Here is a 144,179-nt window from a genome sequence, read left to right as displayed (position 1 = left end):
CAAGTTATTTTAAATATTTAATTTCAGTAATTTTATTATTATTACCACTGTTATCCTTTGATATGATGTTTTATGATACTCAGGGATTTAGAAATTTTATGCAATATGGGATTAAAGAAAAGAGGAAAAACATAATTCAACTTGAGGTAATAATAATTGAGTTTCCCATGGGATGTTTCTTTGATTATGAGAACTTGAGTCTCATCTTCAGTAAGAGTGAAAACATCTCTCATGGATTCCTTTCAAATTTTCTAAAATATTTTACTTTGAATTTTTTTTCCAAATTCCTTTTGAGCTACAGTTTAGGACTCAAAACAGTACTTTTTGACAATAAATGTAACTTGTTTTAATGACACAAAGAAATTGTACACAAATTTATGGCAGTAACAATGAAAATGGTGACATATCAAGGACCCCATAAGCCAATGGGGTGACTTTGATAACAGCAAGAAAAGAGGAGATGATTGATAGAATGAGGACAGAGTGTGAGAAACTGAAAGAAGAAATTGCTATGGAATGATCTAGTTCTATTAAGGATGTTAAAAATGATCTATATAGCAAATAAACAAAATTTATAATGAGCAAAAATAGAAGGAAACTATAGAATATGAGATGAGTTTGAATAAAGCATGGAGGCTGAGAATTGCTTGTATTGACCATTTTCTTCAACACCAATCTCATTTAATGATTTCACAACATACATGAACTGAAATATATTTTTCTGTTGCTTTTTATCTTATATATGCAGTTTAGTATGACGGAAGCAGTTTATTTTAATATGGAAGACATAGCTCAACCTCACAAAAGGCAGAACCTGGAAAGACTTCAAAGAAAGGGCCCATCAAATTTCAGTCATCAAAGTATGTGTGCTTTGTATAATTTTTATATCAAATTGCCATTAAGATATATAAAAGTATGCACTATCATGCTTACACATACATGCATACACACACTTACACATAATTCAAATGTCTATACTTTACTAAATGAGGAAATATACACTTTTGAAGGCAGGTTTAAACTTATATTCCTTCTTATAAGCATTAAATCGATGTTTTTTGTGTCTTTACATTTTTCCATTGAGATAACATTGGTTAATAGCATTATGTAGGTTTCAAGTGCACATGGTTGTAAATCAACATCTATATGCTACGATAATTTCACCACTAAAAGTATGAGTCCTTTTCTCACTACACCCTTGACCACTTTCATTGGATCTACACTCCCCTTCCCACACTTTTTTGGTAACCACTAAAATGACTTTATGGTCTAAACGTTTATTTTTATTTTATTTTGTTCATCTGATTGTTTTGCTTCTTTATGTACCACTGAGAGTGAAATATTAATGATATTTGTCTAATTTTGTCTTATTTATTTCACTAAGAATTTCATCTTTGTTTATAACTGAATGGTATTCCATTGTGTAATGAAACCAAATCTGCTTTTATCAATAATCTGTCTACTAGTACTTAGGATGTATCCACTGTTGGTTATTTTAAATAACATTTGACAAACAAAAGGTACATGTATCACTTTGCATTAGTATTATTGTTTCTTTACATCAATACCCTGATGCTGGATTACTGGATCATGTGGAATATTCTTGAAGAATCGCCATACTGTTCCATAATGGCTCCATTTCACTTTCCCTACTGTGTACAAGAATCCCCTTCTCTCCACAGCATCACAAATATTTTTAGTTCATTGTCTTTTGATAACACAGGAATCAGGTTTTAAGGCAAGTCTAATATTTATTCCATGTATATGGTGATAGTGTCATAGATATAAAGAAAAAACATAGAAAAGTACAGCAGCTCTTTAAAAATATTATCTTATCAAAATTACTTTATAACAAATATGCTAATCTGTTATCAAAAGAAAAAAAAAGCATAAAACACAAATCATACCACCAAATTAATGTAAATAAGATTTGACCATATTTTTTCAAATCTTTTGCTACATGGAATTTAATGAATGTATGTTCTTTCAATATACTTTCTTGTTTTTTCTTTTAATCAAATGTAACTTTATTCTTCAGCTCTTACTTTCATGTGACATAAAAGGTATACTTTCTCTATTCTAAATGTTGGAGCAAGTTTGAATTGCATTTACCCTCTTCTCTCTCATTTTCACAGGATCACCTAGTGAGTCACCTAGTTTTTTGACTTCCAATATCATCTGCATGTTAATTTTTCAAAACTTATATCCATTTTGGATATTTCCTGTATACCAAACTAACTCAATTCAAATCCTAACCCAAATGACCTCTTGGAGGTTAACAGGTATCTCAAGTAAATAGCCCAAACCAAACTCCAGATGCTATCCCATTAAATACTCCCTTATGCTTTCCCCTACTTAGTTACATCAGGCTTTCAGTTACAAACACCAACAAAACCTTAAACATCCTTGAGCTATTGGCTCAAATCTACATCAGCAAATCCTGACAGCTTTTACTTAAAATAGCAGGATTTCATCAGATTCTGCACGTCTCCAGCACATGAACCAAGCTGCCAAATTCTCATTTGTATTATTACAGTAGATTCTTGTCTGGTCTCCTTTCTTTACCTATGCACCTTTCCACTCCACACCTTTCCTTATCCATGTCTGTAGCAGCAGAATTCCAGGAGTCACCTATTGAACTTAAACCTCATGACAATCCTCTTTGACAGCTTCCTAGTTCATCAGAAACAACCCTACTAGCTCCTTGACATACAGAGTCCACAAAGCTCTGCTGTTGTCACAGGCTTATTTTCTCTTTCTGTAGGTCTTCCTGCTCCATCTTGTTCATGGAAAATCATTGCAGTGACTCTGGGGATCATTTGCCTGGGGCTTATAATGTCTTTAGGATACTTTGTTACAATGTGTAAGTCACAGTGTAAAATAGAAATCTTTTGCACTACTTACAGAGTGAAATATTAGAAAGATAACACAGATTTGATTAGTTCAATTTCTGGTACAAATATAATACTATTCCCATAGATGAAGATAATTTATTTAATGTGTTTTTTTTTTATTTTTTTGCAAATAGAAGAACTGGGGTGTTGGCCAGAGGTGAGGGGCTGAGAGGATTCACCAGAGACAGAGTGGGGAGTAGAACAGGCAGATTTCATGAAATACACTGGGAAGGGAGCAGAGGACCAGACAGGAGAAGTCTGCTGTGCCGTATATGTTTAGTTCCTGACTGCGGATGGAACTCATGCAATACAGACCTTACAATTTATTCTCATGTTTCCTTTATAAGAATAAGTTTATAAGTATTTCTGACTATAAAGATATTCTCACAGTCTTTTCCAATTAAATTGCTTTCTGTGTTCAATTGCTATAAAAAAGTTGTTTACTTGTATTATAATTTGACTTTTTTTGTTTATAACTCCATTATAATGAATATATAAATGTCCAATTGCTTTTCTCTAGTATCTGATCCTATATTTCTTAATCATCTTCAGTATTGGAAACCAAGGTTGTATCAGTGATTTTTTTTTTAAGTAGGAAATAATAATAAAAAAAATCTGACCTTTCTGAAAATTCTTTAGGGACTCCAAAATTAGTTCAAGTAGAAGAATACCCAGGAAATATCTCTTACAACACAGAAACAAGTAAAACAGGTAATTTTAGAATAGTCTTGTGTTACAATGTTATTTTCAGAAGAGAGAAGAAAATTAACTTTGTATCAACTATTTGCATTAGACATATAATTGAATGACTGTATGAGTCAAATCTATTTGTATGTCAAAATGTATTTTTCATGTAGTCAAATGTATACATTGTCACACACTCAGAATGATGACTAGCATATGGTGTCCGGTGACCGAAGATTGAATGAGTTATTTTGAAAAGACATCAGGATTTTAGAGAGTGGATATCTATTCTTGATTTTAGCTATGTATTTCTCATATAATTTTGAAACTTAAAAATAGGAATGTGTATGAATGTTTCTTTTTTCTTAGAGCACAAAAAACATTGCATAAACAGTTTCAACTGTGACATATCCAATATGTACATTATTAATTCTGTAATTTTAAGACATGGGTTCCCATTATGTTTCTTATGAATTTTGAAAACCAAAATGTTTTTGTAAAGGTGAATTAAGTAAAGTGAAATCAAATACTAAATTACAATATATACAGTGTCTAATGTAAAACTCAAAGATATTTTATTTGTAGATCTCAGATATCATGCAAGTTTACCTGATGTGATTTGCACTGATGGAAGGTATTCGATTATATTCCGTTGTTTTAATAGACTGTAAATCCCGTTCTTGTCCAATGGGCTGGCATCAGTATGGAGAAAACTGCTACTATTTTGCAAGATCATCTCTTGCTTGGAACAAATGTCAGAGCTATTGCAAGGGTTTAAAATCAAGTTTCCTTAAAGTGAATACTGATGAGGAGATGGTAAATATAAGATTTTCTTTCATATGTCATTTTTAGTATCAGAAAATATTAAGAAAGACAGCAATCACTCATGTTACATTCTTATAAACACTTTCTATGCAGCAAGCAAATGAATCTTTACTATTTGACTAATTTTTATGTCCACTAAAGTAACATTTGGATTGCTTTGTCAGCACTCAGGAGAAGTAGAGATATCATGATAATATTTCATTTATATTCTCATCCTACTTCTTTCTCTGGTCACCTCTGTGATTAAGGACTTCCCACAACACTATTTTAGGGAATCCTGCCATGGTCCCAGCTGTATTTATAAATTTATTATATTCCCCTTCTTACTTCCCTGACTTTCAATTTTTTTTTTTAATCATCCTGTGCCATCTTTTAGGTCCCCCAGGGCCTTCATCAGACTTTCTCTTTGTTAATGCATCTTTATTTTAAGATTTTAACTTGTTAGACAATTTCTTTTGAAAATGGTTTTGATTCACCAAGACTTGTTCATTCTACTTTGATCCTATAGTTCCAAATGTGTGGCAGGTGTAACTGCTTATTACATTGGTTAACTAATTACAGTTTTCAATGACTAAGAAATGTGACTACAGCTTTAAGATTTTTTGATCACCTTTAAAATACTTAACCTATGATAATTACTATTATATAATACAAACTTAAAAAAAAAAAATGTTCAATAAATAAGCGTAATCAGCTTGTGACCAAGCCTCTGGCTAAAGAATCCACAGTTAATCCCTCCTAATTCTTTTTTTTTTTAATATTTATTTATTTGTTTGTTTGTTTGTTTGTTTATACAAGTACTAGGTACAGTCAGAAATGCGGGAGGGTGAGAGAATTCACCAGAGCAGGGAACAGAAGAGGCAGAGTGACGAAACACACTGCTGAGGGGAGCAGCGGGCATGGCAGGAGTGGTCTGTCGTGCCATGTGGGACCCTCGCCGGTGGCTGGGGATCTAACCGGCGCTGCAGAGACTGCCGGCAGCTTCACAGCCCAGTCTTCAACCGCTGCTCCACCAGGGGAGGCCCCCCCCGACTCCTAATTCTTACCATATAGTCAAACGGACTCTGCAGGGATGTTTATAAATTAAACATATTTAATTTATGTCATTATAGTCCTCTTTCAGGAAAAGTTCTACTTACTGACTTATTTTCCTCCCCCTGCAGCATTTTGTCTTTAAATTTTCAAAGATGCAATGTGACATGCAGAATGAAAAGTTCTCAGTCAGTTTATACTACAACAGCAGACAACTGAAATGGGAGTGGCTCGATGGTACAGTTCTTACCCTGAGCAAGTAAGTCTCCAACTTTTGAAAATTTAGTCCAATGGAGGAAGCTATTCTTTTTTTCTTATATATATACACATACATATACACACACACACATATATACACAAACATATATATGCACACACACACATATATATACACACTCATGTGTATATATTATTTGCATATGAATTAATGGCAGATTTCATGACAAATGCATCCATAATAAATCAATAAGGAAGAAACAATTGAATGAAACAATTGGAAGAAGAATATAAAGAGTCACTGTGCAAAGCTAAATATCACTCATATCATTTAGATTTTGTATCAGGTTTATGACTGATGTATCAACCCCATTCTGCAATTTATGAAGTAGCAATTGAATAAAAAAAAATCATACCTAATATCTGAGTACATATGTGAGCTGTCATATTGTTTTTTTATATGATTGATTTGACTCTAAAATATAAAGACATGGTGAGATTTTCTCAAATCTGCCCTCTTCTCAGAACACCAGCAGTACAGTTTGCCTCACTTTTCTATACTTGGCATTACAAATTACTGCAGTCTGGAGGGGTTTGAAGCTAACTAAATTTACTCTCTCACAATTCAGAAGGGCAAAACTCTAAAATCAAGTTTTAGTAAAGTGGGTTCCTTCAGGAAGTTCATTTCCTTGGAAGGAGCTGCAGAAAGTTTCCAGAGAGAAGTTTCATTGTCATTCATAATGAATGACTTTCTTGCACTGTGTATTCTGTAGAACCATTTTGTAAAAATGCTATCATATAAGGGAAGTATAGCAAAACCCACTAACAATGAAAGATATTCTGAGACAGCATGATGCCAAAGAAATGCTAGCTGGTAATCTTTGGCATCAATCAAATATATACAACCAATTTCACATTGCTTCTTTTCTACATATTGGTGTACCATTTCTCTCAAGTAAGCCTCTTTCATTGGATTAACCCAAAATAATATGATATCAGCCCTATCATTACTTTATTACATGTTTAAATGTTTCTAATTAGCTTACATTCTGAGATTCTTGGTAGAGATTACTTGGTAGAGGTAACTTTTAGAGGTTACCCCAAACAAATTTCATACTTTATCAGAAAGAAATTTCTAGACATCAAATATGATTTTATAAGGCTATCTAGAACTGCAGGGTATAAAATGCATTCTAAAAATATTATTCCATGAAATCCTGTAGTACAATTTAAAATCCTCTGCAATATTATCACATACAACTCAATAATGCAAATATTTTGACCAAGGCATAGAATCATAGACATCTTCATGCATATTAAAATCCAGCTGTTATAGAGCAACCCCGATATTAAACGGGTTCCTGGCTGTGGGTCCTCACCCGCGCGCTTTAAAGGGACTTATGAATACTCTACTACAGACACACACAAAAGGGTTAATAAAAGGTTTATTTACAAGAGGAAAGGAAATAAGGAAAATGTACAACTCAGGGAGAAAATAGGGAAATAAAGTCTTTAATGCGTCCTACCCGATCCGACGACCTGGAAACCCAAAGTCACTCCCAGAGCTGGCCGGAGGCTCCGCGCTGGCCGAGCGCCCCAAAATGGAGAGCGCCCCAAAGCCCACGTGTCTGCCTTTTGTATCCACCTGGCTGCTTAACCCCACCCTCAGGTCCCAGCCACCTTCCCTTTGGTGGTGATGGGATTTGGAGTTCCCAGTGTCTTTGGCTTTGACCTGGGGTGGGGGTGGAGTCCACAAAGCCTGTATGGAATTAGCTTTGGGACCGCCTTTTCCCCCTAACAATTCCCCCCTTTCACTTTTTGCCACCATTTCCATGGTGATGAAGATCAAATATATGGAGGTTGGGATGCAGTCTCAGAGGAACGTTTTGTCAGGTTCCAGTGTGAAAGAAAACCAGTCTCTCCAGGTATTTGTCCATTGTGGAAAGCAAAAGTCCTCCACTCCAGGAAAAAATAGTTCATCAGTTTAAGCCAAAAAAATCTGGAGGCGTTAGCCAAAACAAGTCAGCAGATATGTAAAAATTTCAGGAAAAAAAAAAAATCTTAAAATGGTTCAACTGATGTAAAAACACAAATTTTCTCAACCTTGATCCCAAACTTTTAACAGCAAAGCAAAAGTTTGCAAACTAGATCTACTTTTAAACCATTTTTCTATTTTTGCATAAAATCACAGAGTAGAAATAACTAACAGCAATTTTAGCTGGCTTTGTTGAAATATTCCATACAGGATCAGAGCGAACCGGTGGCATCCAGTCGATGTATGCTTCAGGTATAAAGTTGGTCTCATCAGACTCCACCTGGGCTTTCCTCTTCTCGAGGGTACCAGGGCATTTTCGTTGGCCGGGTTGTCCAGTCCTGCCAATGGAGGCAAGCTTCCTCACCTTCTTTGGAGGTCTCTGGAACCCTACAAACAAGGCAAACAGGTTCTCCTCTACTTGGTTCAGCTCTTTTTCAACTTTCTGGAAGAACTCCACACAAAGCCACACAATCAAACTCACGTCCAATTTTCGTTAAAACAGACAAAATCCCTATGGAAGTTATGCAAAAACAGACTCTGAAATAAGTAGCAAAAATTACTACCACTATTTGTATGCTGTGTTGGTATCAAGGGGAGAGAAAATGTGACAAGTTAGCTTTGCTGGAAAAAAATTACAACCTTTCTGCAGATCCTGGTTAGTCAAAACAAAACAAAAATTTCGTGGATTCAGGACAGAATGCATAAAAAAAAAGTTCCAGTATTATGTCAAAGAAACCTTAGTAAATGTCAGGTGTATTTCCAGGTCTATTGAGTCCTTTGTAAGAAAGTTTTACTCTCAACAGTTCCATCAATAGGAATCTGTTGAGACCTTTTCTCCCTATATTTCCAGAAACAATTTCTGTAGATGTGAAACAATTGAATTATACAATATTACAAGGTGACAATCACCACTGACAATTTACATACATACCCAATACTACTGTTAACATATTGGACATACCAAAGTTTTTTTACCATTTTCCCAAGTGACAATGCTTCCCTTCCAGTTTTACTTCATTAGGTAAAAGCCAAATAGAACAAATTCATGTAATGCTTTCCCAGGAGGAAAAGGAGAAACTTCGTGGAGTGTCTCAGGAGCTCTACTGAGGTTCCACAAAATTTCCTTGCATCAGTCAAATGACAGGCCACCAAATTTGTACTTGAATTTAGATTTCTGGGAAGCTTTGCCATAAATATCAGAAAAGTAACAGAAACAACAATATTCAATCTCTATGAAGGCACCGGCTTAGTTCAGTAGCACAATGTTGACAATCAAACCATAACTTCTTGTTTTTCTCATAACTGGAGACTCTTTTTTTTTTTTTCTCAACTTATACGGGCACCATGTATACCAATTTGTCGATCACTGGAGGTCAAGACGGTTAGACACAAGGACATACAGACAGACAACATACAGACACAAAGAGCTCTTTAGTTACCATTCATCATGCGTGGGATATCCCGTGCAACTGCAGTTTGTCTGATAGGCCAAAGTAATAATAAAAAAACAAGCAGGGTTAACAAAAAAACTTCAAAGAAAAAAAAAAAAGTTGATAGGAAATAACAAAATCAAGATTAAAAACCTTTGTATGAAAGAAAAAAAAATACTGTCAGCATATGCATGATCCTAGATGTCATTTCACATCTCCTAAACTTTGCAAGGAAAGAGATTGGTTAGAGCATGGTAGTTTTTTTCTTCTCAGGGTTTCTTCAGAAAAAAAAAACGAGTTCTTGGGTATCCTGCAACAATAACTGGAAAAGAAGTCAGTAACATTCAAGTTTCTTTCTGTTTCTTAAATAAATATCTCAAGTCTTCAATGGGTTCACAAGACCAATGGGACTTCGTCTCTGGGTCCGTTCCTTCTGGCGCTTTCTTAACTCTGGAATGATGTACCCAGGGTTTTATTCCTGCAAGTTTCAGAGAAGTATGTGTGCTTAGCAAAACATCATATGGACCAGTCCATTTTTCTGACAACTGGTTTTGGGCATCCCCACTCTGCCAGGTCTTCAGTAAGACCTGATCTCCAGGTTTGAAGGGATGCAATGGTTGATCAGGAGGCATAGAGATTCTCGAGGTTGCAAAGTTATGAATTACTGTCAGAACCTCCTGGATGTGTTTCACATATTGTGTGATCCGGCAATCTTGAGCTATTTCCGGACTGGCTTTCAGAACTGAGGCCTGGAAGGGTCTTCCAAACACAATTTCAAAGGGGCTTAATTGTAGCCCACTTCTAGGTGCCACTCTTATGCGGAGGAGGGCAAGGGATAGTACCTGGTCCCAACGAAGCTGTGTTTCTTGGCACAGTTTCGCCAAGGTTTTCTTCAAGGTGTGGTTCATCTTTTCTGTTTGCCCGGAAGACTGCGGTCTCCATGCAGCATGCAATTTCCAGTTGATCTGTAACGCACTGCTTACTGCATGAGTAACATCAGAGACAAATGCTGGCCCATTATCACTCTGGATAGAATCCGGCAACCCAAAGCGAGGAATTATCTCCTTTAGCAGCTGTTTTGCGACCTCAGAAGCTTTTTCCGTCTTTGTGGGAAATGCTTCCACCCATCCCGAGAACGTATCCACAAAAACCAACAGGTATTTGAAGTTGCCTGTTGTTCTAGGCATTTGTGTAAAGTCCACCTGCCAGTCCTCAAAAGGGCACTTGCCTCGATATTGAACCCCAACGGCTTTGGGGTGGGAGTCAGTCTTGGGGTTATTCCTGGCACATAGTTGACAACCTCGGGTGATCCGTTGTGCTATTCTATGCAAATATGGTCCCTTCAAATATGGGCGCACAGTTTCTAATAAGGCATCTCTCCCATAGTGGGATCCTTCGTGAAGATGTTTTAGCACCGGATATACCAGGGCCTCCGGGAGGAGTATCATCCCATGGGAGTTTACTCTCCAAGTAGTGCTGGGGTCAAACTCAGTAAATCCCCATGCACGAGCTCTCTCCTCATCCCGCTCGGTGTATTCAGGAGCATACTGAGTCAGGTCCACAAGAGGGATGAGTGCACCCTGGAGGGCAGAACGGGCAGCGGCCTTAGCTGCCCGATCAGCTGCCCTGTTGCCCTTTGCCAAGTCAGATCCACCCTTTTGGTGGCCAGGACAGTGCATCACAGCGACAGCTGATGGTAAAGCTACTGCCTTTAACAAGGCCAGGATTTCTAATGGGTGTTTGACATCCTTGTTACTAGCCGTAAGAAGTCCCTGCTCCTTCCAAATGGCCCCATGCATGTGGAGAATCATAAAAGAGTACTTTGAGTCAGTAAATATATTGACTCTTTTACCTTTTGAGAGTTCCAAGGCACGGGTCAGGGCTATTAATTCGGCTTTCTGTGCTGATGTACCTGCCGGAAGAGCCTTGGCTTCTACGGTGTTCTGGAGCGTCACCACTGCATATCCAGCACATCGACGGCCTTGATCCATAAAGCTGCTGCCATCTGTAAATAGCTCCCACTCTGGATCCAGCAGAGGCTGGTCCGTTAGATCTGGTCGGCTGGCATACACTGTGTCTATGGTTTCTAAACAGTTATGGATTAAAGTGTCATCCTCAAGTCCGTCTGCATTGCTTGGAAGCAGTGTGGCAGGATTCAGGGAATTAGAAACCTGCAGTTTCACATTAGGATTGTCCAACAGAGCTGCTTGATATTTTCCCATTCGCCCAGCGGTTAACCAAAGTCCACCCTTCTGCTCCAGCAATGTCAAAACCTGATGTGGCACACACACAGTGATGGGCTGACCCAATGTAAACTTCTCTGCCTCGTGTAGGAGGTCACAAGTGGCAGCCACAGCACGCAAGCATGAAGGCCATCCCTTAGTGGTGTGGTCCAACTGTTTGGACAGATATGCAACGGGCTGCATTTCTGGTCCCAACAATTGGATCAGCACTCCTAGGGCAACCCCCTGTCTCTCATGTACATAAAGTCTGAATGGCTTCCTAAGATCCGGAAGTCCTAATGCTGGTGCTGAAATCAACTTTACTTTTATTTCATCAAAAGCCTTTTGACATTCCGGAGTCCAAGACAAAGGTTCAGAGTCCAGGCCTTTGAGAGCATCATATAAAGGTTTTGCTATTAGTCCAAAATTAGGAATCCAAATCCTACAAAACCCAGCCATACCCAAAAATCCGCGCAACTGTCGCCGGTTACTGGGGATTCTAAGGGCTGAAATTACCTGTTTTCTTTCCGTCATCAGGCTCCGTCTGCCTTTCTCGATTTCAAACCCCAAATACGTCACAGTTTGTTTGCATATCTGTGCCTTGTTAGGTGACACCTTGTAGCCACATTTTGCCAGGTGGTTCAGTACCACTATGGTATTTTCCAGACAAGATTCGTAGTCTGGACTTGCAATCAATAAATCATCTACATATTGCAATAAGACACCCTGGTTTAGTTGAACCTTCCTGAGATCCCTGGCCAGTATTTCCCCAAAAATAGTTGGGGAGTTCTTAAATCCCTGTGGAAGCACAGTCCAACAATACTGGAGAGTGCTCTTGGACTTAGGGTCCTGCCACTCAAAGGCAAAAAGCGGTTGATCCTGGACATCAATTGGAATACAGAAAAAGGCATCCTTCAGGTCTAATACTGAAAACCACCCATAGTCACCAGGTATTGCAGTTAATAGGGTGTACGGATTAGGCACAGTGGGATGTAAATCCTGAACAATATCATTAATAGCCCTTAAATCTTGGACAAAACGGTACTCGCCTGTATGGGGTTTCTTCACTGGCAGAATTGGAGTATTGTACGGTGAGCGACAGGGCCGAATGAGTCCAGATTGAAGGAATCTTTTCAATACTGGCTCAATTCCCCTCAAGGCCTCCTCCCTTAAGGGGTATTGTTTCCTTCTCAGGGTTTTGCTCCCCTCTATCACTTCTATCCTTACAGGCTCAGCATTTTTCGCACGTCCTGGGGTTCCATCAGCCCAAACCCACTTACTTACTCTTTCAACAATTTCTGGAGGTAAAATTTCACTTTTTGGTGGAGCATCTTGAGTAAGCAACATCTGGAATCGCAGAGCATGCTCTGGAGGAACCTGTAGGTGAAGCCTCTGATTTTTGGGTGAGAATATAATTCGTGCGTTGAGCTTACTTAAAAGGTCACGACCAAGGAGAGGGATTGGACACTCTTCCATGTATAGGAAGCTGTGCTGGAGCTGTGTGGTGCCTAGCCGGCACTCCAAAGGTTGCAGGAAGGGTGTCTGTTGTGACTTCCCTGTAACCCCAATGACTGCTGCAGTCTTTTTGCTCATTTTAGTTAATTTCGAATTCAAAACTGAGTATGTTGCTCCAGTGTCCACCAAGAAATCAATCAGACGGTCCCCCACAGCGAGGGTTACCCGGGGCTCCGAGGGGGTTATTTTGATGGGTTTAAGATCTAGTGGAACCCCTGGGCACCCCTATTCTTCATCTGGACCTTCTCCATACACTTTCATTTGTCTCCTTTCCTCCACACTTGGCTCCCGATTCCTTCTACTCTGTCTATATTCCCTCCTATCTTCACCTGAGACCCTACTCTGTGCTATCACTGGTCTCCTGTCCTCTGTGCAGGGCTCTCGATTCCTTCTCCGTCCGTATTCCCTATCATCATCTGAGCCTCTACTCTGTGCTAACATCTGTCTCCTTTCCTCTGTGCTGGGCTCTCGATTCCTTCTCCGTCCGTATTCCCTATCATCATCTGAGTCTCTACTCTGTGCTAACATCTGTCTCCTTTCCTCTCTCCTTGGTTCCTGGTTCTGTGTACCCCTCCTATATTCCCTCCTGTAACCCCTACGTGAATCATCCTGTCGTGATGTCCTCAGTGTTCTATCCTGCCTTCTGTAATTACTGCGTCTGCCTCTTCTCTGTAACCTGGGACAACTGTCCTTCCAATGTCCCTCTTCCCTACAGAAAGCACACTGATCTCTTCCTAGGGGTTCACATCTCCGTCCATTACTGTTTTCCCGAAACCTTGGCCTGTGCTCTCTTTGTACAAAAACTGTCGCAGGTTTCGGTCTCCTGTCCTCTCTCCTGTCCTCCCTATTATTATAAACCTTAAATGCTAAGTCCACTACCTGGGACGGACTCATCTCTGTGACGCCGTCTACCTTTGCTAACTGTTTCCTTATGTCTGGAGCACAATATGTGATGAACATCATAGTGAACAAATGAGCATTTTCTGGGGCATCCGTATTTATATCCGTGTGGTCTCTATACGTCTGAATAATCCTCTCAAAGAACTCTGATGGATCCTCATTAGCCCCTTGTGTAAGGTCCAATAATTTGTTAACATTTTTATGTTTGGGGATTCCCTGCTCCAGTCCTACCAATAAACATTTTTTATATAGATCCAACCTTGCCATTCCTCCATTGTTGGGGTCCCATTGAGGATCTACCTCTGGGACAGCAATCTGTGGCTCTGGGGATTGGCTATCCTGTTGGCGGAGACGTGCAGCCTCCTCCCTGGCTTTCCTCACTACTATCCTCCGCTCATCTAGACCTAGTAAAGCTTGTAACATCATCTGTATATCTGCCCAGTTAGGGCGGTGGGAGAGAAAAACGGAGGCGAACAAGTCCGCCATCCTCTTAGGAGCCTGCCGGTACGGGGGAACAGAGTTCTTCCAAGTTTGGAGGTCCCCGGTGCAAAAAGGACGGTGCGACCAAAAGTACCCAGCAGGTCTCCCCTCTGCATTCACGCCACCTATCGGCAGCTGGCGAAGAGGAAACTGTCCTGCCACAGAGCGGTCGTTACTGCCAAAATGGGTGCCGCTCCTAGTGTGGGGGGGAGATGCCATGATAACTACCTCCCTGGAGGGCAATGGAGGCTGTGAAGCCTCAGGAATCTGTGTGGGAGGGGCCTCAGGAGGGGCCTGGTCACGTGGTGAAGGCCTTTGTCCTGAAGCCTCAGGAGTCTGTGCGGGAGGGGCCACTTCACGTGGAGAAAGCCTTTGTCCCGACGAGTTTAAGGTATTTAGCATATGAATATCTTCCTCCTCTTCTATGTCTGCCTTTTTGCAGTCCTCATGGGAAGGAGAACATTTATCTCTTCTCTGCACCATTATTCTAGCCTTTTTCTGCGTCATATCCCATTCATGGAGGGCGGCCTGTATCTGGTCCTGCACACTTTTAAAGGCGGACTCAAAAACGTTACGATTTTCGTCCCTCACACTGCCAATAGCTGAATCAAAAAACTGATTTTGTCGTTGCACTTGATCCTGCATGCTATGAAAAGCTGACTCAAAAGTCTGATTTTGTCGTTGCACTTGATGCTGCACGCTTTGAAAAGCTGACTCAAAAGTCTGATTTTGTCGTTGAAAAGCTGACTCAAAAGCCTGATTTTGTTGTTTCATCGCTAAGTTAAGAGCTTGAATTTGTTGCAGCACATTCTCAGTATGTGAAGTACCACCACTACTTCTCATAGAAACAAGAATGTAGCACATGGCGCCTATGCACATTACCAAAAAAACACCTAGAAGCATAGACTGCAAAGGGATGGCTTGGAAACCATTCACATATGTATACAGAATTAAAATCACGTGCCATATGCTAGGTCTAATCCAATTATTTACACTTATCAAACTGGTGGTAATATTTAATGGAAAAAGGCTACTTAAATTCAAGGCCGGAAAAAAACTGAAGGAACTCAAGTTAGGGATTAAACTGCTGAAGTTCATGGTTGAGGCCACGTTTGGGTCAAAACCACACCCACAACAGCCGTATGCGCGGAGAAAAAAAAAAAAAAAAAAAACTTTTCAAGACGTGAAACAAAGAGTTTCACTGCGAGTCCTGCAGACCTAATGCGCTTTTATGGTGACCAACGCAAGAAAAATTACTTTGGGTTGGTCAGCCACGGGTGAAACTTGCAAATCACGTTTGGGCGCCAAGCTGTTATAGAGCAACCCCGATATTAAACGGGTTCCTGGCTGTGGGTCCTCACCCGCGCGCTTTAAAGGGACTTATGAATACTCTACTACAGACACACACAAAAGGGTTAATAAAAGGTTTATTTACAAGAGGAAAGGAAATAAGGAAAATGTACAACTCAGGGAGAAAATAGGGAAATAAAGTCTTTAATGCGTCCTACCCGATCCGACGACCTGGAAACCCAAAGTCACTCCCAGAGCTGGCCGGAGGCTCCGCGCTGGCCGAGCGCCCCAAAATGGAGAGCGCCCCAAAGCCCACGTGTCTGCCTTTTGTATCCACCTGGCTGCTTAACCCCACCCTCAGGTCCCAGCCACCTTCCCTTTGGTGGTGATGGGATTTGGAGTTCCCAGTGTCTTTGGCTTTGACCTGGGGTGGGGGTGGAGTCCACAAAGCCTGTATGGAATTAGCTTTGGGACCGCCTTTTCCCCCTAACACAACCACCATCATTGAATGGAGTGGTGAGAAGAAACTGCTGATTACCAGTGATAAAATTGGTACAGATAAAATTGGTTCAAAAAATAAAAAAGATTCAAATATCAACCATAAAGATCTCCTATTACTAAGTTTGGAAAACCCCAAAATTTCCTATAAAGCATTCATAGGAGAATGACATCAATTATCTACAATTAATTACATATTCAGTTTATGTTCCTATCAGATAATGGGTGCAGTAATGACTGAAGATATGAAATAACACAATCACCCAGAATCATCGTAGAACATTCTGTATAAGGTGTCCCTAAATTCACTCTATTGTACTCCATTGCTTAGTGAACAGATTATAAAATGTAGTGATATTTGTGCAAAAGAAAACAATTGATTTTGAAAATCGGAAATATATTAAGTTCTTTTATCATTTTCCAGAACATACCTTCCAACCTACCTTTCTAATTAATTAAACATTCATTGCAAACACCTGCTGTAAAATATATGCTCATATAAATACCCAAATATATCATAAAAAAGGTTCAAAAAACTCTTGAGACTTACCATTCATTCTAAGAACCACTCTGAAGCTAAATTGCTCTATCTCTACTAGAGTGATAATAGTCTTGTTAGTCAAACATTCTGAATTCAGTTTTTGTAGCATCATCTGTAAAAATAAGGTAAATAAAGGAAACTAGCTAAGGGAGAATGCAAAAAAAATACATTGAGTGATAAGTTTCAGGATGGGGAAAGTGTTCGGTACTATAAAATCTTAGGAACAAAATAGGCTCGAGTCCTTACACTGTGTCCACACTTAACGGAAATGATTTTCTAACATAAGTCCTGTGTTCAAATTAACACTACAGAGTAGCCTAACATTCTAAGAGATTGCATTTTTATTTCAAATTGCTGCATTTTCACATAGTGACCACATGATGTGCTTCAAGAACTAGAGTGCATATTTCAAGAGACTTTCCCTGAATTCCTTTGATTCTCATTAATACATTCCAAATGTATCATCTTAAAATCTTCACTCATTTTTATGAGGATTCTGATCTTTCCTCTTGAAGGAGTAAGCTAATTGTTTCCATTGTTAGTGATGACAACAATAAATTTGTTCATCTAGTTTAGAATGGAATGTGTTTATCCAAATACTATTGTATAAAGGGAATCTGTAAACCCCAGTGAAAATGGAAACCACTTTAAGTTACATGTGGGCACAGAGATTATAGCCAGAATTTTAAGCATGTTAAATCTTTTGATTTCCAGATCTAACATTAACTTTTGTATGACACTTGAGTACACTTATTATTTCTCTTAGCAGAGATTTGGGAAAATAACATTTCCTTTCCTCTGGAAGTATATCAAAATAGTATTGATCTTAAAATAGAAATATAAAGCAAATTAATCTTATAATGGAAATAATTTTCTCTTCTAGGTCTCTAATTCCAGGATATGAAAACGCTAATGATAAATGCATGCATATAAAATATGGTAAGACAGTTACTAAAAATTGCCAAACTGAGGGCTATTGTATCTATAAGAAGACAACAGATCAGATTAAATAAAATACAGTGAAAAGAAAAAAAAAAAAATAACGAACATCTGAGAGTTTCATGTGTGGAGTTTCAACTGCACCAGATAATTATTTAGGTAATATTAGGTGTCATTCATTATAGTATCTAAAAATATAAATGTGATTGACACAAAGAAAATTATGAATGTAAGGGACATTATTGAGACAGGATTTTAAATAAAACCCTTCACTACTAGAATAGTGTTATTAGTAAATTCTGCTAAAGGTAGTCAATTTGTTTAGTATTTTCAAAATGAATTCTGTTATACTTTCATACTAATGTTGATGTTTCTGTGCAACACCAGTCTCTTCTGTCTCATTAAGTCATCTATGGGAGAATGAACCCTCAGGGTTAGAAGACAAAAATGCCTGAACTAATGAATCTCAAAAATGCAGATTTTTAAGAAATGGGAAAAGTGGTTTAAAAATAGATTTGGAATGTTCAGAGATTGATTATAACAAAGAGTTAATGCAAATGGAAAAGTTAGTGAAGTAATATTTATGGAGAGTTTTGGAAATGTATAAATTTGTTAACAAAGGTCAGCAAGGGTCCAGCAGTAAGAGTAATCTGGAGAGAAAAGCATGCTACATGTGGAAAAGCTTTGTGTTGAAATGTAGAGATGGGAGCTGCCTCCCGGAGTTGGACAGAAATAGTATGATATACTCCTGGAGGAGAAAGGACACAGAAAACACAGAGCTTGAAAACTGTGAGACAGACGTTGACATCTTCAGGTTACTCGCAATTCTCAAGGTATCCACGCCGACCCATAATGGAATGCAGTTGCCCTACTCTTCCTCATCCACAGTCACAAATTACTTTATGTCAAGAGTGGCATAACTGGTAATAACAGGATGATAAGAAATGATAAATATGCATGTAAGCATGCATTTATGTGTATATACATACCCTTGGATTTACTGATATATTAGATTCATGTTTAATAGAAAGAAGTCAAGGATGATCATTTGTCTTTAATTTTTGATATACTTTCAGACCTACACAAAGCCTAAAAAAAGTGCTATAAAAAGTGACATATCCGCTGATTCAGATTACTTAATAAGAAAAAATCTAAAACATTATTATATTTAACATATTCTTGTCTATGTCATCTTTATCTCTTTTAGTGACATGTCTTTGTGTTCACAAAATTTTGAAGGTTATTAGTCAACATCTTTTCAAAGTGGTTGAAGTTGATTTTCTTTTAAAATTTATTTTTAGCTTCAACAGGCAAAATATTATTATTTGAACAACTTTAAATAAATGTTGAATGTGATACTTCTGACATTGCCCTGATGCTGACTGGGGGTGTGTATTTAAGAGAGCACTGATTTGTGAACCCAGTTCCCAGTGGAGATTCTTATTTTCTACTCCATCTTGTCAGAAGTTGAAACTAGTGCAGGGGAGGCAAAATTTTACCTCTACCCATCTTGTGTTTTCTCATAGAGGTCTTTAACAAAAAGATTAACAAGAGCAAACAGTGTTATTAACTCATATAGTGAATGATATGCTAGAGCAAACATAATGCAGATTAAGTCAAAATAGCAACCAAGAAGTGCAGGTTATTACAAAGCTTCTCCAACAAAAACGATTTGTAGTAAAATGATAGAATATCAACACTTCCAAGTTTCCAAGGGGGCTACATTGTGGGAAGTTAATATGTAAGTAAGGAAATTGGTAGAGTACAGCTTGTTTGTAGAGTTCTCTGGTGCCATCCCTGGGTTGATAAGAGTCTGCTTCAGTAAAAGAATTTCTATCCTGCCTTTAGTCAGAAAAGTAAGGAGAATGAACATCCCTTGTGCTTGCCGCTGTTTTTTTTTTTTGTTTGTTTGTTTGTTTTGGTGATGAACTACCAGTAGTTATATTGAAAGTATAATGTTGTATAATGTTGAAGTATAATGTTGTATAAACTTAAGGTGTGTTCTTGGTGATATGATACATTTATAATGCAAGATGATACACACAATATGGTTAGTTGATACATCCATTAGTTCACACTAACAGCTACCATTTGTTATTGTTTATAACTAGGGGTTTGTACCTTTTCACAGCATCCTATTTCCCTCAGCCCCAAGCTCCTGACATCACCATTCTACTTTCAATTCTCTGCTTTAGACATTTCTAGGTTGCACGTATAAATGAGATGATGCAGTATTGGCCTTTCTGTGATTGACTATTTCACTCAGCAAACGGCTCTCCAGGTTCATGCATGTTGCCACAAATGACAGACTTTCCCCTCTCCTTCATGAATGAATAGGATATGTGTGTGTGTGTGTGTGTGTGTGTGTACACAACACATTCTGTTTATCCTTTCATCTGTCAATGGACACTTAGATAGTTTTCAAGTCTTGGCTATGTAAATAATGACACAATGAACACTGGGCAGGAGACAGCTCTTTGAGATGGTGATTTTAAGCTGCTATTTAATTGTTTTCAGCTCAAAATAATATTTATGTCATACAGGCATTTTGTGGGCTTTGCTTTTAATTTGCTTCATTAGCATTGGTTTTTGTTACTCTTTCCTGAATTACAGGTTGTATTTGTAATTGCTATTTGTAATATTATGTTGTAATCTCTGAGTGCCCTAGTTTTTGAAGATAATTTGTGTTGATTCATAAGATTAAGTGGCCCAAACACTTTATTTGAGGCCCAGTGCTCCGGTGACAACCTGAAAAGCAGAAACTAAAGTTCCTTGAGTTTATTATAAATCCTCACAATGAAAGCCTATTTCTCTGGTGGCTTTTATTTGGGATTCCAATTTTCACTGAATTATAAAATTCTACACAATTTTGTTTTGTTTTTTTTTTAAAGATTTATTGATTGATTGATTGATACAAGCACTGGGTACAGTCAGAAGCGTGGGGGGGGTGAGAGAATTCACCAGAGCCAGAGCGGGGAGCAGAGCAGGCAGAAGGACCGAAGTACACTGCTGAGGGGAGCAGCGGGCGGCAGGAGAGGTCTGTGCGCCATGTGGGACCCTCCTCCAGTGGCCGGGGAGCAGCCGGGGATCGAACCGGTGCCACAAAGGCTGCGGGCAGCTTCGCAACCCAGTGCTCAACCGCTGCACCACCGGGGAGGCCCTCTACACAATTTTGTCCTTCTTTTCAGTTTAACAATGTCTTCTTCAAGTTTTATTATACACAATATTATAAAACTTTTTTTCTATTTTCTTTGAGACTTAATATCAACCTGTCTACCATTACTTAATTCCAGTTCATACTACCTTATTTTATTTAAACCAATAAATGAACTTTTTTTATTGCATGCATACTGTGGCTTAAATATTTAGATGTATAATCTTAAAAGAAATATGACTAATTGTAATGCTTTGGAAATTTTGAGGGGTGTATTTTAAATTTCAAAGAACATTTAAAAAATAATTTCACCAAAATTTCCTCTTTGACTATGTACAAAATAAGTTATTTTCTTGGCATTTTAAAAACTATCTCCACAAATGTTGTTAGCCCATATCTTCATGTCTTCTACAAAATACATAAATAGTAATTGTTCTTAGAATAAAGACTAAGATTATCAATAAAGTATGCAAAAATCCTGCAAGATTTAGCCTTTGATATTCATGCCCTTATGCTCATCTTATTCATCCTTCTGTTCCCATCAAACTGACCTTCCTGAGATTCATAGACTTTTCCAACTTCCTCACATTTGCAACTATTATTCCATGTAACACAAATCTGTATTCTAACAATCAATTTACCCAGGCAGCATTCTCCAGGACTGACCATATATTGGGTTATGAAGCGAACAACAAACTCATGAAGACTGATAGCATACCAAGCATCTTCTCGGATCACAAATGTATCATGCTAGAAATAAACTACAAGAAGAAAATAGGGAGAACCTCTAACACGTGGAGACTGAAAAACAAGCTACTGAAGGAATATTAGGTTAACTAGGAAATCAAAAAATTATTCAAGGCAAATGACAATGAGGACACACACTTCAAGAACTTATATAGCACAACACAAGCACTACTCTGAGGAAGTATATAGCATCGCAGTCCCATATCAATTAACAAGAGAGAGCTCAGATAAATAACCCTTTCCATCACTTTTAGGAACTAGAAAAAGAAAAATAAATAAAATCCTGTAGAACAATGGAATAAAATGAGAAGAAATAAATCAAGTAAAAATGGAAAAAAAAAAAAAAAAAAACAGACCAAGCTATCATTAAAATCATAAGGTAATTCTTTGAAAAAATAAAATAAACAAAATGGAGAAAAGTCTACTTAAATGCACTGAAAACAGAAGGGAGAACATGTAAGTAAATAGTGATACCGGAATTGTCAGGCCTAGTCTCCCAGCCAGGAACGGATCCCAGGATGCAGGGCAGTGCTGAGCCCCAGCTGCTAGACCCCCCACAGGTTGGTGTCTCAGGAAGCGGCAGCAGGAACTTCGCAGACTCTCAGGCAAGCAAGCGAGAAGCACAGGTTTGTTTAGAAGAAGAAAAAGTTTATTGAGGAGAAAAAGAGCAGAAATAAAGTGGGACTCCCAGGCCAGGGAACCAGGCATGGGAGGGGCAAGGAAGCCAAAGTGGAGTCCTGTCTCAGGGAATATATACCTTCTTTCCCTCATTATTCTAAAGCTCCACCAGTCTCTTTGTGATTGGTCAGTTCTCGGCTGTCTCACTTAATTTGCTACTGAATGGGGGATCTTCCTTATCTAACAGGTCTGTCTTTCCCCATTTGTTACATCTTTATCTTTATGGTCTAGCCCTCCTGGTGAGCATCTTTACACTTTATCTTATCATCTGAAGAAAAGCAGGACCATCCTTAACAAGATTATCTGTGGTGCTAGGATGTTTGTTTTTCCCAGTGAAATCAGTTACTTTCCCTTGGTTGTCCTTATCTCTGAAGCCTCCCTAAATTCTTCAGAGGTCCCCTCCTGCACTGTCCCTAAAACTGCCTAATAACCCTAGCTTGCCCTGTCTTAATAGGATTAAAATGAAAGAGAAGTTACAGCAGATAGGGCATAAATTCAGAGGATAGTAAGAGACTACAGCAATCAAAGCTGTCCCAAAAACAAAAGTCCAGGACCAGTTCTCTTCACAGTGAGTTCTATCAAAACCGCAAGCATAAGCTAATTCCCAGTCTGCGCAAACTCTTCCAAAAACTGAGAGAAGGAGTAGGTCTTTTGTTGAAGTTTCTACTCATGCCACCCAATAATATGAATTTACTAACATTAAAAAAAATCTATTTAAGGGCCTCCCCTAGTAGCGCTGGCGGTTGAGCGCAGTGCTGTAAAGCTGTCCACATCCTCTGCAGCGCAGGTGTGATCCAGGCTGCCTGGTGAGGGTCCCACATGGCGCAGCAGACCTCTCCTGTCTCGCGTGCTGCTCCCCTCAGCAGTCTGCCTGCTTTGTTCCTCACTTTGTCTCTGGTGAATCCTCTCACCTCCAGTGCATCTGGCCTGTACCCCGGTTCTTGTATAAATAAATAAATAAATAGATCTTTAAAAAAAAATCTACTTAAAACCATGAAAAAAAGCACAATACCAGTGCTCAGACAAAATAAATATAACACATGGTTACATGGGATCTCACAGAGTACGACATCACAAGGTAGGAACAACTATCCAGCACCCAGACCCCCCAAAATGTAAAATTGTACCCACTATGGAGAGAGTTCAGAATTCAAAGAGACAGAAGGAAAGTCAGAAAGGCAAATCAAAGTAATACAAGAGAACTTGGAAAAGCTAATTAAAGAGCTACAATGAAACTCAGAAAAATAATTTCATGAACTCAGAAATAGGATTAATGAACAGAAAGGGGAAATTGAAGTTTTAAATAAGAAAGTAGCAGAAATTCAGCAGGTAAACAGCTCAACAAATTGCAATCAAGCACTCTCCAGAAAGCTATGGAAGTAAAAAGAGCAAATGGAATCAGTGACCTCAAAGACAGCAATGCACTAAAGGACTCAAGTGGATGTTAAATGAGCTGTTGAAAAAAGAAAGAGAGGGAGAAAAGAAGAGGCAATTCAAGAAATATCTATGGGGCCTCCCTGGTAGAGCGAGGGGTTAAGCATCAGCACTATGAAGCTATCTGCAGCCACTGCAGCAAGAGTTTGATTCCGGCTGGGGAGACACCCACATGGCATAGCAGACCTCTCCTGACTCACCCACTGCTCCCCTCAGCAGTGTGTTTCAGTCAATCTGCCTGTTCTGTTCCCCACTCTGCCTCTGGTGAATCCTCTCACCACCCCTCGCCCATCTGGCCTGTACCCCAGTTCTTGTATGAATATATAAGTAAGTTAAAAAAAAAAAAGAAATATTGATAACATACTGTCAGGTTTTCCGGTCTTGTCTCCCAGCAGGAAAGGATCCCAGGCTGCTGTGGCAGAGTCGAGTCCCAGCCTCACTAGACCACCATGGGCTGGTGTCTCAGGAAGCCGCTGCAGGAAATGTGCCGACCTGACACTCAGGCAAACAAGGGAAAAGCCGAAAAGAGGCAAATTGCTTGCAGATATAGATTTAAGGGAAAATGTATTAAGGAGAAAAGAACAGAAACAAAGTGAGACTCCCAGCTCCTGGACCAGGGCAGGGAGGGGCAAGGAAGCTCCAGTGAGTTGTGCCTCAGGGAATATGCACCTTCTTTCCCTGATTAGTCTAAAGCCCCATCAGTTCCTTTGTGATTGGTTAGTGCTGGGTGGTCTCACTCACTCTGCCTTAAAGTCTCTGTGCCCAGAATTAAGCCTCTGTCCCAGCCCTTTAATCTTAGCATCCTTTTTCTTTATTGTCCTTGTTGGACAATATCTTGTTGTCCCTAGTGCTGGGGTGTTTGATTAGTTCCTTTGGAACTTGTTGCCCTTATCTCTGGAGCCTTCCTATTCCTCCAGGGCCCTTCCTATTCTAGACTGATCCTAGAAGCTACCTCTTGCCCTATGGCTCAGGATCTAAGAGACTGCTTTTTGGACCCTCCCTAGAGCCTGACAAGCTCTGTGCTGAGGTCTGCAGGCCTGCTGTGGGCCACCTGCTTCCTGACCCATGCAGATTTTGCTGAGGTGGGTGAAGGTTAACCCTGCAAGGGGATTGCCAGTTCCACAAGGCAGACTGCAGGATTCCCATGGCCTCTGGGTCTTGCCTTGCCCACCTGGCTAGGCCTCAAGTTTGGCATTTTCTAAGGTAGGTGAGGTCCCCCTCCTCTGGACTTTACTCGTAGCATGTGCTTTTATCTGAGTTTCCCTTACGAAGTGATTCACTTTGTTCTGTGACAACCTAGCTGTGGGTACCTGGAGGAGATGAGCTCAGCCTCCTTACTGGGCTGCCCTCTTGGCCACCCTCACTAAGTGCTGCTCTGTTATCACTTAAGATCCAGGACTGTGGCCCTGCCTGTTATTATTAGCATTACAGTGAAGTGGATCCCTGAGCCTATAGCAATGAAATGGGCAAGGGAAAAAGGACTTGTTGCCAAAGAAAAAAAGTGAGAAAGATGCACAAAAGAAAGGTTAAAGGGTTCAGGTATCTCTGTTTGATATAACTTTGAGGTGAGGGGTGATCATAGATGATACCCTTTTTCCTTAATTATTTTTTCTCAATGATTAAACAATAAAAGGGTAAAGTATAATATTCACTCTTAATCCTTTCTACAAGTTTCCTGAACTCCCCCCACAAAAAAAAGAATCAGAGGTGATCATCTTAAAAATTTTCTGTGCAGTTAAAATAAATATGCAGTTCCTGCACCATCTTCAAAAAAAAAAAAAAACATATTGAAAAAATTACAAAAAGACCACCCCAGGTGGTGCAGGCAGTTGAGCGCCACCCTGTGAAGCTGTCCACAGCCTCTGCAGCTCCAGTTGGATCCCGGCCAGCAAGGGTCCCACATGGCGCATTGGACCTCTCCTGTCTTGCCGGCTGCTCCCCTCAGCAGTGTATTTCGTCAGTCTGCCTGTTCTGTTCCCTGCTCTGTCTCTGGTGAATCCTCTCACACGCCCATGCTTCTGGCCTGTACACTGGTTCTTGTATAAATAAATAAATAAATCTTAAAAAAATAAAATAATAAAAAAACTACAAATGTATTCTGTGAATTTTTTCACTAAGAAAATATCCTAATGATTATCTCATATAGTTTCTTAAAATAGTGTCAATTTTTTAATAAATAGTTGCTTGCATTACATTTGGTTTGCATATAGCATAAACATTCATTAGTATAGATAATGATTAACAGATTTATTTTTTCCAATATATTTTATATTGTTTCTTAATGTTTGCTAAAAAAAATACTCTTTAAGAGAAATTCCTGAAAGAAAAAAAATATTTATATTATTAATATTTTAATATTATTTATAAATACTGGTATATCTATTTCAAATTTATTTCATTATTAAATATAAAAATTGAGGGCCTCCCGGGTGGCACAGCGGTTGAGCGCTGGGTTGAGAAGTTGCCCACGGCCTCTGCGTCGCCGGTTCGATCCCTGGCTGCTCCCCAGCCACTGGAGGAGGGTCCCACATGGCGTGCAGACCTCTCTGCCGCCCGCTGCTCCCCTCAGCAGTGTACTTCGGTCCTTCTGCCTGCTCTGCTCCCCGCTCTGGCTCTGGTGAATTCTCTCACCCTCCCGTGCTTCTGACTGTACCCAGTACATGTATAAACAAACAAACAAACAAACAAATAAATAAATAAATATAAAAATTGAATAGAAGAATACTTGAGGTAAAAATGCTTCTTTGTTTGAAATTCATTTTAATAAATTTTATTTATAATGTTTTGCTGCATCATACATATAATGGACATTTTGATATTTACACATTTTTCTAATATATATATAAAATTTTAAGGGGTTATTGCCCTCCTTTTCTTTTTTTTTTTTTAAAGATGTCTTTGGCTTATTTACTGGTATATTTCTGTGCTCTATAAATAGATAATTGTCAGAAGTGAGCTTGTCCATGTTTTCAGACTTTATTTTTATTGCAACCCCCTTATTTTGAAACAACCCAAATGTCCAAAAATAGATGACTGGATCAAGAAGATGTGGTACTTAGACACCATGGAATATTACTCAGCATTCAAAAAAGATAAACACATGCAATTTGCAGCAACATGAATGGCACTGGAAGGGATCATGCTCAGCGAAATAAGCCAGAAAGAAAAAGAAAAATACCGGATGGTCTCACTCATAGCAGGAATCTAGAAAACTTAAATAAGGGACCAGGAAAATGAATAACTATAAGAAAGTGAAAATCAAAATCAACAAAAAACTATGAGTCTAAATATTGCCCTCATTTTCTGATATACTTATTTATATAATCACTTTTTTATTGACTTAATGAAGTAAACTTGAAATATATTCATTTTCCTACAGTGAAGAAATAGCCCATATTAGTTATATAAAATTGGAAAAAGATGAAGGAAAGTATACAATGGTGTTGCGTCGGACAACACCACACTGACAAACGGGAGTTGTGGAGCATGCTACATAATGCAGGATGCTGCTGAAGAGCAAGATCCTGGCCCTTTTATTTACACATGTAATTGGTTGTAAGGAGATTAAAGAAAGGGGAAGGGTGTAGAAGATTAGGGATTGTGAGTCTGCCCTCCAGGCACTTCTAATCTACTTGATGCTACACCCTAATCCCCAGCCAAGGTTCTAATCTTATCAACAAGGTGCTCCACTGATCAACTTCTGGGGTCCCTTGTCATACATCAGTCCTCGGCCCCCCGGGCATTCCCGGTCATACCTCTTGATGTATAAGTTGGGAGTATGTGTTATGCATCATTCCTCAGCCCCCTGGGCGTTCCGGACATACCTCCTGATGCACATATTATGCTCAGGTGCTCAACCCACTGGGCATTCTGGACATACCTTTTGATGCCTAACCTTCCCAGCGTGATCCAGCTTTGTGCTCTTGTTTGATTTGAAGGGCATAAGGGTTGGGGTCCTGTTCCTAATTGGCAGGACCACTTTGACCTTGTTTAGGTGACAAAATGGTGACCGAATAGGTTGCCTAGAAGTAGCAGACTCACACAATAGATTCAAATTTAAATTAATATAAGCTAAATTATCAGTAGAATTCTCAAGGCTTGAATATTTTTTATTACCCAAAGAATAAAAAAAAATTGAAAAATTGTATTTGAAATGAATGTGAATAACTCATATTTTAGTATTTGTTGTTTGGTTGATTCATTTCATTCACATGTCTGATAGAAATAATTCTTGGGATTTGATGGATGTTCCTCTAACAAGCAATGCAAAGGGAAGCTGAGGAAAAAAAAATCAAAAAATAGCATCTTCTCTATGACTGAAAGGGTAAGAGGCAAAAATACCTTGAAAATATATCCAGAATAATAATTAGAGACTGTAGAGACTCCCTGGTGGCGCAGGGGTTAAAGACAGCACAATCAAGCTATTGCCAGCCACTGCAGCGTGAGTTCAATCCCAGATTGGCCAGGGAGAAACCCACATGGCCCAGCGGACCTCTCCCGCCTTACCCACTGCTTCCCTCAGCAGTGTATTTCAGTAGATCTGCCTGTTTTGCTCCCCATTCTCTCTGGTGAATCCTTTCAGTCCCCACAGCTCTGGCCTGTACCACAGTTCTTGTATGCATAAATAAATAAATCTTTAAAACAATTGAGACTGTAATAAAGTATGTTGAGAATATTAAAAAAATACCTTGAAGTTATTTTCTTAACGGTCAATGGCATTCAATAATATAGGTGGCAATGCAAGATTTGAGCAAAAAAAGATTGAGCATTAGTCCAAATATACTATGTATCTTGTGTAACTTGAGGTAAGACTGAAGAAAGGCCCAATCTAGAGATGCTGCAGAGCTAAATTGAGAAGCAGTAAAAGAGTTTCCTGTGTGGTTGCATCCAGAGCTCTCTTATTCTTGACATTTGTGCTCACCTGTCAGAGTCTCTCATAGGAGAGGAAAAGGCAGTACTAGCCTGTGTATTTTTTTTTTTAATTTTCTTATCTTGTTTACTGGGCTCTATATCCACACCATGGAACATCACAAATTTTAAATTACAACTTCTTTAGTAAGACTTAACATCTGCTTCCTCCAAGGAAATATATACGCACTCTACAAAAGATCAGATACTTCTCTTCTGGAAAGGTATTTATCATTTTCCAGATTTTCATTCTAATTTTTAAAATGTTCTTCTTTTAGAATTTTAAGGGGTATTAGCTTAAGGAAACTGAAATTATATATTCAAAGGCAGATTGCTATAACAAGTGATGTATATGTATATACCAACATGTTTCTGTGTTATTTGGAAAAAATGTGATAAAACATGTGTGAAAGATTGGGGAATGAGGATCGAGAGGAAAAGAGGAAATAAAGTACTGAAGAAAAGAGAGATACTTGGTATGACCAGGTAGTGTTAAAGAAGTTATGTTAGATATTTAATTTTAGTAATTTTATTATTCTTACCACTGTTATCCTTTGATATGATGTTTATGATACTCAGAAATTTTAAAAAATTATGCAATATGGGATTAAAGAGAAGAAACAAGGAAAAACATAATTCAACTTGAGGTAGTAATAATTGAGTTTCTCATGGGTTATTTCTTTGATTATGAGAACTTGAGTCTCATCTTCAGTAAGAGTGAAAACATCTCTCATGGATTCCTTTCAAATTTTCTAAAATATTTTAATTTTTTTTTTTCCAAATTCCTTTTGAGCTACAGTTTGTTAAGGACTCAAAATAGTAGTTTGGACGATAAATGGAACTTATTTTAGTGACACAAAGAAAGTGAGCACAAATTTATGGCAGTAACAATGAAAATGGAGGCATATCAAGGACTCCATAAACCACTGGGGTGACTTTGATAACAGCAAGAAAAGAGGAGATGATTGATAGAATGAGGATAAACAGAGTATGAGAAATTGAAAGAAGAAATTGTTATGGAATGATCTAGTTCTATCAAGGATGTGAAAAATGATCTACATAGCAAATAAAATTTAGCAAAAATAGAAGCAATAATAGAATAATAGAGCAAAAATAAAAGGAAATATAGAATATGAGACGAGTTTCAATAAAGCATGGAGGTTGATAATTGCTTATATTGACCATTTTCTTCAACACCAATCTCATTTGATGATTTCACGACATACATGAACTGAAATATATTTTTCTGTTGCTTTTTATCTTATATATGCAGTTCAGTATGAACGAAGCAGTCTATTTTAATACGAGAGAAATATCTCAACCTCACAGAAGGCAGAACGTGGAAAGACTTCAAAAAAAGGGCCCATCAAATTTCAGTCATCAAAGTATGTGTGCTTTGTATAATTTTTATATCAAGTTGCTGTTAAGATACATGAAAGTATGCACTATCATGCTTACACATACCTGCACACACACACTTACACATGCTTCAAATGTGTGTATTTTACTAAACAAGGAAATATACACTTTTGAAGGCAGGTTGAAACTTGTTTTCCTACTTATAAGCATTAAATCAATGTTTTTTGTGTCTTTACATTTTTCCATTGAGATACCATTGGTTAATAGCGTTATGTAGATTTCAAGTGCACATGAATGTAAATCAACATCTGTATATGCTACGATAATTTCACCACTAAAAGTATAATTCCTTTCCTCACTACACCGCTGACCACTTTCATTGGATCTACACCCCCCTTCCCACCCTGTTTTAGTAACCACTAAAATGACCTTATGTTCTAAAAGTTTATTTTTATTTTATTTAGTTCATCTGTTTGTTTTGCTTCTTTATGTAAGTACCACCTGAGAGTGAAATATTAATGGTATTTGTCTAATTTTGTCTCATTTATTTCACTAAGAATTTTATCTTTGTTTATAACTGAATGGTATTCCATTGTGTAATGAAACCAAATCTTTTATCAATAGTCTGTCAACTAGTACTTAGGATGTTTCCACTCTTGGTTATTTTAAATAATCTTTGACAAACAAAGGGTACATGTATCACTTTGCATTAGTGTTATTGTTTCTTTACATCAGTACCCTGATGCTGGATAACTGGATCATGTGGAATATTCTTTTTTTTTTTTTTAAGATTTATTTATTTATTTATACAAGCACTGGGTACAGTCAGAAGCACGGGAGGGTGAGAGAATTCACCAGAGCCAGAGCAGGGAGCAGAACAGGTAGAGAGACAAAATACAATTCTGAGGGGAGCAGAGGGCAGCAGGAGAGGTCTGCACTCCATGTGGGATCCTAGCTCGAAGGCCAGGGATCGAACCAGTGCTGAGGGGCTGCCGGCAGCTTTGCAACCCAGCGCTCAACCGCTGCGCCACTGGGGAGGCATCCTGTGGAATATACTTGAGGAATTGCCCTACTGTTCCATAATGCCTCCATTTCACTTTCCCAGCTGTGTACAAGAATCCCCTTCTCTCCACAGCATCACAAATATTTTTAGTTCATTGTCTTTTGCTAACACAGGAATCAGGTTTTACATTTTATAAGGCAAGTCCAATATTTATTCTATGTATATGGTGATAGTTTCATAGATATAAAGAAAAAAAACATGGAAAAATACAGCAGCTCTTTAAAAATATTATCTTATCAAAATTACTTTATAACAAATATGCTAATCTGTTACCAAAAGAAAAAAAACAAAGAAAACAAAACACAAATCATACCACCAAATTAGTATAAATAAGATTTGACCATATTTCTTTCAAATCTTTTGCTACATGTAATTTAATGAATGTATGTTCTTTAAATATACTTTCTTGTATTTTTCTTTTAATCAAATGTAACTTTATTCTTTGGCTATTACTTTCATATGACATAAAAGGAGTACTTTCTCTATTCTAAATATTGGAGCAAGTTTGAATTGCATCTACCCACTTCTCTCTCATTTTCACAGGATCACCTAGTGAGTCACCTAGTTTTATGACTTCTGATATCATCTACATGTTAATTTTTAGAAACTTATATCCATTTTGGATATTTCCTGTATTCCAAACTAACTCAATCCAAATCCTAACCCAAATGACCTCCTGGAGGTTAACAGGTATCTCAAGTAAATAGCCCAAACCGAACTCCAGATGCTAATCCCATTAAATACTCCCTAATGCTTTCCCCCACTTAGTTACAACATCAGGCTTTCTGTTACAAACACCAACAAAACTTTTTTTTTTTTTTTTTTTTTACCAACAAAACTTTAAACATCCTTGAGCTATTGGCTCACAATCTACATAAGGAAATCCTGACAGCTTTTACTTAAAATAGCAGGATTTCATCAGATTCTGCATGTCTCCAGCACATGTCCCAAGCTGCCAAATTCTCTTTCATATTATTACACTAGATGCTTGTCTGGTCTCCTTTACCTTTCTTTATCTATACGCCTTTCCACATCCACACCTTTCCTCATCCATGTCTGCAGCAGCAAAGAGTGCCCAGGGGTCGCCTATTGAACTTAAACCTCATGACAATCCTCTCTCAGACAGCTTCCTAGTTCATCAGAGAAAACGTTAAGCTCTCCATCCACACACAGAGTCCACAAAGTTCTGCTGTTGTCACAGGTTTATTTTCTCTTTCTGTAGGCGTTCCTGCTCCATCTTCTTCATGGAAAATCATTGCAGTGACTCTGGGGATCATTTGCCTGGGGCTTATAATGTCTTTAGGATACTTTGTTACAATGTGTAAGTCACAGTGTAAAATAGAATCTTTTGCACTACTTACAGAGTGAAATATTAGAAAGCTAATACAGAAATACAGATGTCATTAGTTCAATTTCTGGAACAAATATAATACTATTCCCATAGATGAAGATAATTTATTTAATTTGTGTGTGTTTTTTGTTTTTGTTTTTGTTTTTTTGCAAGTAGAAGAACTGGGGTGTTAGACAGAGGTGAGGGGCTGAGAGGATTCACCAGAGACAGAGTGGGGAGTAGAACAGGCAGATTTCCTGAAATACATTGCTGAGGGGAGTAGTAGATCAGTCAGGAGAGGTCTGCTGTGTCATATATGGTTAGTTCCTGACTGGGGATGGAACTCATTCAATACAGACCTTACAATTTACTCTCATGTTTCCTTTATAAGAATAATTTATAAGTATTTCTGACTATAAAGATATCCTCACAGTCTTTTCAAATTAAATTGCTTTCTGTGTTCAATTGCTATAAAAAAGTTGTTTACTTGTATTATAATTTGAATTTTTTTGTTTATATCTATTATAATGAATAGATAAATGTTCAATTGCATTTCTCTATGATCTGATCCTATATTTCTGAATCATATTTACTATTGGAAACCAATGTTATATCAGTGATTTTTTAAAAATAAGAAATAATAATAATAATAATAATAATAATAATAATAAAAACTCAGACCTTTCTGAAATTTCTTTAGGGACTCCAAAATTAGTTCAAGTAGAAGAATACCAAGGAAATGTCTCATACAGCACAGAAGGTAATTTTGGAAGAGTCTTGTGTTATAATTTTATTTTTAGAAGAGAGAAGAAAATTAACTTTGTATCAACTATTTGCTTTATACACACAACTTAATACCTGTGTGAGTCAAATCTATTTGTATGTCAAAATGCATTTTTCATATAGTCAAATGTATATATGTCATATACTCAGAAATTATGAAATTAGCATATGGAGACCAATGATTGAATAAGTTATTGTGAAAAGTCAGATCTCTGATTTCTGAAATTTCTTTAGGGAATCCAAAATCAGATCAAGTAGAATATCCAGGAAATATCTCTCACAGCACACAAGCAAGTAAAACAGGTAATTTTGGAAGAGTCTTGTGTTATAATTTTATTTTCTGGAGAAGAAAATTAATTTTGTATCAACTATTTGTTTTATACATACAACTGAATACCTGTATGAGTCAAATCTATTTGTACGTCAAAATGTATTTCCATGTAGTCAAATATATACATTGCCATGTACTCAGAATGATAAAACTTGCAAAAGGACATCTAACATTGAATGAACTATTTTGAAAAGGCATCATATTTTTTGAGTGAATATGTATTTATCTTTTTAGCTATGTATTTCTCATATAATGTTTGAAACTTAAAATTAGTAATAAATATACGAATGTTTCTTTTTGTCTCAAAACTCAAAGAACATTGAAATGATTTCAAGAGTGAGTTCTATTTGATGTGCACATTTTTAATTTTTTGATTTAAAAAAAATTGGCTCCCATTATGTTTCTTATGAATCGAAAACCAAAGTGTTTTCATAAAGGTGAATTAAGTAAAGTGATATCAAACACTAAATTAAAGTGTATCCTGTCTATACTGTGAAACTCAAAGATGTTTTATTTTTGGATCTCAGATGTTATGTAAGTTTACCTGATGTGATTTGCACTGATGGAAGGTACTCAGTTATATCCCGTTGTTTTAATAGACTGCAAATCCCTTTCTTGTCCAATGGGCTGGCATCAATATGGAGAAAACTGTTACCATTTTGCAAGAACATTGCATGCTTGGAAAGACTGTCAGAGCTTTTGCAGTAATTTAAATTCAAATTTTCTTAAAGTGAATACTGATGAAGAGATGGTAAATATAAGATTTTCTTTCATATGATATTGTTAGTGTCAGAAACTATTAAGAATGACAACAATCCCCATTATATATTCTTCTAAACACTTTTCATGCTCCAAACTCTTCCATTTGACAAATTTTAATGTCCACTGAACTAATATTTGGATTCCTTTGTCACCACTCAGGAGAAGTACGGATAACATGTGGACATTTCATTTGTGTTCTGATCCTATTTCTCTGGTCACCTCTGTGATTAAGGACTTCCTACTAAGCTATTTTAGAGAACATGCCAGGCCCAGCTTTAAGGAACTTATGAATTCATCCTATTCCTTCTTTCAGGTCCTTGACTCAATTTTTTTTTTTTTTATCTGCCTGTGCCACATTTTAGGTCTTCTACCTTCCCCATCAAACTTTCTTTTTGTTAATGTATCTTTCTTTTAAGATTTTAACTTAGTAGACAATTTCCTTTGAAAATCTTTTGATTTACCAAAACTTATTCGTTCTACTTTGATCCTATATTATAAATGTGTGGGAGTTGTAATGACTTATGACATAGACTAACTAATTACAATTACAATTCTTCAGTGACTAATAGGTGTGCATACAGCTATAGGACTTGTTCACTTTTATGACGCGTAACCTAAGAAAGTGACTATAATATAATACAATCTTTAAAATATAATTGTTCAAATAATAAATGAGTACTTGTTGAGATTGAATCTCTGACTAAAGAATCTATGGTTAATCCTTCTCCATTGTTACAATATAATACAACAGAAGCTGGAGGGAAGTTTACAAATGAAATATATTTAATTTTAAGTCATTAGATTCCTCTTTCAGGAATAGTTCTACTTTCTCACTTATTTTCCTCTTCTGGCAGAATTTTGTCATGAAATTTTCAAAGATGCAATGTGATATGCAGAATGAAAAGTTTTCAATCAGTTTATACTATAACAGCAGACAACTGAAATGGGTGTGGCTCGATGGTACAGCTCTTACCCTGAGCAAGTAAGTCTCCAACTTTTTGAAAATTTAGTTCAGTCCAGAAAATTATTATTTTCACACACACACATACACACACACAAATGTGTGTATATATTCTTTGCACAGGGACAAATGACAGGTTTCATAACAAATGCATCCATAATAAATCAACAAGGAAGAAACAAATAGATGGAAAGAAGAATGAATCATAGTATAAAACTAATATCTAATATTCATACATCATTTAGGGTTTTGTCAGGTTTATAATAGAGGTATCACCGTTCTGCAATTTATGAAGTAGTAACTGAATAAAAAATTGCACCTAATATCTAAATACATATGAGAGTGGTAATATTACTTTTTATGTGATTGATTTGGCTCCAAAACATGCAGACTTCATGAGATTTTCCAGGTGGGATTTTCCAGAAATTTTCCAGGGAGAAATTTCATTGTTATTGATGAGGAATGACTTTCACGTCATTGTGTAGATACATTTTATAAAAATGCTATGAAATAAAGGAAATACAGCAAAATCCACTGAATATGAAATATATTCTTAGCATGATGCCATAGAGATGCTAATTGGTAATCTTTGGTGTCATTCAAATATATGCCTCCAATTTCAAGTTGTTTATTTTCTGCATATTTGTGTCCCATTTCGCTCAAGTAAACCTCTCTCATTGGACTTAACCCAATATAATATGATATCATCTGGAGCATTACTTTATTTTTTTATAATGATTTTTTTTGAAGATTTATTTATTTATACAAGCACTGGGTACAGTCAGAAACGCGGGAGGGTGAGAGAATTCACCATAACCAGAGCGGGGAGCAGAACAGGCAGAAGGACCGAAGTACACTGCTGAGGGGAGCAGCGGGCGTGGCAGGAGAGGTCTGCATGCCATCTGGGACCCTCCCCAGTGACTGGGGATCGAACCAGCTTTGCAGAGGCTGTGGGCAGCTTAGCAGCCCAGAGTTCAACTGCTGCGTCACCAGGGGAGGCCCGGGAGCATTACTTTAATTACATGTATAACAAACTGTTTCTAATTGGGTCACATATTAGATTTCTGGGTAGATATTAATTTTAAGGGAAGGGTAACTGTAAACCCATTACATACTTTATCAAAGAGTTGGCAAGACCTTACATAAAATGATTTTATGAGGCTATCTAGAAGTAGAAGGTATAAAATGCATTATGAAATAATTATTTCATGAAATACTGTATACACTTTAAAATCCTCTGCAATATCATGACCTACTTCAATTCAATGTTTACAAATATTTTGACCAGGGATAGAACCATAGACATCTTAATACATTTTAAAATCAAACCACCAGTAATTGAAAGGAGTGGTTAGGGGAAGAAACTGCAGAAGACCAGTGATAAAACTAGTCAAAATAAAAGGTTCAAATATCAACAATAAAGTTCTCCTACTAACAAGTTTGGAAAGCCACAAAAATCCCAATAAAGCTTTCATAAGTGAGTGTGACAATTATCTATAATTAATTACATATTCAGTTTACTGTTCTATCAGATTATAGGTATAGAAACGACTGAAGATTTGAAATAACAGAATCATCCTGAATCATCATAAAACAAACATCTCTGTATAAGGTGCCCATATATTTACTCCATTGTACTCCATTGTATAGTGATAGAACTTGTGAAATACAGTGATAATTGCGCAAAGGAAAACAATTGATTTTGAAAATCAGAAATTTTATTAATTTTTTTATCTTTTTCCCATATATTTACTCCATTGTACTCCATTGTATAGTGCCCATATATTTACTCCATTGTACTCCATTGTATAGTGATAGAACTTGTGAAATACAGTGATAATTGCGAAAAGGAAAACAATTGATTTTGAAAATCAGAAATTTTATTAATTTTTTTATCTTTTTCCAGATCATACCTTCCAATCTACCTTTCTAATATAACATTAATTTCAAACACTTGCTGTACAATATATTGCTATAAAATTGCCCAAATATATCACAAAAAATTTTGTAATAGAAAATCTATAAAACTCATGAGACTTACTATTCTAGGTGCAACTAAGTATCTAGTTTGCTGTAATTATAATTTATTGTTCATCTCTGTGTTTTTAGTTTCTACTCTGTTCTTTATCATGGATACTCTTTTTCTAATAGAAATTCATATTTATTGACTTTTTCATTTCATTTACTACAAGCCCATTGCTATATTATCCCCTACTGGATTCCCAGTGTGATCAAGTAGACACTACATTTGTAAAGGTTAATTTAGCAAAACTATCAGGGAAATTTAAAATAACAATACCCTGGTTTGTCCAATTTCACTTCCACAATTTAATGTGCTGGATAATTGATATCACAGGCTCTGAAGCTAAACTGCCTAGTTTGAAGTCTTGGCTCTGTCACTGGATTGACGTTAGTCTTGCTAGTCTTGCTATTCAAACATTCTGAGTTCAGTTTTTGTACCGCAACAGACTCAGTAGAAATCATACCATTATAAACTGAATAAGGGAAAATACTTCATAGGGAGATTGTGAAAAAATGCATAGTATTATAAGTTTCAGGAAGTGAAAAATGTCTGGTACTTAGAACAACTCATTAAAGGTGTGTTTTTACCTTTATATCCTCTCTGCAAGTGCTTAAGGTAAATTAAAGTGAAATAAATCTTGAAATTATGAATCTGATTAAAACATATTATCTCTACTATGAAATCTTATGAACAGAATAGGCTAAAGAGCTTCCACGGTGCTCACACTAAACAGACATGATTTCCTAACATAAACCCCAGGTCAAATTAAGACTACAGAGTTACCTAACATTTTAAGAGATTGCATTTTCATTTTAAATTGTGACACTTTCATGTAATGATCACATGCTGTGCCTCAGGAATTAGAGCACACAAGTGCATAAGACTTTTCCTGAATTACTTTGATTCTCATTAACATATTCAAACATTTTATCTTTTAAATGCTTCACTCATCTTATGTATGAGGATTGTGATCTTTTCTCTTGAAGGAGTAAGCTTAAGTTTTCCATTGTTAGTGATGACAACAATAATTTTGTTCAACTAGTTATGCAGTGGAGTGGAGTGTGTTTATCCAAAGGCTATTGTATAAGGGACACTGTAAACCCCAGTGAAAACAGAATCCTCTCTGAAGGTGCACATGGGCACAGAAATTATATCCAGAAACTTAAGCATGTTACTTCCCGCTTCCAGATCTAACATTAAATTTTGTATGACACTTGAGTAGACACATTATTTGTCTTAGTTAGAGACCTGGGAAAATAGTATTTCTTTTTCTTTGGAAATATATATATAAATATATATATATATATATTTAAAAATGAATTTGATAAAGTAAATCAATCTTCTAATGCATAATATTTTCTCTTCTAGGTCTCTAATTCCAGGATATGAAAATGCTAATGACAAATGCATGCATATAAAATATGGTAAGACAGTTACTGAAAATTGCCAAACTGAGGGCTATTGCATCTGTAAGAAGACAACATATTCCGATTAAATAAAATACAATGGAAAGAAAATAAAATGAACATCTGAAATTTCCCTGTGTTGGAACTTCAACTACATCAGATAATATTTTTTGCTATAATTAGGTGCCATGCATTAAAATATCTAATAATATAAATGCAATAAACACCATTCAGTAACTTAAGAAATGATACCAAAAAAATAACAGATGTCAAGGACATTATTGAGACAGAATTTTAAATATAATCCTTCATGACTAAAATAAATTATTAATATTTTATTATTATTTTTTAAGATTTATTTATTTATTTATATAAGAACCAGGGTACAGGTCAGATGCACGGGGGGGTGAGAAGATTCACCAGAGACAGAGTAGGGAACAGAACAGGCAGATTGACTGAAGCACACTGCTGAGGGGAACAGCGGGCGAGTCAGGAGAGGTCTGCTGCGCCATGTGGGTAGCTCCCTGGCCAGCTGGGGATCTTAATTCATGTTGCAGAGGCTATGGACAGCTACATAGGTTGCATCTTAACCCCTTGTGACACCAGGAGGCCCCAAGTTATTAGTAAATCCTACTTAAGATTCAAAATTTTCTGTACTTTCAAAATAAATTTTTTCATATTTTCATAGTAATGGTGATGTTTCTGTACAATACCAGTCATCTTCTGTCTCATGAGGTCATCTGTGGGAGAATGAATACTCAGGGTTAGAAGGTAAAAATGCCTGAACAAGTGAAACTCAGAAAAAATTGCATTTTTGTGAAATGGAAAAAATGTTTTAAAAGTGATTTGGAGAGGGCCTCCCCTGGTGGCGCAGCGGTTGAGCGCTGGCCTGCAAAGCTGCCCGCAGCCTCTGCAGCACCGGTTTGATCCCCGGCTGCTCCCTGCCACCGGAGGAGGGTCCCACATGGCGCGCAGACCTCCCTTGCCGCCTGCTGCTCCTCTCAGCAGTGTACTTCGGTTCTTCTGCCTGTTCTGCTCCCCGCTCTGGCTCTGGTGAATTCTCTCACCCTCCCGCACTTCTGACTGTACCCAGTGCTTGTATAAATAAATAAATATATATATATATATTTTTAAATGTGATTTGCAGAGTTAGGAGATGTTAAAACTTTGTTAGCCTCACAAGGTGAGGCTTTAAACATTTTAAAATGCTCATTCTCCTCTGGAATGGAAAAAAAGAAACAGTTCATTCACAAGCAAGGGATTTTCTGCCATTGGTCAGGCTGAGCTTTCAGACCTAGAGACACATACATGTGTAAGAGCTGGGCCTACTTTCACGGGGCTTCCAAACTACAGGGAGGACAGACATTAATGTAGAGTGACATTAGTAAGTACAAAATAGAAAGAAAACAAGGTTTTAGGAAAAGGAGAGAGTTATCAGGTTATAACAAAGAGTTAATCCAGATAGAAAAGTTAGTGAAGTGCCGGGGACCAGCCTCTGGCAAAATGTCATGTCAGGGGTACCTGAAAGGATGAGACTGCCTAGGTGACCTGTAAGGGGCTGAGAACGGAAGGGGATTGAGGAGACACTGATACTGGATGGGGTACAAATCTCTTCTGCCGAGAAACTCAGCAGGTCTTTACTTATTCATTTTTAGTAAACAGAAAAAAATACATCATCACGCGCAAAGCAGAAACAATTAGTGTATTATATCCCCACGGACTACTGGCTCCTACGGGTCTCAGCTAGACGGTAGCCTTCAAGGTTAATAGATAAAAAACCAAACCTTACACTAAAACTTATCATTTCAGCTAGACAATTACCTAAGACAGTGGATAGCTGCCAGTACATTCCTATCAGCTAAAGCCTAAGCATCGAAAGACCCTTCTATTCTTATGACCTTTAGCCGGAGACCAGCTGCTACTCAGCTATCAGAACTTTTTCTATCTAGAAACTTCTTAACACAGTTGACTTCATTTAAAACTTTCCTAAGAAACTTCTAAAAAAGCAAAAGGATATACTATAATTGTTGTGCTGGATTGCTTGTCAGGTATATACAATAAATTGCCTTCCATTGTCAAGTGGGCCAAATTGTTTAATAACTAATTTCTAAACAGATAATTTGCAGTATACTGATGCATATAATTTATTGCCTAATGTACTTTTTGAGAAATTTTGTCTCTCTTTATGATCAAGAACAAAAAATGAAGGAATGTTAGATCTTCAGCCCCACGGTGTGAGGCACAAGGAATTTTCAGCCCCACAGTGTGAGGCTCTTTAGCTTTGGCCCCACGGTGTGAGGCCCTTTAGCTTACCTGCTTGCCACTGTCTTATACTGATGGGGCAACAAGGCCCCCTGCGGCAGTGAACTAATATTTATGCAGAGATCTGAAAATGTATAATTTTGTTAATAAAGGTCATCAGGGACCCAGAAGTAAGACTATTTTGGAGAGAAAAGCAAGCTGCATGGAAAGGCTTTGTTTTGGAGTGAAGACCAGGGAGGCTGGATTCCAGAGCTGGAGGGAAATAGTGTTGATATACTCTTGGAGGAGAAAGAAGTAACAGAAAACACAGAGCTTGAAGACTATGAGAAGGACTTTGACATGTTTGGGTTACTTGCAATCCTTAAAGTTCCCAACTGACCCAGAATGAAATGAAGTTGGCTTGCTCCTCCTCATCCACAGTCACAAATTACAATCTGACAATGCAGCAATACTAATAGTAATGGGGGTGAGAAATGATACATATTCATGTACATATGTACATATGCATTTATGTGCATATTTTCATGCCCTTGGGTTTACAGATATATTAGATTCATATGTAAGAAAAAGAGGTCAAGGAGACTCATTTGTCTTTAACTTTTGATATAATTTCACACCTACACTGGGTTAAAAAATGGTATATTTGATGTATACCCTGACGCAGATTATTTAATAATAAAATGGCTAAAACATTATTATATTTGACATATCCTTGTCTGTATGTCATCTTTATCTCCATATAGTGACATATGTCTTTGTGTTCACAAAATTTGGAAGGTTATTAGTTAATATTCTTTTCAAGGAGGTTGAAGTTTATTTGAAAATTCATTCATAATTTTTAACAGGCAAACTATTACTACCTTGGACATTTTTAAATAAATGTTGAATGCAATACTTCTGACATTGCACTTATGTTGAATGGGGATGCATGTTTAAATGAGCACTTATTTGTGGTTACCAGTTCCCAGTGGATATTCTTATTTTCTACTTCATCTTGTTAGGGGTTGAAGCTAGTGCAGGGGAGGCAAAATTATAGCCCTACTCATCTTGTGTTTTCAGGTAAAGGTCTTTAACAAAAAGATTAGCTTATATCTATGCTCATTGGCAGGTGAAAATTCATCCAGTGCTCAAATTCTCAAATGATGAAAAGTTCATCAAGGACAAATCCCTGGGTGACTCACCAATTTAAAAATAAAGACAACCAAGATAAGTTTGCTTAATATAGTAAAATATACCGTGATTTTTTCTTATATATCTTGTTCTCAAATTCTTTTTGGAAAGATGGATTTCAATAAAACATGGATTCCACTGGAAAAAAAAAAAAGATTAGCAAGAGAAAACATTGTATTGAAACACAATGCACAAAATACTAGAGAAACCTAAAATGCAGAGTCACTCAAAACAGCAGCCTAGAAGTAGAAGTTATTATAAAGTTTCTTCAACAAAAACAATTTGTAGAAAAATGATAGGGTCTTAGCAATTTTAAGTTCCCAAGGGGCCAAATTGTGGGAAGTTAATATGTAATGACAGGAAATTGATAGAGTACAGCTTGTTTGTAGAGTCCTCTGGTGCCATCTTTGGGTTGAGAAGAGTCTGTTTCAGTAAAAGAATTTCTTTTCTGCCTTTAGTCAGAAAAGTGAGGTAGAAAGACCAATCCTGTGTTTGCTGCTGACATTTTTTGTTTTAGTATTGAACTACTAATAGGCTATTTTTCACTCCGGCTTTGTTGAAATGTAACTGAGGTATAATATTGTGTAAATTTAAGGTGTGTAATATGATTGGATGCACTTACATTGCAAAATGATCCACACAATAAGGTTCCTTAACACGTCCATTAATTCACTCACATATATGCAATTTGTTGTTTAGAACTAGTAGTTTATATCCTTTCACTAACATCTCATTTCCTTCAGCCCCTAACCCCTGATACCACCTTTCTAATCTCTGTTCTCCAAGTTAGTCTTTTTAGATTCTACATGTAAGTGAGATAATGCAGCTTTCTTTTCCTTTTTTCTTTCTCTTTCTTCCCTTTTCTTTTTCTGGCTGGCTTATGTAAGTCAGCATAATGACCTCCAGGTTCATCCTTGTTGTCAAAAATGATAGATATTCTTTCTCATTTATGCCTGAATAGTACTTCAGTGTGTGTGTGTGTGTGTGTGCATGAAACAGATTCTGTTTATCCATTCATCTGTCCATGGTCACTTGGTTTGTTTTCATGTCTTATCTGTGTAAATTACAATGAAATGAACACAAGGTAGAAGATAGCTCTGGGTAACAGTGGCTCCAAACCGCTACTTAATTAATTGTCTTCAGTTTAAAATAATTTTTATATCGAGGAGCCATTTTGGGGCCTCCCTGGTGGCACAAGGGGTTAAGTACACAACTATGAAGCAAACCTCAGCCTCTGCAACATGAGTTAAATCCGGGCTGGCCAAGGAGCAGCCCACATGGTTCAGCAGACCTCTCCTGACTCGCCCGCTGCTCCCCTCAGCAGTGTTTTTCACTCAGTCTGCCTGTTCTGTACCCTATCCTGTCTCTGATGAATCCTCTCACATCCTGCACCTCTGGCCTGTACCCCAGCTCTTGTATGCATAAATAAATAAATCTTTAAAAAAACAAAGAGCAATTTTGGGGGATGATCTGCTGGTTAGCTTCATTAGCAATGGTCCTTGTTACTATTTCCTGAAATGTAGATTTTTATTTGTTATATCAATGTAATCTGTGAGTTTTTGTTGTTTTAAAAATTTATTTGTCCATGCATATAAGAAGTGGGGTATAGGCCAGAGGTTCCCATCAAAATGTCCTTCCTGTGGTTCACAGACTTTTTTTTTTTTTACCTTCTGCACCTTTGCAAGTGTTATCCCATTTGCCTCGAAACTGGACCTGAACGATTTGCCCAGATGACTTTCATTCTATAGATTCAGTCTTCGGTTGTTTCCTGGACCCTTAAGAGATCCCCAGATTCAGTTCTTTATTATCTGTTTTATGGTAGTCAGTGCTATATTCATACTGTAAGGAATAATCCAATATCTTCCAAACACACTATATGGTATTAAATTGATAGTTGTACTATGAAATTGTGGGGGTGCTTTGTTTAATTTTTCAACTCTTATTTTGAAATATTTACATATAAGAATTTTTTTTAAAGATTAAGATTTTTTTTAATTAATTAATTTATTTATACAAGCACTGGGTACAGCCAGAAGCGCGGGAGCGAGAGAGAATTCACCAGAGCCAGAGCGGGGAACAGAACAGGCAGACTGGCAAAATGCACTGCTGAGGGGAGCAGTGGGCGCAGCAGGAGAGGTCTGCACGCCATGTGGGACCCTCGCCCGTGGCCGGGGATCGAACCGGCGCTGCACAGGCTGCGGGCAGCTTCGCAGCCCAGGGCTCAACGGCTGCGCCACCAGGGGAGGCCCTACATATAAGAATTTTAATAAACCCTTATGAGCCTTCACACTCTCTTATGCTTAATTTTCAAATTTTTGAGTTTGAAAAGTTCTAGAAGAAATTTAATATATGTGCATATTTAATGAAATCATCCTTTAAAATTTAGTTGAACTTTTGAATATCAATATAGACCTTACATTAAATATACACATTTATCACTCAAAAATTTAAAAAAAATAAAAAATATCATTACAGAAGATAAATTCTTTAATATTGAATGTTATTCCCTATGTTTATTTATTTGTTTTTTTTAAGACTTATTTATTTATGCAAGAACCAAGGTACAGGCCAGATGCACAGGAGGGTGAGAAGATTCACCAGAGACAGAGTGGGAAACAGAACGGGCAGACTGACGAAATCCATTGCTGAAGGGAGCAGCAGGAGCAACAGGAGAGGTCTGCATCACCATGTGGGATTCTTGCTGGCCAGCCAGGATTGAACCAGCACTGCAGAGGCTGTGGACAGCTTCACAGTATGGCGCTCAACCACCTGCACCACCAGGGAAGTCCCTATTTATTTGTTACATGCCATAGATGAAAGTATGGTTCAATAACTATTTGCAAAATTTTCTTCTGGAAAATAAAAATGAGAATGGAGAATTTTCTTCTTCAGAAAATGGGTTTTGTGTCTTTGAATCCTTTTTTTTTTTTTTTAATGAATCGTGAGCTCTTTACACCACCCTCTGCATACAAATGTAGGTATTTTGATGTGAACAATCATCTGTATAACCTTTAAAATTTGAGCCATAAACTGCACAGCTTCCATTCTGCATTTCAATTATGGATAGTCTAGATTAGAAAGAACAACAAATTCATTACTTAATTGATGTAAAATAAAAAAAAGAAATAATAATTTTTCAAATATAAGTAAGAAAATAGTATCGTTTCAGGAGCTTTTAAGAATATGCCTGGCCTTTCTTAATTCACAGATGTGCAAAATGTTTTGCCATACTACCTGTTATCATTTCTCAGAGCACTGATTACACTGGCTTATACTTTTTGGTTTATAATTCTATCTCTGACTGAAGTGTGGGCTCTTGAGGGAGCTGTATCCCTCACTGCAGGTGGTTTTATTTATAATAGTTAACAGCTGGGAGCATCTGGAAAGGGAAAGTTTTGTAAGAGATCATTGCATTAGTTATCTCGATCTTATTAATGGCTCATGGGTGCATATGCTGGTAAAAAATTATTAAATTGCAATCTTTAGATATGTATAGTTTATTAAGCATTAATCATATCTCAACCACTCTGGCAATAACTTCAAAAAGAAGGTATGTGATGCTTAGCTTGTGTTCCCTAACCAGAGGTGTTCTGGAGAACATCCCCGGTGCCAAGGACATCTGTACCTGGGTGTATATTCCAGACCTTTGTGTCATTCTCTGTGTGTGCACGTCCATCTACACAGTAAGGTCTAGGGATCCTGAACTGCAACATCGAACCCCAGGAACTTCTACAAAGAAGAATCTCTGTGTATATGTACTTATAGAATATGACCACATTATCACATAACTATGCAATTTATTGGCATGCATATATGGACCTCTATACCTTATTGCTGTGAAGGACAATGTGGTAGTTCAGCAATCATCAGGCTAGCGTAGGACAAGTATACATGATACTACTGTTATAGAGACTTACTGGTTGGAGGAGAGAATGGAACCATCTTCCCACTGCCAGGATCCGTTTGATGGAATTTGTGTTAGTCCCATCCAATGATATGACTTCACCAAGTTCAAAAAGTCCTGTTTGAAACCATACATAAATCACAAATAAAATCAGTGTGCACATAATCACAATGTAATAGTCATTTAATCATTTCTTCCCATACTTGGGTAAAATACATTTTCAAGCATAAATTCCACTTAGACAATGCATACACATTACCTGTTTTTTTTTTTTTTTTTTTGAATGCAGAAAGATGTAAGGGGTTGCTATATCTGAATCTTCGTGTCTCTCTCATGCTCAGGTTCATATTCTTGTAATTTCTCTCACGTGTTAGAATAAATCATAAGAATGAGAATTAAAGAAAAAATACTCACCTGATCCTCTTTGCTGTATATCTTCAGGAGGGTGGAATTTTGAGTCTTACAAGAAGTTTGACTGTCACGCCAGTTTTTGCTCTCATTAAAAAATTTGTAGCAGTTATTTCTATAACATATCCAGTTTTCAGAACATGGGCCACAGTAACTTCCTAGAAAATGAGAACACATTACTAATTTCACATAGCTCTGAACACTATAGCAGATTTTGCCTAGACAGGTAAAATACTTTTTCTTAATTCTAGTTCTAAAATTCCAGATAAATAAATCATTATTTGAATACTCCCCTTGACATATCTCTATATAAACATGGATTATGAATAAAAACTAATCATTGTCTTACACTGTTTTTTGTTGTCTTTTGATACATGCCTATATACTATGTGTGCATGTGAAATGGAGAGAGAGAAAAACAGAGAGGGAGAGAGAGATATTAATGTATTTTGTGCTTCGAAATAGAGGAATACTCTCACTTACCTTTCAAAGGAACTTCCAAAGGAACTTCCGAAGGAACTTCCAAAGGAACTTCTTGGTTAAATAACCCTTTTAAAATAATAATTATTATTAGTCAGAATGGGGGCATTGCAATTGTATGAGGAATATAAAAATAAAATTTATTAATTAAAAAATAATTATTATTAAAAGATTGTGTATTATTAGTAATTTAAGTTAAAGAAAGCATAGTTGACACATTTCTAGGTTGATAACAAAAACATTTGGATACATTCAATAATACCAATTTATGTTTCTGTGTGTCTGAATCTTAGTCATAATAGCACATGCCTGTCATTAGAGTAACAATGTTAACTACTTCTCTGTTATCACTTACAATTGATGTTCATGACACACAATCTTGTTATTGCCATTAAAACAAAATGGATCCCCAAGGCTATAGCAATGGAATGGACAAGGAAATATGGAGATGCTGTCAGGGAAAAAAAAAAGTGTGAAAGATGAGCAAAATAAAGATTAAAGGATTAGGTGTCTCTGCATTTAATATAAACATTAGCTTATTTTTTAAAGGGTGAGTATGGTGTCAGTACTTTTTTCCTCAATTACTTTTCTCAGAGTAGATAACAATTGCTTTGTAAACGATTAAAAATAACAATATAAAATGTAATGTCCCTTTATTCATCTCAACAAGTTACCTGTTCCCTCCTATAATAAATCACAGTCATCATATTAAATGTTTTCATGCAGATGCAATAATAAATATGGATAGTCGCCCCTCTGCTCCCCTTTTTTAAAAAAAATTATTTATTTATGAATACAAGAGCTGGGGTACAGGCCAGAGGTATGGGGGGTGAGAGGATTCAAGAGAGACAGAGTGGGGAGCAGAGTAGGCAGATTGATAGAAGTATACTGCTGAGGGGAGCAGCAGGCGAGTCAAGAGAGGTCTGCTGTGCCATGTGGGTTGCTCCCTGGCCATCAGGTATCAAACTTGAGCAGCAGAGGCTGCAGATAGCTTCATAGGTTGCGTCTTAACCCCTTGTGCCACCAGGGAGGCCCTTTGCTCACCTTTAAAAATATGCATTTAAGACGCTACACAAATATTCTCTGAATTTTTTGAATTAAGAAAATATCCTGACAGCATAAGAAGAAGATGACATGAGAGAAGGCTCCCTGCTTAGTTCCCAGGAGGATAATCCAAAGTAGTCCACCAGGAACTTGACACAGAAAACCTTGTGATTTATGGTGAACAAAAGTACCTCCTGGTGGGCCTCCCCTGTGGCACAGAGGGTTGAGCATAGCTCTGTGAAACTGTCTGCAGCCTCTGCAGCGCTAGTTCGATTTCTGGCCGGCCAGGGAGATTCCCACATGGCGAGACAGACCTCTCCTGTCTTTTCCGCTGCTCCCCTTAGCAATATATTTTGGTTGTCTGCCTGTTCTGCTACCTGCTCTGTCTCTGGTGAATCTTTGCACCCTCCCGCACCTCTGGCCTGTACCCTCACTCTTGTATAAAAATAAAAAAAAAAAATCTTAAAAAAAAAAGTTAAAAAAATAAAATAAAGTACCTCCTGGACAACAGAGACCAACACTGACCAAGTAAAATAGAAGAGATGTTGAGGAAATTTAAATAATTTAAATCTATGAACAAAAGGTGGGTGACTAGGTATGCCAGTCAGGATGAAAATAACCTCAACAAAATTTTAACAAATCAAATATAATAAAACATTGAAGGATTATCACCATGAACAAGTGAGACTTAATATAGGGAAACAAGGATGGGTCAGTATCAAATCTCCATCAGTATGATTCACATCCAGAAAAGGAAGGAGAAAAATCATATCAATAAATGCACAGAAAGATTTGATATGACTCACCTACATTTACAATAAAAACTCACAAAATAAGGATAGGTGGAAAAACCTCAACACAATGAAATACATATATACAAACTACAACTCTCATCATTTTCAACAGTGAAAAACTGAAAGCTTTTCTGTGAATAACTAGTAAAGACAAGGGTCTCCACATTCATCACTGCTATTCAACATAATAGTGGAAGTCTTGGCTAGAATAATTAAGCAAAAGCAAGATCTAAATGGAATCCATAGTAGGAAAGAGGAAGTAAAAAATATCACTATTTGCAGACGGCATGATAATATGTAGAGAAAACCCTAAATATTCCACTAATCCTTAATTAAAATAAAAAATCAATTCAGTAAAGTTCAAGGTAAAAATCAATTTGCAATAATCAGTTGTTATTCTGTATGCAAATGAGTTAGAAAGGAGAGAAATCAAGTGAACAATCCTATTCACATTTACAACAAAACTAATTAAATATCTGTAAGAAAGCTTAACAAAGCAAATGAGGGACCTATATAATTAAAAACTATAAGATATTGTCAAATGTAATAGAAGGCACACACACAATTGGAAATATATTCCCTGCTCATAGATCGAAACAGCAAACATTGTTAAAATGGCCATTTTACTCAAAGCAATACATAAATTCAATGCAACCCCTAACAAGTTTCCAATAACATTCTTCAATGAAATAGAATAAACAATACTGAAATTAATAATGAAGCACAAAAAGCCCAAATAGCTAAAACAATCTTGACAAAAAAAGAGGGGTACTGGAGCTAAAACAATTCCAGACTTTATATTACAAAACTGTAATAATCAAAATTGTATGATATTGGAACAAAACAAACACACAAAGTAATGGAATACAATTGAGAGACCAGAAATAAACCCACATTTCTATGAACACTTAACCTATTAAAAGTAGCTAAGAGTATACATTATAGAAAATTTCTGCAACAAATGTTGTTGGAAAAGGTGGATAAGTATATGCAAAATAATGAAATTGTATCACATCTTACACAAAAATTAACTCAAAATGGATTAAAGACATGGATATAAGATGCAAAACTATATGATAAATGGAAAAAATAGGCATAAGACTCTGACATTGGCTTCAAAGATGTCTTTGGAAATTATTTTCCAATGGCAAGAGAAGACAAGTTAATTATAAATAAATTATACTACAACAAACTAAATAGCTTCTACACAGAGAAAGAACATGTCAATAAAACAAGCAATAACAACAAAAACAAAACATCCTACTTAATGGGAGAAAATATTTGTATATGATACATCTGACAAAGGACTGATATCTGAAATATAAATAACTCTTGCAACCCAAGAAAACAATTAACACATTTTTTTTTAAATAAAGGACAGCAGGCACTTCTCTAAAGAAGACATGCAAATGGACAATAGCCACATGAAAAAAATGTTCATCATCCATCACTTATCATCAGGAAAATGCAAATCAAAACCACAATGACATAGTTCATTACACCCAGGAGAATGGCCTTTATCAAGATCAGAAACAAGTGTTGGAATAGAATGGGGGAAAAACAAATCTTATACACCTTGGGTGAGAATGTAGACTTATCCAGGCCCTGTAGAAAACAGTATGGAGATTTCTTAAAATATTAAAATTAGACCTACTATATGAACCAGTAATTCCACTCTAGAGTTCTAATTGAAGAAAGCAAAAACTCCAATTCAAGGGATGTATGCACTTTCAAGTTCATTGTAGCACTACTTACAATAGCCAAGTTATGGAAAAAACCTATGTGCCAAAGGACAGAGGAAAGGATCAGGAAAATGTCACACACACATGCACACACACACAGGAATATTACTTAGCTATAAAAATATTAACTCTTGCCATTTGCAATAATGTGGATGAATCTGGAAAGGGGAATGTTAAATGCAATATATCAGGAGAATGACATGTGCAGGATGGATTCATATGTGTGTGGAATATAGAGCAACAACAACAAAAAAAGGCAAGATAATAACCAAGCAATAAAAAAACATTTGACATATGAACAATAAAACTGAAGCAACCAGATGGGTGGGTGTGCAGTAGGGGTGGAGGTGTGAGGTTCCAGTGGAACATTGTGGAGGAGTACTGGAGTTTTGGTGGTGAGTGTTGTGTGGTAACACACCTGAAGGGTGTGATCCTGTTCAGCCAAACTACATAGTGTGGTAAACCAATGTGTTACTTCAAGGGAAAAAAAAATAAATGAGTATACACATCCTATTAATTACTCCATATTATGTTTTATAATTATGTCAGTTATATTTTATTAAACTGTTTTAGCAACATATCTATTAACAGATTTTAATTTTTTCCAAGGCATGTTTATCTTGTTTCTTAGCTTTTGCTTTTAGAATAATGGCATGAATAATTCATTCATACCTGACTTATTTATTTTTTTAAGATTTATTTTTTTATGCACACAAGAACTGGGATACAGGACAGAGGTGCAGGGGGGTGAGAGGATTCACCAGAGACAGAGCGGGGAGCAGAACAGGCGGATTGACTGAAATACACTGCTGAAGGGAGCAGTGGGCTAGACAGGAGAGATCTGCTGCACCATGTGGGTTACCTCCTTGGTTGGGGCTTGAACTCAGTGCTGCAGTGGGCGCGGATAGCTTCATAGTGCTGAGACTTAATGCCTTGTGCCACCAGGAAGGCCCTGTACTTATTTTTGAGAAACTGTCTATGAGAAATTGCTGAAAATGTAATTTCTGAGTCAAAGTATGACTGTGTTGTAAATTTTTGTAATGATTAACAATTTCCATTCAGATTATCTACTAATTTTTGTAGTATCAAAATTAAATTTAAAAGACTATGGGTGCTTTGGTAGTGGGTGTGGTATGGTAAGATGTATCAGAGGAGGGGTGAGCCTATTACCCTAAATCATACACGGTGGAGTAAAGAAATGTCACCTCAGTAAGAATGAATAAATAAAAGCCTGTTTGCTCATACCTTCCACTGACCTCAAATTTTTCATATTTTAGAATGTATAATTTGATAAACAATACATTTTTAAATGTGACATTTTGTTATTAAAATTGAGCATATTTTACTATGTTTTATAATTTTGCATACAAATTTTCTCTTTGAGACTTTTCTTATTTGATTTAAGTATCATTTTATTATATTTTAGTTTAAAAATAGTAGTTCATTTCTTGCCAGTTGTTTTGCAAACACATGTTTTAGGCATCATTTGTCTTTTAACTTCTTGATATTTTGGGTGTGAGGAAAGGGTAATGTTTCTGTGGTTGACTTGATCAAATTTTACTTTATGGTTTACACTTTTTTATGTGAATAAAAATGCTGTCATTATTCTGAGTTTATAAATCATGATCTTGTCCTTCTATAATGTTACATAGTTTCCTTTCTTATTAGTTTCTGTGTGTGTGTGTGTGTGTGTGTGTATAACTCAGGAACTCAAATTATAAAAAATAATCTCACCAATATGAAATATCACCTTTGGCATATAACACATTCCCATATATATTTGCATGTGTTCCTAATTTTTTAATCTGTCCATTCAAATTATATGTAAAATTTCCTTAGTTTTATATATGTTTGAGTATTGGATAATGCCCACAACATTATATTATATTTTTTTTATATTTTCAGTATAACTATGCTTCTTATGTTCCTAAGAACATTAAAGGTAGCTTTTCAAGAGCCTGCCACTTGTAAAATACAGTGCATTGGTCTTTCAGTAGAATAATATTAAATGAATAGATATGTAGAGATAATTTGCATTTTTAGAATGTCTTTTATCCTAGAAGAGTTTCTATTTCCATCACGCATGTCTCTTATTTTGTGTTCATAGTAAAATTGTGAATCAATACATTTATTTAAAAGATTCTGTTTTTTTCTGTTATTTAATTTTATAAATATGGCATGCTATCATATTTACCTTGTTAATATGAAAGTAAATAAGTTAGTTAATAAGACAACTGATTTTTAAATGTTATTTTCAATCAAATTCAAATATCCTTGTTTTTAATATTTTAGATGATGATCTTGAGGTTTTTCATGTTTTATATCACATATTTTGCAAATAATTTTGCAAAATTATTTTAATTTTATTTTAATTTTCCTTCTTTATTATATTTCATATCATTTACTTTTTCTCCTTTTTTGTGTTTATTATTATGCAGTAGTAATGATAATAAAAATTCTTGCCTTCTTCTGACTATAATGAAAATGCCGCCAGCATTTGGCAATAAGCATAATGATAGGGTTTGAATCTCTCTCTATACACATTCATTTCCATTTTAAAAGCTGTAAAAAATAAATTCTTAATTAAGAATTATGTTGAATTGTATCCCAAATCTTTTCAACATTATGCATATGATCATTCACTAATTCCCCTTTGATGATTACATCTTGGATGTTTTCATTCTTATAATTAACTCTAGTAAAGTGACGCTACCTGACCATTATTTTTAACAGTTAATCTAGATTCATAGGTTAGAGTAGCGTGGTTCTTCTCTCTGTGTAAGGTCTGTCAAGCTCTTTGTAATGCTATTCAATATGACATAAGACAACATACTTTCCTCACTATATTCAGAAATGTTTCTGTGAATAAAAATCACATTGGATTTAAACTGTAATGTAATTCTGAAGACTATCTTGTATTTCTTTCTGCTTTTCATCTCTAGTTACTCATTACTATGACATTCTCAATATTTCAGGGCACAAAATTATCCTACATAATATTTTCTGTTAATTGTATGATGTGTTACACTATTAGAAAAGAGTTAATCTCATTTCTGTTTTCATCATGAAAGTAAAGTTCACTGATTGTTGATCACTGATCTAAACAATTTCTGAGTCACCTCAGGATATGAGAGAAGCCCAGCAGGATAGGGGACTTACAGTTTTCTCCATGTTTAGTTGTCATTGGTGTAATTCTTCTCCTTTGCTCTCTTTTGGAAATATCATGAGTTACCAGTTCAGAGTTAGAACCATGACATTCACTGAGCTCTGGAGAAAGATAATTCAGACCAATATGAGTCACGGTCTTTCTTCCACGTGGGTCATAAATTTTCAAAATTCAACTTACCATTTCTGCGCAAATCCTTTTAAAGGTTAACATCACATTACTTTTGTTTTTTATTCCTTTATTGCTATGATGTTTACACTGTGATATAAATAAATTATATTTAGTCTGTGGAAAAATAGTGTAGCAAGATACTGTGTACTATTAAAATAAGTAAATTCTTAACATGCAATTAAATCTAACATCAAAGACTGAAGAATGAAAAAGACAGGCACCTAACCAAATGAGATATGTATCTCATAAAACCACAGATACTAAGTTAACTTCACGAGTTGCAAAACCAAAAAGAGGAAGGAAGAAATAAAGGAAGGAAGAAAAAAGAAAAAAAAATATCACAGGGTTTTGAAACAACTTGGTAAGTTTTTTTTATTAAAAAAAGTGTAATAAAATAATATGCATTTAGTATTAATCATGTAGCAAACACATGCAACTAGTATGTTTCACTTTCTTTATAGTGAAGGAAAACAACGAATAAAAATGTATAGTAAAATCTTAGGATGAAGAAAAAAATCTTACCTTTCAAACAAACAAGTAAACAATAATTTTCTCTTTCTTTTTGAGAGTATTCATTACTCTGCAGAAGCCTTGTGTAAATAAAACACTAGTGCTAATTACCTCTTACATTAAACATTAAACTGAAAAAAATCAAACCTAAACATTGTATATTTACATATAAATTTAATTATTAAGCGTGTGAAAGGCCATGTTTTATTTTATGGATGAAGAACTGCATCTTAGAAGAGACAAATATTATAACATTTAATATAAATATTGCCTCTATAAGTAGTTTATAATGCTTTTATTTTTTTAAGGATTTATTTTATTTATTTATGCATATAAGAGCTGGGGTATAGGCCAGAGATGTGGGGTGAGGTAAGAGTAATCACCATAGACAGAGTGGGGAACAAAACAGATGAATCTACTGAAATACACTGCTGAGGGAGCAGCAGGCAAGACAGGCTTGGTCTGCTGCTCCATGTGGTTTAGCTCCCTGGCTGGGGCTCGAACTCATACTGTAGTGGCTGCCAATAGCTTCATGGTGTTGAGACTTAACCTCATGGGCCACCAGGAAGGCCCCACAATGCTTTTACTTCAAGAAGCATTTTCAAATATATGTCACTTAAGATGAAAATCATAGAACTCCAGTAAGGGTAAATATAACATTTTTTTTTTAATCTTTAGCTGATGGAAAAGGAAATTAAAGTGCATAGAGGCTGTGTATTCCCCCAGACTCAGTACAAAAGACTAATGAATCTTTGGTGAAATTTCGGTTCTTCTAACTCCAAATCCAGAAGCTGTCATGATTAAACCTGCCTCAAATTTTGAGAGAGGTTACTTTAGTTAATTAACTAATGAAGGGAGAAGGACGCTGACATGCTTTTGAATAAAACATGAAATTAACATAATATGAACAAAATATGGAATGAACATAAGGAAGGAGAAACAGTGCTTTCCTATGCCTTGCATACTTGTATCAGATTCCGGGGATCTTAAAAGTAAACAGTGGCCAAACTATACATTTATTTGGAAAGTACATACCTGTATTCTGGTTAGTCCGCTTATCTCGGGTCAACCCCATCATCTAATATTAATTTACTTCAGAGATGAGTCCAAAGTCTTTTTCATAAAAGGTTCCTAAGTAAAATAAAAGTATGCATTTAGTTTTTGTTTCTTTTATTTGTGTGTGAAGTGAGACGATATATTTTAATTAGAAAAGTAAGAAGACTGTAAAATTCCCTCAGTCATGTAAAAAAAGGGGGGAGATAGAAATGAGAATTCATAAAAAGGCAAGTAAAATAAATTTTTGTATCTCTTGGTTATATAATAAAGAATTATTTCAAAAATTTCAAAAAATATAAGTGGTGTTTTTTGTTCACTTACATAAAGATACTTAAAACTACTTGTTCTTACTGATATTGAATGACAAAAGACAGTCGTCTATAGTAGTTTTATTTTATTTGGTGATAATTTCTTTCTTTGCAAGGTTAATTTGGGTTGGAAGTGTGCATTTTTGCTGAATAGTTTTCTTAGTACATTTTAATTCAACTTCCATTCATAGCACCATCATCATTTATAATAAGCTCCCATCACCACATCATGAACAAAAGCATCTCACATTTGTGTACATCATAACATCTTACAGCACCTAGCAGTTTCCCTGAAAAAATTAGCTGTTGAATAATGAGGTATAGTACTTAGGTTAAAAAATGAATAGTTTCATATTTGGTGTAATAACAGGAAGCAACAGATATACAATTTCTTTCATTTTGCAAGTAGTGTATCACAGAAGCTAAGTGCCTTCTGCAAGAGCAGCAAACTCCTAAGTATCAGAATTCAAACTGAAATTCAATTCTCTAATCCCAAAAGTAAGATTAATTCTTTGCTTTTGTTTAGAAATAAAGTTTAATCCCACATGACAACTTCTGGTTCTTTATTAAGTATATTTTCTAATTGCCTATCTAGGATTAAAGTGAAAACAAGTATACCTCAGAAGTAATAAACATTTCTTGCCCTAAATAATTCTCTTCAAATACAAATCCATTAGAACTGCCTTATAGTAGAAATATTTTTACATAGTATCTTGAGTTTGATACCCCAACAATTCCTCATTTCTTAAATAATAGTTGTTAGAACACACACACACACACACACACACACACACAGAAACACATAGACACAGACACACCCCATAAAGACTCACACCTGAAGAAAAAGCAGGTCCTGAAACTTGTGGAATCCCATTCAAATGGATAATTTACACATTGAAGTTTCTAATGTAAAATTGAAGCTAGAAATGTTGAATCAATTTTGATCTCAGAGAAAGATATACTCTTTCCTTTCAAAATGCACAGTCAAAAAACCACAGCATCCCCTGTTCATCACTGCACTGAAAACAACTAATTGATGAAACAGATGTTAAGTCTTATAATCATCTTATAACAAGAAGTCTTCTAGAGTGTTGAATTTTTTTATTGAAATACATTAGTTTATAACATTATGTAAATTTCTCATGTACAGCAATTGAATTTGACATCTATATCTTGCTCATCAATATCACCACCAAAAGTATAGGTGTGTCTCTGTTTCATCTGCTCATCTGCTTTGTGACTATAATTCACAAGTGAGTGAAATTATATAGTATTTATCTTCTTCCATCTGAGTTGTTTTACTTAGCACAATACCTTCAAGTTTCATCTTTCTTGCCCAAAAAGTGACCACTGTAGAATGAAACAACTGGAAAAAAAAAACCAAAAAACAGCTGTTTTATGTGCTCATGAATACAAAACTTCAGTCACTAAATCCACAATCAGTATGTTCAATCAATAAGATTATTTTTAGTAAAAAAATCTTCAGTTAATAGATCAGTTAGACACTGTAACTGTCTCCTATATATAATAGTAGGAGATAAATCAACATAGGCTAGTATTTTAGTTGACTCAGGAAAGATTGATTAAAGCTAGAATCAGTTTTAGGAAATCAGTGGGTTTTTAAAAATCTTCTCAAAAGGAATAAGATAAAAACCCAATAGCTTTACGTGAGAGATATAATAAATTTTTTAAGGGATTCCCTGGTGGCACCAGGTGTTAAGTCTTAGCACTATGAACTATCAGCAGCCGCTGCAAAGAATCACTTTCGAGAAAAGTGGCTTTATGTTAATGCCTTTAAGTATAATTGAGATTTTACAACTTTTAAATAGAAGATGAGAAAAAGGGGAACAAAACGTCTGAATATTCTATTTTTTTTTAATAGAGGCATACTATTTATTTATTTGTTTGTTTGTTTGTTTTGTTTATACATGCACTGGGTACAGTCAGAAGCGCGGGAGGGTGAGAGAATTCACCAGAGCCAGAGCGGGGAGCAGAGCAGGCAGAAGGACCGAAGTACACTGCTGAGCGGAGCAGCAGGCTGCAGGAGAGGTCTGCGGCGCCATGTGGGACCCTCCTCCGGTGGCCTGGGAGCAGCCGGGGATCGAACCGGGGCCGCATAGGCTGCGGTCAGCTTCGCAACCCAGTGCCCAACTGGTGCACCACCGGGGAGGCCCTGAATATTCTATTAACTTCACTTAGCTCCAATAGGAACTTAGAGTCAGTCCTGTGGCTGAGTCATAAAAACTCACCTACAAGCATAATTTATTTGGAAACAACTACCCTGATAAAGTTAAGCAAGGGGAGTTATGGCAGCCCTCCTAAAGGCTCTAAGTGAATTGATAGGCTTAGGAAAGGATTTTCAAAGAGGCCTATTCTAAATGAGTCCAGAAAAATGAGTTAAATAAGTAAGTAAGAAAGGCAGGGAAGGCCGCAAAGTTACATGTATGTAATTTCTGACCTCTCAAAAGAATTGGAGAAAGTTGCAATGCTTTGCAAACAACCTAACTCACTTAAGAAAAATCACCAGCATCTCAAGTAACTGTGCAAACATGAGTTTTTGTTAGGCTGGAGGTAGGTTTTAAAAATTATTGTTGTTAAGTAAGCAAACTTCTCGAGCTGATCAATTGGTCATATTGGCCAGCAAGACGCAGGCTGCCTCACAGGGCTGAGGTCACACTTAGCTCTTCCTGTGAGCCCTTGACGCGGGGGAGGGGAGACCACAGTGCAACTCTGTGGTGAGAAACAGTCTGTTGAGCAGGATGCTCACTGCAACTGTGGTGTGAAAGCTACATGTTTTGGGGATGTTTATTGGACAGTCACCCATAAGCAAAAGCGTAATAAGTATGTGGTTTTGACCAAATGAAACTATTATATTCTTGGCTTTTCTGAAAACGTGTTTGAATTGAAACAAACCAAAAGAATAAAATCTAAAATTCAGAAGAATAATTAAGTCAATAAATAAAAGAGACTAGGAAAAACGGTCTCTGGGTGGACACAGCAAAACACACTTGAAGAAATATTTACTCATAATCTATAATACATTTGGCTGTGTTTTATGTGTTGAGTGAGACACTTAGAATGTCACATATTGTAATAGAATGAACACTAGGCAGAGCTTCTGGAAATCTTGAGTGTATGCTTCATTGGGAGTGGAAGAAGCATAGGTAACCATGGCAACTAACTGATTTTTTTTTTTACCTGTTATGGTTTCCTGGTCTAGGAATGGCTGTATAATTTCTCAATCCTGTCTCCAGTTGAGATTTTATGTGATTCTAAACATGAGCAATTCTAGTGACATGTCATTTTTTTCCCCACAAAGACATGCTTTCATTATATTAGTTAATTCATACCAGGAAATTTCATTTTGTTTGTTTAATATAAATCTGTAATTCATAAGGTGACAGAAAAGTATTTATCCCTGTGGTGTTGTTATCTTAGAACATGTGAATAAACAGCCATACACAAATAGTAATACTTTTCAGATTTGCTTTTAGGTAAATCCTATGTGTGACTTAGTGGTTACTTGTTTGTTTGCTTTTAAACTGACATTTCCTTCCTCAATAATATCCACACACTTGAGAAAAATAACACCATTGACAACTTCAGCATTTTGTATCCAAATAGATTTTGGGTTTACTTAAGTAATTTGAAGACAAGGAATTGATTAGAACAAACCTCTTGGAACACTTTACACAATCTGCTAAAGGTGAATCTATGGATACCTTATGATTCAGCAATCTATTCCTAGCTCTCTCTCTCTCTCTCTCCCTCTCTCTCTCACTATATATATATATATATATATATATATAAGCATATACACTTCAATGATAGCAAATTTATTCTTAAAAATACAAATGATAACAACTAAGTTGTCCAAAAACAGTAAATAAAGCATATATTTATGCAATAAAATTATATATGACAATGAAAATAAGTGAACTATTTTTATGTTAAGCCAAACATTTCAATCTCATGGATATAATATTGACTGAAAAAAAAAAAGAGAGACAAAAATGTAAAAATACATGTACTAGGAATAATTCATATAAAATTTCAAAACAGGCAAATCTAAAGTAAGATTCTATAAAACTCACTAAAAGTGTCTAATCTGTTCTTTAATCACTCCACTGATTTTTCATTTAAATGATTTTGTATTTATTTCTTGAATTCCTACTTGTGACTTTTTCAAATTTCTTTGTCTCTTCCCCATCACCCAATCCGCAGACACTAACTTTTTTGATGTGACTATTTCTCTCACACTTTTATTTGTCTTAAATATTTATACTTTGTAATCAATATTCAAAAATTTTATCATTTGTATTTATTTTTTGTACTCTTTGCAATTTTGGACTGTATCCCCCAAGTCCTATGTGACCTGGGATAATAATATCTCCAGAAGGTTTCTATTTTCTATTTATAGTTCACAAGACTACTTTATCTTCATAGTTTTATATTTACTTTTCCCTCTAATCATCACAAAATATTAAACTTCCTAATGTTTTCAAAGAGATTACTTATGTCCCATACCTTTTTTTTTTTGTATTTATTTTTTATACTGAATATCACTGAAGGGGAAGGAGGTTCAGATTAAAACTCTTCAATCATTACCAAGCTGGCTTTTCCAGTGGTTGTTTTTACAGAGCAGTAGCTATTGAAATAAAGATTTAGCTAAATATGAAAAGCCATCATTTTCACAAGTTAATCTCAAGACATCTGATAACTTTTATTGGGAAGTTTTAGCTTTGATCAGTTTATATCCTGTTTAGTCTTAGTATTTAGTTTTGTTTTATTTAGTTTTGTAACTTTCTCCTCAAAATTTGGTTATTTTTGTCTATTTATATTGATAATTAACAATTGAAATTTGAGCATTGCTTTTCTATTATAAAATAGTAGTTCTATCAATGTTTTAATTAATTTAGATAATATACAAGGAAGGTTATCTCTGACAAGGCTAAAATTGTGTTAGCAACCACTTTGAATATCTTATATTTTGAATCTGAGGATTTTCGTTTCTCCTGCAGTTGGTTATAACTGGTAGTTTGCTACCCCTTCACCTCAATTAGCATAAAATGTGATATCTGCTTTGTAAAAATATCACATTACAGAGTGTCTTTCATAACAAGTCAAAATTTATTGCTGCTTCTTTTTTGAAAGCTAGATTGCCATTAAGGAACATTAAAGACTTTAATGAATTGTTTAAATGTTTGCTTTGAAGGTGAGCCTAGCATTCACCTTCTTACCAATCTTGTTAAATATTCATTTTGAATATTCACATATTTTTCCTACATGTATATAGGGAAATAATTTAGAGAATATAAAAAACATGTTTATGGGGCCTCCCTGGTGGCACAAGGGGTTAAGATGCAACCTATGAAGCTCTCCACAACCACTGCAGCACGAGTTCGATCCCCTGGCTGGCCAGGGAGCAATTCACATGGCGCAGCAGACCTCTCCTGACTCTCCTTCTGCTCCCCTCAGCAGTGTATTTCAGTCAATCTGCCTGTTCTGTTCCCCACTCTGTTTCTGGTGAATCCTCTCACCCTCACACCTCTGACTGTACCCCAACTCTTACATGTATAAATAAATAAAACTTTAAAAATATGTTTATGTTCAAGGGAATAAATGTAGGTCAAATATTTATCTAGAAAATGAAAATAAACTATTGAATTATGGCAGAAATAATTCTCAGTCATTGTCAAATTTCTAAAGTTTCTCTCATTGTCAAATTACTAAAGTTTCTCTCAAATTATTTCAGTAACTAGCTGTTGGGGCCACACAAATATTTTTTAGCATTTTAATTCTTATTTTATTATTTATAATTCTATTACCTTCATCAAAGTTATTTTCTAAACATTGTGAAGAGAAACAGAGACATTAGTATAATGAGAGTTTCCAAAATATCTGAATTGCAACAGGGAGAAAAAAACAGATATACATATAATATCAAAAGACATTTATTGTTTCCCATATAAGTACCAAATTTTACCAAAAAATAATTTCATTATGTATCATGTTCCCTGAATTCAAACTATACAAAACAATAATAATCAAAAAAATTATGGTGTTAGAATAAATGGACACATGGAACAATGGAACATAATGAGACCCCCAATAAATCCACACATATAGCAACAGTTAAATTATGACAAAGGAGCCAGAACATACAATAGAAAAAAGAAATTTTCTTCCACAAGTGGATATCCACATGTAAAAGAATGAAATATTCCACGTACACCATACACAAAAAATAATTCAAAATGGATTAAAGACTTGAATGAACAACCTAAAACTATAAATTAGTTATAAAACATAGGAAAAACAGTCCTTGATGTATGCTTAAAGATGTCTTCCAATGACAAGGAAACAAAAGCAAAAATAAATTGGACTACATCAAAATAATAAGCTTTTGTGCATTGAAAGAAACCACCATGAAAACATACTTCTTATAGACTGGATGAAGATAGTTGCAACTCATACATCAACAAGGGATTGTCATACAAAATATATAAAGAACTCACACAGCTCAATCCCCCCAAAAAATGTTGAAAAGAAAACAATGAAAAAAAATAGACATGATCTAAATAGACATTATTCATAAAGTCCAGACATTAACAACCTAAATGCCCATGTAAAGATGACTGGATAAAGATGTCATTTTATACACACACACATACACACAAGTAATATCACTCAGCATTAAAAAGTGCAGTTTTATCATTTGTGACACATAGATAAAACTTGAAATAATTAAGTTAACTAAGTCAGAAGGGGAAAGACAATTATGGTATGATTGCACTCATGAGTGTAATACAAAGAAACCAGTAAAACACAACAACAAAATTCTTAGACAAAACAGCAAAAAGGCAGTTACCATAATGGAAGGGGATGAGAGGAACAAGCAGTTGGGGATCAATTTTACAGTGGTGAATGGTTCTGAAACTTTGGTGGTGTCTGTGGTGTAGAATACAAATTCATCAAGATGTAAAGCTATAAACTTAATATACATAGTATTATAAAACAACAGTACATCAGTTAAAAAGAAAAAGAATCTGATTCAAAATATTCGTGTTGGTTTTCCAAGTAAGTAGGACAGATCCAAAGGCTTTTATAGAGCAACTCTGTGATTGCTGCATGGTAAACTTGAGTGCCAATTAATAGATTATTACTCTCAGCTCCAAATCAATCCTTATGCTGAGATAACTGTCCTATTCTGACATAATGGCACTAAATTTTTCTCCATTGTTGGCACACATGATGTTTAGTTTTGCTGTAAGAGGTATTGGGGAGACACTGCAGGGAAGGGACACTTCCTGGAAGCTTCTTGGTGTTTGCTCCACTGGCTGAGACGCAGCTGTCGGGGCACCCATGGAAGAGGTGCTGGGGATCTCACCTCCTGCCAGCTTTCTAAGTAGTCCTAGTTATAGTTCCCTGCCCTCCAGCAGCTGCCTGAAGACACTCTGTCAGGGAGTCTTCCTGCTCCACAGTCCTGAGATCCGTCCTCTCCATTCTGAATCCGTGACTGTGGTATCTCTGTCTCCAGACCAGCCAGAGATCACACCAGGAAACTGTCTGCAGCCACATGTCTTCAGTGCAGAAGACTAAAAAACATCCTCAGGGAGGCCTGGAATCCAAGCAATCCCTCCTTTGGCTATTTGCTGTTCACCCCAAGGTTTTCTTTGTAATTTTTTGTTTTGTAATTTTTTCTTAGGAGGACAGCCCCTCTAAATAATCTTTACATCAAACTTATCTTGGTTTCAAACTCCTGACTCAATTCTTGTACATTTTTCTATGCGAGATTTGAAATATTTAAGGGCTAGGAAGAATCAATTACCTTGAAAATATGAGTGAAATAATTCACCTTATTGAGGATCTATATATAATAGCTCAATAATATAATTCACAATCTGTACATGATTTACTTTAATAGATAGCAAAAGATTTAGAAATATACAATATATACATAGGTATACAATTTAAAATTTCATATTAAAAAAGACTTCTCAAAAAATTCTACAATATGGGCTTCCCCTGCCCCTGGTGGCGCAGGTGGTTGAGCACCGTGCTATGAAGCTGTCTGTAGCCTCTGCAGTACCGGTTCAATCCCGGCCGGCCAGCGAAGGACCCACATAGCATGGCAGACCTCTCCTATCATGCCCTCTGCTCCCCTCAGCAGTGTATTTTGTCAGCCTGCCTGTTCTGTTCCCCGCTCTGTCTCTGGTGAATCCTCTCACCCTCCTGTGCATCTGGCCTGTACCCTGGTTCTTTTATAAATAAATAAATAAATCTTAAAAAAAAATCTACAATACCAAGGGGAAGCCTCAGGTGAATGATGGATTCTGGGTGATTAATGTGAGCCATGAAGACACATATTCTGTAGCAGAGGAACAATTTTGGATAGTGGAGTTCTTAATGTGGGAAGATATGCCTGTGTGGAAATCTTTTACCATTTTCTTGAATTTGTGTGATTTCAAAACTGCTAGAAAAAAATTTAAATAATAAACAAAAAAAAATACATAACTTTTAAAGAAACTGGAAATGTGTTCTTTACAGTTAGCGAGAATGGCATATACAAAATTTAGGTAAGCTCATGTACCCGGTGCTTGCATACATATTTTTTTGTTTCTGAACAGTATTCAGTAAAAAGCCGGGTATCTTGAATATTGAAATATGCACAATTCTTGCCCTGCGATTCCTGAGATGCTGATATCGTCAACCTGAAATATAGAACACAGTACATAATTAATCTTGGCAAACATGTAACGTTTTTTGAAGAACTAGCAATATTTTAGACACTATTACATGCTTAAATCTGAATCTTCCAGTTATTCTTCAATGGAAACAAATATTTGTTCACATATTGCTTTTTCTTGCTCAGATGAATTCCTTCCAGTCATAAACTATAAGAGTTGTTAAGAAACTTAGAGTTTAGTGGGGCCTCCCTGGTGGCTCAGGGATTGGGACACAACCTATAAAGCAATCCGCAGCCATTGCAGCGCATGTTCGATTCCCGGCTGGCCAGGGAGCAACCCACATGGCACAGCAGACCTCTCCTGTCTCGCCTGCTGCTCCCCTCAGCAGTGTTCTTCGGTTCATCTGCCTGTTCTGTTCCCTGCTCTGTCTCTGGTGAATCCTCTCACCTCCCGCATCTCTGGCCTGTACCCCAGTTCTTGTATAAAAATAAATAAATCTTAAAAAAAAAAAAAAGAGAAACTTACAGTTTGGAAGAGAAAACTGAGCCATTTGTCCACACCCAATTATCCCCACTGGTTCTGCGGGAGACTCCAATCCATGGAAAGATATAAAATATTTTCAAAAAATTCTATGAGAAAACAAAAGTTGTAAGAAGTCAAATAAAATCTTTTATACTAATCTGAATGCTGTAGTAAAAATAGCTATTTCATTTTCACTTATAGTCTTTTAATTTTTTTATTAATTTGTCCTTCCCATGGTAACGGAAACGCCCTTATTACAATTTCCATGGTAATGTTCTATTACCATGAGAAAAAAGAATTGCTCTGACTTCAGTGAGGAGGATATATTGACAAAAATAATTACAAAAAAAAAAAAAAATTCAGGCCTCTGAAAATTTATCAAAACCTAATAAGACTTTGTGAAGTATTTGTCAAGGGAAAAACTGCCAGAGATTCAAATGATGAAGTGAATGTATTATGGTCTTCTTGCCTCCAAGAGCTCCCATGCCTCCCCATTCCCAGCTCATTCCCAGAATAAGAATAATTTTCACTATTTGGGGAAGACTGCAAAAATCAGTGCTTTTATTACCAGAGGGCAGACTTGAATAACACTGGGGCGGGGAAGGTTGTTAGATAGCCTGCTAATTTTTCAGCTCATTACATCAGATTTTCTAATGCTGGATTTGCTGAATTTGCCAGGTAAGGACTGAGGCAAGCTCATATTTCTTTAAGCCTTTAAAATATAATGGAGGGCCTCCCTGGTGGTGCAGCGGTTGAAAGCTGGGTTGCGAGTCTGCCCGCAGCCTCTGCAGCGCCGGTTCAATCCCCGGCCTCCAGGGGAGGGTCCCACATGGCGTGCAGACCTCTCCTGCCACCCGCTGCTCCCCTCAGCAGTGTATTTCAGTCAGTCTGCCTGTTCTGTTCCCTGCTCTGTCTCTGGTAAATCCTCTCACCCTCCCGCACATCTGGTCTGTACCCAGTTCTTGTTTAAATAAATAAATCTTTAAAAAAAACCCACAAAATTGTGTCTAAGACAAATGCAGGTTCTCTATGAGATGACACAGCCTAACTGCTGGTAGAGGTGGAACATTATCTCACCTAATCCCTGATTTTCACATGATTCAGATTATCACATAATCTTGCCTGTTATGTCTCAAGATTATGTCCTATTTATTGTTGTCAATGTTTAGTCATTTGATTATGATTTGAATTTCTGTCAGGACTCCAACATGCCATTGATGTGTGTGTTGTATGTTGTGTGTGTGTATATGTATGTGTGGGTTTGGAGGATTGCTCATAACTTTGCAATCAGTTTTCTAATTGTTGTTGTTCTTTTCATTTTTGATTTTAGTGGGATCATCTGTTCTCTACACATGTTGACATATTTTTCATCAGCCAAGAATGTGCAGATTTAATGTCATCTCTTCTCTTGTATCCTAATTTCTATAGTAATTTTCCATTTTTTTTTTAAAAGATTTACCCATTTATATATATACAACAGCTGGGATACAGGCCAGAGATGCAGGGGGTGAGAGGATCCACCAGAGACAGAGCGGGGAACAGAACAGGCAGACCGACCGAAACACACTGCTGAGGGGAGCAGCGGGCGGCAGGAGAGGCCTGCGTGCCATGTGGGTCCCTCACCCAGTGGCCGGGGATCGAACTGGCGCTGCAGAGGCTGCGGGCAGACTCGCAACCCAGCTTTCAACCGCTGCACCACCAGGGAGGCCCTTGGACACAATTTTGGGTTGAAAGGGATCAACAAGGAAACCCCAAACCCTTGCTCTGCCATGGAAACAACTTCACAAGGTATCCAGAAATACCTGACCAGGCAAGGGCACCGAGACCACTCAGTGGAGAAAGGACTGTTTCATTCACAAATGGTGTTAGGAAATCTGACTATTTCATGCACAAAAAAAAAAAAAAAAAAAAAAAAAAAATCGAACATTTCTTTTAGCCATATACAAAACTTAAGTCAAAATGGATTAAAGACTTAACACAATATATACAACCATAATTTTTCTAGAATAAAGCATGGGAGGGTGGAAAGATGAAGAATGTGGCAGGGGAGGGCATGTGAGGGCTGGAAACTTCTAGTTAATGATCCAATTTGCAATTATCTGTCTTTTCACTTGATGACAAATATGTAGAATTTAGTTTTCTTGGGGTAAAATTAAGTAGCAAGGCTTATTTTAGATAAAAGCACATGTATGGGATAAGAGGCTTATTTTAGATAAAAGCACCATGTATAGCATGGTTTTCTAAGAAAAGCTTGACTTGGAAATTATCAAACATGCATCCATGATATAAAAGTATAAATGAAATATTTGACATCAAACCGTGAAATATGAGACTCTAAAATAGGCTGAAAATATGTACAAAAGACGGATGAATCCTGCAAATATAATACTGACTGAAATTACATTTAATAAAACATTTCAAATATTTAGAATCTTACCATTTCTTCCTGATTATCTATGTAGAGCAGGTGAGAGTTATTAGCAGCACAGGCCATCACGCTCTCATTCCAGGTTTTTTTCTCAGGACTGATGTAATAGCAGCTGTTAGAGTATGTTAACCACTCCTTTGCACAAGGGCCACAGTGACGGCCTGAAGAAAATTACAAATTATCACCCAAAACAAACAATTTGAATTTTCAAAACTGAAAATGAATTTACTTGTATGCATAGGAATGAGATATTTTAATTATATAGCTCTGCATTTCACAGGCTGTTACATATTTATTTAAAAAAAAAACAAACACACATCCACAGAGTCACTAAGAAAGATCAGTTTCTCATCCATTAATTTATGGGCTCATATAAAGCAAACACTCACAAAAAATATTGACTCTATCTATGTCCTGAAAGTCAATGAACAAAGACATGATTTATTATATATTTCCTATTGTTGATATATATTATATTTATATATTTATATTTATATATATTATATATAATATACTATTACAACCAGAAATTTGAGCCAACTGGCAACATTGGTATGGTGATTGAAGTGAGTTTTTCTCTTTGCTGTATACAAAGGAATATTATATGCATTGCTTGTTTATTACCTGATTTTGAAATTCATTTCATCAACATACTAGTTACAATTTTTTTGTAGTGTAAGATAGAGATAAATATGAATTGTACTGATAACTCAACTCTGAAAATTGCTGTATACCTGTTTGATTCCCTGTTGTCTGGGCTGGTGATTTTCCCTCCGATGTTTCAGACACTAGAAAAATTAGAGTAATTCTTATAAATATTGATGTTGATCTAAATAAGTCATAAATTTAATTTCTTACTTTGAAATTTGCTATATTGTTCAGGATTACAATTATCTGGAGCAAAATTAATTTCAGAAGGATCCTGAATAAAATAATGAGCATTTGGGAATAAATATTTCAAAAGCATAAAGGACCAGACTTCACCCAGTCTTTGTTTCACCAGTCTTCTTAATTAATTCCTACTCCTCAATAAGTGATTTCAGCCTTCTAAAGATTGTTTTTGAGTTTTGAAATCTTAATATATATAGTACTCCATACATTTTATTATTTGTATTTTGACAAATTCAGAATAACCACTCCATATTTAGTCTAAATGCATACATTAAAATGAGAGTTCTCTTAGTTCTCTTCCTTAATATTGTGAAATATTTAAAGGCACAGATGATCATTAAAATGAAAAGTTCTCTGATATTTCCAAAATTTACTTACAGTAAATAATGATCACTGCTACAATTATGCATATCAAGACAAGACAGGTCAGTCCCAGGATCCCAGCAATGAGCTTCTCTGGAGTTGCTGCTAAGCCTGCAAGGAGAGAAATGGAAAAGTTGAGAAAGGACAGAAGGAGACAGTTGTTCAGACAGTTTATAGACAAGAGAATCTTCATATGCAGAGAGTCACATATATAAACTTGGACCCCAGACCTTTATCTCCCATTGTAACTTTTCTCCCAGGATATCCATTGCATTTTCAGTAAACATAATACCCTATGTGTTGTTGGTCAACAGTTATAAATTATAACAATACCTGGAAAAAAAATTACTCATCATTGCACATACTAGAACAGTTCTATTGTGTCTCTAGTAAATATTTTACCTTTGCAGTGGTACTTCTTGTCATTCCCTTGAAGAGCCGGCGAAACATTTTGAAGATTTAAATCTGCGTAGGTTATTTCCTTCTCTGGTATTGAAACGGAGCGTTTGGTGCCCTTGGGTTTTATCTGGTGTCTTTTTGCGCCCTTTGCCACTTTCAGCTCTGCATAGGTTACTCTTCCGTTACTCATCTCTGCAGCTCTGCTCTGTGACCACTGAACTAAAGTAGTTAATGGTGCACATGATGACAAGACCTCATGTAGCCAATGAGGTTGGAGTGTGGCAGGAGCTACCAGACTCATGCAACTGAACAATGTAAAAGTCTCAGAGCCTTGCTCAGGTGCTACTTGATATTGACAGAATACTTAGTTTTAAAAATGTTCTTCAATGTTTGACCATTACCATTTGTTGAAGTGTAAAGCAAATAATTAGCAAGGAATAAAAAGTTTAATAATAATATCCTCATTAATTTAAGTTTAATTTCTCAGACACAATTTAACACTATAGTATAACTGTTGAAATTAAAATGGTAGTAGAAAAAAATACAGCAATTTTAAAATCCATGAATGGTTAAACATAGAGTGTTCTCAAGTTGGGGCAATGATAGTACTAGTGTATATATTTATTTCCTACACAAAAATTTATTTAGTGTCTTAAATTTATTTTTTAAATGGGATGAAGGGTTAGGGTATTGTATTTATCTCTAATTATTGTAGAGTTCTGATAAATCATGAAAATTTTAAAGCATACTTTGTAAATGTAACATATGCCTGAAGAAATGGGATCCTGTCTTTCTGAATCATCGGAGTATTGTAAATCAATTTTACAAATTCCAAAATAAACCAATCCCTGTCATGTTGCTTATGGGATTTCAGGTTAAACTGCATTGATTTACAAACCTGATTATGCAAGTGTGTTTGATTTGTTTAATACTTTATTTGATTTGTTTAATACTCCATTGGCAAGAATATGAATATGCTAAGAAATCTTTGAACATCATATTTTTTTCTTATTTTATACTCTGAATTACTTAAATAAAGATATTAGTGTTTTTTTTTTATTTGATAGTAAATAATATATTAATTGTTACAACACATGTGCCATTTGTAATCTCCCACTAAAATTGCCTGGAGAGTGAAGACAGCAGAGACAGGAGAGGAGCAGCACATACCTTCTGTGAGCCAGGAAGTTGTCTATCCTCTAGTGGGAGACCTGGTTACTCCTGTAAACAATAAAACAATATCTGTGATCTTCACAGTTGTTCTGTGAAGGCTGAGTGAAGCAAGAATGGAAAAAGTAGATTTCTCATCAAAATGTCACTTAGAGTTTGAACAGGAAATTGTTATATTTGGGCTATTCTGAAGACAGTTTATCTCATCACACACCTCCACACTATAGGAGAGTATGGGCTTATTGTATGTCATTGAGTTTGTCCATGGATAAGTGTCTCTGAGAAATTGTTCTCAAATTCTAAAATATATTGGTTCCACCCATGTTGTTAACTTGCTTCCATCTCAATCACAAACTTTCAAAACATAGGCTTTGTTGTATCTTAGGTGTTTAATTCCATATTTTGACAATTTTGTTAACTCTTGACATGACATACTTCTTTTCCTTATACTCTTAGTAAGTCCTTATTGTAATAATAAAAGTATTCTAAAATCATAATATAATTAGCAATAGGTTTTTTTAATGTCATATTTTTTTAAATTTTAATTTGGAGGTTATGTTTTTGCTTCATATGTGCACATGATTCATTCACCTCCACAAAACACCCAAGTCCCTGTCCCATCCCTCTCTCTACTTTCCCTCACCTGTTCTCTTTGGTAGCCATTTAATTCTCTTTACTAAGTCCAGGATTTATTCCTGATGTGTTTCATCTGGGTATGTTTTTTGGTTATTTATAGTCCACAGGTAAGTGAAAGCATCCAATTATATTTCAATTTCTGAGTTATATACTTAGTATAATTACCTCAAACTCTACCCATTTTTTCCCCAAAAGTCACTATTTCATCTTTTTAGTATCTGTGTAGTATTCCATTGGATATATATCTCACAATTTATCTATTATTGGAGGTCACTTAGGTTGGTTTCATGACTTGGCAATTATGGACGGTGCTACTATGAACATAGTCATACATTTGTATTAAAGTTTTCATATTTTTAGGATAAATACCCACTTCAGTTATTGTTAGATCATGCAAAATTGCTACTTCTATTTTCTTAAGAAATCTCCATACTATTTTCCATAGAAACTACACTAACTTGCATCCCCTATGTTATTTAATAAGATGTGCCACTAATCATTCTAAAGAACATTTCAACTATTTTATTTTTTTTTTTTTTTTTACTTGTCAACACTTTTTATTTTTTTATTTTTATTTTTTTTTTTTTAAATATTAAATTTTATTTTTATATTCCCCCATACAATTGCAAACGCCCCATTCTGACCCCAATCCTTCCCCTCCCGCCCCCCACCCCCCAAAAAGTGTCTCTGGTTCATAGTTTTTTTGTTGATTTTGATTTTCACTTTCTTATATTCATTTTCCTGGTCCCTTATTTAAGTTTTCTAGATTCCTGCTATGAGTGAGACCATCCGGTATTTTTCTTTTTCTTTTTGGCTTATTTCGCTGAGCATGATCCCTTCCAGTGCCATCCATGTTGCTGCAAATTGCATGTGTTTATCTTTTTTGAATGCTGAGTAATATTCCATGGTATATATGTACCACATCTTCTTGATCCAGTCATCTATTTTTGGGCATTTGGGTTGTTTCCAAAGCTTAGCTATTGTAAACAGTGCTGCTATAAACATAGGAGTGCAGGTGCTCTTTGGAATTGATGTTTCTGTGTCCTTTGGGTAAATACCTAGGAGTGGAATTGCTGGATCATATGGAAGCTCTATGTTTAGTAGGTCCAGAAATCTCCACACAGCTCTCCATAGTGGTTGGACCAGTTTGCACTCCCACCAACAGTGCACAAGAGTTCCTTTTTCTCCACATCCTCGCCAACATTTGTTGTTGCTAGTTTTTTTAATATGTGCCATTCTCACTGGTGTGAGATGGTATCTCATGGTAGTTTGATTTGCATTTCCCTGATTACAAGTGATGTTGAACATTTTTTCATATGTCTGTTGGCCATTTTCATTTCCTCTTCAGAGAAGTTTCTTTTTAGCTCTTCTGCCCATTTTTTGACTGGATTATTTTCTTTGTTGTTGTTGAGTCTCATCAGCTCTTTGCAGATTTTTGTGATCAGTCCTTTATCATTAGTGTTGGGTGCAAAAATGTTCTCCCAGTTGGTGGGGTTTCTCTTTGTTTTTGTTATTGTCTCTTTTGCTGTGCAGAAGCTCTTTAATTTGATGTAGTCCCAGCTGTTTATCTTTCTCTTCACTATCACTGCTTTGGGTGATGTGTCTGTAAAGATGTCTTTGATGTGCAAATCCCGTAGTGTTTCGCCTATATTTCCTTCTATGTATTTTATGGTTTCAGGTCTTATGTCTAGTTCTTTAATCCATTTTGAGTTGATTTTTGTGTATGGTGTGAGGTAGTGGTCAAGCTTCATTCTTTTGCATGTAGCGACCCAGTTTTCCCAGCACCATTTATTGAACAAACTTTCTTTGCTCCAATGCATAGTCTTTGCTCCTTTGTCAAAGATTAGTTGACCATAAATCTGTGGGTTTATTTCTGGATTTTCTATTCGATTCCATTGGTCTGTATGTCTGTTCTTGTTCCAATACCATGCAGTTTTGATGATTATGGCTTTGTAGTATAGTTTGAAGTCTGGGAGTGTGATGCCTCCATTTCCTTCTTTTTTTTTCAGTAGAGCTTTGGCTATTCGGGGTTTTTGGTGATTCCATATGAATTTCATCAATAATTGTTCTATTTCTTTGAAGAATGCCATTGAGATTTTGATTGGAATAGCATTGAATCTGTATATTGCTTTTGGTAGGATGGCCATTTTAATAATGTTTATTCTTCCAATCCATGAGCAGGGGATGTCTTTCCATTTCTTTGTGTCTTCTTCTATTTCTTTTAACAGTGTTTTATAGTTTTCTTTGTATAGGTCCTTTACCTCTTTTGTTAGATTTATTCCCAAATATTTGATTTTTTTTGTTTCGATAATAAAAGGGGTGGTTTTTTTGATTTCTTCTTCTTCAGATTTATTGTTTGTGTATAGGAAGGCTACTGACTTTTGCGTGTTGATTTTCATTTCAACTATTTTAACTCTCAGTATATAAGGAAAGAAGAACAAGAAAAGACAGAAACATGTAGCATACAACATAGACTAGTAAACACAATGATATTTGAAAAACTGTTACAACATAAGGCAAAACCATTATTGAATGATGAAGGGAATCTTGCCTAGAAACACCAGGTAAGGGCCTCCCTGGTGGCTGAGAGGCTATCACCACTATGGCCTGAGGGAGATGCCCCCCCAGGGAGCTAATCCACATATGGCTCTGCAGACCTCTCCTGTCTCACCCACTGCTCCCCTCAGCAGTGCATTTCAGTCAGTCTGCCTGTTCTGCTCCCCACTCTGTCTCTGGTGAATCCTCTCACCCCCTCACCTCTTGCTTATGCCCCAGTTCTCTACACCCCCACCCCCAAATAAAAAGAAAGAAACAAGGCCTCCCCGGTGGCACAGCTGTTGAGCACTGGGCTGAGAAGCTACCCGCGGCCTCTGCAGCACCGGTTCGATCTCCGGCCGCTGGAGGAGGGTCCCACATGGCGCGCAGACCTCTTCTGTCGCCTGCTGCTCATCAGTGTATTTCGTCAGTTTACCTGTTCTGCTCCCTGCTCTGGCTCTGGTGAATCCTCTCACCCTCCCGCTCTTCTGACTGTACCCAGTGCTTGTGTAAATAAATAAATAAATCTTAAAAAAAAAAGTCCTGTTGAATGCAGAAACTATTTAAAACAAAAACAAAACAAAACAAAACAAAAAGAAAAGAAACACCAGGTGAGCATTTTTTTATTTTTATTTTTTTAAGATTTATTTATCTATTTAAGAACCAGGGTACAGGCCAGATTCACAGGAAGGTGAGAGGATTCACCAGAGACAGAGCGGGAAACAGAACAGGCAGACTGACCAAAATAAATTGCTGAGGGGAGTAGCGGGTTCGATGGGAGAGGTCTGCCAAGCCATGTGGGACCCTCGCCGGCCAGACAGGATTGAATCAGTGCTACAGAGGCTACAGACAGCTTCACAGCACAGCACTCAACTGCCTGCGCCACCAGGGGAGGCCCCAGGTAAGCATTTTCCTGGTGATTTGTCAACATTAGCAGCCAGAGGAAGTGGGTCACCTTATTCAACTGACACCCTCCATTTTAGGGGTGTGAATGGTGAATGTGGGACCAACAAAGAGGACCTTGTCACCATAAGTACTCAACCCAGCAGGAATCTTTATTTCCCAAAGCATGAGACTCATGGCCTCAATAAGAGATAGATGAAATAGATTTTGAAATGTAATTTCACATAATTTAGCAGTGAAAATTAGCTACAGATTAGTGCAACAGTTGGATGGATTACAAAAATATATGGCAATGAAAATAAATGAGGACAAACATGCATATTATATGATGCCATGTATAGAAAGCTGAAAAACAAAAAGATCTATAATATTAAAAGTCAAGACATATAATTAGTTAATAAGGATTGAAGAGAAGTGATGAGAAAATACATGATCTCATTTGTACTTCAGACATTGGAGTCTCATGATCTAATTTGTAATTGTGTGATTCTATTCATTTTGTGAACAACCTGTACAAACATGATATGTTCAATTTCTTTAATGCATGGTAAAATCAAAAAGAAAAATAAATGAAAATAGTCTTTATTGAAACATTATTTTATATGAAATGCAAGAAATGGATTATGTGCACTGGTAGTAGAAAATATAAATACTAAAAGTCAAGCAATGAATATTAAAAGACTTTAAAATAAACTACAAATATGTACAAAGGATGAATGAATTATATAAATATTAACATGGACTGAAAAAACATTCAACTAAATGTTTGAAACATTTGGAAACTCACCATTTCATCTTCATGATCTATGTCAAGCAGGTTTGAGCTTTTCGAAGCACAGGTCATCAAAATCTCATACAAGGTTTTTTAGTTATTACTGATGTAATAACAACTGTTGGCCTTTATGGCAAGGGGTCACAAGAATATACTGAAAAAAGCTTCTCAATTATTACTCAAGAACAATTAAAATTTTCAAAAATAAAAAAAAATTAATTTACTTATATACATAGTTATAAACTTATTTTTTAATTATATATCATAGTTCTATACTTGTAGGCTGGTACTTATCCACACACAGAGAGGAGAGTCAACCCCTCATCCCCTAATTTATGTCCTTATATACAACAAACACAAACAAAATATTTCAAAATCAAATAATGGAACCCTTTTCATCAAGTGGTAATGCCATTTCTATCATATATATTATGATAGAATGATAATATGATAATATGATGAGTGACTACATCATGTTATAGCTATAGGAAATCTAAGTCAATTAAAACAAGAATGGTATTCAAACTGATTATTTTTTCACATTGTAGTGTAAAAAGTCACATCTCCTATAATTTTTATTTATGAACATGTAATGCCTGATTTCATCATTTATGTTCTCTTCAAAATATCTATTACCAGGGGCCTCCCTGGTGGTGCAAGGGGTTAAGCACCGCACTATGAAGCAATCTGCTGCCTCTGTAGCAGACCTCTCCTGTCTCACCCACAGCTCCCCTCAGCAGTGTATTTCAGTAGATCTGCCTGTTCTGTTCCCCACTCTGTCTCTGGTAAATCCTCTCACCCCACCCCCAGTCCTACACATCTGTGGCCTGTATCCCAGCTCTTGTATGCATAAATAAATAAATCTTTAAAAAAAAATCTATTACTGTTATAGAGCCACCCCGATATTAAACGGGTTCCTGGCTGTGGGTCCTCACCCGCGCGCTTTAAAGGGACTTATGAATACTCTACTACAGACACACACAAAAGGGTTAATAAAAGGTTTATTTACAAGAGAAAAAGAAATAAGGAAAATGTACAACTCAGGGAGAAAATAGGGAAATAAAGTCTTTAATGCGTCCTACCTGATCCAACGACCTGGAAACCCAAAGTCACTCTCAGAGCTGGCTGGACGCTGCGAGCTGGCCGAGAGCCCAAAAATGGAGAGCCCCCAAAGCCCACATGTCTGCCTTTTGTATCCACCTGGCTGCTTAACCCCACCCTCAGGTCCCAGCAACCTTCCCTTTGGTGGTGATGGGATTTGGAGTTCCCAGTGTCTTTGGCTTTGACCTGGGGTGGGGATGGAGTCCACAAAGCCTGTATGGAATTTGCTTTGGGACATCCTTTTCCCCCTAACATTACCATTTTTGAGTAGCCTAAGATATAGACAATTATGAACTGCACTAAAATCAGAATTTGGAATATCATGTAAGTTCATTTGGGAAACTTTAATATTAGAGATGTATTGTTCTTTGCCAGTATTAAGGTAATTAAAAAACTTAAAGGATACCTTAAAGAAATAATATTGACCTAAATATCATTATAATTTTAGTTTATTTATTTATTTTTAAAGATTTATTTATTTATGCATAGAAGAGCTGGGGTACAGGTCAGACATGCGGGGTCACCAGAGACAGAGTGGGGAACAGAGCAGGCAGACTGACTGAAATACACCCACTGCTGAGGGCAGGAGCAGGGGTGGGGGGGCAGGAGGGGTGTGCTGCACCATGTGGGTTTCTCCCTGGTCAGCCTGGGATCGAACTGGTGCTGCAGAGGCTGTGGATTGCCTCACAGTGCGGTGCTTAACCCCTTGCGCCAACAGGGTGGTCGTATTTCTTTTCTTTTTTTAATTCTTGGTTCCATTTCCTTCTTCTCACTTCACTTTGCATATTTTTGAAATTCTGACTTCCACCCACCCCACACCACAGTCTCCGAGGGTCTTTGTGTATGTGTGTGCGCGGGTGCTTTGTCTGGAATTTATTGTTGATACCAGTGGTAGAATCCATCAAGCACTTAATTATACCATAAGCAGAAGCCCATATTCCTTGGATATAAGTGTCTTTTTATAGAATTTGAGAGAGATATTTAATTGTTTTACCTCTGGGAACCTCACGATCTCAATGTACTTACTTTAAGGTGCCTCTCTGTTGCTCTTATTTTATTGTTTATATGTATTTTTTTCATTTTGTTGTTGTAGTTGTTGAATTTTATTCCAGAAATTCTGATAGAATTTGGCTAATACTGACATATATAATTTAAAACAGAAAGTGAAATAGGAAACACAAATATAAATATCATATTCAGAATGACATTGCGTTCATTTAATTAGTTTATTGTTGCGAGCCAGCCGCAGCAGTCTGGGTGTCAGGGGTTCCTGAAGGATGGGAAGGCATCAGCGCAATTGTAGAGAAAAATAGTAAGGGAAGGGGGAGAGGGAATGAGGAGACGCAGACACTTGATCAGGGTGCTGACATCATCCTGCTGAGGGTCTCAGCAGCCCTTTATTTATACTGAGCAAATCGTGAGTACACAAGCATAAGGTAGGAAGATAACAATTATCACATGTCCTTTTTCAGGAGCTGCCAAGGGTCTGTTTGCCTTCGGCAGAGGTGTAACATTTATTATTCTTTGTCTTAAAGAAGGCACAGTTGCTAAACAAATGTTTTCAAAATAGTTATTTACTTTAAACAATCTAACAGTTATTTTATTACTAGCAAAAAGCGTATGTGTCTGCAATTAACATTTCTAAGTTTGCCATGGTGAAAGATTAACTATGGGCTGAGGGAAACAAAGGGCAGGAAGTTACCTGGGGGAAGGGAGACAAAGGAATTTTTTCTAACTAACCTACAAAGTTTAGACCAACATATAACTAATTGATTAAAGTAAAAAACAGAAGGCTTTTATTTAGAAATTATTATCTATATTGTTTTAGCTCTACCAGTCATAAAATTGCTGTTGACTTATTCTTGAATGCATACTCTAACAGCTACCATACCAATTGTCACCTCCAGGGGAATCAGCCCTAAACAAACAGGAAGAATTTAGCAGGAGTTAGCTATGGTGCCTCCTGGCTCATCAGGAATTTTCTTACACTTGGAGCATGGATCACGTCTGCCACCCAACTGCTATCTTTAAAGTAATGGAATTTCCTTCTCCAATTGGCTCTTGCCTCAAAGGACCACATCTCCATATTAAAGACTTGGCCAAGGGATGTTTACAGCCTTTTGTTCCCAGAAGTTTTTTCACTTGTTAATGTAAGGCCAAATGTTGACTGCCTTTTGGCAGAGAAAGACTAATTTTATAAAAAATGTAATAATTGTATTATGCAGTGCCATTTGCCATCAAATTGGTTATTGAGTAATTGATCAGTATTTGCAGTTTTACTTTTAAATGCATATTTTTAGCAATGGTAGAAACTAGCCATAAACAAATGAGGAGAATCTTGGAGTCAGCTAACAAGATTCCGGATTTTTCAGAAATCTACCCCATGCCCGGACTTTTGTCAGACGACATGAGTAGCGCGGCTCCCATTAGTTTATGGTCCTTTTTCAAATCAGAACCTCTGGGGAGGTTTACAGTCTATCTTTGGAGAAACCAAAAGACAACAATGATTGTCATTAAGACAAGAACCTCAAAAAATGCAGGGCAGACAACAGTTTTAAATGCTAATGTCCTATCTGCAACTTTACCCTAAATAATTACCAAGAAGCAAGTTTCCATATTAGTAAATTTGAACATAATATTAAATACCAAATCAGTCCTTCCCTGCGGCAGGCTGCACCTCCCATTGGGGGAGACTCCTGAGAAGAAGGGAGTTCCTGTGCTCCCCTGAAGAGGGAAAGTTGTACTACCCAGAAGGGAGTTCTTGCACTTCCCAAAGACGATCTGAACTAGGGAGTCTCCATGGCAACGCCTGCTGATGCTCTCCTCTTTGTTCTTGGTTAATGCTGAAGTAAGTTATAAATTGGCATGTGAAAACCTAATTCGGACCCAAGTGACAATTGGCTTATTGTTCTTACGCATGCACTATCACAAAAAAAGTAAAAATTGTTTAAGGTATAGTTAGGAAAGAAATGTTTTGGCCCTGAGAACTATGGAGAACAAGCTGCCCTGAACCAGCTGTGCTTGGAAACCATAGCCTAACCTGGGGGGGGGGGTACCTGTTTGCTGCAACAATACATTTCCTAGTGTATGCAAGAGGTCAATAGTTTGCAGGCTGTGTGGAGGTTAGGAATTTCTAGTTAAGAGTTAGACTTCAGTAGAACTTACATAGATTTGATGAGTTGTTTTAGACCACTTTGAAGTAATTAATATATTAACCAAGTTAATTGAGTGCTAGGAGATAGATTGATTTTAGTAATTGAATATAGACTAGGAATCTTATACCCACTTTGTAATTGAGAAAGTTTAATTGTTGCCAAATGTTGTGCTGTCTTGTATGATTGATCATGCTAGTAAATGAGCTGTACCTAGGAAACTAATTGTTCTTAGGTTACCAAAGAAATGGCCTCCAGGTGTAAGGCCAAGGGAGTCTTTGCATAATCATGAGAAAATATGATTATCTTTGCTCTGCTTCAATGCTTACACTGGTGTAATCCCACCGCTTGCCTTAAGGTATAAATAAAGACCCACTGAGACCCTCAACAGGAGATACTTGCACGAAATAAGGTGTCTGTGTCTTCTTCACTCTTACCTCGCTCCACTTCCCTCAGCCCTTTGAGAGAAAACTTTCACCAATGCTGTCCTCTCCTCTCTGAGATCCCTGACACGACTTCTAGCTGGAGCTGGTCTCCAGCACTTCCCTCTTGAAATTTTCTTTTGTCTATGAAGAACACACATTCTGCTCTGCTTCAACATGTAATAAATTTTAGAAAGTCCCCACCTTTCCCTGAAATTAGTACTGAACTCAGTAGTGTTTAATTCTCAAGTGCAGAATAACAAATTGTGTTATGTTCCACACCTGAAAAACAGTCTCTGAAATTTAGACACAAAAACTACTTTTTGATCTTTCTATCCTGACTTCTAATTTAAATCCACCCTTATCTAGCATACACACCAAGTATCATTTTTATATTTACATCAAGTTTATAGGGCAAGTCTATGTTTTAAGCTCACTGTCAATTCACACCACTTATTTTGAATAGATGTAAAAATGTGGATTTTTTAAAATATATATACATAATAAATGAAATAGATGGGAGAATATTTAGAGTTCTTAAAAAAAAAAATAGGAGCCTCCCTCGTGGTACACTGGGTTTAGCACAGCGCTATGAGGCTGTCCGCAGACACTGCAGCATGAGTTCGATCTGTGCTGGCCAGGGAACAACCCACATAGCGTAGCAGACCTCTTGTGTCTCCGCTGCTCCTCTCAGCAGTGTATTTCAGTCAGTCTACCTGTTCTGCTTCCCACTCTGTCTCTGGTGAATCCTCTCACCTCCTGCACCTAGGCTGTACCCCAGGTCTTGTATGCATAAATGAATAAAACAAATCTTAAAAAAAAAAAGACACACAATTGAATGGGAGACAGGAGATATCTGCTGCACCATGTGGTTTAGCTCCCTAGTCAGAGATCAAACTCATGCAGCAGTGGCTGATGATAGCTTGATATTGCTGAGACTTAACCCCTGCACCACCACGGAGGCTTGAAAATTTAGTTTTCTGCATTAGAATGTGTCAGGGAAAATCTATTGCTTCTCTCCCTTCTTAATGGTGAGATGCATATGTGTCACTGAGACACCCCCTTTTTGGAAAGAAATGGCTTTCCAATCTCCTCTCCCTCTAACACCCCTGTAACTCTTTCCTTTGGTTCCTAAATCTAGGAAACATTAAAAGCTATATTACCAACAATTGATTATTTCCTTAAAAATGTCTTCAATAACAAACACATAGCCTATATATATATATCTATCTCCAAAATAACACAAAATTGGAGGATAAAATTGGGATTCTTTAGCAGTAACAAAAAGAACAATAATTGCAACTTGATTTTCATAATGGAATGCATGACACACAAGGAATTATTCTCATTTATTGTCCAGATATGACATGTGTGGAATTTGTGAAAATCCTTCCTTAAAAAACAAGTATTTTTTATGTATGTGTTTGAATTGGTTACTTCGGAGTTTTTTTTTTTTATACAAGAACTGGGGTACAGGCAAGATGCGAGGAGGGTGAGAGGATTCACCAGAGACAGAGCCAGGAACAGAACAGGCAGACTGACTGAAATACACTGCTGAGGGGAGCAGCGGGCAAGACAGGAGAGGTCTGCTCGCCATGTGAGCTGCTCCGAGGCCGGCGGGGATTGAACCGGCACTGCAGAGGCTGTGGACAGCTTCACGGTGCTGCGCTCAACCATCTGAGCCACCAGGGAGGCCCCAGACTTTTTTTTGATGCCTGACTAAAACTAATGTGTTGGAGATCCCTAAGGCATAGAGTGCTGAAGCAAGGAAATTCTCAAGGTCATGACTGGAAGACAAGCCCACATGGGCTGGAAGACTAGCCCTTGTTTAGACGTGATGTCCTTCCTTGTATCAGCAAGGAAGTTTAAAGGAGAAACAGGTGTGGGAACAAAACAACCTGGTAACACAAAACCTTGGTGGTGAATGTGTGCCAGAGTAATGCTGAATACCAAGGGAATAAATTATTGTCATGTAACTAACCTAAAGGGGAGGGGGCGGCTTGTCTCAATAAAATTGTATTTAGAGTTTAAGTCCTCCTAGAACTCAGACATTTTTGGACATGTAGGAAAACAATGAATAAATCACATATAGCAAGAACTTAATGGGGTTAGGCTTTGTTTTAAGGATCTTTAGTCACTCTAATATGTACTCCTCAGAGCAGAATTATGAGGAGACCACAGTTATAGTCATGTGACAGGTGATAGAACAGAAGCATAGGTTTTCAGGAAAAATAAATGTGATTTAGTGCATGCTTATGTGGCCAGAAATGCTTTTCTTACTTTTTTGTTGGGGAGAAAATCAGGGTGAGGCCTAAGTTGCCGGGTTGTGAAAGAATTCACTAGAGACAGAGTGGAGAAGAGAAAAGGTTTTTGTAGGCCTTGTAACTTGGGGCGCCAGTTTGCACCAGTTATCTGCTGAGATGCCTGGTGTCCTGCACTGGACTTGGTCACAGAAACATGTCCTGGTGTCTGCTTTCTGTGTTCCTGGAGGTGGGCTGGTTTTTCTGGTCATGGTTGTTGGTTTTATGGTCTTGTCCCCTAGGCAGGCTTATCCATTCCCTTAGCTGTTCAAGTCTCTCTACCTGCCTGCTGGGCCAAGGGTGTGGGTGCAGTTTTTAACTTTACTAAATTATACCCTGATGCTCTTCAAGTGTTTTTCAACCAATTTTCAGATAACTCTGTAAATTATATTTATAAGATACCATTTTCCTCATATTTTATAAGAAAGGAATGTGAGCCAGAAAAGTCATGGGTTAATAGGGAGCAGTTAGAGTTACATTCAGATGATCTGGTTTCATTGTTTATGTCCTAAATTTTTTAAAATTATTTTTTAAATTTATTTTCTTATATCATTCATTTTTGGACAGTATTTCATTTCTCCCTTCAGGTACAGTTCCCACAGATCTCCCACCACCATAGCACCTGTGGGCCATCACTATGGTCTCTATGCTCTTCCCTCCCCCCCAGCTGTGACCCTTCTGTCTCTCCCCCACTGTGTTCCTCTGGTCTATGTCCAGAATTCATACCACATTGATTACTCCCTATTCGTGTGGTGATCCAGGTCCCTGGTGAGAGCACCTGTATGACTGTACCAGCACACAAGGCAACTTCATAAGTATTTTTAGTGCAGAGGGAAATGATGGGAAATGAAGAAACTGCTATTTTTTTTTCTCATCTTCCAGTTTTTTTCTTTTACAAATGCATTTTTCTCACAAAATATTTCGACAAAATCATTTCTTCTTTTTCAGTGAGTCTACATCCTCCCCTCTGAACACCATGAGAAGAGCTTGGTGGTAGATAATAAATGAATATTTGATTGTATGATTCATCTTTTTTTTTTAAAGATTTTATTTATGCATACAAGAACTGGGGAACAGACCAGACATGTAGAGGGATGAGAGGAGACACAGTGGGGAACAGAACGGGCATATTGACTAAAATATACTGTTGAGGGGAGCAGCGGGCAAGTCAGGAGAGGTCTGCTGCACCATGTGGCCGCCAGGGGATCGAACTGTTGCTGCAGAGGCTGTGGTTAGCGTCATAGTGCTGTGCTTAACCACTAGCACCACCAGGGAGGCCTTATGTGATTTATCTTGTCAGTATCATGTGAGTGGGAAAGTGACAGCCTGAGTCCTGAGCCCAGACAGGCGTAGCACATTTTTGCTTGTCCTTCAGACAGCTGCTACTCTCTGCTGTGAGAAGATCATGTATTTGGTAGCTCAGTGGTCAGAGAGCAAAATACATTTCAACAAACAAAATCTGGGCTGACTGTGGTCTGAAATCAAGCCCATACCTGCCAGCTTGTATCAACTGAAACAGTCAAACTACAAATGGGTGAATGAGACGTAAACACTTATTTTTAAATGTCAGTGACATCTTGGACTGTTTACTATACAAGTTTAGCAATTAGCTATAACCATAATTTATAAATTATATAATGTTAATCATGATTAATCTTATATTGCCTATATACTTTTAAAGGGAATGTAAATATAGAGAATGTACAGAATATGCTTATATTCAAAGAAATAAATGTATATAAAATATATATTTTGCAAATAGTAATCAGCTCGGTCATCTCTTCTGTTTGTAAAAGAATTATGGCATAAATATTTCTGAATCATTGTCAAATTATTAAATTTCTCCTGAATTTTCTCAATAAACAGCTGTATGGCCATATAAAGTCCTTAGATTTTTAATTCTATTTTTGTTATTTAATATTTTATGATTCCCACAAGTGTTTTTCTAAGCATGGTAATGAAAAGTGATAGACAGGGGTGAGAGAGAACTTAATAAAACAAAGTAGCTTTAAAAATTCCAACAGAGGAACATAAAGACAAGTAAAAAATCTAGAAGATACTGATTATTCAGTGTCATTGAAGACTGTTTTTACAGTTGTTCTAAATTCTCTTCAGGATAGTCCCATTTGATTCATATTGATAGATTCTCTCCTGATAATTTTTCAAAATACTGACAGGTGGTTTCACATATTTCTTTCATGAATTTTGTCTGCTTATTGCACCCCAAATTTTCTTTCTCCCTCTCTACATCTTTTTCTTTATGGACATCTACTCTCAGCCTTTACCAGCATGGTAGATTTGGCACCTTGGCCTACTCAACACCTATTCAAAATAATTCAACTCTTTAAATGATGTGATTATTACCCATGAAATTGTCTATTACAACCTAATATGAATCTAATAAAGATAATGTTTCACAAGGTCAGATTCAGAAGATATATTTTGATTCCATTTGTTACAGGACAGGGTGAGGGGTAACCTGGGAACCCCCAAACCTGCCTGCTTTAAATAGGTTCTGCCATCCACTGAATAAAGATAATAATATACTCTACAGCATAAGACATTCAATACAAAAGAACTTTAATACAATTAGTATGCAATAAATAATACAGTTTTCAAATCAGGCACCCAAAGTTACCCATCCCCTCATGGATAAATGCCCAGCCAAACAGGGTTGGCACAAAGTAGGGCTGCTGAGACCCAAAAGCCTGCCACAATTCTAAGAAACCATCTGGCGGGGACCCATAGGAAAGGGGTAGAAAGGGCCGTACAAGTCTGGAGGGAATAGAACAAAGTCTAGGCACTCCCTGGTGATGCAGGGGTTAAAGACAGTGGTATTGCCAGTCAGTGCAGCACAAGTAAGATCTCTGGCCAGCCAGGGAACCACCCACATGGTACAACAGACCTCTCCTGTCTCACCTGCTGCTCCTCTCAGCAGTGTACTTTGGTCAATCTGCCTGTTCTGGCCCCAACTCTCTCTGGTGAATCCTCTCATCCTCCAAACCTCTGGCTTACACACCAGTTCTTGTATGCATAAATAAATAAATATTTTTTTAAAGAAAAGAACAAAGCCAAAATCAAAATAAAGGCTGCCATTGTTAACTCCCCATGGTCTCTCACCCACATCTGTACAAGTATACACATCTTTCTACCCGCCCAAGTCCCTGCTACAAGTCCAAGGCCATGCTTTTTTCACATGTCTCTCTGCTCTATGTGCCTCCTCAAACTTCATGCTCTCTCCCCCCATTCTCCCAGTCTTCTGTTCGGCTTCTCCTCCCTGCCCAGCTCTTCCCTTCTTAGGGTGGGGCAAGGAACCCGGAACCTCCCCTTTCCTTGGGTATTACCCTGTTACACATTCTCCAAGGGAGGGAGCAGACCCAGAGGTTTCTTACAGAGACACTTTGTGCTTGTGTCATGGTGACCTGAGTACCAATGAATAAATTATTACTCTCAGCTCCAAATCTGTACTTCATTGTCCGGCTCTGAGATAATGGAGCTAGATCCTGTAAACTTTTCTCCCTTGTTGCACACATGATGTTAAGTTTTGCTGGAACAGACACTGGGGAAACATTGCAGAGCAGGGGCTCTTCTTCCTGGCTTCATGAGGTTTGCTTCACTGACTGAGATGCAGCTGTCAGGGGCCATGCTGTGGTGCTCACCTCCTGCCAGCTTTCGTGGTCAGTCTGTCACAGTTTGTTGCCCTCCAGCCTCTGCCTCTGGATACTGTGGCAAGGAGTGTTCCTGTTCCACAGACCAGCCTGAGATCTGTCCTCACCAAATAGTTAATCATTCTTTACATCAAACTTTCCCTGATTCGTGTCTTCTGACTTGTTTATGACTTAAACATTTTGCTACCGTAGGTTGTCGAATCTTCATCATCAACAATGTCAAGGGCTAGAACAAATCAAGTAATGAGAAAATGGGAGTGTGAAATTATTCACCATTGAGCACTTGGAATAAACTTCTTGACATAAGGATTTATAATTTATACATGGTTTATTTTAAGAAACAACAGAAAGAGGTATAATATGTACCTGGGCATGTATATTCATAATTAATACGAAAATTTAGAAAAAGTCTATAACACCACTGGCAAAGCCTCAGTAAACTATGAAGTTTAAGAGGTTATTATTTTTCAGTGTGGATTCACCCTCCATAACAGATGCACCATTTTGGTTACTGATGTTGTTAATGGGGGAAGCTGTGCCTGTGTGGGAACAAGGGGATGTGGGAAATATCTGCACCATTTTATTGTGAACCAACAATGTTCTAAAAATGATATCTTAATACAAATTCTAAGAAAATAACCAAAAGCTACAAATGTGGACTCTGCAGATGATGAGTGGCATTTTAGCAAATTTAGGTAAGCCAAGGTGCCTGATGCTTACAAATATAAAGTTTATTTTCTAAACAGGAATCAAAAGACACAATTTTCATTTCAAAATTTAAAAATGGACAATTTTTATCCTTCTCTGAAGATTGTGAAATCCTGCAATGTAGAGAATAACATAAAATTAATACCCATACATGTGATATTAATTAATATTAGTTATTAGTTAATATTTTGGTGACTACAAGCAATGTATTTGGACTAATTATATCTAAATCTAAATATTTCCAATACAAGTTTTCATTGGAACCATTTAAGTAATTATGTTTATAGAGTCATTATCATATTTTTTTTTACTCCTATGATCATTTCCTTTAAGGCATCCAATATAATAGTTCTCAAAAAAACTTACAGTTTGGAAGAGAAAGCTGAGCCTGTTGGCCACACCTGTGAATTATTATAGGTGCTCTGGGCAAGGTCAATCCATGAGAAAACATGAAAAGAGCTCAAAAACTTCTATGAGAAAACAGAAGTGAGAACAACTCGTCAGAAAATCAATAAAACTGTAGAAGACTGTAAGGACACTATGAGCCACTAGACATAGCTAACATATATAGAATTTCATAATTAGGTATATGAACATATGAATCTCTGAGCAATCATGTTGTACTTCTAGAAAACAGAGTTCAATGGTGAAATAAAAGAAAATTTCTTAGAAAATTCCTTATACTGAATGATAATTTGAAAATATATAAAACAATTTCTATTAGAAGTAAAGCAGGGCTTAGAGAAAAGACATAGCTTGTCACATATCACTGATTTGTAATGACCTGGTTCTTTCTTTTCACTCAATCTTAAAAATCATGATATATTTAGTATCCTTGATATATGGTAAAAACGTTTATTTTTTTAAAAGCATGTGATCTGAATTTTTGAGAAATTTCCATACTGTTTTCCATAGAACTTGACCAGTCTATATTTACACCAAAAGTGAATCAATTTACCACATGATGCAGCAATTCTACTCCTAGATATGTACTCAAAGGATACAAAACATGAATTTGAAGGGATGAATTCATTCCTGTGTTCATCATAGCACTGTTTATAATAATCAAGTTCTGAAAACAACCTAATTGCCCCAAAACAGATGAGTGGAGTAGAAAGTGAAATATATATATATACAATGTCCTAAAAATGATATCTTAATATAAAATTCTAAGAAAATAACCAAAAGCTATAATAAAAGATAAACTATTGCCATTCACAACATAAATGGGGGGATTATACTAAGCAAAGTAAGTCAGGAGGAGAAAAGAAGAAAATAAATGGTTTCTTGCTTTTAAAAGTAAAAGCAAGAAAAAAATTTAAAAGATAAGGATAAAAAGAAAATACACATGCAAGTATCTGGAAAACACAGGATAACATTGAAAAGTTACTAATATAAAATGCAATAAAATAATTGTAAAACAGACCGAGTTTAAAGTATGGGATTGGCTTAAAATAGTGTAACCTGATAATAGAACAGAAAGTGTGCAAGTATATGCACACATATAAGACAGGCAGATTTCAACAAAGATGCAGAGTCATTAAGTGAAGAAAGTAAAGTCTTTCCAATCAATGCTGTGGAAATAGCTGGCTTTCAGTTGGAAAAATGAAAAATAAATGATGATAATTTTATCCATACATCATGCTACATGTAAAAATAAGCTCAATAGTCTGTACAGCAAAATGTAAACATCAAGAATATATATTATGAAAAAATGACACGCCCTTGGCTTAGATAGAGATTTTTTAGATACAACACCAAAAAAAGGATCTGTAAAAGAACACCTTGATGATGTGTGTAGTTAATCAAAATAATATATTTATGCTCTTTCAAAGGAAAAGAAAAATCACAAGAGTTGGAGAAAATATTTGCAAATGATAGATCTAAAAAAATAAAAAACTTGCTTCCAGGACATATAGAGAACTCAAAATGCAAAATTAATGCATTAATAGATTCTTGTCATTAAAAATTACAATATTAAAGCAAAAATGTTGTCACAGTCAAAAAAATGCTCCTATTGCTCACAAGATAAAAGGAGAACATATTTATATTATAACAACAACTTCTAGGCAGGAAAATACAGACTCTATGCAAGACAGAGGGCAAAAATATGAACAGCACTTTACAGAATAATTCAATACTGAATAGACCAGAAAGGTGAGTTTAGTTTAACAGTAATGAGGAAAATGCCTAATAATGTCATAATGATACTGTTAAATAAGCATCAGAGATGATATTAAAATTCCTGAAAGTACAAAGTTGTGGATCAAGGGACCATTAAGTAAAATATATACTTTCACAAAAATTTTTTTAAAAACTTGGGATAATTTAATAAATAACAAACACTCATATTTACAACCCAGCAAAATCATTTAATGTAATAAATTAACATACACACATATTTATGAACCAGCAAAATCTTTTGGTGTATTTGATGCAGCATAAAATATTCATATATAGATACAATGATAACATTATTATATTTACAGATTATTGTAGTATAATAGTTATAGCATAGTGTCAAAATATAATGTATTATATACTACATATTTATACATGATAGGCACATTATTACAAATGCAATATAATATGTAGGAAAAGGTCATACAGGAAGATTTTCATAACATAATTATTCATAATATCCACAAATTAAATTACTGAGTAGGTTGGAACAAAAGTGTCATATTAGTATATTATAGCAAGTTACAGAGAAATGCAAAATTATGGATGAACTGCATATATCAAATGAACATGAAAAGAAACACATAAAATTCATTTTTCCATTTATGTAATGCTCAAAATTAAACAAGGATAATTCATAAGATAGCAAAGTGGTTAGTGAACAGAGAGAAGTGAATACAGTGCATTCAGAGGGGACTGCTGGGGTTGGGAACTTCTATTTAATTTGTCATTACCTGGGTTTATTTCACTTAATAAATCTGCAAAACTATCATATATTTAGTTTCCTTGATGTGTGGTAAAATTGAATAGCAAAGCTTATTTGAAACAGCATCTATAGAAACTTGGTTTTCTATGAAAAACTAGAATTGAAAATTATTAAATGTGCATTCACAGCATAAAATAGAAAAAAAAACATATGAAGTCAAATCAGCAGAATTATCAACAGGATTTAAAATAAAACTACATATATCCACACAAGTATGGATGCAATCAATAAGTATAATCTTGACAAAAATAATCATTTAATAAAATATTTGAAACATTTAAAATCTTACCATTTCTTCCTGATTTTCTGTGTAGAGCAGATGAGAGTTGTTGGAAGCACAGGCCATTATGCTGTCATTCCAGGTTTTTTTTTCATTACTGATGTGATAGCAGTTGTTGGAAATTGTTAACCACTGCTTTGGACATGCACCGCCACAATGGTGTGCTGTGGAAAGATTATGGATTATTATCAAAACGCAAGTTGAATTTTTAATAAAAATCATTTTAAAATTTGCATGGGTGTAGGCATATGTGTATATTATAACATGGTTATGCATCCTCACCGCTGGTACATATGAAAAAGACACACTCACACAGATTCAGAGAAAAGTCAACTCCTCTCTCCTAAGGTATGGCCTTACACAAAGCAAACACATAAGCAAAACTATCTACTTTCTACATATTTTGAATATCTAGTGAACAAAATACTGTTGTGGGATAGAAAAAATTATCTCACTTGTAGCAACAGGACATTGGGACTGATTGACAACAATGAGTAAGGTGATTTTTAAATGACTATTACTCTTTATTATTGCATAACATGTGAACATTCTAATAATCATTACTCATTACCTAAATTTTAATTCTTTTTTTTTTTTCATTTATGCTTTATTTACGGTAGAGACAAAAATACAATCTGTATTAATATCTGAACTTTGAAAATCACTGCATACCTTTTGGGGTCATTGTTGTTGAGGATGAATTGTTCAGCTCTTGTGGTTCAGTAGCTGGACAAAAAACTAACAAAGTAATCATTATAAATATTAAAGCTGTCTAAGGAAATTATCATAGTTTTTAAATTTTTTTTAGTTTGAAATTTGACTTAAATTAGAATTAGCTGCAGTGAAATTGATTTCACCAAGAAAGCAATAAGGTATTGAACATTTGGAAAAAGGTACTTCAGAAGCCAACAAGGTGAAACTATATTATCTCTTTTGTACTTGGCTTAACAAAGCCCCAGAATTAATTTGTATTTATTTATAAGGTATTTCAGTATCCTGAAACATGTTTTGAATTACAAAATTTCAATATCTGCAAAATGTTCTCTATGCTCATTGTTATTTATGCTATTGACAAATTCTGAATAAACTTTCTACATTAGGTTTAAATAAACATATTAAAATGAGAGTTCTGTTCTTTACTATCATGAAATCTGTAGAACGACTGATGATCATTAAGTGAAATGTTTTCTTATAATCTTTCCAAAATTTACTTACAGGCTTTACTAATGATCATTGCTAAAATACTGAATATCAAGACAAGGCAAATAATTCCCAGCATCCCAACAATGAGCTTCTCCCATGGTGATGGTAAGCCTGCAAGGACAGAAATGGAAACACTGAGAAAGGAAAGATGAAGACAGTTGCTCAGACAGTTTACAGACAAGAGAATACACATCCAGAAGGAATCGCATATATAAACATGGATGCCAGACCTGTGCCTCCCATTGTAATCTTCCGTTGCATTTACAGTATATGTATTGACCATGAGTAGTTACTCAATGACAACAATGCCTGGATAAAATTAGTTTTTATACTTCACATGAGAATCTTGAATTCCAACTTCAAATTCTGATCTTCACAAATGCAAGATAGGTGAGCTTGTTCCCTATGCATACCCACACCTCTGCTCCCCATTTTCCATCCCAGAGCAGTTATACTTTGTGTTTATTAAGCAGTTTACCTTTGCAGTGGCATGTCTTGTTCCCCTGAAGATCCTGAGAAGCATTTTGAAAGTCAAATTCTGCATAAGTTATTTCTTGCTGGGTTACCGAAATGGAGCTTTCAGTGCCCAAAGGTGTCAATTGCTGTCTTACTGAGTTCTTTGCACGTTTCACTTCTGCATAGATTACACCTTGGTTATTCATCTTTGCAGCTTGAGTAGAGAATACATTGTATTTGGTGAGAAGATGCTTAGTGTAGTCAATGTGGGTGGAGTGTGGGCTGAGTACTCCTATAGCATTCAAACATTATGAGACTGTTTTTAATTTCCTCACAGCTTTAAACATGAGTTTTGTGACAGAATAAGTAGTTTTTTAAGACGATATTCTATGGTTGACATAATATTTTTGATTGGAGAATTATGAGTCAAAAATCTAGTTTTTGTCTACAAATAAATAAGTTGATGAATAATAATACCCTTAATAACATAAAGACATTTTCCCAAGAATTATTTCAACAGCTTTAGGATAACTGTGTTAAGATATAAATGTCAGAATTGGGGGGGGGGAGATTACACACTAATTTCTGTGACAAATTTTATATTAATTCATATCTAAAGATTGAATTTCCAAAATTCAAGGAATAGCAATTAGTATATATATAGCACTTTCCTGTGCTAAATTACCATTATTTAGTGACTTAAGATTATTTGTTAGAAGTAGATGAGGTGTTAGCAAATGATATTTTATCTGCAATTATTGTGAAGTTCTAAGAAATCATTAAAAAATTAAGGAAATATTTTGTATGTTGAAAATATTATATAAAACACTGTCCTTACTCAAATTGTAAATAATTTGAGACCAAGGCACAAAAAGTCTTAATAGTTATTTTAAACAGTTATTTAAACTGACAATTGTTTTAATAGCTAAGTTACAAAAGCACACAATGATGAGGATCACTTATGCAACAGCACTATTGGTTCAGCCTTCCAGAAAGATCCTATAACTGTCAGTAAGTGAAGGTCTCCTCAAATCACATAATATAATTTAATAATTTAGTCAATATGCTTTCTATCTAGTGGAATCTGGAACTGATTCTGGTTTTTAAGTTTATAAAGTATGATCTTTCAAAAGTCACTCAGTTATCATCAATTTAAGTTGCTGTTCTATAATGGGAATAAAAATATGTAGATATAGTACCTGCAAAACACCAAATGTTCAATCTGTCTTTTATAAGCTCTCAATAATATGTCAGTTTTACCACTTCTTTTATCATTTGTTTGTACTAATTAGAGGATGTAACATAATTTATTAGATAAAAGTCTTTCATACATAAGTCTTCCTGCAATGTTTTTTTCAATATTTTTCAAAATCTTTATACCTATAATTGATTTAAAATTGGCATTTATGGAATCTGCCTCAGCTTGATTTTTACAGCTCTCAAACTGTTTCTATTATAGCTAAGCATATGAGGAATAAGTTTGACCTTGACAATTAGATGAATTCACTTTAAGTATCTATTATGAAAAACTGAATTAAATACAAAAAAATGTAGAATTATACTTATATTAAGATTTCCAAAGTAAATTGTCCTTATCAGACTTTAATTCACCCAGCATACTTTAAATTTTATTGATTTGTAAACCTGAATATTCATGTGTGCTTGTACTTGATGTATTCTCCACTAGCAAGAATGTGAATATTTTAAGAAATCATTTTACATACTTCACATTTATTGTCTGTTATTTGACTGTATCTTAATTGTACTTCTGTTTTAGAATATCTGACTTTTGCAATCTTCCACTAAATACAATGTGTTAGGGGAGGCACAGGAGAGTGGCCAAACAGAGCTTCTCTTGACCAGAAAGCAGAGCATCCTCCAGTGGGATCCAGGTCACTCTTATAAGCAAATAATATCTCTGGTGTTCACACACTGCCCTGTAAAAGTGCAAAGTGAAGCAAGACAGAAAAAAGAGACTTTCTGTTACAGTGTCACAGTGGAGGATTATGGGTGCTTTGGTGGTGCAGGTGGTGTGGTCTCAAACATCTAAAGAGGTGTCAATCTGTACTCCTAAATCATATGCAGTGTTGTAAACCAATGTTACTTCAAAAAAATGATATATATGTATTTTTAAGTAAAGTGTGAATGGGAAATATTCACCCCAGGGCTTATTTGAAGACAACCTATCCCATCAAAAGTCTTCAGAAGAGACTTTAAGCTAATAGTATGTCAATTAGCTTGTTTATTTTCAAAAGCCTCAAACAAATTGTTGTTTTTTTTTATAATAAATTTTATTTTTATATTCCCCATACAATTGCAACCCCCCATTCTGACCCCAATCCTCCCCTCCCGCCCCCACCCCCAAAAAGTGTCTCTGGTTCATAGTTTTTTGTTGATTTTGATTTTCACTTTCTTATAGTTATTCATTTTCCTGGTCCCTTATTTAAGTTTTCTAGATTCCTGCTATGAGTGAGACCATCCGGTATTTTTCTTTTTCTTTTTGGCTTATTTCGCTGAGCATGATCCCTTCCAGCGCCATCCATGTTGCTGCAAATTGCATGTGTTTATCTTTTTTGAATGCTGAGTAATATTCCATGGTATATATGTATTGGTTTTTTTAATTCTAAAAGATATTGTGGACAAAAGGCTTGATTATCCATGCAGTTAGCTTAGTCTCTTTCAATCACAAACACTGAAAATGTAGGTCTAAAGAGTATCTTAGATTTTTAAATTCTACTTTTAGGCAAGTTTGATAAATTTTAAATGGCATCCTTCTTTCCCTTATGTCCTTATGTCATGATTATGATGCTGAAAAATTTCTGTCATAATCCCATTAACAGTAAACATTTAATGATATTTGTCACTATTTTAAAAATGCTGAAATTTCAACAATATTGTAACTGTCACAAACACCACCAATTCCCAAGCTTTCCAAGTTCTCTGCCCTAGATTTTCATTTTTCTGCATTCAGTTTTAAAGAAATTATCACAATGAACACTCATAATTTTTACTTGATTTAAAAGGAAAATGTAGCAGCACAAACCAGCCGTATGAAAGACCAATTGCCCTAAGTGCAATATTACCCCAAATATAAGGGCACTTAGGTTGTTTCAATAGTTTAACTATTGTGGCTAGTGCAGAGTTGGATATGGGAGTGCAAGTTTCCCTTCAAATTAGTGTTTTTGTGTTCGTTAGGAAGTTATGTAGGAATGGAGTTGGTGGATCATATGGTAGATACATTTTTAATCATTTTATAATCCTCCATATTGTCTTTTACAGGGGATGGATCCATCTACATTTCCACCAACCAACTAGAAGTGTCCTTTTTCTCCACACCATCTCCAACACTTGTTATTTCTAGTCTTTTTGCTACGGGCCATTCTCACAGGTGTGAGTTGATTTCTCATTGTGGTTTTGACTTGTGTTTCCTTAATTTTTTATATGCTTATTGGAGATCTGTAGTTCTTCTTTGGAGAATTGCCTATTCAGTTCTTCTACCCATTGTTTGAGTGGATTCTTTACTTTCTTCTTATTGAGTGGGCCTTTGTATATCTTAGATACCAGCCTCTTGTGAAATGTATGATATATGGATGTCCTCTCCCATTCAATTAGGTATTTAAAAAAAAAAAGATTTATTTGCTTTGCATGCAATAGTTGGGGTGCTGGCCAGAGATGCAGGGGTTGAGAGGATTCACCCTCAGACAGAGTAAGGAGCAGAACAGGAAGATGTACCAAAACACACTGCTGAGGGGAACAGTGGGCAAGACAGTAGAGGTCTGCTGCACCTTATGGTTCTCCTCCCTGCCCAGGGATTGAACTAATGCTGCAGTGGCTCGGATAGCTTCATAGTGCTGTGTCTTTGCCCCTTAAGCCACCAGGGAGGCCCTGTATCTTTTGTTTGGGGAAGGATTTCTTTTTCTGTGTAGGAGCTTTTTAAGTTGATGTAGTCCCAGATGTTTGTTTTCTTTTGTTTTCCTACTGATGTCGATGATTTGTGAACACATTGCTGAAGCTTATGTCATGAGGTGTTTTACCTGTATTCTGCCATGTATCTTATGCTTTCGGGTCTTCAATCCAAGTATTTTATCCACATAGAGTTGACTGTTGAGTGTCATGTGAGATAGTGATGCAGTTTCATTCTCTGCATGCAGCTCTATGTGCTGCTTTCCTCTGACCCATATGTAGGAAACAAATTTTGAGATTCCTTTCAAAATTTCTTTAATTCCAAAAAAAGATAGCCATTACTTCTGTCCAAAATAGCACACTGGGAGAAGAGACTGGAAATCATGATCAATAAAACAAGAACAGTAATTGCAACTTTATTTCCATAATGGGAATCATATCTAGTAAAAAAAATGATTCTTATGCAAGTGCTATGTAAGTTCATAGTATGTAATACTTTTGTCAAAAGTCTGCGGTAAAATGCAAGTATCATTGACATGTAAGATTGAGTTCATTAAATCAGAAATATTTTTCAATAACTGACTAATATAGTTTATTGAAACAATGGAGATTTGATAGGTAAAGGTGGAAGAAAAAGGTTTAGAACGGGGTCCTCTAGAAAATCAGGTATTTTTGGCTTTATGAGGAAGCAAAACATTAAGAATTTAAATGGTTGGACTAACTTCTAATGATCTTCAACCATCCTATCATTTATTCCTCAGAGTATCACTGCTCGGGGCTACAGTTTTGTCATTTTGTTACAGATGGAAATTAAACATACATATTAAGTAAAAACTATTGAGATTTATTTAGCACTCATTTCAGAAAATGCTTTTCAAATACTTTTGCAAGAATTTTCAATAATCCTCATTAAGATGATGAGTTAGATACTACTTACCATATTTTATTGGAGAGGAATCTGAGCAGAAAAATTAAGTAGTCAAGTTACAGGGTTAATAGGGTGCAATTAAAAATTACACGGAAGTGACCTGGTTTCACTGTCCATGTCCTTACACCTTATACCAAGCTGCTTACTCCCTATTTGCACAGTGATCGAGGTCCCTGCGAGTGCATCAGTATGACAGTCTTTACCACCACACAAGAAAACCTCACAAGAAATTTTGGCACAGAGGAAACAGCAACCTACAGGAGAATTTCAAAAATAACTATTTTTGTCTCTATTTATCAATATTTCCCTTTTACACGCAAACTTATGTATCTCATGAAATGTGAGAAAATATTCTTATGGCTTGGTATTCTTATGGTAGATTGGATTATTTTTCAGTGAAGCCACATTTCTTCCCTCTAACCACTTTGAGAAGATAACACTTTGAAGACAACTAATGATGGGTTTAACCGTGGGACTTCACCTGACAATATCATGTGAGTGTGAAAGTGACAGCTTATGAGATCTGAACCCAGACATAAAAAGCACATTTCTGCTTGATCCACTGACAGCTGCTAATCTTTGCTGTGAGAATGTCATGTACCAGGTAACTCACTCCTCAGAGAACAAAAACATACATAAAAAAGATCTGAGCGGAATCTGTTATGTACCAAGTCCGTATATGACCAGCCAACATAACCAACATAGGTGAATGCAAATAAATATTTCTTTTTAAATCAATGAAATCCTGGGTTGTTTATATTTAGTTACAATTTATATATTACATGAGATTATTTACAAATATGCATGCATTATCTCTTTATGTATATAAGTATTATATTTAGAGTATATAAAGTAGGTCAATATTCAAAGAGAAACTTGTGTATAAATAATTCATCTTGCAAATAAAATTCCAGTATATAATTTCTCCCTCTTATCATTAGATTATGGTAGAAACATCTGTGAATCAGTTTCTATTACTAAAGTTTTGCTAAAAATATCAATAACTATTTGACACATGCAATTATTTTTCACTTTTATTTTTTATATTACTTTACATTTTATTTCCTTCATCAATGTATTTTTCCAACAGTACTGATAAGCAAGAACAGAAAGGGGAGATATAACATTTATAAAAGATGATCTCTACCAAAATATCTGAATTCTGATTGAGGGGAAAAATAGACATGTAAGAAAATACTAAAAGACAGCGATTGTTACCAAATTAAATACAAATTCCTAGCAAATATTAATCTAACCCCTGAAAATGCTGCTATACAATATATATATATGTGGCATATCTATTTATCCATCTATCCAAAGATTGATGGATAAATGGATAGATAGATAGATAGATAGATAGATAGATAGATAGATAATCTCCATTCTATTCTCCAGGGATGTGGGATAAATCCAAATGGTAGAGTGACTTTGTGATTGTTGCATAGAAACCTTGAATCAATTAGCAATATATTACTCTCCAAATCAAGACTTCTCTACCTTGTTTTGCCATAATGGAGTTAGATCCTATGAACTTTCCCCCCGTGTCAGCACACATGATGTTAACTTTCACTGTAAAAAGCATGGGGAGATGTTGCAGGGAAGGGGCTCTTCTTCAAGGCATCCTGGTGTTTCCTCTCCATGGGCTGACAAGGTGCAGCTGTCAGGGGCATATGCAGGAATCCTGTGGTGCTCCCCTGCCAGCAAGCTTGTGTCCTCTGTCCCAATGACAGTCCTGCCCTCCAGCCTCTGCCTGCTGACTCTCTCTCAGGGAGTCTCCTTCTCGCGAGTTCCAGGGGAGGTCCAAGCTCAGTAATGTGCGCCCGCAACTGCAGAACTGCTCTTTTCCAGGATCAACCAGTGAGCGCTCCATGAAGTCATCTGCAGCCACATCCTCTTCAGTGAAGCCTGAAAGTCTTCCTCAGAGAGAGCTGGGACCCAAGTGGTTCTTCTTTTGGGTACTCTAAGGTGCAGTTTGTAATTTTCTTTTATACCCTTTTGGAAGTTAGTCCCTACTTGTAGCTATTCTTTATATCAAACTTTCCCTGGTTTCTGTCTTCTCACTCACCTTGAACACATCCATCTCCCTCCCTTGGGTTGTTAGATCCTGATTACTAACAACTTCAAAAGCTAGAACAAATCAATTAACTTGAAAATAAGATGATATACAATAAGTTATTGATCATGATTTATAATTTAGAGATGATTTATTTTAATAAACAGCAGACATTTTAGAGATGTGTAATATGTACATATTTTATATTTTATATGAATAATGATTTAAAAATAATACTGCAACACCAAGGCTGACACTTCAGGACTTCAGTGATTATTGTAAACCCATGTTGAGTCATCCTCTGTAACAGATGCACCATTTTGGTTAGTGATGTTCTTAATGTGGGGGAATAAGCCCCTAGAGGCACAAGGAGCTATGGGAATTGTCTATGCAGATCCCTTAATCATGTGGTAAACCTAAAACTGCTCTAGAAAGAATCATTAAATAATGAAACACACAGAAATATGTGACTTTTGAAGAAACCAGAAACATGATTTTTAGAGTTAGCGAGAATGGCATACACAAAATTTAGGTAAGCTCATTTACCCGGTGCTTGCATACATATTTTTTTGTTTCTGAACAGTATTCAGTAAAAAGTCGGGTATCTTGAATATTGAAATATGCACAATTCTTGCCCTGCGATTCCTGAGATGCTGATATTGTCAACCTGAAATATAGAACACAATACATAATTGATCTTGGCAACATGTAACATTTTTTGAAGAACCAGCAATATTTTAGAATACTATTACATGCTTAAATCTGAATCTTCCAGTTATTCTTCAATGGAAATAAATATTTGTTCACATATTGATTTTTCTTGCTCAGATGAATTCCTTCAAGTCATAAAATATAAGAGTTCTTAAGAAACTTACAGTTTGGAAGAGAAAACTAAGCCATTTGTCCACACCCAATTATTCCCACTGGTTCTGCGGGAGACTCCAATCCATGGAAATATATAAAAGATTTTCAAAAAATTCTATGAGGAAACAAATGTTATAAGAAGTCAAATGAAAGCTTTTATAATAATCTGAATTTTGTAATAACAAATTGCTATTTCATTCGCATATAATAAAGCTTTTCTTTTTTTTCTTTTTTATTAATTCATGATTTCAGGGCCTCCCTGGTGGCACAAGGGGTTAAGCACCTCACTATGAAGCAATCTTCAGCCTCTGCAGCATGAGTTCAATTCCAGGCCAGGCTGTCAGGAGAGCAAGCACATGGCCCAGCAGACCTCTCCTGACTCACCAGCTACTCCACTCAGCAGTGTACTTCAGTCAAACTGCCTGTTATGTTCCCCACTTGTCTCTGATGAGTCCTCTCACCCCCTGCATCTCTGACCTGTACCCAGCTCTTGTATGCATAAATAAAATAAAATCTTTAAAAAAATATTATGCTTTCAATTGTAATAACATTCCATTACAATATTATACCACGGACATAAGAGAAAAAATAATCACGATGACTTAAGTGAGGAGGACACATTGACAAAAATAACAATTTCAGGGCTGTGAAAATTTATCAAAACCCAATAATACTTTGTGAAGTATTTATCATTGAAAAAGCTGCCAGATTCAATTGATGGAGTGAATGTATAGTCTTGCCTCCGACAGCGCCCATGCCTCTCCGTTCCCAGCTCAATATACAAGGAGAAGTGTACTTTTCACAATTTTGAGAGGGCTGCAAATATTAGTGATGTTATTACCACAGGGACAGACTTGAATAGCAGTGGGAAAGGTTGTTAAATAGTCCACTGCTTTTTCAGCTCAAAGTGCTGGATTTGCTAGATAACCACTAGGGAAAACTTATACTCTTTTGAGTTCAAGGTTGTGATCTCCTTTGTGTGAAGCACCGAGGTATGGAAAACACCAGAAATAAGGTATAATTGAAATGATGACATTAGCTTTCTGCACATTCTTGCCTGATGGAAAATTGTTATTGGTTTTGTGGGATAGTCTAATGCATGCAAAAGTGTTGAAGAAAAACAAAGTCTGTTTAAAAGCAAACATTATGAGAAGTCTTAACATTTTAATAACAAAGTTATTTCATGCTCACTTTATGGAGTCAATATTCATTATAATGTTACTTACTGACACATGAAGAAAATGTATTGACTACATGGACAAGATACATTGACAGCTTCAATTTCACAGCTCTGAAAATTGATCTAAGGTTAGTAATAATTTGTTAAATATTTATGATTGGAAAAACTGCTGGATTTTTCCATAAAAATAGAGAAAATATTACTCACAAATGCTCCCATATCTCTCCCACTCCCCACCCAAGCTCAGTGAGCAAGAGGATTTTAGATTTTACCACTTGGGAAAAGGTGCCATTGTACTTGTTTAGCTGTGTGTGTGTGTGTGTGTGTGTATGGCAGGTTGGGGTTAGGTACCTGATACTAGCTCAACTCAAAGTACTGAATTTGCTATGTAATGGCTAAGGAAAAATCTATGTGTTTTTTAATCTGATGTTGAGCTCTCCTTTGTTTCAAGCATAGTACAAGCATATATACCCTGGAAAGGTACCAGAATGAGGGTACAATAGAAGAGATGACAGGACTTATCTAAAATCTTGGTCGATGGAACTAAAAGATTCTAGTATAAAGGAGAAGAGGATGTGGAGGGGCCCAATGAGCTATGGTGGAGGACAATGGTGCCTTGGTGGTCGGTGTGGTATGGTGACATATATTTGAAGCACTGTGAATCTGTACCTCTGAATCATATGCATGTATCCCTGCAACCTCAATAAAAGAAAATGCTTTAAGTAAAAGTCAAAGGAGATTTGAGAGCTGATTGCAGTTATGAGCTCTTCCCTAGATACAACATACACATATATCACATAGAAGCCTACCAACTCAAAGGGTTTGAATTGGGTCTTTTAAAAAAATTGTCAGGTGACAGAGAGTTAAAACAAGGGCAATTCCTGGAAAGCAAGCTAAAAAGTGAAAACAAGATTGGAAAAAAATGAGCAAAAATATCAGCAATACAGTTTAGAGGAGAAGATTTCACAGTGTAAGTCTACAAAAGACAGAATAATAAATCAAGGAGAAATGAAACAGAACCCATGTTTAGTAGACTATATTATTAAAAATTTCTACATAAAAGAATTAGAAAACATGTCTGAAAATTGGATAATGTCTTCCACTTTTAGGGGAATAATTATTCAATAAAATCCAATTTTTTAGGACAAGATATTAGATTTACTAGAAAATATTTTAAACTAATTATTATAAATTTATGTACATTATTGAGAATATTACATTTAAATAATTAAATGAAAATATGATAGCTATGATAAGACAAGAAGGAAATAGCAATAGAAAAACTGAAAATAAATGAACCAGCTGGAAACTTTGAGTTGAAAAATGTAACTGAGACGAAAACTTTGCTAAATTGACTAAGAAAGAATAAATGGCATTGAGAATGGAGTAATAGAAACTTTTCATTCTAAAAGGATGTGTTATAAAAAGAGGGGAAAATTAATAGGGTCTCAGAGATATTTGACACAGTGTGAGGAAAACTAACAAAGGTGTACATATAATCTGAGAAAAAGATGAGGGCCGGAGAGAGGAGTTATCATTCAATGGGTATAGAGTTTCAGTTTTGCAAAGTGAAAAAGTGCTAGAGATTTGTTGCTTAATAATGCAAACATAGTTAACACTTCTACACTGTGCATTTAAAAATGCTTAAGATATATAGTCAAGTATTATAGGAAAGATAGAAGATACTATGATTCCATCTATGTGATGTTCTGGAAATGGAAAAACTGTGGAAACTACAAAATCAGTACTTGGCTGAGTTTATCAGGGAGGGAAGGATTTATAGATAAAGCACAGAAAATTTTATTTAATTTTTAAAAATTTATTTTATTTATGCATACAAGAACTGGTGTCTAGGCTAGAGGTGGGGAGCAGAACAGGCAGATCTACTGATATACACTGCTGAAGGGAGCAGAAGGTGAGACAGGATAGGTCTGCTGAGCCATGTGGGTTAGCTCCCTGGCCAGGGATGTAACTCATGCCACAGTGGCTGGTGACAGTTTGATAGTGCTGAGACCTTTACCACTGTGAAACTAGGAAGGCCCTGAATTTTAGTTTCAGTATTCTGCAAAATTCTGTAATAATAAATACATGCCATTATACATTTGCTTAAACTTACAAAATATACAGCACCAAGCATGCATCTTAACATAAACTATGGGTCCTATGTGAAAGGAGATACTATGGCTAAAAATTTTCCATCCAAGGAGCCTCTATATCCCTGAGGGCATGAGGTCTCCATCCCTGAGGGCATGTCTCCACCAGAGACATCTCATAGAATGGCTGTTAAAATGTTACATTCACATATTTCAGCAGTGAAAATTAACTGACTATAGGTAAGTGTGATTATGTGGATAAATGACAAAATGTCACAAGAGAGTAAAAAGACAAGAACAAAAATGCATATTTTATGATTTCATAGAAAGATAAAAAAGTACATAAAATGATAAAATATATACATTTAAAAACTAAGCAAAATGATCTATAACATAAAAGATCAAGACATTAACTAAAAAAGAGGCAGCAGTGAGGAGAGAAGACACAGGAGCAGGGCTGCTGGGGGCTGGAAATGTCTGACCATCACGTAATTTAGAGACACAGGTTCTACTGACACATGGTCAGTCTGTATGATCCTCACATGTTTAATTGCCTGATGCATGGTGAAATTAAATAGCAAAAAATATTTTAGAAAAAAAATCTTTATAGAAACATGGTTTTCCATGAAAAGCAAGAACTGAAAATTATTGTAGGTGGCTTCATGGCTTAAATATGTAAAATATTGTACAAAAATATGGTCTATAAATATGATATTGATTGAAATATGAATTAAGTGTTTGAAACATTCAAATTCTTACCATTTCTTCCTGATTGTCTATGTAGAGCAGGTGAGAGTTATTAGCAGCACAGGCCATCAAGCTCTCATTCCAGGTTTTTTTCTCAGGACTGATGTAATAGCAGCTGTTAGAGTATGTTAACCACTCCTTTGCACAAGGGCCACAGTGATGGCCTGAAAAAGATTATGAATTATTACCCAATGCAATTTGAGTTTCCAAACACAAAAATAAATTTACTTGTGTGCATTGGTATAAACATACTTTTAAGTATATAACATGCACCTCACAGGCTGGTGCCTATGTTCATAACACACTCAAATGGAAGGGCCAACTTCTTATCCCCCATTTGTTAGCCCATATACACAGCAAACACAGGAAAACATCCACTCTACATGTCCTGAAAGTCAGTGAAGGAGACTTCCTATTTAGAATAATAATGCCATTTATCTCTAATCATACAGTAGCAGTAGGAAATTTCAACTAACTTAAATAAGTATAGTAATTCTAATAATTCTTCACATTGTTGTGTAAGAAGATAGACTCTCCTATAATCATTATTTATGGGCATTTATTACCTGGTTTCAAATTTTATGTTACCCCCAAGAAATCTATTATATTTTTGTCTAGCCTAAGACATACATTTGTGTGTATGTGTGTGTATACATATGTACATATATATTTACACAAATATATAAATTTATAAAATGTAATTATATCAGAATTTTGAAAATGGTTATGCACCTGTTTGGTTTCTTGTTATTGAGGATGAATAATTCAGTTCCACTGTTTCAGTAGCTAGAGAAAAATTAGAAAAAAAATTAGGAAAAGTATTATTGCTTAATAAAGATCAGATAGACTTCATTTCTTAATTTAAAATTAGGTGTATTGTTTAGCATTAGAATCTGGAATAAATTGATTTTACCAAAATTAATTAAGTAATGAAGATGTAAAGAAAAAAATCTCAAAAACCTAAATTTGTTCCTATTTGTAGGAACAAATAACATAACCTAAAATATTAGATTTATCACATTTCAATAATTAATTTGTATTTCTCAGTTAGGAATTTTAGTCTCCTAAAGCTAAATCATGCCTTTGAAATATGAAAACAGAATATAAATATATAGATATAATACACTATGATCATTCTGTTATGTGTAATTTTAATAAAAATATAAATATACTTTGTAATGAAATTATTACTTTCATATAATAATTTTCATTTATTGAAAGAAAAAATATAAATAAATATGCATTCTGTGTATATAATATTAATGACAATTTTTGAAAATACAACCAAATATAGCCTAAAGGCAAGTAATAATCTCAGTTGTTTTCTGTAATATTAAGAACTCTTTGAGACAATTAGAATCTTCATAGTTAAAAATTTCTTTTTTTTGTCAAAATGTTTCTTACGGAGAATCAGGACTATGGTCTTCACTATAGTGGACACCAAGACCAGGCAGACGATCCCCAGGACCTCAGCAGCAATCTGCCCTGGAGGTAATGGTGAGGCTGCAGGGAGAGAAATGGAAACACCTAGAAAAGGTGGAGACAAATGTTGACAGTTTACAGACACGAGAAGCCGCCTGAACAAGGAGTCACACATAGAAACCTGGATCCTGACCCATTTCTCCGGTTGTAACCCTGCCCCCGAATATCCCATTGCTGCTGGTGACATAACACTGCGTGTTTTGTTGGTCAAAGACTACAACTACCAACAATGCGGGAATAAATTTACTCTTCACATTTCATATTACAGTGACAAAAAAAATAAGGACAAAAAGATAAAGGAAAACTATGTGAGCTTATTCCCTAGTCCTTCCCCCAGGCCGCACCCGGATCTTGCATCCAGAGCAGCCACACCGCTGTCTACTGAATGTTTTCCCTTTGCACGGGGAGTGCCTGTCATTCCCTCCAAGAGCCTGAGAAGCATTTTGCTTTAATCCTACAGAGGTTTTTTGCTATTCTGTTACTGACAAGGAGCTTTCAGTGCTCTTACCTCTCATTTGCTGTCCTTTTGGGTCCAGATTCAGCTCTGGGGAGTTCTCTCTCTGGCTGTTCATGTCTGCAGCTGAGGAGCATCACGGACGTGCTCTCTGATACCTGCAGGTGAGTCGTTAATACATGGTGCCTGTGCTGACCAGATCCACAGGGTAGTCAGTGTGGGTGGAGCGTGAGTTGACTGATGTATTCAAGTGCATTTGAACAATGGATGGTCTGATTATAATCTCCTTGGAACTTAAAAATATCTGTTGTCTGATAGAATAGCTTTTAAAATGATGTTTTGTGGTCGGAGAAATCAAGAGCACATACTAATGAAACAAGTTTCATAAATAATATTTTCCTTACTCTTTTAAAGTCAGCATCCACAAAAATATTTTGAAACAGAATAATTGTGTTAAAGTGCTATATTATATAGAAAAAAAATGATGCACCAGTATGTATGATCACTCTTTCTGTTGAAGATTGAATATGCTACAGTGGAGAATGTCATGTTAGCATATCTATTAATTTTCTGCAGTAAATAGCTTTCATTTGGTGAATTACATTTATATTTAAACGAGGATGAGGGATTACCAAATAATATTTTCTCAAAAATATAGAGTTCTGATAATCATTAAATTTTAAGGAATGCTTTATATATGAAAATTGATCAAAGATTTTTAAATGACACTATTTTATACAAGATATTGGCAAATATCTAAATGGCTAAGATAAAAAAAATAATCAAATAAATCTCATTTAGGGGACAATACTGTTGATTCAAACTTCCAGAAGGATCCTATGAGTGTCCAAATCAGTGAAAGCTGTTTTAGGGGAGGAAACTATTGTGATATGTTAAATAATATAATTTAATATCTTAGTCAATCACTCCGCAGTGAGTGGATCTGGAATTAATTCTTACTTTGAAAGCTAGAAAATGTGGTCATAAAAAAAGTTAGCTATTGTTTACAAGCTTAGTTTACTTATCTAAATGGGAATACTAATATGTATTTTTATATATATTGCATATAAAATATTCAATCCGGATATTATAAGCTCTCATAATATTTCAATTAGTCTATTATTTTACACATTTGCCATTATTATTTTTGCCATACAATAGTTTGGCCATATACCGTAATTCATTAAACAGGAGTCTGTAGATCATTTTTGGCAACGTTTAATTCTTTTTTTTTAACTTTTGATGGCTAAGAACTAAGAATTTTATGGATACTTCTTAATCTTGATTTTTATTAAAAAAATTAAGTGTATGAGGAATTTCATTAGACTTCGTAATTAGATGAATTCATTTTAAGAATCTGTTTTAAAACCGAGCAAAACATTAAATAATATATAGATTTATAGTTAACTGATCACAAAATCCAAAATAAACTGTTCCTTGTCAAGATGCTTATGGGTTTTCAGGTTAAATTGTATTGATTAAAAAGCCTAATTATGCCTGTACTTATGTAGACTAATTATTCACAGTCTAAATTTAAATTTTTAAGAACACATATTTCATATGAATTATTCAATAGAGAAAACAATGTTCTCTATAATATGATTGCATATGAGTTGTTGCATCATATGCGACATTTATAAAAATGAGAGGATGGTAAAGAGGAGAAGAGGGCACATACCTTCTGTTGGCCAAAGAGTGGAGAATCCTATAGTGGGGCATCTGGTCACTCATGGAAACAAACAAACAATATCTTTAGTTTACACAGACTCTCCTGTGAAGGTTCAGAGAGAAGCAAGAGTGGCAAAAGTACATTTCTTATCAGTGTCAAAATTTGAACAGGAAATTCTAGCACTTGTCTAGACAGTGAAGACAGTTTATCTCATTACATCTCCAGAACAGAGGAGACTTTTGAGTTTGCAATGTGTCTTTTAGTTTGTTCATTGGGAAATGCCTCTGAGAAAAACCTAAAAGTAGTTTCCTACTTTTTAAATTATTTTTTTTTTTGATTGGGGTAGCACTGAGGTATCCCCATAGGTTATTACCACCATAGTGCATCCACCACCATCCAGCTCATAGTCACCACCACAGATCTTCTGCCACCCTCTGTCCCATTTCTTTCCCACTCTCTTCTCAGCCTCCCCCCACTTGGTGTCTCAGTTTTATAGTCAGATATCACAGGTTAATTTCTCAACTTTCTTTATCTATTAATTTAGTTACTTTGCATTAACTCATGTCATTTATAATATGGATGGGGCGTGAAAGGATAATGTGAAATAAAATGTTTTCCTATTTTATTTTTTTAAAGATTTATTTATTTTTATACAAGAGCTGGGGTACAGGCCAGAGGCGTGGGAGGGTGAGAGGATTCACCAGAGGCACAGCAGGGAGCAGAACAGGCAGACCACAGAAATACACTGCTGAGGCGCGACAGGAGAGGTCTGCTGTGCCATGTGGGATTCTCGCCAGCCGGCCAGGATGGAACCACTGCAGAGACTGTGGACAGCTTCACAGTGTTGTGCTCAACACGCTGCGCCACCAGGGAGGCCATTTTTTCCTATTATAAAAGATATCAGGGAACCAGACTGACGACACTGCTGTGAAATTGCTTCCATCTCAATCACAATAAACTGAAAGTGTAGGTCTTATGTATCATATGTTCTGCTTTAAGAGAAGGTTGCTGAATCTTGGGATTAAATAACTTTTCCTTATGTTCTCATTTTCAATTCTAATTTAATGACATATTTTTCAAATCACCAGCCATTAGCAATATGCATTAAATGATATATGCCACTAATTATTCTGAAAAATTACTACATCTGCAACTGTTTTTTTATGTCTCATAATCACCAGTTCCCAAACTTTTCTTCTCTATTATTCTGTACTCAATATTCTTATCTGTAAACAGTTGTTTAGATTTTTCCTGGTAAGAGTAAATGTCTCTTAGAAGGATAAATATTCAATAGCATTGAATTTTATCATCATTGCAGAAATTGAAATATTGAATAACTACTCATTATGTTATGCATTGTTTCATCCTCCAATCTTAATAAGCTGTATTTTAATAGAGCATTTGTTGTAAATTACAAAAGCCTAAATCTAACTACACAAAAGTGAAAGAGTAATATTTAAAAATAAATAAATAAAAAGTAGGACAAAGTAAACTTTTATTTATTTTTTAATTTATTTACTTTTCCTGAAGTACCATTGTTTCACACATTGCAGTATTTTTAAAATACAAGATTTTCCCCCAAGTCACAATACCACTTCCACCACTCAAGCACCTATAGTCCTTCGCCAAAGTCCACTGTGCTCTCCCTTCAACCTACACTCTCATCCTTTCCCCTCCTCCTCTCATAGCTGTAGATCTATGGCCAGCTTTCAAGGGTTATGTTTTGTCTTTTTTGAGCCTTTGTTTTTTTCTATATTCCACATATAAGTAGAATCAGTATTAACATGATGAGGTACATATACAAAATGGAATATTACTCAATGATCAAAAATAATAAACTCAGGTCATTGGCAGCTACAGGGATTATGTTAAATGAAATAAGCCAGAAAGAGAAAGATAAAGTAAGTTTTTAAAACAAGAATTAAATGGCACAAGAACATCAAAAGAAACAAAACATTGATTTTGCTAAGCTTGTTTCAAATAGAATTATTATTTTCATCATTTTGTTCTTGAATCAAAAGAAGAGAATATATGTATCTATCATTCTCAAGAGAATTACTTCTAAGACACTATGGAGGAGATTGAGCTAATACAAAGTCAAATTTTTAGTTTTATAAAGTCTTAAAATTGGAAACAAACTTTGTAGTTATATCCTTCCATTTGGACTAATATTTGAGTTTCCCATTACAATGGCAAAATTGGCTAGCTTTATACATATTTATTTTTTCATAAACTAAATTAAGAATTTTCTATTAGCCACAATAAGAATTATATCAATTAAGTTATTTGTTAAGGATGCCAAATGATGTCACATTGACCAATGTTGATTTTTTTAAAAATTGAAGTGTGTATGTTTACTATTTCTACTTTGATGTTTTCAATTAGGTATGTCCTATACACATATCATTTTTGCTACATGTAAAACTATGTGTTAATTTTGTGGAATTTTAACTTTAATGAACTCTGTACTCAGACAATATGAATTCATCATAAAAATTGCTTAAAACAATGGGTAGTTTGTTGCATACTTTTATTTTTCTAATAATGGCTATCTAAAGATATAAGAGAGACAGATACTCTGGTGCTTAATAACAAATGAAAATATTCTTTCCAGGGCCTCCCCGGTGGCACAGCGGTTGAGCGCTGGGTTGCCAAGCTGCTGGTTGCCTCTTCAGTGCCGGTTTGATCCCGGCTGCCGGACGAGGGTCCCACATGGCGCGCAGACCTCTCCTGCCGCCCCCTGCTCCCCTCAGCAGTTTATTCCATCACTCTGCCTCTTCTACTCTCTGCTCTGGCTCTGGTGAATTCTCTCACCCTCCAGCACGTCTGACTGTACCCACTGCTTGTATAAATAAATAAATAAATAAATCTTTAAAGAAAAAAAAAAAAGAAAATATTCTTTCCATATGATGGTTAAGTGCATTTGTTTTCACAGATTTTTTTAATGGAGTCATTAGTTACTAACTCTAGAGAAAATATTTAATGTTCCTTTAAAGGTGATGCATTTATTCTAGAGGAAAATGTGGACATGGAGGACAAAACAGACAAAGAAAATTAATTATGTGTAAAATCCAAATGTATATTAATTCAGTAACATAGTAGTGATATGATTTTAAATTTTTAAATGTATTTATTTTGAAATTCCAGAATGCAAATATGGCATAACAATAAAAAAAGGGCAACAAAGTCATTTTATTCCATGCAATGCTTTACCAATTCTTCAAAATTTAATTTAATGAGTAAAGAATGTAGGTAATAAAAATTGAGGATTCTGATACAAACTATTTAAATCATATCAATTAATTAATTAATTAATTTTAAAGATTTATTTATTTATTTATTTATACAAGCACTGGGTACAGTCAGAAGCATGGGAGGGTGAGAGGGTTCACCAGAGCCAGAGTGGGGAACAGAACAGGCAGACCGACGAAATACACTGCTGAGGGGCGCAGCGGGTGCGGCAGGAGAGGTCTGTGTGCCATGTGGGACCCTCGCCCGTCGGCCAGGTATTGAACCGCTGCTGCAGAGGCTGCGGGCAGCTTCGCAACCCAGTGCTTAACCACTGCACCACCAGGGGAGGCCCTAAATCATATTAATTTAACAGGTATTATGGAAGAATGTACAAATACAAATATTGTGAGATAAAAGAAAAATTGGAGTTCAAAGAAATGGCAGTGTTCTTCTCCAAGTAAATGATAATTATACTATAGTTAAGCAATGTATGTATATATTTACCAATATAATACTTATATTATTTAATTATTATATTAAATATAAATAGATACATTTCAATTGAAATCCAGACTTTTTATATAAAACAGTTGGTTTGCTGAATAATGAATTAATCCTTTACAAAACTGTAAAGCATGATGAAATCAAAATGATGAAAAAACTATACCTTCCAACACAAACCTGTAGAAAGAATCATTGGTGGAAATAATATGAAGGTTTGAGAATACAAAATACAGTTTTGAAGACATTAGCAATATTTTTAAATCCATATGTAACTTATAAGTTGAATATAAATTTGAGAAAAATGCAGTGAACAATCATAAATGGATATTTACGCAAAACTCAATGCTTATCAAAAATGCAGATCTCTTAGTAATCCATGGAAAAGTTAAACTAAACAATTTCTACCTATATGCATGCTGTTCACACACTGTAAATTCATATATAAATATAATTTTACAAAAGTGCACTCTATAGTTCAAGCATATTAATATAAAATATGTAGATTTGTGGTGTCTCTCCAAGAGTCATTTATCAACTTTGTCTTGAAAACTTTCAATGTGGACATTCAAATTAAATAAATAAAGATAAAGACAATTTACATATTAATATCTTAGTCACACTAGCCATTTTAAGCCATATTTAGAGACATAAGACATTTCAAGCTTTACAGAAAATTCTCTAACTAGAATTTACCTAAAATAGAAGTCAACAAACATAAATTTGAATTCCTCACATGATTTGAATATAGTAATATCTTTCTTTTTTTTTTCATATGAGCCATAGACATGACCGGATGAATGTTCAAAATCATACAAATTAGAGAGAAATAAATAAGTGAGATTGTCTTCTGAAATATTGTTTGCTTTAAATCATACACTGCTGCAAATAGCAAAGGCAAAAACTGAACATGCATCAAAGAAACTGTAAACGTAAAAGTCAGAATTAGGTGAACGACTTCAAAAGAAGTAGAGGAGAGAAAATAAAGGGCACACACATGAAAAAGAACAAAATTATTGTTAAAGAACATCAAAAAACCAAATATATTTTCACTGTAAAGACTTAGTAAAAGTCATAACAAACCATTGAGAAAACAATTGAGAAGATGTAAGTCCATTATCTATTAATTAAACATGGAGATTTATAAAGTTTTTTACTGATAAATACCAGATAAGAAATCAATATTAACTAATTTCCTATTAAATATTAAGTAGTCTCAAACATAATCCCAGAATTGTTTTTAAACAACTTTATTGAGATGCATTTACAAAACATAAAATTCATCCTTGAAGTGTATAAGACAAAGATATTTAGCAAAGTCAGAATTTGCAAACTTCATTACCCTTAACACTCACAATGCTTTTATCACTTCAAAAAGAAACAGGGAAACAAGAGGTGGTCAGATCCTCCTCCTGCCTCCCCTCAGTCCTGGGCAACCCCCAATCCACTTTCTGTAGCCATGAATTTGCCATTATTTATAAATGGATAACCCAACAATGATCTCTTTGAAGGTTGAATGCCACAATGAAATGCTGAACAAAAATATGTCAGACACAAAAGTAATGATATCTGTACTTTTTCAAAGCAGAGTGTGTTTCAATAAATATTTTGAAAAAAGTTATTAGAATAAAAAATGAAATCAAGGACCTCCCTGGTGGCACAGCCATTTGAAAGCATCGCTGTGAAGCTGTCTGCAGTGCCAGTTTGATCCCCACTGTAATAGGAGCAACCCACATGGCGAGCAGACCTTTCCTGCCTCGCCTGCTGCTTCTCTCAGCAGTTTATTTCAGTGAATCTGCTGTTCTGTTCCCTGCTCTGTCTCCGGTGACTCTTCTTACCCTCCCGCACATCTGTACCTCATCTGTACCTCAGCTCTTGTATAAATTAAAAAAAATAAAGTAAAATAAAATAAATCTTAAAAAAAAACAAAATCAATAAGAACACTTATTTCTTGAAATAGAAAGTTTACAAATAAATCCAAACTTTTTTTTTTGTTTTAATTTAAACCTTACGCTTGCAATAGTACATATATGGATCTTCACAATTATCTGTATAATATTTTGATTGTAGCATAAGACAGTGCTTGTTAGCAGATGATGATTCTCTTATCCTGTAATAAAGAAAAATGCATAATTCTCTTGTTATGTAATGTTGGGGCAAACCAAGAAACAATAGCATGTCTTTTGATTGCAATATAAACATATTTTGCAAATGGATGAACAATTTACATAGAATACTTGTGGGAGTTAGACAAACTGAGCTGTCCTTTCTTCAATATTTATCAAGATTCCACTCAATTCAATACCATTCTTCAAGTCAATAATTTAAATCAAATGCACTAACATCTTTCCTCTTATATTCCTTTTCATACCTTTCTTCTCTTAAGTTCTGTAATGTTGGGGCAAACCAAGAAACAATAGCATTTTTTAGTGCTATTATCACATTATTCAAATAAAACTTACTGTGGTTGGAAATGTGACCCATTTACAAATGTCCATGGCTGATCGCTGCCGTTGCGGTGGACTCCAATCCATGACAAAACTGATATGGATTTCATAAATGTCTATTCAAACATAAAAAAAAAATTCAGTTAGATAGGAATGACAAAAGTCTTCATTTAAAAAAAAAAAACACAAGTAATGTGTTCTATCACAAGATCCTACATTTTCAGAATGAAGAGACAAGATTCCAATCTCACACCAAATACACATGTGTGCTGAGCACTATGGTGCATAATGCCACAAACTCTCACCAGCACATCATCATTACAGAACATGAGCTCCTAAAGTTTTATACTTAGGAATACCACTCTTGTCATGTGAACAATGAAAATTCAGACCTAGGTTTGTGGCATGTCGGCACCAAGCTACAACAGGATGGGGCTCAGGGAGCCATTCCCCCCTGAGGTGAGGGGCCTGTGCAGCAACCGCAGGACAGCCTGATGAGCGCTATGCCTCAGGACATGACAAGTCAGCAGCAGGGAAAGGCTTCACCTCCCACCACTAGGGACACATGAGCAGGGCTGGGAAGGTGGAGATGGGACAACTAAGGGGAACTTATGCCTGAGAATAGAGAACCAAGGAAGTGTCTATCTCTGAGCAGATGACACTCAATCCCGCACCTGACACATTAAACAGAATGGATTTTAAAATGGTAAATCATAAAATTCTGCAGTAAAAATTAGAAAACAGCAGATAAATGCAACATGCAGATGAATTTTTGAGGAATTATAGGGGAGTGAAGAGACAGGAACAAAAGTATCTACCATATAATTGCATTTCAGTTCATAAGCAAGAAAAGAGATCTGTGACATTAAAAGTCAAGTCAGTGGTTAAATAACCAGTCAGCAGGAGTGAGGAGAGAGAGACACGGTGTCTGGGGTGTGCTGGGGGCTGGAATTCTATTCAGGATCTGCTCTGCAAACACAATTTTCATTCACTTGGTGACTGATCTGCCTGATGACAATATGCTCGCCTTTCTTGATGTGTATTAAAAAATCTTTAATATATATATATATATAATATACATATATATATGAAATATGATTCTCTATGAAAGCCAAGAACTGAATTTTTCAAGTGTGCATTAACGGGTCAAAAATTTTAGTAAAATCCTCGAAGTCAGACAATGGACTCATACAAACATTAAAATAAAGTATAAATTTTTATAAAAATATGTATGAAATCTATAAATATAAAATTGACCTAAATAAGTCTTCAATAAAATGGTAGGACTCTGAAATTCTTACCATTTCTTCCTCAGTGTCTATGTAGAGCAGCTGAGACTTGTTACTCTGACAGGCTATCACGCTCTCCTTCCAGGTTTTTTTTTCAGGACTAAAGTAATAGCAGTTGTTGGAGTATGAAAACCACCCCTTGGGACAAGGGCCACAATGACATGCTGAAGTGAGATTATGAATTATTACCTAAAACTATTTGGTTTAATAAAATAAGACATACCATATACACACTGAGATATGAACAATCATGTACATAACACAAGCACACGCCCCGCAGCTGGTGCATACAACACATACTCACAGAGAAAGGGCAGCTTCTCATGGTATAATTTATGTGCCCACAGGAATCAAACTTATGCAAAAAATATCCACATATATGTCCTGACACAGAGTAAATAAAGTCATTTTTTTAATAGTATAATGGTTTGAACATATAATAGCAGTAGGACAGGAGCCAAATGGCCACATGGGTGTGGGGTTCTTAGTGAATTTTTTTCCTGTTGTTGGATATGATGAACCCCTCCTATTATCTTTATTCATGAACATTTATTATTTGATTATATAATGTATGTTCTAACAGAAAATTTGTTACATTTCTTAGTCTAACATATACATATATATATAATATAAACTGTATTAACATCAGAATTTCGGAAATCATTGTGCACCTTTCTGGCTGTTTGTTACTGTGGAGAAATCATTCTTCTCTGGTTCTTCAGTAAGAGCTAGAAAAAATAAAATAATCCTTATAAAATTTAATAGTATTCTAAGTAAATATTAATCAATATAATATTTCTAAGTTAGAAATGTTGCATTTTGGTAGATTTATAGTGATAATATATAATAAAGTTGACTTTCCCTGAAAATTAATAAAAGAATAAAGCTTTGGGGAAAATATCACAAAAATTCAGAGTCAAATTAACCATCTCTTACAGTATGTAGTTACCAAATTTGAAAAATCATTTCAAAGTTTTCAAAGGGTATTTCAATGTCCTAAAGTGTGAATTTGAATCATGATATCAGAATCTACACAAAAATAATTTCTACAATCATTCTGTTTACTTGTACTTTAAGAAGCTGAGATTAACGATTCAACATTCAGTTAAACCAATACATTAGCATAATAGTTCTATTCCTTAATATTATGAAATATTTATTTATTTTTTTATTTTTTTTTTTATAAATTTAGAAACTTTTTTTTTTTTTTATTTGTTTGTTTGTTTGTTCGTTTTGTTTATACATGCACTGGGTACAGTCAGAAGCGCGGGAGGGTGAGAGAATTCACCAGAGCCAGAGCGGGGAGCAGAGCAGGCAGAAAGACCGAAGTACACTGCTGAGGGGAGCAGCGGGTGGCAGGAGAGGTCTGCGCGCCATGTGGGACCCTCCGGTGGCCGGGGAGCAGCCAGGGATCGAACCGGCGCCGCAGAGGTCGCCGGCAGCTTTGCAACCCAGCGCTCAACCGCTGCGCCACCGGGGAGGCCCAATATTATGAAATATTTAAAAGCACTGACAATCATTAAGTAAAAAGTTCCATTATAATCTTTCATAAATTTACCTACGGGAAATAACGCAAATGAACACAATAATGCATAACAAGACAAGGCACTTGAGTCCAAAGATCCCAGCAACGAACTTCTCTGGAGGTGCTGCTAATCCTGCTGGGAGAGAAATGGAGATGCTGAGAAAGGATAAATGGAGAGTTATTTAGTTTACACACAACAAAATCTACACGCACAGGGAGTCACATATATAACTTTGGACTTGATTCCTCTATCTCCCGCTGGAATCTTTCCCCCAGAATATACCATGTTTTTTTTAGTAAAGAAAACACCTTTGAATTGTTGTTTGTCAACAATTATAAATTATAACAGTATCTAGGGAAAAAAATAGCCATCAGATTTCCTACTAGAATACCATATTCCAATGCCAAATTCTGAGCCTCAAATGAAAAACATGTCAGTTTATTCCCTATTCTTTGTGCACCTCCACCCCTCTGCATCTCCCAGAACAGTTGTGCTGTGTGTCTACGAAATGCTTTACCTTTGAGGCGACAGGACTTGCCATTCTCCTGAGGATCCTGAGCAGCATTGTGAGGACTTGATTCTGCGTAGTTTACTCCCTGCTGCTTTCCAGTAGTGGAGATTTTACTCTCTTTAGGTTTCACTTGCCGTTTTTTTGAGACCCTTTCCTGCTTCATCTCTGCATAGGTGACTCTTTGCTCGTTCATCTCTGCTGCTCTGTAAAGTCAGGAACTGTGCTCTGTGATAAATGCTTTTCAGTCTTTAATAAATGGTGCATAGGATCAGATCACTGTGGGCGGAGCGTGAGTTGAACAACAGACTGTGGGTGGAGTGCAGTTGAGCAACACACATGTCTGGTCTAAACACGTCTGGTTAAAACTCCCAGTAGGTCCTATACCTATCCAAGTTAATGAAGGTTGCCTTAGTTCTGCAAAAAATTGCAATCAATAAAAAAATCAAATTTTAGTAATTCAGTCAATAACTCTGTAATGAGTGGGATGTAGAATTAATTCTGACTTTGATACTAAGTATCATGTTTTAATTTCAACTCAATAAAAAATAAAAAGGAAACAAAATAAAAAGTTATATACTCTTTCAAATCATCTTTAGTTTACTAATCTAAAATGGATATAGGAATTTCTAAGAATTATATGTATTAACACATAAATCATGATACTCAATCTGACATTTGTAAATGGTCAATAATAATACATTCTTTATTTTAATTATTATTTTGATACAACTACCATGATTTTCCTGTTTCATAACATTTATACCATGTAACCTAATTCATTAGCAGTAGTTTGTTTTATTAGCATGGTATTTCTTGTACAATACTTTGCTTATTTTTAAGCATTTTGTATACTTTTAAATTCAAAATAGCATGTTATGGAAGTTGTCTCATCTTGATTTCTATCAACATGAAAACCTTTTCTATTGACTCTAAAAATATAGATGAGGAATTACCTTTGAATTTCATGGTGGAATGAGTTAATTTAAAGAGTCTAATTTAAAAGATTGAGCTAGGGGCCTCGCCTGGTGGTTCAGGCGGTTGAGAGCAGCACTGTGAAAGCTTCCACAGCCTCTGCAGCACAGGTTCGACCTGGGCCGGCCAGGGATGATCACACATGGTGTGGTAGACCTCTCCTACCTCGCCCACTGCTCACCTCAGCAATATATTTCAGTCAGTTTGCCTGTTCTGTTCCCTACTCTGTCTCTGGTGAATCCTCTCACCTTCCTGCACATCTGGCCCGTACCCCGGTTCTTGTATACATGAATAAATAAATATTTTTTATAAAAAAATACTATTAAAAAAAGATTGAGATAAATGCAGAAATATATATATATATGATTATATTTGTATTGATTATTAATTCCAAAATAAAATCTTCCTTGTCATGATCTGGTGAAATTTCAAGTTAAATTGTATTGATTTACAAATCTAATTATGCATGGATGTTATATCCTTGACTAATTCTCCACTGGAAAGAATTCAAATATTTTGAGAAATCCTCAAAATATTTCATTTTCTTCTTGTGTTTTACCTGAATTATTCAAAAAATATACCAATGTTCTCTTTGATTTGATTGCATATGAATTGTATAGCAATTGCCTCACATCTAACCTTCATAAACTTCCACTAAAAGAGACAGACCAGCATAGAGAGAGAGGAGAGGAGCAACACATACCTTCTGTTGGCGAGGAAGTTGTGCATCCTTGAGTGAAGGGGAGTCACCTCCATACTGATTTTCACAGGACTGGCCCACAAAGGATTCCTATAGGCAGTGTAAGAGGGTTCCCTCTTTCTTCTCCACATTCTCACCAGCACTGTTGTTTCTGATTGTGATCTGTGATTTGGAACTGCCCTGTGAAGTTTCAGAGTGAAGCAAGAGTAGAAGAAGTAGAATACGTCACTAGCAGTTTGAACAGGAAATTGTTACACTTGGGCTATTTTGAAGACAGTTCACCTTATCACACACCTGCGGACTATAGGAGATGATGGGTTTATACTGTCATTTACTTTTTCCATTTTCAAATGCCTCTGAAATGTATCAGGGAACAAAAGACTTAAACACCCATGCTTGTAATGTGTTTCCATAGCAATCATAAATGCTGAAAACTTAGGTCTTGTTAAGACTACTTAGATGTTTAATTTGTACTATAAAGCAAGATTCATAAATTTTGGCATTATGTCCTTTCCCCCTATGTCCTTATGATATAATTTATATTCAATTGGAAAAATTAATAGTATTATTCCATTACCAATGGGTGTTTAATGATGTTTGTCACTAATTATTCCAAAAAATCACATTTTCAAATTTTCTTTAACTATAACAAAAATCAATACCAACTTATCTCCTCAATATCTCTTCCCTAGTCTGAAAACCCCTGCATTCAATTGTATTCTTTATAAATAATTTATCTAGATTTCCACTGATAAAAAAACACTATTAAACCATATCATCCTTCCAGTGACTGTAATATTACCACCATTCATTCATTTATCCTCCAATCATAATTATGTTTTAATAGGAATATTTGTTGTGAATGATAAAAACCTAAGTGTACTTTTGTAAGGGAATTGCAAAGGTAACTTTCAAAAATCTCACAGAACCAAAAATTGGGGAGAGCAGAAAAAAATAGACTTTCAAAACACAGGTTAAATGTATATGACAAAATGATCATTATCACAGACATGCAAATCAAGACCACAAGGAGATCCCACTTCATACCTGTGAAAGCTCTATCTAAAAGATCAGAAACAACAAGTGCTAGTGAGGATGAAATCTATGGTCAAACAATATAAAGTCTCAAAAATTACTCCAAATAATAAGAGTAGCTATACTTTACTCTTTATGATATATATAGAAATAGTCATACATGGGTATGTGTATGCATACATATATATACAAACACGCCTATGTATGTTTGTATGTATATGCATACATATGTTTGTATATATATGTTTGTATACACATGTTTGTGTGTGTGTATATATATGTATTCATATATAATTTGTGACTGTTTCTAGTTGTGAGAATATCCAGTGACCTAAGAAAGGTTTATGAAGTGGAACTCAGTAAGAAGCAAAGAATACCCTTTTCAGGTTAAGTCTCAGCGCTATCAAACTATCACAGCTATGGCCTGAGTTCCATCCCCAGCCATGGAGCTGACCCACATGGTAGAGCACATCACTCCTTCTCACCCTCTGCTTCCTTCAGCAGTGAGTTTCAGTAGATCCACCTGTTCCATTCCCCACTTTGTCTCAGATAAATCCTCTCACCCTTACTTCTCTAGCCTACACCACAGTTTTTGCATTTATAAATATAAAAACAATTTTTTAAGATTTTATTTTTATTCATTTATGTACTTTTTACTGAACATAATGTATTTCAATAATTATTTTCAAAAAAAGTCAGGTGATATAACTGAAGCATAGGTTTTCAGGAAAAGTCAATATGATTTAGTGAGTATTTATGTGGCCAGAATTTCTTTTCTTTTTTTTTATTTTTAAGGATTATTTATTAATGCATACAAGAGCTGGGGTACAAGCCAGAGATGTGGGATGAGAGGATTCGCCAGAGACAGAGTGGGGAACAGAACAGGCAGACTGACTGAAATACACTGCTGAGGGGAGCAGCGGGCAAGACAGGAGAGGTCTGCTTTGTCCTATGGGTTGGTCTCCAGCCAGCCGGGGATCCAACACATGCTGCAGAGGCTGTGGATTGCTTCATAGTGAGGTGCTTAACCCCTTGCACCACCATGGAGCCCCTAGAATTGCTTTTCTTCCCTTTTTTTAATATTTATTTATTTATTTATACAAGCACTGGGTACAGTCAGAAGCACGGGAGGGTAAGAGAACTCAACAGAGCCAGAGAGGGGAATAGAACAGACAGACTAATGAAATACACTGCTGAGGGGAGCAGAGGGCGGCAGGAGGGTTCTGCATGTCATGTAGGATGCTCGCTGGTGGCTGGGCATTGATCCGGCGCTGCAGAGGCTGTGGGCAGCTTCACAGCCCAGCGCTCAACCACTGTGCCACCAGGGGAGACCTGCTTTTCTTACTTTTTGTTGTGTGAGGAAGATCTGGGTGAGGCCTAAGTTGGTGGAGAGAGTGAAGTATGAAAGAATTCACCCGAGACAGTTACAAAAAGCTTTTCACAGGCTTCGTAAGTTGGGGGGCCAGTTTTCACCAGTTACCTGCTGAGATGACTGGTGTCTGGCACTGTACTTGGTCACAGAAACATGTCCTGGTCTCTGCTTTCTGCGTTTCTGGAACTGGGCCTGTTTTTCTGGTCATGGTGTCAGTTTCATGGCATTTCTGGGCATGGTGGTTGGTTTTGCAGCCTTGTCCCCAAGGCAGGCTTATCTATCCCCTTAGCTATTCAAGTCTCCCAGACCTGCCTGCTGGGCCACGAGTGGACGTTTAGTTTTTAACTTCACTAAATTATACTCTGATGTTCAAGTGTTTTTCAAATAATTTGCAGATAACTGTAAATTATATTTATGAGATACTATTTTCATCATATTTTTATAAGGAAGGAATGTGAGCCAGAAAAGTCATGGGGTTAATAGGGAGCAGTTAGAGTTACATTCAAGTGATCTGGTTTCATGGTTCATGTCCTAAATTTTTTAAAGTTATTTTTTATATTTATTTTATCATATTGTTGTTCATTTTTGGACAATATTTGCTTTCTCCCTTCAGGTAGAATCCCTGTAGTTCTCCCAGCACCACAAAAAATATGGGCCATCACCATGGTCTCTGTGCTCTTCCCTTCCCAGTTGTGACCCCTCTGTCTCTCCCCACACTGTGTGCCTCTGGTCTATGCCCAGACTTCATACCAAGATGTTTCCTCCCCATTTGTATGGTGATCCAGGTCCCTGGTGAGAGCACCTGTATGTCTGTACCAGCACACACAGAGACCTCATAAGAATTTTTTTTTTTAAGATTTATTATTTTTTTAATACAAGAACTGGGGCACAGGCCAGATGCGCGGGAAGGTGAGAGGGTTCACTGGAGACAGAGTGGGGACCAGAACAGGCAGAAGGACTGAAATACACTGCTGAGGGGAGCAGCGGGCGGCAGGAGAGGTCTGCCGCGCCATGTGGGACCCTCGCTGCCCGGCAGGGATCGAACTGGCTTTGCAGAGGCAGCGGACAGCTTCACAGTACTGCACTTAACTGCCTGCGCCACTAGGGAGGCCCCTCATAAGAATTTTTAAAACAAAGGAAATGATTACCTTGATGGGAAATTAAGGAACTACTATTTTTTTTTTCATTTTTCAGTTTTTTTTTTTCCTTTTACAAATGCATCTTTCTCACAAAATATATTGACAAAACCATTCCTATGGCTATTGTAGTAGATTAGATTATTTTTCAGTGAGTCCACATCCTCCCATCTGAACACCATGAGTAGACCTTGGTGATAGATAATCGATGAGTGTTTAACTATGTGATTTATCTTGACAATATCATGTGAGTGGGAAGGTGACAGCCTGATTTGTGAGTCCAGACAGGCGTAGCACATTTCTGCTTGTCCCTCAGACAGCTGCTACTCTCTGCTGTGAGAAGCTCATGTACCTGGTAGCTCAGTGCTCAGAGAGTAAAATACATTTCAACAAACACAATCTGAGCTGACTCTGTGGTCTGAAGGCAAGCCCATACCTGCCCAGCTTATATTAACTGAAAGAGTCAAACCACAAGTGGGTGAATGAGACATAAACACCTATTTTTAAATGTCAGTGCAATTTTGGGCTGTTTACTACCCAAATTCAACAATTAGCTATAGCTATAGCTTATAAATTATATAAAAAAATCATGATTAATTATGTATTGTCTAGGTACTTTTATAGGGATCTATAGAAAATGCTATATTCAAAGAAATAAAAGTATATCAAATATTAATTTATGTTGCAAATGGTAATCAGCTATGTTATCTCTTCTGGTTGTAATAGAATTATGACAGAAATATTTCTGCACATTGTCAAATTATGAAATTTTCCCAATGACTAGCAGTGTGGCCATGTAAATGTTCTTAGCTATTTAAATATTTTTGAAATTAATGTTTTTGTTTCCCATAAAAGTGTTTTTCTAAGCATGGTAATTAAACATGGTAGAGAGGGTGAGAGATAATTTAATGAAACAAAGTAACTTTTAAAATACCTGAATTTCAACAGGGGATAAAAAGACAATTGAAAAACCAAAAAGGAATTGATTATTTATTGTCATTGAAAGACTGTTTCCACAGCAGTTCTAAGTTCTTTTCAGGATAGTTCTATTTGATTCATATTAATAGCTTCTCTCCTGATAATTTTCTGTTTCTCATGCATTTTGTCTGATTATAGTACCCCAAATTCTCTTTCTTCCTCTCTCCATCTTTTTCTTTATGGACGTCTATTCTCAGCCATCATCAGTGTGGTAGATTTGGCACATTGGTCCACTCAACTCCTATTCAAAAAAATGAAACTCTGTAAGAGATGCGAACACTACCTGTGAAATTGCCTATCACTACCTAATGTGAATCTGATCATGATAATATTTCACTTGGACGGATTCAGAAGATATATATTGGTTCCATTTGTTACAGGGCAGGGAACCCCCAAATTTGGCTGCTTTAAATAGGTTCTGCCATCCACTGCATAATGACAATATATACTCTAAAGGATAAAACATTCAATACAAAAGAACTTTAAGACAACTTGATTGCAATAAAGAGAAGAGAAAGAACATAGTTTTCAAATCAAGCACCCAAAGTTACCCATTCCCTTGAAGGTAAGTGCCCACCCAACAAGGTGGCACAAAGCAGGACTGCTGAGACCCAGTAGCCTGCCATAATCTGCCCCTAGGGTGGGCACAGGAAAGGAGCAGAAGGGGCCATACAAGTCTGGATGGAAAAGAACAAAGTCAAAATCAAACTAAGGCTGCCATTGTTAGGCGCCCCATGGTCTCTCACCCACATCTGTACAAGTATACACATCCTTCTGAGTCGTCCAAGTCCCTGGTACAAATCCAAGTCCAAGCTTTTTCACATGTCTCTCTGCTCCTTGTGCCTCCTCTAGGGCTTCTTGCTCTCGCCTCCCTTGTCCCAGTCTTCTGTTCAGTTTCTCCTCCCTGCCCAGCTCTTCCCTTCTTAAGGTGGGGCAGGGAACCTGGAACCTCTCCTTTCCCTGGGTATTACCCTGTTACACATTCTCCAAGGGAGTGGGCAAAAACAGAGTTTCTTTTTCTTTTCTTTTTTTTTTTATTTTTTTTAAGATTTATTTATTTATGCATACAAGTACCTGGGTACAGGGCAGAGGTATGGGGGATGAGAGGATTCACCAGAGAAGAATGGGGAACAGAACAGGCAGATTAATTGAAACACACTGCTGAGGGGAGCAGCTGGCAAGTCAGGAGACATCTGCTGCACCATGTTGGTGGCTCCCTGGCCGGGGATCGAACTCGTGTTGCAGTGGTTGGCAATAGCTTCACAGGTTGCATCTTAACCTTTTGTGCCATCAGGGAAGCCCAGAGAACCAGAAGTTTCTTATAGAGCAATTTTGTGGTTGTGGCATGATAACCTGAGTACCAATTCATAAATTATTACTCTCAACTCCAAATCTGTTTTTCATTGTTTTGTTCTGAGATAACGGAGCTAGATACTTTAAATCTTTCTCCCTTGTCAGCACACATGATGTTAGGTTTGGCTGTAATGAACACTGGGGAGACATTGCAGAGAAGGGGCTCTTAATCCTGGCTTCCCCGGGGTGGCTTCACTGGCTGAGATGCAGCTGTCAGGGACCAAATGGAGGATGTGCTGGTGCTCACTTTTGGCCAGCTTTCTTGGTTACTCTGTCACAGCTTTCTTTTTTTTTTTTAATTTTTTGATAACATTTTTCCTTTTTTGCACGATATATGCATTTTCATCTTGGTTATAGTCCCCATGAAATTCCTACTCCCCTTGTTTTGATCTTACTCCCTTATCCCCACCTTCCACAGTAGTGAATGATATATTTATGTATGCCTGGAAGAAATAAGCTCTAGACCAGAGATGTGGAGGTTGAGAGGATTCACCAGAGAGAGTGGGGAGCAGAAAAGGAGGATTGACCAAAATACACTGCTGAGGGAAGCAGTGGCTAAGATAGGAGAGGTCTGCTGCGCCATGCGTGTGTGTTGCTCCTTACTGGGGGATTGAACTCTTGCTGCAGTGGCTGGCAATAGCTTGATAGAGCTGTGTTTAACCCCTGTGCTACCAAGGAGGCCCTGTCACATTTTCTTGCCCTCCAGCCTCTTCCAGCAGATACACTGGCAAGGAGTTTTCCTGCTCCACAGACCAGCCTGCGACCTGTCCTTGCAAAAAATCATTTTGTTACCTCAAGCTTTCCTGATTTGTGTCTTCTGACGTTTCTGTGACTAAACACTTTGCTAACGTGTGTTGTGGAATCTTCATTATAAACAACTTCAAGGGTTAGAACAAATCAAGTAATGAGAAAATAGGAGTGGGTTTTTTCACCTTTGAGTGAATTTCAACAGGTGATAAAAAGACAGGGGAAATAACACTTCTTGACATTAGGATTTATCATTTATGCATGGTTTATTTCAATAAACACCAAAAAGAAGTGTAATATGTACCTGGGAGTATATCTTCATAATTAATATAAAGATTTAGAATAAAGTCTATAACTCCAAGGGCAAAATTTCAGTAAACTATGAAGTTTAGGTGGTACTATGTTTCAGTGTGGACTCACGCTCCATAATAAATGAACGATTTTGGTTACTGATGTTATTAATGGGGGAGGCTGTGCCTGTGTGGAAAACGGGCCTGTGGGAAATATCTGCACCATTTTATTGTGAACCGACCATGTTCTAAAAATGATATCTTCATATAAAATTCTAAGAAAATAACCAAAAGCTACAAATGTGGACTCTGCAGATGATGAGTGGCGTTTTACCAAATTTAGGTAAGCCAAGGGGCCTGATGCTTACAGATATAACGTTTTTTTTCTAAACAGGACTCAAAAGACATACTTTTCTTTTCAAAATCTAAAAATGGACAATCTTTATCCTTCTCTGAAGATAGTGAAATTCTGCAAGGTAAAGAATAACATAAAATTAATATCCATACATGTAATATTAATTAATAATAGTTATTAGCTAATGTTTTGGTAAAAACATTAAGTGTATTTGGACTAATGATTATATCTAAACCTGAATATTTTCAATATGTTTTCATTGGAACAATTAAAGTAATTATGTTTATACAGTCATTAACATTTTGCTTTTTGCATCTATGATTATTCCCTTTAGGCATCCAAGATAACAGTTCTCAAAACACTTACAATTTGGAAGAGAAAGCTAAGCCTGTTGGCCACACTTGTGACCCATTATAGGTTCTCTGGGTAAGGTCAATCCATAAGTAAACCCGAAAGGAGCTCAAAAGCATCTATGAGAAAACATAAAATGAGAACAACTCCTCAGAAAAATCAATAAACCTGTGGAAGACTGGAAAGACACTATGAGCCGCTAAACATAATGGACATTTATAGAATTACATAATTAGGTATATGAAACTTAAGAATCTTTAAGCAATCATGTTGTACTTCTAGTAAACAGAGTTCAAAGGTGAAATAAAGGCAAAATGTCTTAGAACATACCTTATTCTGATTGATAGTAAGTTGAAAATACATAAAACGATTTCTGTTAGAATTAAAGCAGGGCTTAGAGAAAGGCATAGCTTTGTCCCATAGCACTGATTTGTAATGACCTGGTTCTTTTCACTTAATCTTAAAAATTATGATATATTTAGTTTCCTTGGTGTATGGTAAAATGTTTATTCAAAAAAAGACGTGATCTGAATTTTTGAGAAATTTCCATACTGGGTTCCATAGAGCTCGACCAGTCTACATTTGCACCAAAAGTGAATCAATTTACCATATGATGCAGCAATTCTACACCTAGATATGTACTCAAAGAATACAAAGCATTAATTTGAAATGATGCATTCACTCCTGTGTTCATCACAGCACTGTTTATAATAATCAAGTCCTCAAAACAACCTAATTGCACCAAAATGAATGAGTGGCACAGGAAGTGAAATATGTGTACACTGTCCTAAAAATGATATCTTACTGTAAAATTCTAAGAAAATAACCAAAAGCTACAATAAAAGACTCTTGTCATTCAGAACATGATTGGGAGGGTGGAATTATACAAGCAAAGTACGACAGGAGGAGAAAGGAAGAAAATAAATGATTTAACTTAAAATAAAAAGCAAGAAAAATTCTAAAAGGTAGGGCTAAAAAGGAAATAGCCATGCAAATATCTGGAACACACAGGGTAACGCTGAAAAGTTACTAATATAAAATAATATAAACTTATTGTAAAATACACCATGTTTAAAGTATGGGATTGACTTAAAATAGAATAGTGCACAAGTATATGCACAAGTACATGACATGCAAGTTTCAACAAAGATGCAGATTCATTAAATGAAAAGGCAAAGTCTTTCCAATCAATGCTGTGGAAATAGCTGGCTTTCAGTGGAAAAATGACAAATAAATCATCATAATTTTATCCATACTTTATACTATATGGAAAAAAAGCTCAATAGTTTGTACAGCAAACTGTAAACTTCAAGAATATATATTATAAAAAAATGCCATGCTGTTGGCTTAGACAGAGATTTTTTAGATACAAAACCAAAAATAAATGAGTCATGAATGAACACACTGATGATGTGTGTAGTTAATCATAATAAAATATCTGCTCTTTCCAAGGAAAAGAAAAATCACAAGAGTTGGAGAAAATATTTGCAAATGATAGATATTAAAAAAAAAAAAAGAGAGAGAGAGACTTGCTTCCAGGACATTAAAGAACTCAAAATGCAAAATTAATACATTAATAGATTCTGGTCATTAAAGAATTACAATATTAAAGCAAAAATGTTAAGTCACTGTCAAAAAATGCTTCTTATAGCTCACAAGATAAAAAGAGACCATGTATATAATATAACAAGAGCTCTAGGCAGGAAAATACAGACACCATGTAGGAGAGAAGGGCGAACAGCACTTCATCGAATAATTTAGCACTGAATAGAGCACAAAAGTACATTCATTTTAATAGTAATCAGGACAATGGCAAATAATGTCATAATGATACTGTTCAATAAGCATCAGACATAATATTAATATTCCTGAAAGTACAAAGCTGTGGCACAAGGAGTAATTAAGCAAAATGTATACTTTCACAATTTTTTTTTAAACCTGGGATAATTTAATAAATTAAGAAATACCCATACCCAGGGCCTCCCGGAGGGGAGTTAAGGGGTTAAGCACCACAATATGAAGCAATCCACACACTCTGCAGCAGGAGTTCGATCCCCACCCACATGGTGAGCAGAACTCTCCTGTCTTGCCTGCTGCTCCTCTCAGCAGTGTGTTTCAGTCAATTCACCTGTTCTGCTCCCCACTCTGTCTCTGGTGACTCCTCTCACCCCCCCTTCTCTGTCTTGTACCCCAGCTCTTTAGTGCATAAATAAATGAATCTTAAAAAAAAAAGAAATACCCATACTTATGACCCAGCAAAATCAATTGGTACATTTGATTCACCATAAAATATTTATATATAGATAGCAATTATAATTATATTTATAGATTATTATAGTATAACAGATATAGCATATTATCAAAATATAATGTATTATATACTACATATTTCTACTAACAGGCACAGTGTTGCAAACACAATGTAATATGTAGGAAAGGTCATACAGGAGGATTTTCATAAAGTGATTATTCATAACACCCTAAATTAAATTCCCGAGTAGAAGTGTCATATTAGTATATTATAGCAGTGATAATTAACAAGTTGCCGATAAATACAAAATTATGAATGACCCTCAATTATCAAATGAGTATGAGAAGAAACACATGAAAGGCATTTTTCCATTTAAATAATGCTCAAAATTAAACAAGGATGATTCATAAGATAGCAAAGTGGTTAAGTGAACAGAGAGAAGTGACTAGAGTGCATTCAGGGGGGACTGTGGGGTTGGTAAATTCTATTGTATTTGTAATTACCTGGGTTTATTTCACTTAATAAATCTGCAAAACCATCAGATATTTAATTTCCTTGCTGTGTGTTAAAATTGAACAGCAAAGTTTATTTGAAACAGCATCTATAGAAACTTGGTTTTCTATGAAAAACTAGAATTGAAAATTTTTAAATGTTCATTCATCGCATAAAATAGAAAAGCAATATGAAGTCAAACAACAGATTTATAGGCAGGCTTTAACATAAATCTATATATATCCACACAAGTTTGGATGCAATCAGTAAGTATAATCTTGACTAAAAAAATCTTTTAATAGATTATTTGAAACATTTAAAATCTTACCATTTCTTCCTGATTTTTTGTGTAGAGCAGATGAGAGTTGTTAGAAGCACATGCTGTTATGCTGTGATTCCAGGTTTTTTCTTCATTACTGATATAGTAGCAGTTGTTGAAAATTGTTAACCACTCCTTTGGACAAGCACCACAATGATATGCTGTGGAGAGATTATGAATTATTATCAAAATACAATTTGAATGTTTAATAAAAATCACTTTAAAATTTGCATGGGTTTAGACATACACATGTATATTTTAATATAGTTATGCATTCTCACAGCTGACACATATGAAAGAAACACACTGATACTGACTCAGAGAAAATTCAACACCTCTTTCCTCAGGTATGGACTGATACAAAGCAAACACACAAGCAAAACTATCTACTTTATACATGTTTTGAATATCTAGTAAACAAAATACTGTTTTGGAATAGAAATATTATTTATCTAACTTATAGCAGTGAGACATTGGAACTAACTGACAATGAGTTAGGTGATTTTAAATGATTGTTTTTCTATTATTGCATAACATGAACAATTTAATAATCTTTACTTATTTATTACTCAAATTTGTAATTCATTTTTTTTCTACATTTATGGCTTATCTAAGGTAGAGAGAAAATACAAACTGTATTAATATCAGAACTTTGAAAATCACTATATACCTTTTGGGATCATTGTTTCTTGGGATGAATTTTTCAGCTTTCCAGTTTTAGTAACTAGAAAAAAAACAACAACAAAGTAATCCTTATAAATATTAAAACAGTTCTAAGGAAATTATAATACTTTTTTTTTTTAGTTTGAAATTTGACTTAAATTAGAATGAGCTTTAGTACAATTGATTTTACCAAAAAAGCAATAGTGTATTGAACATTTGCATTAAGTTATTTCAGAAGCCAAGAAGGTGAAACTATATTATCTCTGGGTTTATACTTGGGTTAACAAAGCTCCAGAATTAATGTGTATTTCCCAATAAGGTCTTTTAGTACCCTGAAACATGTTCTGAATTAGAAAATTTCAATATGTAAAAAGTGTTCTCAATATTCATTGTTATTTTTACTATTGACAAATTCTAAATAAATTTTCCACATTAGGTCTAAATAAACATTAAAATCAGAGTTTTATTCTTTAATATTATGAAATCTGTAGAGTGTTGATGATCATTAAGTGAAAGGTTTTCTTATAATCTTTCTAAAATTTCTTACAGGCATTACTAATAATTACTGCTACAATACTGAGTATCAAGACAAGGCAAATAATTCCCAGGATCCCAGCTATGAGCTTCTCCCGTGGTGATGGTAAGCCTGCAAGGAGAGAGATGGAAACACTGAGAAAGGAGAGAAGAAGACAGTTGCTCAGACAGTTTACAGACAAGAGAATGCACATCCACAAGGAATCACATATATAAAAGTGGATCCCAGACTTATGCCTCCTATTGTAACCTTTCTCCCAGCATACACCGTTGCATTTACAGTATATGTAATGACCATGAGAAGTTACTCAATGACAGCAATGCCTGGATAAAATTAGTCTTCACATTTCACATTAGAATCTTGAATTTCTACTTCAAATTCTGATTTCACAAATGCATGATAGGTGAGCTTCTTCCTTATGCATACCCCCATTCCTGTGCTCCATTGTCCATCCCAGAGCAGTTATACTGTGTGTCTACCAAACATTTTACCTTTGCAGTGGTATGTATTGTCATTCCCCTGAAGATCCTGAGAAGCATTTTGAAAGTTAAATTCTGCATAAGTTATTTCTTGCTTGGTTATCGAAATGGAGCTTTCAGGTACCAAAGATTTCATTTGCTGGCTTTTTAAATTCTTTGCATGCTTCAGTTCTGCATAGGTTACACCCTGGTTATTCATCTTTGCAGCTTGAGTAAAGAATAAACTGTATTTGGTGAGAAGATGCCTGGTGTAGTCAATATGGGCGGAGTGTGGGCTGAGTACTCCTATTGCATTCAAACACTGTGAAGGCTGTTTTTAATTTCCTCACAGCTTTAAACGTGAGTTTTGTGACAGAATAAGTAGTTTTTAAGATGATATTCTATGTTTGATACATTATTTTTGATTGGAGAAATATAAGTCAAAAATCTAGTTTTTTTTAAAAATAAACAATGCATGTATGGCACTTTCCTTCACTAAATTACCATTATTTAGTGACTTAAAATTATTTGTTAGATGCAGATGAGGTGTTAGCATATATTTTATCTGGAATTATTGTGAAGTTTTAAGAAATCAGTAAAAATTTAAGGAAATCTTTTGTACTTTGAAAAAATTATATAAAACACTGCCCTTACTCAAATTGTAAATAATTTGAGAACAAGGCACAAAAATTCTTATTTAATTTAAAGTCTTATTTAAATTGACAATTGTTTTAATAGCTAAGATAGAAAAGTACACAATGATAGGGATAACTTATGGGATAACAGTATTGGTTCAACCTTCCAGAAAGATCCTAAAACTGTCAGTCAGTGATGGTCTCCTCAGTGGTGTAAACAATTGTATAAAATCACATAATATAATTTAGTAAATATTCTCTCTATCCAGTGGAATCTAGAATTGATCCTGGTTTTGAAATTTACAAAGTATGGTCTTTAAAAGTTGCTCCATTGTCAGCAATTTAAGTTTCAGTTTTACCACTTTTTTATCATTTGTTTATACTAGTTAGAAGATGTAACTTAATTTATTAGATAAAAGTCTTACTGCATGAAAGTCTTATTGCAATTTTTTTTCAATATTTTTGAAATCTTTATATCTATAATTATTTTTATATTGGCATTTTATGGAATCTATCTCAGCTTGATTTTTACAACTGTCAAACTGTTTCTATTATATCTAAGCATATGAGGAATACGTTTACCTTGACAATCAGATGAATTCACTTTAAGTATCTATTATGAAAAACTGAACTAAATATAAAATAACATAGAATTATACCTATATTAAGATTTCCAAAATAAATTGCTCCTTATCAGACTTTAATTCACCCAAAACACTTTAAATTCTATTGATTTGTCAACCCAAATATGCCTGTGTGCTTGTACTTGACCTATTCTCCACTAGCAAGAATTTGAATATTTTCAGAAATCATGTCACATACTTCACATGCTTTATTCTTGTCTTGCCCTGAATTATTCAAATGAAGATTCCAATACTGTCTGTTATTTGATTGTATCTTAATTGCACTTCTGTTGTAGAATATCTGACTTTTGCAATCTTCCACTAAACAAGATGGGTTAGGGGAGGCACAGGAGAGCAGCCACACACAGCTTCTGTTAATCAGAAAGCAGTGCATCCTTCACTGGGATCCAGGACACTCTTGGTCTCTGGTAATATCTCTGGTGTTCATACACTGCCTGTCAAGGACAAAGTGAAGCAAGACAGAAAAAGAGAGACTTTCTGTCACAGTGTCACAGTGGAGGATTGGGTGCTTTGGTGGTGGAGGTGGTGTGGTCTCATACATCTAAAGAGGTGTCAACCTGTACCCCTAAGTCATATGCAGTGTTGCAAACCAATGTTACTTCAAAAAATGACATATATGTATTTTTAAGTAAAGTGTGAATGGGAAATATTTACCCTGGGGCTTATTTGAAGACAGCCTATACCATCAAAAGCCTTCAGAGGAGACTTTGATCTAATAGTATGTCAATTAGTTTGTCTATTTTCAAAAGCCTCAAACAATTGTTGTTGTTGTTGTTTTTCTAAAAGATATTGTGGGACAAAAGGCTTGATTATCCACGCTGTTAACTAAGTCCTTTTCAATCACAAACACTGAAAATGTAGGTCCAAAGAGTATCTTAGATTTTTAAATTCTACTTTTAGGCAAGTTTGATAAGTCTTACATGGCATCCTTCTTACCTTATGTCCTTATGCCATGATTATGATGCTGAAATATTTCTGTCATAATCTCATTAACAATAAACATTTAATGATATTTGTCACTATTTAAAAAAAAAGCTGAAATTTCAAGTATATTGTAATTGTCACAAAGACCACCAATTCCCAAGCTTTTCAATTTCTCTGCCCTACATCTCCATTTTTCTGCCTTCAGTTTAAAAAAAAAAATCATTGCAGTGAACAGTCATAATTTTTATTTTATTTCAAAGGAAAATATAGCAGCACAACCCTAGGGTATGAAATACCAATTGTCATAAATACAATATTACCCCCGATATAAGGGCACTTAGGTTGTGTCCATAGTTTGACTATTGTGGCTAGTGCAGCACTGGATATGGAAATGCAAATTTCCCTTCAAGTTAGTGTTTTTGTGTTTGTCAGGTAGGAGTAAATTTGGTGGATGATATGGTAGCTACATTTTTAATCATTTTACAAACTTTCATACTGTTTTTTATGGGGGATGGATCCATCTACATTCCCACTAACAACAAGTGTTCTTTATCTCCTCTCCAACACTTGTTATTTCTAGTCATTTTTTTGTATGGGCCATTCTCACAGGTGTGAGGTGATTTCTCACTCTGGTTTTGATTTGCATTTCTTCAATTTTTATATGCCAAGAGTAACCAACATTGGTGAATGCAAATAAATGTTTCTTTTGAAATCAATGAAATCCTGGGCCGCTTATAATACAAATTTACTTACAATTTATATATTACATGAAATTATTTACAAATATTCATATATTTTCTCTTTATGTATATAAGTACTATATTTGGAGTATATAAGAAGGTCAATATTCAAGGAGAAAACTGTATATGAATAATTCATTTTGAAAATAATCCAGTATATGATTTATCCCTCTTATCATTAGATTATGATAGAAATATCACTGAATCAGTATCAATTACTAAAGTCTTGCTAACAATATCAATAACTATTTGACACATGCAAATATTTATTATTTTATTTTTTACATTTTATGTCTTCATCAATGTATTTTTTCAATAGTAGTAATGACAATACAACATGTAATATAAGATGATCTCTTCCCAAATATCTGAATTATGATAGGGGGAAAAATAGACATGTAAAAAAATTAGTAAAAGACACTGATTGTTACCCATGAAAATACCAATTTCTAGCAAATATTAACATAACCCTTGAAAATGTGGCTGTATAACAATTTCTAGATATATATAGAGAGAGAGAGAGAGAGAAGGAGACAGAGATTGATAAACAGACAGATGGATAGATAGAAAGATAGATAGATAGATAGATAGATAGATAGATAGATAGATAGATACATTTCCGTTCTATTCTCCAGGGATGTGGAATAAATCCAAACGGTAAGTGACTTTGTGATTGTTGCATAGAAACCTTGAATCAATTAGCAATATATTACTCTCCAAATCAAGATTTCTCTTCCTTGTTTTGCCATAATGGAACAAGATCCTATGAACTTTCCCCCCATGTCAGCACACAAGATGTTAACTTTCACTGTGAAAGGCATGGGGAGATGCTGCAGGGAAGGGGCCTTTGTTCCTGGCGTCCTGGTGTTTCCTCTCCATGGGCTGACAAGGAGCAGTTTCAGGAGCCCATGCAGGAATCCCGCGGTGCTCCCCTGCCAGCAAGCTTGTATCCTCAGTCTCAATCACAGTCCTGCCCTCCAGCCTCCGCCTGCTGATTCTCTTGCAGGGAGTCTCCTTTTCGCTAATTCCAAGGGAGATCTAAGCTCAGTAATGTGAGCCCGCGACTGCAGAACTGCTCTTTTCCAGGATCAACCAATGAACATTCCATCAAGTCATCTGCAGCCATATCCTCTTCAGGGAAGCCTAAAAGTCTTCCTCAGAGAGAGCTGGGACCCAAGTGGTTTTGTTAGGGGAAAAGGATGTCCTAAAGCTAATTCCATACAGGCTTTGTGGACTCCACCCCCACCCCAGGCCAAAGCCAAAGACACTGGGAACTCCACATCCCATCACCACCAAAGGGAAGGTTGCTGGAACCTGAGAGTGGGGTTAATAAGCAGTCAGGTTTGGTATAAAACCAGACAGGTGGGCTTTGGTGGGTGGGTTCCCTTTTTGGCTCTCCGCCAGCTCTCAGAGCTCTGAGAGTGCCTTTGGGTTTCCAGGTCGGCGGATCGATCGGGTAGGACGCATTAAAGACTTTATTTCCCTATTTTCTCCCTGAGTTGTACATTTCCTCAATTCCCTTTCCCTTGTAAATAAACCTTATATTAACCTTTTGTGTGTGCGTGCAGTGGAGTATTAAGTCCCTTTTAAGCACTCAGTTGAGGACCCACAGCCAAGCAACCCGTTTTTTTAAATCGGGCCTGCTCTGTAACAGTTCCTCTTTCGGGTACTCTCCCTTAGCCCTAAGGTGCTCTTTGTAATTTTCTTTTATACCCTTTCCTGAAGCTAGTCCCTACTTGTAGCTACTCTTTATATCAAACATTCCTTGGTTTCTGTCTCCTCACTCACCAGGACACATCCTTCTCCCTCCCTTGGGTTGTTGGATCCTGATTATTAACAACTTCAAAAGCTGGAACAAATCAATTAACTTGAAAATAAGAGTGGGATAATTCCCCTTATTGAACACTTACAATAAGATATTGATCATGATTTGCAATTTAGAGATGATTTATTTTAATGAACAGCAGCTGGTTTGGAGATGTGTAATATGTACCTATTTTATATTTTATATGAGTAGGGATTTAAAAATAATACTGCAACTGCAACACCAAGGTTGATACTTCAGGACTTCAGTGATTATTATAAATCCATGTTGATTCATCCTCTGTAACAGATGCACCATTTTGCTAAGTGATGTTCTTAATGGGGGAAGACATGGCCCTAGAGGCACAAGGAGATATGGGAATTGTCTATGCCATTCCCTTAATCATGTGGTAAACCTAAAACTTCTCTGAAAATAATCATTAGATAATAAAACACAGAAAATATCGTGACTTTTGAAAAAACGTGAAACATGTTCTTTAGAGTTAGTGAGAATGGTATATACTAACTTCAGGTAAGCTCATGTAAGCAGTGCTTACATACATATTATTTTGTTTGTTTCTGAACAGGATTCAGGAAATAGTGGGTTATCTTGAATATTGAAATATGTACAATTCTTGCCTTGTAATGATAATATTGTCAATCTGAAATATAGAATACAATACATAATTAATCTTGGCAACATATAACAATTTTTTGAAGAATTAGCAATATTATTGACTACTCACTACATACTTAAATCTGAATCTCCAGTTATTCCTCATGGAAACAAGTATTTGTTCACATATTGTTTTCTCTTGCTCAGATGAATTCTTTCAAGTCATAAAATATAAAAGTTCTTAAGAAAGTTACAGTTTGGAAGAGAAAACTGAGCCATTTGTCCACACCCATTATCCCCACTGGTTCTGCAGGAGACTCCAATCCATGGAAAGATATAAAAGATTTTCAAAAAATTCTATGAGGAAACAAATGTTATAAGAAGTCAAATGAAAGCTTTTATACTAATCTGAATTTTGTAATAACAGATAGCTATTTCATTCACACCTAATAGAGAGTTTCTTTTTTTAACTTTTATTTTTTTATTAATTTATGCTTTCAATTGTGGTAACATTCCATTACAATATTACACACTGGACATATGAGAAAATATAATTGTTTTGACTTAAGTGAGGAGGACTCATTGACAAAAATAACAATTTCAGGGCTCTGAAAATTTATCAAAACCCAATAATAATTTGTGAAGTATTTATCATTAGTAAAGCCTCCAGCTTCCAGTGATGGTGTGAATGTATAATCTTCTTGCCTCTGACAGTACCCATGCCTCCACATTCCCAGCTCAATGTACAAGGAAAAGTGTAATTTTCAAAATTTGGAGAAGACTGCAAAAATCAGTGGTGTTATTATCACAGGGACAGACTTGAATAGCAGTGGGAAAGGTTGTGAAATAGTCCACTGCTTTTTCAGCTCAAAGTGCTGGATTTGCTAGATAATAACTAGGGAAAACTTACACTCTTTTAAATTCAAGGTTATGATCTCTTTTGTGTGAAGCACAGAGGTATATGCAAAACACCAGAAATAAGGTTAATTGAAGAGATGACATTAGCTTTCTGCACATTCTTGACTGAATGAAAATTGTTATTGGTTTGTGGGATAGTCTAATGTATACAAGAGTGTTGAAGAAGAAAAAAAATCTATGTAAAAGCAAACATTGTGAGAAGTCAAATGAAAGTTTTTATGCTAATGTGAATTTTTAAATAAAGTTATTTCATGTTCTTTGTAGAGTCAATATTCATTATAATGTTACCTACTGGACACATGAAGAAAATGTGTTGACCACATGGAGAGGATACATTGACAGCTTCAATTTCACAGCTCTAAAAATTGATCTAAAGCTAGTAATGATTCATTAAGTATTGATTAATGGAAAAACTGCTAGAGATTCAAGTGAAAAATAGAGAAAATCTTGCTCACAAATGCTCCCATGTCTCCCCCACTCCCTACCCAAGCTCAGTGAGCAAGAAGATTTTAGATTTTACCATTTGGGAAAAATGGTGCCATTGTTCTTAGTTAGCAGTGTGTGTGTGTGGCAGGGTTGTGGCCGGTAGGGGTGGGTAACCTGACACAAGTCCAACTCAAACTAGTGAATTTTCTATGTAATGGCTGCCGGGGACCAGCCTCCGGCAAAACGTCTTGTCAGGGTTCCTGAAAGGATGAGACGGCCTTGGCGAATACGAATGATCTGAAACTTAGGGACTGAGGGGAAGGGAATGAGGAGACACTGACACTTAGTGAGGTGTTAGTATCTTCTGCCAAAAGGCTCAGCAGGTTCTTTATTTATACATTTTTTGCAAGCATTGAGATTACATTATCAAGTGCATAAAAACAAAGCAGAAACAATTAGTGCATCTCCTTTTCCATGCTCTCAGCAAGAAGGCAACCTTCAAGGTTAATAAAAAACTAAGTCTTACACTAAAATTCATTGTTTCAGCTAAACAATAACCTAAGACAGTTGATAGCCACCAGAACATCCCCATCAGCTAAAGCCTAAGCAAAAAAAAAAAGACTTTTTTTATTCTCAATGTCCTTCACAGCAGGGGCTGGCTGCTACTCAGCTATCAGAACTTCTTCTACCTAGAAACTCCTTAACTCAAATAGCTTCATTTAAAAACTTTCCCAAGAAACTTTGAGAGAAGGCAAAAGAAGGACCCACTACAATTGTTGTGCTGGATTGCTTGTCAGGCATGCACAACAAATCATCTGCCATTGTCAAGTGGGCCAAACTGCCTAACAACTAATTTTTAAACAGACAATTTTCCATGCTATTTACTTACATTATATGCTGATACATATAATTTATTGCCTAATATACTTTCTGATAAATTTTTCTCTACGACCAAGAACAAAAAGCAAAGGATGCCAGATCTTCAGCCCCATGGTGTGAGGCCCTTTCTCTTAGCTGCTTGTCAGTATCCTATCTGGCTGGAGCAACAAGGCCTCTTGCAGCAAATGGCTAAGGAAAAATCCATGTGTTTTAAATCTGATGTTGAGATCTCCTTTGTGTCAAGCATAGAACAGACATATATACACTGGAAAGGTACTAAAATGAGGGTACGATAGAAGAGATGACAAGACCTATCTAAAAATCTTGGTCGATGGAACTAAAAGATTCTAGTATGAAGGAGAACAAGATGTAGAGGGGCCCAATGAGCTCTGGTGCCTTGGTGGTTGGTGTGGTGTGGTGACATGTATTTGAACCTGTACCTCTGAATCCTATGCATGTAACCCTACAACCTTAACAAAAGAAAATGCTTTAAGTAAAAGTCAAAGGAGACTTGAGAGCTGATTGTAGTTATGAGCCATTCCCTAGATACAACACACACATACATTAAATAGAAGCCAAGCAACTCAAAGGATTTGAATTGGGTCTTTAAAAAAGAATGTCAGCTGTCAGAGAATTAAAACAAGGGCAATTCCTGGAAAGCAGCTAAAAAGTAAAATCAAGATTTAAAAAAAATGAGCAAAAATATCAGCAATACAGTTTAGAGGAAAAGATTCCACAGTATAAGTCTACAAAAGACAAAATAATAAATCAAGAAAAAATGAAGCAGAATCCACATCAGTAGACTGTATTATAAAAAAATTCTACATAAAAGAATTAGAAAATGTGTCTAAAAATTAGATAATGTTTTCCACTGTTGGGGTAAAATTATTCAATAAAATCCAATTTTTTAGGACAAGATATTAGATTTACTAGAAAATTATTTTAAAGTAATTATTATAAATGTGTGCATGTTATTGAGAATATTACATTCAAATACTTAAATGAAAATATAATAGTTAAGATAAAACAAGAAAGAAATAGCAATACAAATTGAGAATGGAGTAATAGAAACTTCATTCTAAAGAGAGGAAAATTAATAGCATCTCAGAGATCTTTGACACAGTATGAAGAAAATTAACATAGGTGTAAATATAACCCGAGAAAAAGATGAGGGCCAGAGAGAGGAGTTATTATTCAATGGGTGGAGAGTTTTAGTTTTGCAAAGTGAAAAAGTGCTAGAGATTTGTTGCTCAATAATGCAAACTTAGTTAACACTACCAAACTATGCACATAAAAATGCTTAAGATATATAGTTAAAATATTATAGGAAAGATAGAATATACTATGATTTCATCTATATGATGTTCTGGAAAAGGAAAAACTATGGAAACTACAGAAAGTCAGTACTTGGCTGAGTTTATTAGGGAGGGAAGGATTTATATATAAAGCACAGAGAAATTTTTTTTAAGATTTTATTTATTTATTTATACAAGCACTGGGTACAGTCAGAAGTGTGGAGGGTGAGAGAATTCACCAGAGCCAGAACAGGCAGACTGAGGAAGTACACTGCTGAGGGGAGCAGTGGGCAGCAGGAGAGGTCTGTGTGCCATGTGAGACCCTCGCCCCTCTGGGGATCGAACTGGTGCTGAGGAGGCTGCGGGCAGCTTCGTAACACAGTGCTCAACCGCTGCACGACCGGGGAGGCCCTAAAGCACAGAGAATTTAATTAATATTTTTAAAATTTATTTTATTTTTTTATGCATATAAGAACTGGGTCCCAGGCCAGAGGTGGGGGTTGGGGGGTGGTGGTGGTGAGAGAATTCTCCAGAGACAGAGTGGTAAGCAGAATAGGTGCATCTACTGAAGGCAGCAGCAGGTGAGACAGGAGAGGTCTGCTGAGACGTGGGTAGCTCCCTGGCCTGGCATGGAACTCATGCCACAGTGGCTGGTGACAGTTTGACAGTGCTGAAATCTTAACCCCTGTGTCACCAAGGAAGCCCAGAATTTTAGTTTCACTATTCTGTAAAATTCTATAATGGCAAATACATGTCATTATACATTTACTCAAACTTATAAAATATACAACTTCCAGAATGCATTTTAACTATGGATCTTATGTAAAAGGAGATACTATGACTAAAAATTCTCCACCCAAGAAGGCTCTTCATCCCTGAGGGCATGAGGTCTCCCTCCCTGTGGGCATGTATCCACCAGAGATATCTCATAGAATGTCTATTAAAATGTTGCACTCACATATTTCAGCAGTGAAAACTAACAAACTATGGGGAAGCATGATTATGAGGATAAGTGACAAAATGTCACAAGACAGCAAAAAGAGACAAGAATAAAAATGCATATTTTACGATTCCATAGAAAGATAAAATTATATAAAGGGATAAAATATATATATTTAAAAAGTAAGCAAAAAGAGCTATAATATAAAAGATCAGGAGATTAGCAAAAAAAAAAAAAAAGGCAGCAGTGAGGAGAGAGGACGCAGGAGCAGGGCTGATGGCAACTGGAAACGTCTGACCATCATGTAATTTGGAGACACAGGTTCTACTGACACCTGGTCAGTCTGTATGATGCTTGCATATTTTGTTGCCTGATGCACAGTGATATTAATAGCAAAAAATATTTTAGAAAAAATTCTTTTCTATGAAAAGCAAGAACTGAAAATTATTGTAGATGACTTATGTAAAATATTGCACAAAAATATGGATGGATTCTATAAATATAATATAGATTGAAATATGAATCAAGTCTTTAAAACATTCAAATTCTTACCATTTCTTCCTGATTGTCTATGTAGAGCAGGTGAGAGTTCTTAGAAGTCAGGCTCACGTAACAGTAGCTGTTGAAGTAGCTAAGCCACTCCTTTGAACAAGGAGCACAGTGACAGGCTGAAGAGAGATTATGAATTATTGCCCAAAAAGTGATTCGAATTTTTGAAAATTATAATTCCCTTACTTCTATGCATTGGTATAAACATACTTAAGTAGATAACATGCACCTCACAGGCTGGACCATGAACATATAACACACTCAAATACACACTCACATGAGAGGGCCAACTTCTTATTTCCCATTTGCTAGCCCATATACACAGCAAACACACAAAAACATCCACTCTACATACCCTGAAAGTCAGAGAAGGAGACTCCTTATGTAGAATAATAATGTCATTGATGATTTCAGCCTATTGAAATATATATAGTAATTCTAATATTTCTTTACACTGTTGCATAAGAAGTTACACTCTCCTATAATTATTATTTATAGACATGTATTACCTGGTTTCAAAATTTGTTATCCCCCCAAAAAATCTATTATATTTTTCTCTAGCCTAAGACATACATAAGTATGTGTGTGTATACATACATATATAAAAATGTAAATTATACACACATAAATATATAAATTTATAAATATATAATACATAAATTATACACACATAAATATATAAATTTATAAAATGTAATAATATCAAAAATTTGAAAATTGTTATGTACCTGTCTGGTTTGTGGTTATTGGGGATAAATTTTTCTGTTCCAGTATTTCAGCATCTAGAAAATAGAACTAAAGAAAATTTTATGAAAATTATTATTGCTTAAAAAAGATCACATAAATTCCATTTCTTAATTTAAAATTAGATGTATTGTTTAGCATTAGAATCTGAAATAAACAGATTTAAAAATCTAAAAAATCTAAAGGAACAAATAACATAATATCTTAAAATATTTGATTTATCACATTTCAACAATTAAATTGTATTTATCAGGAGTTTTAGTCTTCTGTATGATACCTTTGAAATATGAAAAGAATGAATATATATATATATGTAAAATACACTATGATTATTCTGTTATGTGGATTTTATCAGTCAGCCTGTTCTGTTCCCTGCTCTGGCTCTGGTGAATTCTCTCACCCTCCCGCGTTCTGACTGTACCCAGTGTTTGTGTAAATAAATAAATAAATAAATCTAAGGGGAAAAAGAACTCTTTAGAGGCAATAACAATCTTCATAGACAAAAATTTCCTTTTAATCTGTCAAAAGTGTTCTTACAGCAAAGAAAAAGTATGCATTTTATTATAATGTCCACCAAGACCAGGCCGACGAACCACTGGAACATATCAGCAAACTGTCGTGGAGTTAATGGCAAGTCTGCAGGGAGAGAAATGAAACCGAGAAAAGGTGGAGACAAATGTTGACAGTTTACAGACACAAGAACCAGCCTGCACAAGGAGTCACACGTAGAAACCTGGATCCCGACCCACGTCTCCCGTTGTAATCCTACCCCCAAATATCCCATTGCTGCTGGTGAAATAACGCTGCGTGGGTTGTTGGTCAAAGACTACAACTTCCAACAATGCGGGAATAAAATTACTCCTCACATTTCACGTTACAGTGACAAAACAATATGGACAATAAGACAGAGGAAAACTATGTGAGCTTCTTCCCTAGTCCTTCCCCCAGGCCGCACCCCGGATCGCGCATCCAGAGCAGCCACACCGCTGTCTACTGAATGTCTTCCCTTTGCACGGGGAGTGCCTGTCATTCCCTCCAAGAGCCTGAGAAGAATTTTGCTTTAATTCTACAGAGGTTATTTGCTATTCTGTTACTGAAAAACAAAAGAGCTTTCAGTAGCCTTACCTTTCATTTGCTGTCTTCTTGGGTGCGGGTTCAGCTGTGGGAAGTTCTCTCTCTGTCTGTTCATCTCTGCAGCTGAGGAGCACCACGGACGTGCTCTCTGATACCTGCAGGTGAGTCGTTAATAAATGGTGCATGTGCTGACCAGCTCCACAGGATAGTCAGTGTGGGTGGAGTGTGAATTGACTGATGTATTCAAGTGCATTTGAAACATGGACAGTGGTTATAATTTCCTTAGAACTTAAAAAATGTTTGCCTGATAGGATAGCTTTTAAAATGTTTTGTGGTTGGAGAAATGAGCAAATACTAATGAAATAAGTTTCATAAATAATAATTTTCTTACTAATTTAAAGTCAGCATCCACAAAAATATTTTGAAACAGAATAATTGTGCTAAAGTGCTATATTATATAGAAAAAAATGATACACCGGTTTTTATTTTTTAAATCCTCTTTGTGTTAAAGATTGTATATTCTACAGTAGACAATACTCATGTTAGTCAGTTAATTTCCTGAAGTATGGATACTTCTTAATCCTGATTTTTATAAAAATTAAAATTATTTTACTGAAATCTCAGTGTATGAGGAATTTCATAACACCTTTCTTGGTAGATAAATTCATTTTAAGAATCTGTTTATAAACTGAACAAAATAATTAAATAATGTATAGATATATAGCTAACTGATCACAAAATCCAAAATAAACTGTTCTTTGTGATGATGTTTATGGGATTTCAGGTTAAATTGTATTGATTAAAAAAGCTAATTATGCTTTTACTTATGTACTAGACTAATTATTCACAGTCTGGATTTAAATTAGTAAGAACCCCTACCACATATTTCATATGAATTATTCAAGAGATAACAATTTTTTTCTGTATAATTTGATTGCATATGAATTGTGGCATCATATACAACATTTGTAATCAATGAGACAGGCCGGTAGAGAGGAGAATAGAAACATATGCCTTCTGTTGGCTACAGAGTAGAATATCCTATAGTGAGAGATCTAGTCACCTGTGGGAACAAACAAATAATATCTGTGGTTTACACAGACTCTCCTGTGAAGGTTCAGAATGCAGCAAGAGTGGCAAACATAGAGTTCTTATCAGTGTCAAAATTTGAACAGGAAATTCTAGCTCTTGTCTAGACTGTGAAGATAATTTATCTCATTACATCTCCAGAATAGAGGATACTTTTGAGTTTACAATGTGTCTTTTAGTTTGTTCATTGAAAAATGCCTCTGAGAAATTGTTTTCCTACTTTTCAAATTAATTTTTTTGACTGAGGTATCCCCGTGGGGTATTACCACCATACCACAGTGCATCTGCCACCATCCAGCCCATAGTCACCACCACAGACGTTATGCTTCCCTCTCTCCTGCTTCTTCCCACCCTCCTCTCAGTCCCCCACCACTTGATGTCTCAATTTTGTAGTCAGATATCAACTTTCTTTATCTATTAATTTAGTTACTTTACATTTAACTCATGTCATTTATAATATGAATGGAACTTGAAAGACTAATGCTAAACAAAATGTTTTCCTATTTTAAAAGATATCAGGGAACCAAAGGTTGACTACACTGCTGTTAAATTGCTTCCATCTCAACCACAATACACTAAAAACTTAGGTCTTGTATCCTATATGCTCTATTTTAAGAGAAGGTTGCTGAATCTTGGGATTAAATGACTTTTCCTTATGTTCTCATTTTCATTTTTAATGGAATGAAATATTTCTAAAATCATCACCCATTAGCAATATGTATTAAATTATATGTCATTTCTCTGAAAAATTACTCTATCTGCAACTTTTTATAACAGTCTCATAATCACCAGTTCCCAAACATTTCTTCTCCTTCATTCTGTATTTAATATTCTTTTTGTAAACAGTTGTTTAGATTTACCCTGATAAGAGTTAATGTTTCTTAGAAGGATAAAATATTCAACAACAGTGAATTGTATTATCATTGCAGAAATTGAAATATTGGATAACTACTCATTATGCCATTCATTCTTTTATCCTCTGATCTTAATAGGCTGCATTTTAATAAGAATATTTGT

At 35.8% G+C, this 144,179-nt stretch overlaps 5 protein-coding genes across 5 annotated transcripts; all 5 read right to left on the bottom strand.

Annotated features, from left to right (window-relative positions):
- Positions 1-44,822: 44,822 nt before the first annotated feature.
- Positions 44,823-55,166, bottom strand: KLRK1 (killer cell lectin like receptor K1). Its single transcript, XM_037513235.1, has 6 exons — positions 55,127-55,166; positions 53,404-53,511; positions 46,668-46,733; positions 46,191-46,342; positions 45,790-45,893; positions 44,823-44,940 (listed from the first exon to the last, which is right to left on the bottom strand). The coding sequence occupies exons 1-6, from the start codon at positions 55,164-55,166 to the stop codon at positions 44,823-44,825; spliced, it is 588 nt and encodes a 195-aa protein (XP_037369132.1).
- An 8,922-nt stretch (positions 55,167-64,088) lies between these two features.
- Positions 64,089-68,938, bottom strand: LOC119247007 (NKG2-A/NKG2-B type II integral membrane protein-like). Its single transcript, XM_037513234.1, has 4 exons — positions 68,752-68,938; positions 68,365-68,460; positions 67,105-67,256; positions 64,089-64,169 (listed from the first exon to the last, which is right to left on the bottom strand). The coding sequence occupies exons 1-4, from the start codon at positions 68,936-68,938 to the stop codon at positions 64,089-64,091; spliced, it is 516 nt and encodes a 171-aa protein (XP_037369131.1).
- Positions 68,939-85,537: 16,599 nt separating this feature from the next.
- Positions 85,538-91,207, bottom strand: LOC119247006 (NKG2-A/NKG2-B type II integral membrane protein-like). Its single transcript, XM_037513232.1, has 5 exons — positions 91,024-91,207; positions 90,558-90,656; positions 90,015-90,080; positions 89,352-89,506; positions 85,538-85,633 (listed from the first exon to the last, which is right to left on the bottom strand). Exons 1-5 carry the CDS (start codon positions 91,205-91,207, stop codon positions 85,538-85,540), a joined length of 600 nt encoding a protein of 199 aa, XP_037369129.1.
- A 7,206-nt stretch (positions 91,208-98,413) lies between these two features.
- Positions 98,414-116,072, bottom strand: LOC119247005 (NKG2-C type II integral membrane protein-like). The gene is made up of 6 exons (XM_037513231.1): positions 115,886-116,072; positions 112,595-112,669; positions 104,174-104,296; positions 102,782-102,933; positions 98,761-98,864; positions 98,414-98,552 (listed from the first exon to the last, which is right to left on the bottom strand). Exons 1-6 carry the CDS (start codon positions 116,070-116,072, stop codon positions 98,414-98,416), a joined length of 780 nt encoding a protein of 259 aa, XP_037369128.1.
- A 6,723-nt stretch (positions 116,073-122,795) lies between these two features.
- On the bottom strand, positions 122,796-130,106 carry LOC119247004 (NKG2-A/NKG2-B type II integral membrane protein-like). Its single transcript, XM_037513230.1, has 4 exons — positions 129,920-130,106; positions 129,441-129,539; positions 128,240-128,391; positions 122,796-123,044 (listed from the first exon to the last, which is right to left on the bottom strand). The coding sequence occupies exons 1-4, from the start codon at positions 130,104-130,106 to the stop codon at positions 122,796-122,798; spliced, it is 687 nt and encodes a 228-aa protein (XP_037369127.1).
- Positions 130,107-144,179: the final 14,073 nt, after the last annotated feature.

The sequence above is a fragment of the Talpa occidentalis genome, unplaced genomic scaffold (genome assembly GCF_014898055.3).
Source record: "Talpa occidentalis isolate TD23 unplaced genomic scaffold, MPIMG_talOcc4v2.1 talOcc4.16, whole genome shotgun sequence".
In the NCBI taxonomy this organism is placed as follows: Eukaryota; Metazoa; Chordata; class Mammalia; order Eulipotyphla; family Talpidae; genus Talpa; species Talpa occidentalis.
The sequence above is the reverse complement of the archived record's forward strand: the minus strand, read 5'-3'. Positions and strand labels throughout refer to the sequence as shown.

Excerpts from the sequence above, each read along its gene's own strand:
- LOC119247005 (XM_037513231.1), bottom strand. The coding sequence starts at position 116,072 with ATGAACGAGCAAAGAGTCACCTATGCAGAGATGAAGCAGGAAAGGGTC. Across the intron at positions 112,670-115,885 it reads CAAGTCCTGTCGCCTCAAAG|ACATTTATGAAATCCATATC; the intron begins GTAAAGCATTTC and ends ATGTTTGAATAG. Across the intron at positions 98,553-98,760 it reads TTAGTTTTCTCTTCCAAACT|GTTGACAATATCAGCATCTC; the intron begins GTAAGTTTCTTA and ends TCTATATTTCAG.
- KLRK1 (XM_037513235.1), bottom strand. The coding sequence starts at position 55,166 with ATGGGGTTGACCCGAGATAAGCGGACTAACCAGAATACAG. Across the intron at positions 46,734-53,403 it reads AACTAAACATGGAGAAAACT|GGTTATTTAACCAAGAAGTT; the intron begins GTAAGTCCCCTA and ends TTATTTTAAAAG. Across the intron at positions 45,894-46,190 it reads TATACAGCAAAGAGGATCAG|GACTTTTTGAACTTGGTGAA; the intron begins GTGAGTATTTTT and ends GGTTTCAAACAG.
- LOC119247006 (XM_037513232.1), bottom strand. The coding sequence starts at position 91,207 with ATGAATAACCAAGGTGTAATCTATGCAGAAGTGAAACGTGCAAAGAAC. Across the intron at positions 90,657-91,023 it reads CAAGACATGCCACTGCAAAG|GCTTACCATCACCATGGGAG; the intron begins GTAAACTGCTTA and ends CTGTCCTTGCAG. Across the intron at positions 89,507-90,014 it reads AACAACAATGACCCCAAAAG|CACACCATTGTGGCGGTGCA; the intron begins GTATGCAGTGAT and ends ATCTTTCCACAG.
- LOC119247007 (XM_037513234.1), bottom strand. The coding sequence starts at position 68,938 with ATGAGTAACGGAAGAGTAACCTATGCAGAGCTGAAAGTGGCAAAGGGC. Across the intron at positions 67,257-68,364 it reads AGCAGTGATCATTATTTACT|GCCGTCACTGTGGCCCTTGT; the intron begins GTAAGTAAATTT and ends AATTTTCTTCAG. Across the intron at positions 64,170-67,104 it reads TAGATAATCAGGAAGAAATG|GTTGACGATATCAGCATCTC; the intron begins GTAAGATTCTAA and ends TCTATATTTCAG.
- LOC119247004 (XM_037513230.1), bottom strand. The coding sequence starts at position 130,106 with ATGAATAACCAGGGTGTAACCTATGCAGAACTGAAGCATGCAAAGAAT. Across the intron at positions 129,540-129,919 it reads CAATACATACCACTGCAAAG|GCTTACCATCACCACGGGAG; the intron begins GTAAAATGTTTG and ends CTCTCCTTGCAG. Across the intron at positions 123,045-128,239 it reads CAAAAAATCAGGAAGAAATG|GGTAATACCCAGGGAAAGGA; the intron begins GTAAGATTTTAA and ends AATGTGTAACAG.